At 36.3% G+C, this 144,179-nt stretch overlaps 1 protein-coding gene across 7 annotated transcripts; it reads left to right on the top strand.

Annotated features, from left to right (window-relative positions):
* The first annotated feature begins 13,040 nt into the window (after positions 1–13,040).
* On the top strand, positions 13,041–88,625 carry LOC131061996 (uncharacterized). Of its 7 annotated transcripts, none has more exons than XM_057995833.2 (11): positions 13,041–13,569; positions 13,650–15,722; positions 17,190–17,322; positions 17,438–17,526; positions 24,861–25,093; positions 39,402–39,488; positions 39,620–39,719; positions 39,847–40,051; positions 40,143–40,443; positions 86,813–86,864; positions 86,997–88,625. In XM_057995833.2, exons 1-11 carry the CDS (start codon positions 13,522–13,524, stop codon positions 87,528–87,530), a joined length of 3,855 nt encoding a protein of 1,284 aa, XP_057851816.1. In that variant the 5' UTR covers positions 13,041–13,521; the 3' UTR covers positions 87,531–88,625. The 7 variants fall into 7 exon arrangements, with proteins under 7 accessions (XP_057851816.1, XP_057851814.1, XP_057851815.1 ...); XM_057995831.2 differs by having other exon boundaries at positions 13,044–13,569; positions 24,849–25,093; XM_057995832.2 differs by having other exon boundaries at positions 13,044–13,569; positions 24,849–25,093; positions 86,816–86,864.
* Positions 88,626–144,179: the final 55,554 nt, after the last annotated feature.

The raw sequence follows: 144,179 nt of genomic DNA on the forward strand, positions 1-144,179 counted from the left end.
ATTCATGATGGCATTGTAAATATGAAATAAGATTAGGAACTCTTGTAATTGCAATATCATGTAACATGGTGTATCCTTGTATCACTCTTATGATGCGTAGTTTGTATTAGGTATAATCTTGTAATGGAAAGAAGACGTGAACATTGTTTGTATGAGATTTAATGATGAAACAATGATAGGATTGTGTTATGTATTATTGATGTAATTGAGTTCATGTGATGGATAGGTTATGTATATTTGTAATTGGAATCCTATTATTAAAGATTAATACATGTTGTTGTAATTTCTTGTTAGGCATGTGATGAGGTATCTAGATGAGATGTATCATGGTACTTATAGGAAATGGAATATGGAAAGTGTATGTGCTATTGGAAATATGTAATAATGGTAATTAGGAATATTTGGTTGGTGTTATAAAATGAACTTAGAGATTATGAATGATTGTAAAATATGATAGTGTGAATATGTTATTCGTTAAGTAGTGATGTTGAGATACCCCAGGGAATGATTGTATCAAGGAAATATGTAATGAGATATTAATTGCTATGTTATCTTTATTTCCGCTTGTGTTATATGATACCTTATGCATTCTTGTAGTTAGTAAATGATGCATTCAATGTGTATATGTTAGTTAAATATAGTTGCATATGTTGTTATATAGATGTTTTAAAAAAAAAATCTCTATTTGTAGTTAGTTTATGTTTATTTCTCTAGGGTATTTTGGCAGGCATTATAGATAATCCTCATTAATTGGCCAATGATCTCAGGTTCTTGTTGAAAGAAGAAGGCCAATTCCTATGGAAATACAAGAAATCACTTTCAAGCACCAACACCATGAAAAAAACCATGAGCCTCCTCTGTGATATATCTGTAACTGATACTAAGAGTCTCTGGAACTCTGAGATATAGTTCTCCAATGGTCCCCATTGTTTAAACTATTCCAACTCTTTGAAATATAGTTCTGGATCCCTCCTATTGAATCTCTCTATCAATCATTTTGTAAACTTAACATAGGAAGTGATTTGATCATGTCCCATAGTCACCATGCCATGGTGCCACCACTCATGTGTAAATCCATCAAGGTGTATAGCAACATATTTAATGGCTTCTTCTTTAGGCATATGATTAAGCTAAAGGTAAGTATTCACCTTTTGAACCCAAGCTTGTGTTGTAGTCTTCGTAGAAGCATCAAAATATGATAGAGACAACTTCCGTACTTTCTTCCGTAACTCAAAATTTTGGTTCCTGTCTCCCGCACAAGGCATGTGTCTCATCCTCACATCAATGTAATCTCATAGAGATATAGCTGCCTGAAAATCACATCCTTCACTCTCCCAATATCTTCTGAATTTATCTTCTAAGTTGGTGATCTAAGGCTCATTCACAAGCTATGTTGGTGCCCTAGGTGGGAAGGGTGGTAGAAGCGGTGTAGAGCTCTCACTGTTCTAGTGGGTTGAGCTACATGACCGAAGTTGTTGTCCACATTTCCTCTTTTGTTACCCCATTTCCATTTTCTCCACCATTATTACCTCCATTGTTTCCACCATTTTGTCCATTATTACCTCCACTCTTATTATTGTCATCATTATTCCCACCATTGTTTCCACCACCCAAATTATTCACATTTATACCCATATGGCGAGCTATCATCTGTGTTAGTAAGTCCAAACACTGATTCTGCTATAGTGCTCTTTGCTCTGTTAGTTGTTGTCCCTGAACTAGTGTGTCCAATAACTATATAAATCTATCCTCACTTGGATCCCTTCTTTCACCCATATTGTCAATATTTGTTCTCATGTAACTCCTTGTTCTTTTGTATTAATTGTTGCTCTATTTCTTCGTGTTTTGTAATGGTGCGTGAAGGGTTGTTGATCATAACAAGACATGTCATTGTTTGCTCATATTATACCCTTCAGGATGGCATGATACATTGCTCTGATACCATTGTAAGACCACCCCTATTCTAGACCAATTTTTTGTGCCTTTCCACTCATTGTAATTTTATCAAACAATTTGCTTGCAAGTTGTTTATTGGTTTTCTGATTTGTTCTCAGTTTGCGATTGATTGAATGGGGTTTAGAAAAAAAGGACATACATGAATATAACACAAAATACTCGTATTGTAGATTGCTATATTAGCATCAACAAGATTGGGTCAAATACATCATTAATTCCAATCTCCATAGTTCCAAAAACATTAAAAACAAACTACAACTTAGTTTCCCACAAGCAATGACAACATTATAATATTTTTGTATACCAAAAATGTTGCTCCAGGTCTGCTAATAATTTATGAGTATATTAACAACATTACAAACCCTGCATCTTCACATTCCATCTTCATACAACACACTTCTAGCCATGTACAATTCCTTACAGGTGTAAGAAGACTTGTACGACACACTTACTACTAATCTCAGTCATGTACAACACTATGTAGATCTATACAACATTGTTCTAGGTGGCTATAGACTTAGACAACTTGTTGTAGGTGTTTTCTGAAAAGAACTACACTATCTAGGCTTGCACGACACCTCCCAGGTAACTCCCAAAACAATACGACACTCTTCCTCTATCAAAGACAACTAAATACTCTACTTTACTGCTCTACCGGATACCAAATCTTCAAACACGCATAGGAATTAGCATCGGAGGGTGGATTGTCGTGATAATCTACTTCATATACCCAACCAACTAATCACTGGTCATCAAAACCAAAACCTACTTCATTGAAAATGAGAGAGATCACAAAATTGTATATTGAACTACACTTACAATCCTTAATCCATAAATACTTTATCCAAGGCATTCGGTTAGCCAAAACTTCATATCGGATCAGATCAGTAGGCTGAGTTGCCATCAATGACAATTCCTAAGAATCTACAAGCATTAGGAACCATAATCTTCACCGGAGCATCGCCATAACATCAAATGCCAACATAAAGAAGAAGAATGGGAGATAGACGAATGGTTAGATGATGACATGAATGGGTTTGATTGGATAGAAGAAATGGTTAGAATGATTTGTAGATTGATCAAATTGATTGGATTGATAGGATTGATTGGCTTGATAAGATTGATTGGATTGATCAGGTTGATGGATAAAGATAAAGTCTAGTTTCGAGAGGACACACCCTATATAAGACAAAGATGATCAAAATGTTTGGTTTCAAAAAGGATATATCCTGTATAAGACGAAGATAGATGATCGCGTCTGGTTTCAGGAAGGACACATCCTGTATAAGACAATTGATTGGTGAAAGTTGGATGAGAGATGAAATATGATGAAAGTGAAGAATGATTAGTAAGAAGTGAAGAATATTAGGGAATAAAATTGATTTATGGATACAATAGTTGATGCGAGGAAATAATTTGAGATGGAATTAGAAAGATGTGAGTAGAAATTGAAATGAAATGATTGATAGTAGAATATGTTAGATGAGAAAATGATCTTTGAGATAGCATCAACATGATGAGATGAGAAAATGAATATGATTGATTATTAAAAATCTTTTGTATCTTTATTCATAGTGCAACATGTATTCATCACTGAGCCTTATTATGTAACAATGAAGTTGCGTACATCAGGGTATAAAGAACCAAGATGTAAAAATATCTCATTATAAAGAACAAACACATAGAAGACAAGGAGTGAACCCTCCATTCTGGGAATAGTGCCCAAGGATCGAGGTATGTGTGGTGGTCACAAGCATAGATATCCTTGACTTCAATTTTTGTATAGGATACTTGTCAAATGAACATACCAATCACAGACACCCACTAGAACTATTTCCCTAGAACTTCATTGGTTCACACCACAAACAAGAAACAAATAAAAAGATCACACCCATCACGACTCCTCTAGTCACTTGTGGACATCCTTGAGTAGCATAGTAACATGATTGATTGCCAATTGATAAAATGATAAAGACTGACTAGGACAAAATCTAGCAGCCTTGTTGATCTGTGCGTTCATTTAATTGCTTGATGTGATGGTTGATAATGTCTAGTTTCATAAAGTTTGGTCCCCGTTTAAGGCTGACTTGTCTGGTTTCGAGTATATCCTCTTATGTTTAAGATAAGATAATGATCACTTGATATGGATAGTTAGTGATTGATAAGACAACTTGATCAGTTTGGCTGCAAAATTTGATTACATAATTTTATCCTTTGCAAACTTAGTGTGAAGTGTTTGCTAGATATCTACTAGGGTGTTTGATTCTTGTGAGACATGTTATTGCAAGTTTTTTATTGTTTTCAATTTTTAGTTCTTTTTGAAGAACTTTTCGATGATTAGGGTTTTTTCAAGATCGTATTTGAATGTTTTTTTTTTGTTGTTGTTGGATTTTTCGATGTTTTGGGTATTTTGTTGGATTTTTTATGTTTTTGGTATTTTGTTGGATTTTTTATGTTTTTGGTATTTTGTTGGATTTTATTTGATTTTTAGGATTTTGTTGGATTTTTTTATGTTTTTAGTATTTTTTTGCTTTTCGATGTTTTTGTGTTTTTTTCAGGATTGTTTTTCGAATGTTTTTTATTTTTGCTTTTTCTGATGCTTTTGGTATTTGTTCAAGATTGTTATTTGAATGTTTTTTATTTTTGCTTTTGTTGGATTTTTTATGTTTAAGTTTTTCAGGACTTTTTTCAAATGTTTTTGGTATTTGTTCAGGATTGTATTCTACTTTTTAGGATATTTTTCTTTTTATGATTTTTAGGAGTTTTTCAGGACTTTATCTGATTTTTTAGGTTTTTTTTCAGATATGCTCCTAGTATGCAGACCTATGATGACATGATTATCTAGGTGATGCATGTGGAGACAATGAATTTAGACATGACCTATGGTAATGCAGTATGCAAGATAAAGATGCAGTTCCTATTCAAACAAGGATTCTTGAGCGTGTCTTTCATTATGAAATGCACTAATTGAATTAAATATTTCAGAGATAAGACTCCAATCCATTCTCAGAAAACCTTAAACCATCCAACCTAACACACTATGTAACGAAGATTTATGAGTGGAGGCACGAAAAACTTCTCCATCAATTCTTGAAACTTTGATATCCTTTTGCCAGGTGTGTGCAATTGAATTTATTTCAACTCTTGTAACCATTAAAGACCTTTGGAATCCTATGTGACTAGCTACGTGAATTGAAGTTATACATTGTAATCTCTCAAATATTTCTCCATTGGCAACAAGCATCCATAGCCCTGATGGAGTTACTCGCATGTTCCCTTAGTCAAGCTTTTATTGCACTTGTATGCATGATATTTCAGCTATATATCTTTGCTCTTTTTGCCATGATATTTTGATATTGATTTTGGCATAACATTTTTTCTTTTATTTTGTTGCCTTGACTTGTAGGTAATGAAACCTACTTGGGTATGATCATTACAACGATGCTGAAGTAGAATTTTGGATTTTTCACTAGCCACATGACCAACTAGGTATCTGTAATGGCTTATAGCCATTGATTAATGTGTGAGATATAGCAATTGATATATTCTGGGTAACAAGACTCAATAGTGAAAATTCTACCCAACCATGGATAAAACTCAATCACAAGGTGATGTTGAAGATGAATGACCTAAGACTTCCTAAAAACTTGATTTACCAGTATCTAGGAAATGAGACCACGTTCTCTCCTTTCGGTGCACACAAGTAAATGACTCGGACAATCACCTTGTTTTATTGATGCAACTATATGCAAAAGAAATAATGATATGTAGCTATATGTCGTGAAAAGGTGATATGCAAGCAACTATGATGCACTCTGAAATGGAGATATGCAATGCAATGAAATTTAAACTAACCTAGCCCTTAGATGTAATTTCTTGTAAGGTGGATGTTGTTATTGAGTCGGTATGAATTTTATGTAGATAGTTCATTGGTCTTTGTTTGAAGAGTCAGATAAACCTATCTTTTCCAATAGGATATAAGGACTCAGTTGGGTGTACTTGTTCGTCATCTCCAATGTTGATTTCCTCAGATTTTGGATTTTGTGGACAATCAGAGGGAGATCCAGTTCTAACACCCATGAATTCAGCTATAGCCTCATCATTTTAAAACCAATCCAACTGTGGTAGATCCTCTTGCCCCCAGTATATCAAGTGTGGGTGTATGAGGCAAATAGATTCTGGTTCCGAAGTTGTGACATGAGCGAGTGCTATGCCTGTTTCTATTGATGCACTTGAACATGATGATGAAGCCAACCAGGTGTTGATCTCATTAGCTGGTGTTATGCTTGTGCTTGAAGAAGATGATGGAACAATTTGGGTGTTGATTTCATTAGTTGGTGCTATGCTTGTTTCTATCACCACATTGGCATGTGAAAATGGTGCACATACAATTATTAATAAATTATTCTATGTAGTATGATCTAGATTGGTGATTTCATTGATAAGGGGTTCATGAATAACTTGTGTAGAGGGATTGGGATAATGAGGGGGACTAGGATAAATAGTAAATTCATTTGAAAGGGAATCTTGTGATGAAAATAGAGGATTATGACATGGAGATGAAGGGATCTTGATCAAGATTTGGAGAAATAATGGGATCTTGCTTAGGACATGAAGGTGAAGGAATACTTTGATCTTGACTTGGAAAGGGATTATTAGGAAGGATAAAAGGGATGTCCTGATCTTACTTAGGAGGTGGATGTTGGATGGGACTTGAAAGAACATCTTGCTCTTGAGATAAAAGGGTGTTATTATGAATGGAATAGAAAAGAATGAGGGGATCATCACAAGATTCTTGGTCAATGGGATCTTGATCAAAAATTGGGTAGGATGGAAGGGTTTGTTCTTGATCTTGATTTGTTTCATGACTGATTTCTTTTGATTTTCGATTATCCTCTTGACATGGTGAAGGAGTTTGAATATGCATGGGAGTTTTTTGGAAGGTTTCAACAATTTGGCTCGATGAGAAAGGATTTTGAATGAGACTCTCTGAAGTGGGTTTTCTTGGAAATAGAATATATGGTAGCATTGGATCTTGAATTTATGAAGAATGGAAAGTAATAGCATCATGACTTGGATTACATTGGATTTGCATGATGGATAGCCCTTGGGAGATTGTATTATTGGATAGAGATAGTGTGGATTGCTCTTGTGTGACTTTAGGGGATGATGAAATGGTGGATATATATGATTGATTTGGACTTTGGTTGAATGGGATTTGATTTTGGTTGAAAGGGGTTTGAATGTGGGGTTGATGTGATTGGTAAGATTGATACGTTGGGTTGAAAGAAAAAGAAGGTTGCCATGACTCTAATGTTGGTTGAACTAAAGTAGGAGCAATTTTATTGAAGAATGAAGGTTGGCATGTTTGAATGGTCTGACAAGAAAAAGAAGGTTGGCCTGATAATGATTCTATTTTGATTAGAGGTATCATGGTTGTCACTTCCCTCATCATTTTTTCTAACCAATCCCTATGGTTGTTAGGACTAGTCATGTCTATCATTTGTTGTTGCAAAGTCCTAATTTATTGAGCCAAAATTTATATGGACGATGATGGAATATAATGGAAGTGATGAATTCTTCACCTTCCCTATGAAATTCATAATGTTGTTCCATAATGTTTGCTTGATTGGTTGTTGTGGACGATGGATCTTGTAATGTTTTTCCTTGAAGTTTCAAACTGTGTTGGTGGTTGAAAGATTTATGACAAAACTATTTTTTACTTTGTTTTTGCTCTTCTTTGGGTGTTTGATAATTGAAAAATATCTCATAAGACACAACAACAAGTAAGAAAACATTTTGAAATAATCTAAAAAGAGTTGTTTAAAGGATCTTTTCAAATCTTAATGGTTGTTAGGGTCTTTTCAAACCTAATTTGTTTTCGATAAATTTTGGCCATGCGATCACAAAACATTCAGACTCTTCTAGGGTCAAAAGGTTAGGAATAATACCACAACCCACATCTTGATACCCCGTCAGCTCAAACAACCCTGTCACACCCCTAGGATGCGCTTGTTTTTTACCCTTTTGCCAAAAGTTGAACCAAAGAGAATTGCTCCTCAATTGGATCATTTTCCTGGGAGATATACGGTGAGTGTCTTGGGGGTAGATTCTTCCCCACCCTTGCATTGTGATATTACAAGTGTCTAGTTACTGGCTTAGCTTGGCCACTAATTCCTAAAGTTTTTAATGAGGGTTCCATTTGAGTGGTCACAATCAACAGTGTTTTCCACTCCATTAAAGGAGGTCTCCTAGTTTGCAGAGGTTATGCTCTACAAATGTTTACGTACCATATGGGCACTAAGGGAGGCATAACGTCACCGTGACAACATATAACACTCGTCACTTGTGATTTTCATCACAAACAAATTTATTTATAATGGCTTAGATTGCTTGGCATTAACCATTGCCACTTAGGTTGTTCCCCTCTCACCGGTCTTATGGGCTTCTTGGGAGGGCGGGCCTGCTAAGGGTGTTATCTTAATGCAAAAAAGATAGAAAGCATAAATTGTGAGTTTGGCTTTTTGGTCACCCAATTAAGGGGAGAGCATATGCCTATCACCTTTGAGACACAAAAGACAAATTATTCTTTTTAACCTTTCATTGCAAAGTTATCTAAACTATTTGGAGATGTTGCTCCAACAAGCATGATGTTCATTTTAATCCACAAAGCAATGATGAATAACTAAAGCAAATTTGTTTTTTGTTCTTTTTTAAATGACACCAAAGGAAGTGTAAGATAAACTGAGTCCAGTTGTACCTGAAAAACCCATGAAAGCATTAGTTTGTATTGTAGGCTCACAAGCCTGTTTTTTCTTTGGTTAAAAGTTTTTCCTCGTTGTCTGTTCGGAAAAAGAACATTAAAATGCCAGAAACTCAACAGAGAATTGAGAAAGAATAGAACAACAAGCCTTTGTGAGGACCATACAATTGCAAATCAACATTTGAACAAATGCAAATTGATGTGAGGACAGATGCGAATTATTGTATGCACAGATACAAATTTCTATTTGCACAAATGTGAACTGCTGTTTGAACAAATGCAAATCACTTATATTGAAATAAAAGATAGAAAATAGAGGTCATGTTTCGAAGGTTTCAATCCAAATCAGGTTTCCTAAGACTTCAATCTCATCATATATATCAAATTTCTCGAGGATTTTGTTCATAGTACGTTGGTATTGAGATATGGATTCCTCTTCCTCTAGATCTCAAAGTTTTCTTTCCGCTTTAAGGATGCATTAATAAGCTCTTTTTTCTACCTTCTGTGTTCTGATCTCTTTCTAGCACCTGAAATCTTGAAGGTCACTCTTCCTGCCACAGGGTTACACACATTTTATGTAGAAAAAATAATTTTTCCAAATTTCAAAAAGATTATTGGGTTAGCAACGTAAATGGATTAGAAACAAAAACAACAATTAAAATTGAAAATTTGAATGACCCTTGCAAATGCGAATTATTGTGTCAATAAATGCGAACTACTATGTGAACAAATGTGAACTGTTATGAATTTCCGTGTAGACAAATGCGTAGCACTTTTTTCCACTGTACGTACAAAACCTGCAAATCACGAAAAAGACATTCTAGAAGGTTAGAAAAATTGTTATTTCACGTCGGGTTCACCATTGTTTTCAAGGGGTAATATTAATCATTAGTTAATCAGATATAAAAGAGTGAATCGTAAACTCTAAATACAATTAGAATTAACTCCTAAATGACAATGAAATATAGATGCAAGAATTGAATAATTAAGCTAATCAAACTCCCGATTCTGCATCATGGCTTCCATTGCTCTTCTCCAACTCGCGTGATAGGTGGCTCTTAGGTGTTGCACTAGGATTCCTGCATATGATTGACACAATTATTTTGAAGATACTGATTCTAGATTGGAATTGAGAAATAAGCCTTGCTTTTATAGATTTTTAGGTGAGATGGGGTGAGATTTGGAACTGAAGTGCTGATTGATAGATCACCATTTTTTATTGATCAGTTAAGTGGATTGATTGATCTGTTAACATGATAGATTGATCTATTGACTCAATTGATTAGATAAATGACTTAATTGATTGGCTAGTTGACTAGATTGATTGAGGAGAAGATTGATTTGATTGATTAGTTAGAAAAGGTGATTTGGAGCGAAAAAGGGAGATTGGAGAGTTAACTGAATTAGTTAACTGATTTGATCAATCAGTTACGATTTTCAACATGTGCTATAGGGCTTTGAATTTGAAGTTCAATTTCATGTTATTTGGATTTGAATTTGGATTTTCGAATGATGAATGCACGTGAGATTCACTGAAATTTATTGAAATTCAGATTTGGTGAGATGTGAATTTGAGAAAATGAAATTAGATGGAATGAGTTGAAATTCAAATTTGGGGAATTGGAGGAATAAGTTAATTAATTAAATAGTTTAAATGAAATTATTCAATCATTAGAAATAGGATTAATTAAATAGTAGAGATTATTTAATTAAGGAATAAATTGTAATTAATTAAACAATTAATATTTAATTAATATTTGAGAAAGGTTAAATGATTAATTGATGATAGAATGGAAAATAATTAGTAATGATTGAATTAGTTTAGAATAATAAATTAACTTAATTAAATAATTATTTAACTAATAAGACGATAAATTAGTACATGAATGACGAGACATTTTTAGGTGTCTACATTTTATACTCATTATTTTTATTTCTCTATTTTTATATATTTTAATCAGATTATTTTTATTTTTAGCTACTTAATTCTCTTTGATTGTAATTAGTGAAGTTTACTTTCAAAGGAACCTACTTTTCTTTTTGTTAGAGTCAAATTTCCTACATTATATATGACGATAAGCATGAAAAACATGAAATGAGTGAGAGCTCAAAATTAAATAAACTAGGTGAAATTACCTTTAGTTTGAAGCTAACAAAATATCAATTTTCTTCAATTATCTTTAAAAATCGAGAAGCAAATTCAAATACAAAACAATCTCACTTTCAACCATTTCCTTACAATCCAATTCCCAAGTCGAAGCAATCCAATTCCAAGTATATTTAACAAATTTCCAATTTCAGAGAGAGGGGTTGAGAAAGCCCTTACTTACCAAAATACAAGAATGAAAAACACAACCAAGCCTTTTTCCTTTGTTCTCTTTTTCTCATTTTTAATTCTTGTTTCCTTTTATTTTTCACAAATAGCATTTAAAATAATTAAATATTTTCTCATTTTCAAAGGACAAATAGAATAACTCAAATTGCTTATTCAAATAATTCAAATTAGCTTTTCCAGAATAATGAATGTTTCCCAATCACAATTAAACTAATTGTAACATTTAAATATACTTCTAATGCATTTCACTTTTGCATTTTTATTTATTTTTAACTCTTTGATTTCATAATGCATCTCATACCATTAAAATGCGAGGATTCAACCTTCAAACTATGATTTAATGTAAATAGAAAATAACCAACTACAACTAAAATCATGTTTTTACAAGCTTTTTTTCATAACACAGATTCATAAACCAACATTGGTTCAGATCCAAAATCATCAATGGATTTAATCAGGCTCATCTTGCACTCAAACTTAGTGTGATAGTGACTGCCATATATATTAACCCAAAGTCACCTCTCCAATATAACCATTGGGGAAAACCTAGACCTACATATTTAGGCGAGAAAATAACCATGTATTAGAACTACACTCAATTCACACATGTTAAGAGTACATGTTGCAACCTTACATTGGGACATGCTTGAGCTGGAAGCCTTTTAGTTTGATGTGTAGTAATAAGTTTTTCTTTATGCAAATCAACAAAAGCTAACTTCTTAAAATTTGTCTTTAATATAGTTAAGAGGCTTGAATCAATTCATTCATGATCTTGTGCCATAGTTCTTCTCTATATCTAGTTTAACTTGTAGGTAGCTACAGGGTTTGACCCATAAATAAAGTGTGTAACTACTTACAACCATAACATTTTAGTTTCCTTTGTACCACCATATCATTCGTTGTAAGTTGTTATTTTATCTCATATATCACTTTGTTTTGTAAATACTTATGTTTATTTTGTTTTCCTACCTCTCCCTTCTTCCTCTTGCTTGTTTTAGTTTTATCTCAAAGGCTTGTTTAGATTTTCACTATGATTTAAAGAAACCCATGTCCCCAACTAAAGTGCATGTTGGTAATCATTCTTGTTGCTGTAAAATCACATCATCTTTTGGTTGGTGAGGGAAGTGTTGTTAGACACCGTTTTGTTATTGCAATTTCAACCTTTAGTGATATATCTTTCAAAATGTATTCTGCATATGATAATGGATCTCTACAAATTTGTTTAATTATTCAGCTTGGAGATGACCAATTTTGCTCCTTAATTCCCTTGTTTCTTTTGGCACAAGTGATTTGATATATTTTAGGAAGTTCATGTTCTTAAAAGTAGGATAATTCAAAATAGTTAGATCCTAGTTAAAATCAATAATTGACACATGCCAATACATTGTTAGTCTAACACCTCAATAACATTATACTAATTTTATATTTTTTTATAATTTTACATATTCATTTAACAAAACTTAAAAAAAAGCTTTTGTTTAATGATTTTAAGCCTTCTATATCTCCATCTATACCTTAGTAACCTTATTATATAAATAAAAGACTAGCCCAAATGTCAAAGAGATGTACTTTATTTGAAAAGAACAATAACATCAACTATTCTTTCTTTGATAGCCTTATTTGTTGCTTCTTATCTCGCTCCTTGCACTTGTCTACTTTTATTGTTCTTTTCTACTCTAATATGGCCTCGTTTGAGATTCAATTCCACCCACAATGGCTTGCGTTAGGGAAGACAAAAAAGACAATCCATCAAATCTTTTGTCCAAAAACTCTAGAGGTTGGTCTGTTGTATATTTCAAAAGTGGGCACGTGTGGGATGGATGGATTTACTCTAGACGTGTGTTTACTGCCCAGCCTATCATGTTCTCCTTTACTTAATTCATTTGTTCTTAGTGGTTTGCAATGCAACAAAGTGAAACAAGTTTACGAAAATATAGGGTATGGTTGTTTTAAAATGCTGAAAAGCATTACCTAGGTAGCCGGAAAATTTGAAGAGCGCGGGATATATAAATACGGGCCATAAAATAAAAGAATGTGTAGTTTTGCGGGTGGCGGTGAAATGAGAAAGCAGGGGGTAATAATATTTATAAGCCCAAGTAGAGAAAGACGTTGATTGCAAGGCTGGTGTTGCTCTACTGATTTCAGGTTCTCCACAGCGTGGCCCCACCTTTATAGGATTAGCATTAGGAATTAGGAAAAATAGTTAAGAGTTCGCAGAGGAAGAGCTCCTAAACTTCGCCGCATAGCCGTCAATTTGAGCTAAATTTATTGAAAAGTGAAGTTTAACAGGAGAGCTAAATTTGGCTCTGCTTTAGTGCGAGGGCCAATGCCATGCACAATTGTGGGCTCGATACTTTGGAGCATGTGCCCAAACAAGGTAGCCTGAAAAATTCCCAGAGCCTAGGGTTTGTTCAATTATAAACAGGGGCTGCTGCAGCTGTTATTCAATTTGTGTGGCGAATGAGGAATGGAGCTTTCTAAGGGTCAGAAACTCCTCGTAGGAGAGAATGTGGAGGTAAGTGAATTCGTCTTGTTTCAATTCAATTGATATTGGAAATGGAATTGAATTGTTTGAAGCCCTATATGCCAATGCAGGTCCGTCCGCTGGAGGAGGGGCTGCGAGGATCGTGGCATGCTGGAGTTGTGATTAAAGTAGAGCATCTGTGCCGTAGTGTGGAGTACAGGGATTTTGTGACGGTCGAAGAGCGGCAGGACAAGTTTGTAGAACGTGTTCAAGTCACGGAAGGCGTCGAAGGTTTGGCCAGCAGAAGAGGAAGGAAGAGTTCGAGTTACAGGAATCGGATTAGGCCCCCGCCGCCACCCGCGGAGGAGCAGAAATGGACGTATGGCCTTTGCGTCGACGCGTTCTATCGCGATGGGTGGTGGGAGGGCGTACTTTTGGATGATTTACAATTCTCTCAACACAGGTCGGTGCTATTTCCTGACGAAGGCGATGCCCTCACATTTCATACCAGTGAATTGAGAGTTACGCAGGACTGGGATGAAAAAGAGGGGACTTGGAGCGTTCGAGGGCCTTGGATTTTGGCTACTATGCAACAGGACTTGGAGCGCCCAGCATTGCCTCTTGGCTTGCTTTGGTACCATTTAAGACAGAGGTCTACTTTCATTCTTACTTTGGGGCAATGGACTGCAGCTGCGGGGAACCAGTGTAAGTGGTTCCCACATTTGAACCAGGTCGTTCGGCTTCTTTTCGCCCACCCTGAGAAGCAGACGCTGCCTTTTGTGAATACCTCTTCCTCTATACCTATGGAATTAGCTTATATTTATTCACATCCGCACACTTCCCCAGCATCGTGCACGGAGGTGGAAGCGGAGAGCTCAGACAAGGCATTAGCTGTCAGGGCAGATCCAGATGATCACTTTGCTGCTGCTATCTCAAAAGATCAAATGGATGCTACTATTGGCACTGAGATATCCCAATATTGCCAACCTACAGCTCTCAATTGTAATCTTACTCTGAACAGAAATTCAAATAAACAGGCCCGCAATGAAGTAAAAATGCACCTTCTTGCTCTAGGATGGAGGCTTAGTTTCAAACCTCGCCCCGGAAAGGAAAAATGCGATTTGTGCTATGTTTCACCCTCAGGTCGCGCTTACTATTCTCTCTTCCAAGCTTTTGTAGGATGGAAAAAAGAGCAGAAGGCCCACGGACTAGTAGTTAGAAATAATGATGTAAAGGCTGAAGAGTCCGTGAACTATGCATTACGAGGTGCATCTGTATCTCGTAGCACACAGAAAACAGGGTTAAGGGTGAGAAGAAACATGCTATCTTCGACCGCTGAATCAAAGCGGTTACATAGAATTTGTAGCTCTTCAGAAGTAGTAATATACGATTCCAACAATCACAAGACTGCCGAGGATGCATCCAAAATTAATAAAGGACCAAAAAAATCGGTTAGCAGGGGTAAGAGACTTTATCATCATGTCAAGAAGAAGACAAGTGGTACCAGGGACATGTTTACTGTCCCAGAATCGATTCACAGGACAAAGGCATGCGATCTTCAATCCGAGCATTTTGATCAACCCATAGCAAGAAGCCCAAGTACAAAAGGAGCACGCTTAAGAAAAGCTGTTCAAGGTTCCTTAGTGTCCAGCAGAAAAAAACAGAAACTCGGTTCTGAAGATTCATTGGGAGTGAAAAGAAAGCGCAAATCAACCAGCGGTTTCCGAATGCAGGTACTTCTTTCTGCCCCTGGAGAATCAAAAGATTCTTCTTCAGGAGGCAAGGATAAGCGTAATGCCAGTTCCGTTCTATCCTGGATGATAGAAAATCACCTGGTGGCTGAAAAGCAGAAAGTACATTACTTCAATTCACAGAAAGAGGGCTGGGTAACTTATGAGGGGATTCTGTGTGCATGTTGTTCAAATGTATACTCTCTAACAGATTTCGAAGCCCATGCAGGAAGCAAACGCCACCGACCTTCTGCCAATATTATTTTAGAAGATGGCAGGTCTTTACTGCAATGCCAGATGCAGGTCTTAGACAATGATAACAGGACAAATGGTTGCAGGACAAAGGGTTTCAGAGCCCAATTAAGGGGAAGAAAAAAAAATCACGACGAATGCATGATCTGTCATGTTGGTGGACATTTGGTTCTGTGTGATCATTGCCCAAATTCATTCCATATAAAATGCATTAATTTGGAGGTACATTTTCTGTGATTTCTGTTAATCTCCTCTTGTTGGATTTATGAATGTTAATATTTATCACTTAAACCACCATTGGATTACAAACTGCTTCTTGTTAGCAGTTGTGTTGATACATTAGTAGCTGGTTTGGGCTGTTTTTCATTGCTTGGCGTGTCTAGGTTTTGAATCAACTTTGTCAAGCATGCCTAGAATAAAAAATATCAGCTTAACTATTTATTGGGAAATCAGAGGTTGCAATATCAACTCCAAGTCATGCATTTGAATCTGTTGCTTACAAGTTACAAATTCAGTTCAGAGTTATCAATCACTTAAATACGAAAGTCGCTTCTATCTACTAATATGAAACAAGTGGCCCTCATTAACATATTAAATAAGATGACTTCTAGATTTGTGACTGCCTACATCTTTCTTTCCCAAGTGCATTTCAATTTTCAAGTTGAAAATCAAGAGGAATCCAAATGATTGAAATAACAGTTTTAATTCTTACAGCCTGGGTCCACCCAATGCTTCAGCTCTTGGCAATAATCTGTCTGAAATCATCTGTACTTTTGAATATTTAAATGATATGACTATTTTATTTCTTATGATTACTTGCACCCCTCTGGTAGGCTCTGGCAGGTAAACACAATATTTAATTACACTAACGATTCCGCTGATTGAGCAAGGTAGAAAATAGAGCTTTTTAGTTTAAAAGAAGTAGTAAGTAGTATCAAAACCAACAAATGAACAATGCTCGTGCTAATTTTTCTTTACTCTAGATGCAATCTAAATGGTATTGTGTCATTGTGTTGCATCTTAGTTTATGCCTCAGGCAATGCATGCTCAAGCTCTATTAAGATAAAATATCAGCAGATTGTGGTCTTGACTTCTGCCAGTTCTCAGATCAAGACATGAAACTTCCGTTAGGAAAGTCTGTGGGTGAATATGGTTTAGATAATTGAAAACTGTATAAAAAGATGGTAGAAAGCCACAGCTATTAGAAGCTCATATAAATTGTAAGGTTCATATCCAAACCAATTGAAAATGTGAGCATTAGCAAAATATTTGAGAGGTGAGCACTGGTGGTGAAATCATAAAAGTAATCAGCATTCCTCCATGAAGCTCTAGACACCATAGTTTACTAGAGCTGCTTTGTTGGGGAACTTGTAAGGGCAGAATGTTCCTTGTGCTATTTTGGTTATGTTGAGTGTCATTGTCTACTGAAAGTTCTATTTTTTCATTGTGTCTAATCAGTCTTGTCATTTTAGCTTATTCCTGGTTTGAAGAGACAATCTAAATTCCTGTCATATATCTGTTTTGTGCCCATTGTAGTGGAAAGATGAATCTCAATAGTCTGACCATGTTCACAAAGATATTTCACTTGATATTGAAGAAATAGAATTTGGCTGAAAAAATCTCTCAATTTTTTTTTGTTGTGTAATGGTGAATTTTGAAATATTTATCGAAAATTGTTCTTGGCTGCAGAGTGTTCCAAAACAAGAAAAATGGTACTGTCCAACTTGTCGCTGTGCAATATGTGGCAGCAGTGAATTCAATGGCAATCCGGAGCTATTTACAGAGTTGACAGTTCTCTTTTGTGATCAGTGCGAGTGTCAGTGTAAGATGATGCATATGATCTTAATATCCTGTGATCTCATCCTAATTTTATTTTTTGTTTTCCTTATGCATCTCATTGAATCATTCTGAATGAAAACTATGAAATTTCTTTGCAGATCATGTGGGATGCTTATATGAGAGAGGAATGCCAAAATTAGACTCTTGTCCTGAAGGCAATTGGTTTTGTAGTAATAAATGTTCAGAGGTAGGCACAGCCTTTCATCTTTTGTTACTTCATAAAACAACAAAATTTTAAGTGAAAAAACATAAGATATCAGCTTCCTTACTAATTTAAATAATTGAAACCTTCTCTATTAACATCCAATCTAGCCATAATATGAGCAGCTAAGGTTTATTTGAAAACTCAATCTCTTCCATCTGTATATCTGAAGTAGTTCCATGAAAAGTTGATTGTATCACATCTCCATGAAAAGAGATGCTCTTCTACCTATGTTTGCAATACCCTTTTGAATATTTGATTTATCTCTGTATATGCATGGAAAGAGATGAACGCCAGTCTACTAGTGTTACCAATAATTTCACATTTACCAACCAACCAAATGTTACATTTTAGGGGACCAGGAAAAGACTGCTATTTTCTGGTACTTTTTTAATTTTACGTAAATAAAAAATAGAATTATTAGTGGTGGGCCTGACCCACCTTTTTATGAAAATGAGTATACCACTTTGAGGGTTACCGGACCAGATCACTATTTTGGGGAACTGCAAATGTTGTTCCACTTTTTGGTCAATATGATTATATTCAGTGTATTTAGGAGAATCTTTTGTAGAATAGTAAAAAGCAATCATCACACCCACATAAAGTGAGCAATTCATGATGGGGAAACTAATTTTAAATAGGCCCTTAAGGCTTCAAATGGTAGGTTACTGAACTGGCCAAAAATCTAGGTGAACTTGAATATTGTTCATTTTGGAATTGGGATCAGGTTTGAATTGTACATGGATTTGTCTAGGGCACGATTTTTAAGCATGCATTTGTTTGCAATTCTTCATAAGTTTAGCAAGGTGATTTCAGCTACATTGAGGCCATTCTGGCATTGGGTGACAGTTTCAATGCATTTTGTTTGATTTTTGATCATCAAAATTGTGCCCTAAACTCTAAATTGATGGTCATTTTCACTCGTGTTTTATTTGATGAGTAAGCAGTGCCAGAAATAAGCAGCGATTTTCCCCTGGTTCTGCAGTCTTTTTCACTTTTTGAGTAGTCTGATAGTCAGAATGCTTTTACCGTGAGTAGTGGCGAGGCTGCTTGTGGTTCTTCTCATCTGCTTACATCATCTAAGTCAATGATGAAGACAATGTTGGTCTTGATGAAGATCTATATGGTGCTGATTGCTAATTTTATTATTTTAATATTGAACAATGAATATCTAGCATGATAGTTGAGTTGGATAAATTGATATTGAATGAGTATGCTGTATTTCAAATTTGTAATACTTACAATAACTTTATTTAGCAGATGCATATGGTATTCTGAAAATAATTTCTTCTTTTAGGCTGCAAATATCTACATGTTTATAATTTTTATAAATCCATCCATGTCCCTATACCTAAGTTGGTAACTAGTTAAAATGTTATCATGTTTTTGGGAAAACAGTTCTTGTATACAAGTGTTAAGACTATGTTTGCCTAAGTCAATCCATTCTATCCTGGATTTGGCTTGAGTAGGCATTCAAATACAATATCATATCTTATTTTCTAGCAATAGTGAAGCTTTTTATTTTTAATGATTAATCTTTCCAGTTTTCCAGTTTCATAAAGAAAAATGAAAACTATAGATATTGAATTTCTCTTTTCTTCCCAGCGTTTTCCAGATTTTTAACTCTATATAACAACTTCAATCTTTCCAGGTCTGCTGTGGCTTGCACTGTATCTTAGTGTTTCCTTCATTTCCCACAATCTGGGTTTGTAATGCTACCTGTGGAATTTGAACGAGGAACCTCACTATAATGGGGGCACTTTGTTGTCACAACTCAAACTTGATCTCAAATTATCAGCCTCTTAGTTTTCAGATTTTTACAGTAATTTACAGAAAATTATCTTCCCAAATCTAGTGTTTACTGCAAAAATCCAGAAATTTTTACAACATCAGTATTTCTTTTCAATAGATACCAGCTTATCTTTTGTTGGCATGGATTGTACATATGTTTTACTCCTAGAGGATTGCATGCATGCTAAAATGTTATTTACTGTTAGTGTGGTAAGCAAGTCAGCACCTTTCCATGCAAATATTGATGCGTGCATTCTAAATAATGCTAATAGTAGAACTAAGCATAGAAGAAATTAACAAATGTCATTTTACCTTTACAAAGGTATTTCCAACTACTAGATACCATTATTCCACCCCTATATCTCTTTGACAATTGTCTTCTATCCCTGAAGTCTTTTCCAGAGGTGTATTTTTGTCTTCCACTAATTGCCCTTTTGAATCTTTTCAAATTCATCTTCTACTTGTGGTTCCCATTCTTGTCTGTCTCCTTGCCGAACTTGTTAGTCATAATTACAGACCACATCTGGTGTCAAATGAAGTCAACTCTTGCAGAAATTTTATCTCTTTCTGATACTTGAGTTGATCATAAGATTTTGCCCTTGTTTGTTCCATGTTGGTCTCTAATCATTGAGTAAAAGCATTGTGGAGCCTGTGTTCAAAGTTTCAGAGGTGTTGGGGGTTTTGCAGAGAAAATTCATGTTTTTTTGGAGCACTTTTGGGTTTCTTTTTGACTTGATGTGCTTTATGTCCGCTAGTTGTGAGTTTTCTACATGGACTTGCTAGAATGTCAGCAAGTACTTGCCAAAAAATTGGTGAATTACCAAAAAGTTGGCAAGCATTTCTGGTGAATTTTTAGTGCTATTATCGACATTGGAAAAAATTGGTGAGTACTCACTGAGTCTGCCATTTATGGTTGGAAGTCTACAACATTCTACTAGGGAGGCCTAAGATGTACAACAGGGATGTTGTCTATCAGATGAAATATTAGTAGTGGATAATTCACCTTGGTTACTACTACTTCAACCTTCACCGGTCTTCATTGAAGGCCATAGTAGCCTTTGTATTTTCCAAACAATTAGGCAAGATCATTTCATACATGCAAATGCTTGTGTTTCTCATGGTCTACCTAGAGAAACTTGCAAAGTAAGTGCACATAAATGTCTTTTAGGAGTGCAAATAGCTTCCCACACACTACATGGTACAACACAGGATCTATTTAGTTCCTAGATCTCCTCTTTCGAATAGCCCTCTATGTTGCAGATTTGCTTAGGAGAATGATTAATTTTGGTGACAAATTCAAGAGTTAATTGATCAATGCAAGATCAAGCTTGGTTCTCATCCTTGCGTTGGCCTGATAGTCCTTGTGCCAAAGAAGGATGGGACATGGCAAGTCTGCATTGACTATCATGTGCTCAACAAGATCACAGTGAAAAACAAGTATTTCCAATCATTAACATACATCACTATGCATTATTATGTCATGAATCAGATTATCAAAATTCAAGAACAATTAGGATTCATGATACATTTGACAGTTACTATTCTTAAGCCCCAATTCCTTACTTCTCTCCTAATCATCAACCCTAAGGAGGATGGGGAATTACTTGTCGTAGGGCGCTTGGAAACCAATCTGCAAGCAGGCTCCCTCAAGGCTTCAGGAACACAGGTCCATACCCCATCTTGGGACTTCTCCCTCAAGGTTTCTGGAACACCTGTCCATACCCCATCTTGGGATTCACCTACCTTGTGAGGAATTACTCCGTCTCTCCCTAACAAAACCAACCTATCCTCTTAAGGGGCAATAGCGAGTGATTAGGGATTGGGCTAGGAGTGTACCAACTTCAATGTATTATGAATGTATATGAAATTAAGTATGACTGTCATGCATATTGTAGTCTACGTTAATATTGATATTAAATTCTGCATAAGAACATTATCAGGCTTCATATATTAAGCATACATATTAAGCATATCCCATGAATACCACCAAGAACAAGGATATTACTGCCTGTAACTTAATAACAGTTCTGATCTGATCTGATCGATGGTGATGTTACTGTAGGCTTTTGATTCCTTTCCTTTATATCTCTCAATGTGAGGGAGAGGTCACACCTTTTCATCATGTATGGCCTTTGGCAAGAGACACACCCTTTCACCATTAGCACCCTTTGAAAGAGTGCAACTCTTCATTATTTCTGCCTTTGAAAGGGACACAACCTTTCACAATCAGATCTGCACTACTAATTCTCCAATTATCCCCCTTCAAATGAGGTTCTCTTTTCCCTTTTATATCTCATGTTTGAGGCAGTCACAACTTTTCATGCCATGTCTTTTGACCATTCAATAACTTAATTAAATTTTAATTATATTCTTCTATCTTTTAATTTTCATTTTATTTTTATTCTTTTGAATTTTAATTTTATTATTAAATATTATTATTATTATTTATTATTAAATTATATTTTAAAGTAGGACTTTACAGGTCTACAATACTTCACCAAAATTGTTCTCAAATAAGAATGGATATCAAATACTGGTTCATCTGAAAGGCATTTGGAAAGTAATTATTCAAAACCAAGGAGGAGGGGGATTGTAAAATCAAGTATTTATGATTGAAATTGGAGGTGTAATAGTTGATAAATTATGAATACAAAGAAAGTTGGGTAAGTGATCCGATTGCAAATATTCTTAGTACTGCCATGTATGCTATTGACTATGACCTTTAAAATGCTATTTATCTGATCTAGTACATGCTTGGTTTCCATCCTGGAGATGACATCTAATTATTATTCTTACGGCACTGCCTCTTGTATTGCCCATAAACTGTGTGTTTGTGTATCATTTTAGGTTAGCAGTTTGAAATGAAGCTGACTTAAAGTTTGAAATGTTGGACATAATTTTGTTGTCTGGAAATGGATCTAACAACTAAAGGGCCTTCTTCAAGTTCTAGACATTGAAATCTCGGACTTAACATTTAAACATATCAATATTAGCTGTATCCTAAATTCAGCTTATTATGGCACAAACATAAAAAAATGCATCTTTTAATATAACTTTACTAAAAACAATTTTGGGACCATGTCATGTCCCCTCCTTGATCGTTATATATAGCATAAATGAAACAATTATTATTATTAATTAATATAATTACCAACAAATAATTATTTGAAATTTATTTATTTATTAAATATTATTATTTAATAATATTTATTACTAATAATATTCTTGAAATATTCAAATGAAAGTAACTTAATATTATATTACAAACATAATTTACATATTTTTAATTGTAATACAATTTATATATATTTAAAATAACAAATATATATAATTTATGTAACTGATGTTATACCCTTAATTTGTGAAGAGATAGGAAGCAGCGACTTCTTTAATTGGAGACTTCCTTAATGGGCAGTCCACTTCATGAATAAGTTATTGGACTTTCACGTTACTCAATGAACCATTTATTTAGAACATAAATCATTATTAAGGGCAAGAATTGTGTGTGTGGAGGGACGCGATCTTGGTAAAGCTTGTATTAATCAATAAGCGATATTATTACCAACAAATTGTATTACACGATTCTTCAAGGAGAAGAGGCACGATTAGGTGAGGGGTTCCCACGTCTCTCCAAAGGGGCACACAGATGTATAAAATACGTCTCAATTCCATTTGCATAAGGGGAGAAGAGGACGGAAAGATAGAAGATATTAATAGTCAACAAGATTGTCCAGAGGAGGATATCATCTGCAATCACCGAATAGATGGGAAATGATTATATTCTGTGCTCATAAAAGGAGGACAATCAATAACACCTTTGTTCTTGGGGTGATTTTTCTGAGTTTGGAGCAGACTTTGGGGAATAAGACAAGGGAGGACAGCAAGGATACGGTGCTGACAGAATCAGAAACTGTCAGAAAGTTACAGGCAGTAACATCCCTGCTCACCGTAATATGTGTGGGCTAAGTCACCAGGTTCGAATTCAAATTCGAAGTTTGACAACTTTGAAATTCGAATGAAGTTCGACGAGGGAAAAATTCGAAATGTATAAAATTCGAATTAAGTTCGCCATATGTATAAATATGCCACATATATTTTATAAAACAACCAATCTTTCATATGGGCGATGGTTCCATATGAATTGCTAATAAGGTTTATTGTATGTAACATCTTTATCTCATCTTATGAGAATAACAGAATCACCAAATACTGGAATACCTCACTGATTGGGTAATCAATTATCATCTTCAGCATTTTTTTTCTCATCCTAATTGAGGGTTCTAACAAACATAAATATCCTGAAGAAAGAACGGGTTAATGGGTTTCAATCAAAGAAAAGAAGATGTGTTTAAAAAATATTAATAGAAGAAGAAGGCCAAAAATTTATTAAAAAACAAAAAAAAAAAAATTTTTTTTTTTTTAAAAAGTTCGGCGAATTTCAACAAATTTTTTTGTTTTTTTTGAAGTTTGGCGAATTTCGAACTTCAAGGATGAAATTCGGCCGAACCTGGTGACTTAGTGTGTGGGTATCACTTCAGCAATGCGTGGGATGCACTTAATTGGTATGTTTAATATAAGAAGCCTAATGAAATAAAATATTAATAAATTATAATAAACAAATAAATAAATACTGATAATAATATAATAATTATAATAAATACTGATAATAGTATAATAGTTATTATTATTATGATATTGACTAAGAAATGTTCTGCAGAGGAATATAATAATAATAATATATAAATATATAAAATAATGTTTGGTCAGACAAATAAATATTAGAATATAAATCAGAAGAATTCTTAAGTTAATATTAGGAAGAAGAATATGTTTTTCTGTTACAACTGCCTGTGTTTAAGAAGTTGGGAAAGGGGATGTTCCTAATAGGGGACATTACATTTGGTTTGATACTTACATTAAGAACTATGGATGTTCGAGAGATGAACAATTTTTTTATTAATATTTAATTGATTGAACTGCAGACTATCACTGATTTGATGCATGTTAAGGTGGAATTGTTTCCTAATATATTCAGTTGAGTCATAAGTCTATTGAAATTGATTAATTATGGTTAAAGCATGCCTGGACCCATGAGGGGACATTACAAACCACTTCAGGCTCCTCAAACTGAGGAAAAATTTCATAGAAAAAACCAGTGAGCTCAAAATCTGGAATTTACTTGAGTATTAGAACTGCAAACAAAAATGGAGTTGCATGGTTAACTATTGCTATATGCATCTTAATGGGGTGCTATTTCTTTTTTGCTCTTTTTTCCTAGGCAGGAGATGGATTGAATTGCCTAGCTAACTTTTGCTTCAGCATGCCTAGCCGTATCAGTTGTTTGGGCATAATGATTGTTTCAAAAAAGCACTGAATTACATTATTTACTGCATGCTTTGATTGTTATACATTATATCTTGTTTTGGTCAACTGTAATGTAAGGACTAGAAAGTGAAGGGTTCATGTTTTGCATGTTATAGTTTGACCATATGTTGAAATCTGTTTTATTTCTGTAGTTATTTTCGCAGCTTCGGAATCTTGTTGGAGTGGTGAATCCGATGGGAGTTGGAGGTCTCTCTTGGACATTGCTAAGGTCAACGGAGGGTGATGTTAAAATCTCTGATCAAAATTCTGATGAAGTCATGGCAGAGTATCGTAGCAAGCTTTCTGTTGCAGTATCTGTAATGCATGAGTGCTTTGCACCAATGATTGAAACTACAACAAAGAAGGATATTATTAATGAATTGATTTTCAATAAGGGGTGAGTAAACTTTTTTTTTTTTGGCTTATGAAAAATTTAGATTATGTTGTTTTGCGATGTTCCTCTTGCACGATCTGTTTGTTTATAATGAATCATTTTATATTCTGCATGCATAGGGCAAAATTCAGTTCACAAAGTAAACATAGATGTCCTGGTTTCTCTCCTCATTCGGTTATGAATTTTATTTGAAAGCTAAATTGTAAATATATAAACTTGATGGAGCTTTTCATATTGGATAGTTGCCTATTTTGGTTGAGATTAAATAATTCTTTTTCTTGTCTTTCATAGATATAAAACAAACATTTATTGTTGAAGTCTATGTTGTTTGTAACTAGGGATATAGGGGTTCGGATTGCCTTAAGGCAACATCCGAACTCCTTTTAGGACCGGGTCCTACCCTAAATAACGTGACCCCATCCTTATTCATCACGCCACGCTAAATTCACCCCAAAATAACATTGGCGCCAAAATTAATAAGGAGGCCGACTTACAAGGAGGCCGACCTACAAAAGAATAAAGATGCATATAAATAAATGACAACTTGCAAGTCATTTCAACCAAGCGAAAATCATATCAAAAGGTGATTTAGCTCTGCTGTGCGAACTTAAGGAAGAGGGCGAACTTATTCTGCTTGGTGCGAAATTGTCCAAAGGGACATAGAAGATTTTATGCAAGTCATTGAAGCATACAAGGACAGATCTGATATGTGAAGATCAGATTTGAGATAAGTATTGTACTTATATTTTAGAGGAGAATATATAATCTGACCTGTGGGTCTTTCATGCTGGGTTTTTCCTCCTTGGAGGTTTTCCCAGGGTATGCTCGTTTGTCTTCTGCTCTATTTCTGATTTATGTTGGCTTACTAAATATTGCAAATCTGATTACAATCTAGAGCACAATTTAATCTATGTTGGTTCACTAAAATACTACAAATTTGAATACAACCTAGGGCTTAATCAATTAGATAAATCTGGTTAACATACCTAGGGTTTAAAATAACATGGTATCAAAGCTCTAGGTGTCACTAACTTCTGATTTAGGAGATCGATTGTTGCATATAGCTGTTGTTTGTGTTCAGATTAAAGATGTCAGGTTTGAAGGCTGAAGATAGGCTTGAGGGAGCCATTGATTTTGCTGCTTGGAAAGTTCGTATTTTGTTGATCCTTGAAGAAAATGACCTACTGAAATTTGTAGAAGAAGAAAGGCTGTCTCCAGAAGATGCTGAAGAACTGAAACTGTTCAAGAAAGATTCCCTCAAGGCTAGAAGGATCATAATTGAGTCAGTCAAGAACCATCTTGTCACTGTCATATCAAAGTTTACATCTGCCAGAGAAATGATCAAACACTTGGAAGGGATCTATGAAGTCAACAATTAGCAGGGCTCTTGCCCTAAGACAGCAACTTCTTCACATGAAAATGAAAGAAGACTCAATCATAGCCTACTTCATGAAGATCAATGAACTAAAGGACAAGCTAAGCACTCTTGATTGCCAAATCTCAGATAAAGACCTTGTTATGATTGCATTAAATGGTCTACCAGATGAATGGGAACCATTCATTTGTAGCATTGGTGGAAGAGCCGATCGTCCCAACTTTGAGCATCTTCAATCTGATTGCATCGAAGAGGAATCTCGAATTGAGGTAAGAGGAAAATTCAAGAACTCTCTCAAAGATAATCATGTTCTCTTATCTAAATCTAGGAAAGATGGTCATTGGAAGAAAGAAAAGAGAAGCAAAGATTTTAGATCCTCCTCCTATGATCCAAGGAAAAAGTCAAGAGATTCCTCTCACATTCGTTGCTTCAGATGTGACAAGTATGGTCACTATGCCAGAGATTGTCAGAATGACCCAAAGGAAAGGGAAGCTAACTTAAATGAAGTTGTCGAACAAAGTGAAGACTACCTTCTTATCTCTGCTCTTTCTAGCAATGTTCCTACGAACAGCAATACGTGGATACTTGACAGTGGTGCCTCCAGGCACATCTCAAGATTTCGTGAGCATCTCTCAGATCTGATTGAAAAAGACACCAATCTTCATGTAGTAATCGGTGATGATGCTCGATACTCGGTAAAAGGTTCTGGCTCTACCTCTTTAAAACTAGATTCTGGTATTTCCTTACAACTCTGTGATATTCTGTTTGTACCTAGTATTAAAAGAAATCTTATTTCCATTTCGGCTTTAGAAGATAAGGGTTTGCAAATAGCATTTTCTGAAGGGAAAGTACTAGCTTGGTCTAAGAAATCTAACTTCAAATCTGCTCGTATTATTGGAAATAGATGTGATAGTTTATATAAGCTTGCAGCTAATCCAATTCAAGCTCTCATTCATGAGACTCCTGAATCATGCGAGCTATGGCATAGAAGATTGGGTCATCTTCACTTTCAAGCTCTTCCCACTCTCGGTAAAATGGTTAAAGGTATGCCTCAACTCAATTTATCTCATGATGATGCTTGTAAAGGTTGTGCAATGGGTAAGAATGTAAAGAATCCCTTTCATAAAAGCGATAGTAGGGCTAAAGAAAGGTTAGAGCTTATTCATTCAGATTTATGTGGTCCTATGTTAGTAGCATCTCCTAGCGGTTTCCTATATTATGTTATCTTCATAGATGATTTCTCTAGGAAAACATGGATCTATTTTCTTAAAACTAAAGAGTCTGAAGAAGTCCTAAACAGATTTAAAGAATTCAAAGCCTTAGTTGAAAATACTACAGGAAATCGAATTAAATGTTTAAGGTCTGACAATGGAGGTGAATACACCTCAGGTAGCTTCTATGACTTCTGTGTTAAAGTAGGAATTAAGAGGGAGTTCTGTGTTCCCTACAACCCTCAGCAAAATGGAGTTGGTGAAAGAAAGAACAGGACCATTGTTGAAGCTGCAAGAGCCATGATACATGATCAGGACTTGCAACCTTTTCTATGGGTAGAAGCATCCAAAACCGCAGTTTATATTCAGAATAGATGTCCTCATCGAGTCCTAAAGGAGGTGACACCTGAAGAAGCCTTTTCAGGAATCAAACTAGACATCAGTCACCTAAGGATATTCGGAAGCCCTGTGTATGTTCATGTGCCTAAAGAAAAACGAACCAAGCTGGATCCATCTAGAAAGAAAGGCATCCTAGTAGGATACATCGAATCTTCCAAAGCCTTCAGGATCTACATTTCAGGACAAAGGTATGTTGAGGTAAGTAGAGATGTAACTTTTGAAGAAGATATTGCTTTCAAAAGATCTAAAGGTTCATTAATCAACAATGATGATATGGTGATGGAAAAACAAGATTCAATTGTTGATGCTAACCCTGAGTTACAGGAGGAGTCTATTGATCTCCGAGATCAGGAAGTTTAGAATGACTCATCAGAACCCAAGCAATCTACCGATATACCTCAGGATATTGTGGTCTGCAAGAAGAGACCACTCTGGGTTAGAAATACGATTCAAGATGCTGAAGGGTTTGCTGCTCCCAGAGGAACCTTCAGAAATAGCAAGAGTTTCCAAAATCACGCCAACTACATTTTTGTGATGTGCAATATAATTGAGTCTGAACCCCACAATATCGGAGAAGCTATGTCCCATCATGCTTGGAAATTGGCCATGGATGAAGAGTATGGGTCTATCATCAAGAATGATGTCTGGGACATTGTACCCAGACCCAAAGGTAAGTCTATCGTTTCCTCTAAATGGTTGTTTAAAATTAAACATAATGCTGATGGTAGTATTGAAAAATATAAAGCTAGGTTTGTAGCACGTGGTTTTTCTTAAAAGGAAGGAATAGATTATGAAGAAACCTTTGCCCTTGTTGCTAGATATACCTCTATTAGGTCTATAATAGCTATTGCTGCAGCCAAAGGTTGGGAGTTGCATCAAATGGACGTTAAGACAGCCTTCCTTAATGGTGTCATTGAGGAGGAAGTCTATATCGAGCAACCAGAAGGCTATGTAATCCATAAAAGAGATTCTCATGTTTGCAGGTTGAAGAAAGCCTTATATGGGCTCAAACAGGCTCCTCGCGCTTGGTATGAAAGAATTGATAAGTACTTACTAAGTTTAGGGTTTTCCAAGAATGATGCTGATGCTAACATTTACTTGAAAGTTTATAATGATGAGATGCTTATTTTAGTTTTGTATGTAGATGATTTATTTCTCATGGGTGAAAATAAATTAATCATAAGATGTAAAAAGGAATTAGCTTCAGAATTTGAAATGAAGGATTTAGGTCTAATGCACTACTTCCTAGGGTTAGAAGTATGGCAAAGAGCTAATGAAATCTTTCTAAGTCAGGGAAAATACACTATTGATATTTTGAAAAGATTTAGAATGATAGATTGTAAACCTATGCGTACTCCTATGGAATCTAACTTAAAGAAGTTAAGTGTTTCTACAGCTAACTCGGATTTTGCAGATCCCTCTGAGTACAGGCAGTTGATTGGCTCCCTGATGTACCTAGTCAATACTAGGCCAGATATCTGTTATGTTGTGAATGCTCTCAGTCAGTTCATGAGCTCTCCTAAACATGTTCACGTGGTTGCTGCCAAGCACATTCTAAGATACCTATGCGGCACGATTGGTTATGGGCTGAAGTATTCACTTAATACCCCAATCCTCTTGAAAGGCTACTCAGATTCAGATTGGGAAGGAAGTGTCAAGGACAGGAAAAGCACTTCAGGCATATGCTTCAACTTGGGCTCCGCAGTGATCTCTTGGGCATGTAGAAAGCAATCTTCAGTAGCATTAAGCACTGCAGAAGCTGAGTACATTGCCGCATCTGTTGCATCCAGAGAAGTAGTGTGGCTTCGTAAGCTCCTTGTTGGATTATTTGGTCAAGTCAATGATCCTACCACCATTCATTGTGATAATCAAAGCTGTATAAAGATGTTAGTAAATCCTGTATTTCATGATCGGTTCAAACATGTGGAAACACACTATCATTACATTCGGGATATGGTGCACAGAGGTGCCATTCATCTAAAGTACATTTGCACAGATGAACAGATTGCTGACATCCTCACCAAACCCTTATCCAGAGTGAAGTTTGAGTACTTCAGAGATAGACTTGGTGTCATGGAAAACGGAACCCTGATTGAGAGGGAGCTTCAATCTCAGTGACTATTGGTAGCACTTTGAATCATTCTTTGCTTGTGTGCAAGAATGAATTACATCCAATCTATGCTTGTGTGCTAGATGGATAATTGTAATAATGTAAAGACCCACTGGTGTATTACACTTTCTATGCTTGTGTGCTAGAACCATCCTATGCTTGTGTGCTAGGTGGAAGATGTAATTCTATGCTTGTGTGCTAGATCCATTCTATGCTTGTGTGCTAGATGGAACTTAAAAGGTTTAGATTATGTATTCTCCTCCTCCCTAGTTAAGAGGGAGTGTTGTTTGTAACTAGGGATATAGGGGTTTGGATTGCCTTAAGGCAACATCCAAACCCCTTTTAGGACCGGGTCCTACCCTAAATAACGTGACCCCATCCTTATTCATCACGCCACGCTAAATTCACCCCAAAATAACATTGGTGCCGAAATTAATAAGGAGGCCGACTTACAAGGAGGCCGACCTACAAAAGAATAAAGATGCATATAAATAAATGACAACTTGCAAGTCATTTCAACCAAGCGAAAATCATATCAAAAGGTGATTTAGCTCTGTTGTGCGAACTTAAGGAAGAGGGCGAACTTATTCTGCTTGGTGCGAAATTGTCCAAAGGGACATAGTAGATTTTATGCAAGTCATTGAAGTGTACAAGGACAGATCTGATATGTGAAGATCAGATTCGAGATAAGTATGGTACTTATATTTTAGAGGAGAATATATAATCTGACCTGTGGGTCTTTCATGCTGGGTTTTTCCTCCTTGGAGGTTTTCCCAGGGTATGCTCGTTTGTCTTCTGCTCTATTTCTGATTTATGTTGGCTTACTAAATACTGCAAATCTGATTACAATCTAGAGCACAATTTAATCTATGTTGGTTCACTAAAATACTGCAAATCTGAATACAACCTAGGGCTTAATCAATTAGATAGATCTGGTTAACATACCTAGGGTTTAAAATAACAGTCTACATGAACATTGAAATGGTCAGCTTGTAGGACATGCATATTGAGTGATCATATATGATTGCATGAGAAATATGAACATGTAAAAACTCAAGAATATATTAACATTCTTAAGGAGTCTCTTTTATATTACAAGGACCTTGCTATGTATCTTGTAATGTCCAAAAATTACTTGGGACAACTTATGTAAACAAGGCCAATAGACTACTCTTTAAGAGTTGTAAAACAATAGTATATAAATGCATGCACATGCATCAATATCATGATCATTCCTGACAATACTATTCACAAGTAGAGTGGTGTCATCACCTCATTCCACTAAAGGTAGTGCACATACCCATGCAACACACTTCAAATATACCCAAGTTCTAGTAGAAGACTTAATTCAAGTGACAACCTGCCATAATGCTACAAGAAAGAATGGCAACATGTGTCCAGTTAAACCCAAAGACAAAAAATGAGAGATATGATTTCATCCTAAATTAAGTTACTAGGTACTTGCACCTATCACCTCACACAATACAGCATTAAAGCAATAAGGAAAAGATTCTTCATTTACCAGTTACTTTTAACATAAATGAAGAAGTACACGAATTAAGTGTCATTTAAGTCACTTAAGTTCCACAACCATAGCTTTAAATGAAAGAGAATAATATCTTATATTTCTTCACCAATTTCAATACATGAATATCAAATAGAACTAGGCAACTCTAGCATGCTATAACACATAGTTTCTTACAAAAGAGTAAAAACGTGATAAAAGAACATTGGCACTATATTTTAAGCATTCTACAATATAAAATCAAATACAATGGATCCTAGGGAACATGTTTCATTTTCTAAGTTTTTGCAAACATTCAACATAAACTCTCTCTATTAGTGTTTGCTCCAATATGAAGTGTTTGCTTTGACAAATTCCTATTGGTGGAACTAGCAAATAGATTGTCACAAAAACTGCAAGTCTGCAAAATCTAAAAATTTACAAAATTTCATATGGCAAGAAGGGAAAATGTTTGCCGACATGAAAGCTAGGAAAGGAAATCAATTCTACTAAAAAATATGAAAACAATTCACACCTACGTGTTCAAGCCCACACATAACTATTTTCATTTCAACACCAACAATGAAAGAGGCTAAATATGCAATCTTTTTATATCTTTTGATAATAAAAATTTGGAAATGGATACATAAAACCATTGAAATCACTATGTTCCCAACTACTCAAATAAAATGTAACATAGATCCATAGAGCACATTTATCAATATGTTTTAAGTTCATTCCTAAGTTCACAAGGGACAGTCACTCCCAAAGTATATGTTTGCGCAAATTGACACCAAGCTCTTGAATGAATCTGCATGGCTCTATTCCATGAACCAATTGTGGCAAGTTTACAATTCAGCTTGTGTCAATCAATAGGTTCACCCCACCTTGTTAGGAGATAAGCACATGGATAGCAAAAGCATTCATCAACCTCAAGTTTGGCCACATACAAATACATATTTATGCATGGTTTTCTCAACTCATTTGGAATCACACACTATGCAAATAAACAACAAAGATGGGAGTAGATTAAGACTATGGAGTTTCTTCCACCTTGGCTCATTGGTATGTCTTCCTAATCAATAATATTATTTCAAGTTGGACCTGGTAATTTTTAATTTTGGGGGTAACTTAATAATATTATTATAATTAAAATACTAGGTGTTTTAAAGACTAGTACTAAGATACAAAGTCTTTTTAAATACTTCAAAAAAGTAAAGTCTTTTTAAATACTTCAAAAAAGTATTTTAAAATACTTGGAGGGGAATTTAAATTCAAGGGCCCAATTTGGAAAGGTGTATCAAGGGGATGCATAGCTTCATTTCGTGTAATGTCCCCATTTTAGCCGGTCATGTTATGATATGTTGTTAGCCCTTTTTGCTTGGGTCTTGAGGGCTAACCATGACACAGAAGGGATCTAGGTGGATTTTGGCCTAGGCAATTTCATTTTGAGGCCAAACCGAGTTCATTTGATGGGGTTTCTGTAGGACTTGCTATTTATAGTAAGTCAGCTATGGGCGGTGATTTCATATTTTCAGTTTTGGACTTGGAGCGATTCACCGAGATCTTTCCAATGAGCTATTGCACAGAGTTTTCCGAGCTCGATTGATATTTTATTTTAATGCTTGAAGTTGATGCTATATTTATAAAGTGACTATTAAATCAAAAGTACATGTTTATTATAAAGTTACTTTATTATTTTAAGTTGTTTTGAAAAGTGGACTTACCTAGGCTGGATGCTTCATGAGAATACATGGGCCTCAAATCACTTGAGGAAAAAATAATAAAATATTGTTAATGTTTAATCCCACATTGCTTATGCTGAGAAACCGACCTCCAAGAGAGGATATTTAATAGCCTTCAGCTGGGACGTATAGGCATACTTGGTTGATATGATATTTTATGAAATTGTTTGGAGAATTCATCTTCAAGGGCTTGGAGGATGAAATCCCTCTTGGCTAGCAATTCCCATGCTGTTAGAAGACACAGTCTGGGAATTTGAGTGGGCTTCAAGGTAAAATCTGACTATTTATTAGCTGTTTGTTACTATTTGAAGGAGTTGCAGACTTTCAAAGGGTTGATTTGAGAAGTTAGGGAATACAATTGGATTGGTGTTGTTGTGACTAACTCCTCCTAAGACAGCTGCACTGATTTACCTTCTGCTGAGAGTTTGTGGGAGCCATACGAGATTATTCATTTTAAAAAAACTTTAAAAAATGCATTTTTTTTGGCCCTGCCGCCGGCCGAGTCCCAGGCATCGCCCCTTGCGGGGTCAAGGGGCATCGCCCCTTATTGTCAAGCACTCAACCCTGTGATTGGTTGTCTCAAATCTGCTACAAAATCCCTCTAATGCTGCAAGAACACCTCTCCAAACTCTGGCCGAAATGAAGAGAATCTAATGCCCTAGCATGCAATTAAAATTTGCAGTATGATGCTCCGAGTATGAATGCCAGTGCCTAGCTTAGCTGCAAAACAACCTTAACTGCAATGTTACTTTGAAAATGAAATCGCCAATGCAAATCTGATATGGAAAAGCTCCAACGCCTAGCTGTGACTGTGAATTTCCACCTTATGAAATTGCAAACTTTTCAGAAGTTTAAAGAGAAAATAGCCACACAGAAAAAGATGTGTTTTTGGTCTTTTAAAGAATGCATATTCATATGAATAGCAAATCGACCCAAGAATAGAGTATTCTTCTGTGCCCAGATTAAAGGTGGCATCAATGGGAGGCATTTCTTGCCAGGTACATGCCCAAAAATGGCTGTTATAGCAGCCGTTGATTGCTATTTTTATATCTATGCGTTTGGCCACTTGGCTGGAAGTTACATTCTTATTATGATTTGAATTTGAATTCATTGACCTCATATATTTGAGAGGTTTGATAGCATATTAATATCTTGGTTGTTTTCTATGATACATAATGTTTGGTTACAATTATAATATTTTCTTTGAATGCTTATGAGCATACGTTATAAGTGAGCTTTACTTATCAAATAAATCGGCCTCCAAAGTTAATTGGAGGTATAGTAAAATAAGATAATGAGACTACTTGTAATGGTACGTGTATGTGTGCCTACACTGCTATACATATGTGAACAGTATAAGTTTTTATATACAACTAGAGAAAGAAGGATCATTATACACTTATCCGATCATTCATTTTTGAGCACATAACATTTTCTTGAAATTAAAGATGACAAACTTTATTTTCATAGCTTATCAACATGTACTTGTTATCAAAGCAAACATACATGAGTAAATACAAGGTACGTAGTTTTATCTTCATTTCTAATATAAAACCTCATTGATAATGTACATCAATAGTAATCCAAAACATCACTTAATATAGCTGAAGCACATCATAAACTCTCAACGTGATATAATATAGTTGAAAATGATATCAGTATTGCTTCAACTAAAAATCATCCTAAATTTGCATGATCTAGAATCACAAGTGCAGAAAATGATACTGATAAAAAACATAATGCTGAAATAGATAATCATAGTCAAATCACATATAACAGGTGTAGTGAAAACAGTGATGTTGAAACATTGAAATAGTTCAATATATATAAATTCACATATGTGATTCCAAGCATATGATATCATGACATATGGATTCCATGATACATAGACAACAGATGCCAATATAAAACCTCATTGATAACGTACATCAATGGTAATCCAAAACATCACTTAAAGTGATACAACACATAAAGTCATAGCATAAGTACCCAAGGAACACAATGAGAACACCTTGATGGCAAAGCAAGGCTTCATCACAAAAATCGATAAAAAGGATCCAAGCATATGCTAGTGGGCCTTACAGAAAATACTTATCGTCAGTGCATCTAGGTCACTTGGACCTCCCCTTTGATATCTCTCAATCTGAAACTCACTCTTTATGCTCAGCCTTTCTTGTTGGTTGTTTATGGGGTCATTGTTCAACCCAGCTATCTCTAGCATCATTGGTCTCATAGTTTGAGGATTCCCCTTGGCTAGTTGCAGGCGTGTTTCCATTAACTTCATGTTGAGAAGGACCACCATACTTTGTACAGTGAAAGACTATGCTGCCCTTGTACTCTTCACTAGTTGGAATCTAAGGATCATTTTATTTTTTGGTGCCTAGCCTACAATGAAATCTATGGGAGGAACTATTGTTTATACTATATAAAGAGATTCTATTGGATTCTTTTCACTTTCTTCTGCTACCTTGATTAGAGGTGCTTGGCCCTTTTTCTTTGTAAGATATCTTGGTTGAGGCATATGTCTCTTTGTGGCGATCCCAAACTTTCCACCTTATTTACTTATATCTTTTAGCTTGCCAAAGTTGTTGGAGGGTTAAGCACTTTTTGGAGACTTCTAATGCACACGCATATGAGAAAATATTGGTGAGGCATCACTATTCCTTGCATTTTGGTATGCTTGGAGCTCTCTGACATCCTGATCCTCACTGTGGTGGTTGTGGCTCTATATCGATTGGGCAGTAGGGGTTTTCTTGCACCTTAATTACACAATGCATATCTTAGTAGAAGGTTCTCATTATGAGTTTTTTTCCCACTACATGTAGTTCTTCGACCTTGAATGTTTTAGGGGGGTGTGGGTTCAATGCGACATTATTACCTTCTAGGATTGTCCAACATAGCCTCTTAGCTCTAGTCTCTCTCTGAAGAGCATTCTCTGCCTTTGCATTGTAATTGTTGGCTCCTCTAATGTTTCTTCAGACATTGACACTCGAGGATATTGGTTGCTTACTTGGATGGTTACTTTGCACTGTAATTGTTACTTGGATGGATACTCAAGGATATCGTTTGCTTACTTGGATGGTTTTCTTTTGTCTATTACATTGTGGGGTATTATCCCTTCATTTATATTGTACTTGTTGGGAGGTTTGTCCCTTCTTGTGGTTAGCTCTCATTTTTGTTGTTGTTTAGAGCTGCTTTTTTTTCATCCTACACTTTTCCTATTATACCTACTATTTTTGATCATTTGTGAATATTAATATATTTTCTTTTGGTTTAGACGCAGATGCAGACAGTAGTTAGCAAGCCAAAATTTTCTGGCCTGATGAAAACTCGGCAAAACAAGATAATTTAAAAACTAATTAAAGTTTTGGAAAAAACATAATTCTATGATTTCTTTTTTAATGCAAAATACAGCTACAAAATGTGTCAAATGAAGTTGGCGGGGGGTTGAGGCAGTGTCCATCATGAGGATCTGGGGGCAGTGCCCTTAATGGGGTTTTGGAGCAGTGCCCCCATAAGAATTGTTTTTGTTTATTGGCTTCAAAACCACACAAGTTTTCATGGTGCAGATTATTTTCATCATTTTTCAAGGCAGAAAATAATGCTTCTAAAGTCAAAAATGATGTTTTGGAGTGTTCAACATTGCTGAATAGGGATTTTAATGGAAAATAAAAGTGTGTTTACCAAGGTTCTTCTGTGTTTTTGGTGCAGCGAGCTAAATTGTCAGACTTGCCAAGTTTTAAAAAAAAATTGGCACTTCGATTTAGTGTGTTAAACTTGCAAAAACTCACTGGTAGAAAAATTGTGTGAGTGCTCAGTGAATTGGTGAACTATGTTAGAATTGCCTCCCATTTTCTTGCTCAACTCCACTTGTGTCTTGTACACTCATTTCACCAACCATGGTATAAATAGCTGAAGCACAAATATCAATGCATCACTTTCATATTCAAGCACAATCTAGACAGGATACTCCACTCAATTCAGTATTTTCAGTCATAATCAAGTGTAACATCAACAAATATCAAGATCTCAGATAAACAATAGTATAAACTATAGCGGAACTACTCGCCAAAAACAAAAACTCGCAAAGGCCTGAAAAAAAAAACTGGGCAAAAACTCGGCAACTTAAACTTTTGCTTAAATTTAATTAGAAATGCATTTTTTTTGCAAAATTCAGTGAGGAGATGCATCCAATGAGTCAATAAATGAGTACACAAGAGAAACAAGCTGAGTCTAGATATATTTGATTGATTTAAATGCAAATTGGGTACAAAATGGCATCCTCTTGTGGAATGCTGATGCCTGATAGACTGAAACAAAATGAAATAGCAAATTGTTTTTGTAAAACTAAAAGTAAATACTACATCAAAACATTTCACATCTTCCTCTTCCCAGCTCTAGTGAAAACTAGGTGAGAGATAGAACTAGAGGGTCTAGTCCTAGTAGTCCGATGTGGCTCCTCCACCTCTCGCCTAAATGAGGTTGAGGGTCGCACCCCTCGCGGGAGTTTGAGGGTGAGAGAGAGAGGGGTAGAGAGATAGGTCTAGATCTTGGGGGAGAGAGGAGAGAGTCTTAGAGTGAGGGGATAGAGTAAGAGTGATAGGGAGATAGATGGGTCTAGAATTTGGGGTAGATGAAGTGAGTGGGATAGAGAGAGCTAGAGAATGCTGATAGTAGCCTACTGATTACTGAAATTTGACGAAGTCTGAAAATATAGAAGATCTTCTAAAACCTAGAATTTGCATTATAACTCCTAGAGATCTGAAACCACTCTCAAACATCCTGCCAATATATACATGAAAAATAACTTAAGGTATAAGTCACATATTCTGATGAAGAGAGTGAAAATGACTTGAAAAAATTAAATTTAGATGATTTTTTGATGTGTTTGGGCCTCTATTTTTTATGCTCACCTAGTTTTTGTGAAAAACTCGCCAAAAACTCGGCGAGTTTTTGTTGCGACTCAATGGCGAAATTACTTGCCTGAGCCAAAAACTCGTCGAGTTTTCGACGAGTAGTGCATCTATGGTATAAACCATCCCATTACAATTACCAGATTGATATGAAGGTATAGTTCTCCCCACTGTAAATTAGTGTACAATAAGCATGTGAGTCTGAGATAATAGAAAATAGATACAGATAACTCCACAAGGGATGCAAATAATTGGGCCCTGCAAATAGACTCCTAACAATAGCAAATCTAAGATCTACTTAAAAATTTGATAATGACAATGAATATATTTATGTTCTTTGAGGATTATTGAATCTCCCATGAGATCACTGATCATTTTGTGTGATGTTGCAATAATCATGATGGTCAATTTGGTCGGCATAATATGATGTTAGATTCACATTAACTAGTATTGTGTGGCATTGTGTGTTTAGCAAATAATTTGAACCAGGAATGGGACTGGCTTTCAAAACATTTAATAATTATCTAGTGTATAATTACATTATGCTCAATGGAAAAGAAGTTGCATAGCTCAAAGACAACTGTACTTTCTGATATTGTCTTCACCTTTCAAATAGTCTTGCAAAAATTGTTTCCTCTGGATTCAATTAATGTCGTGACATCTAACCTTCTTTATATTTGTCCATGGCATAAATTTTGTCCTTTAGGATGGATACTGCACTCATACAGTTGTGCAGCAGTGTGGTTTTCACTACACTAGTTTATCCTTGTCACTCTAGTAGTGAATGTGATTTGTACTTTAATTTTTAGAGAGTAACATTGTTCAATTTTGGATTATATATACCGACAGTGTGTGTTGCTCATTTTATATGTAGGTGTCACGTCCCTTGCAAGTTTAAGTTTTATTTCTAAAGGGTTTGACTGCATATGTTGCCTGGATTGCTAGTGTGGCCTTACGGCTAAAAATTTCTTGCTTTGAGATCTATTATATCTAGTGTGGCATCAGAATTTATTTTAAAGGTAAAAAGTAAATTCTATATGTTTGCTGTGCTCAGATGTGATGGAAATTGGTTGAATTTTCGTGGTTTCTATACAATGATCTTGCAAATGGAAGATGATTTTGTTTCTGTTGCCACTGTGAGGTAAGAGATGGAAGTTGCCTGTGGGTTATTTTATGTTTCCCAGTTTGTCTTTGAAAGTGACTGGTTATTTTTATTTTTTGATTCCTTACATTGACATGCATTTAGGCTGAAAGGGTTTGGTAAATTGGTAGGATATATGGACAAAGAGTTGCAGAAATGCCACTTATTGGTACTCGTATCAAATACCGGTATCAAGGAATGTGTCGTCTTCTTGTTAAAGAACTTGAGAAGGTATGGAACTTTGAGCTTAAGTGTTTAATTTTCTGTTGTCTGATTGTTTGCATACAAAAAATTCAAAAAATTATGTTATTTATCTATTTTTTGTGGACATGATCTAATGTCTTGTTCATGAAATCAGCTCCTTCTTTCATTAGGAGTGGAAAGACTGATTTTACCAGCTGTTCCTGAGCTAAAGCAGACATGGCTCAAAAGCTTTGGGTTTCAGGAGATGACTTCTGCAGAGAGATTTGAGCTTTTGAAACACAATTTCATGAACTTTCCAGACACCACGGTTCTCCAAAAGATAGTGGCAAGAGTGACTCTGGAGCAGGAAATTGTTACGGGTGAGGCTATATTTTAACTGTTAATTTAGTTGGAAGATAATATTAAATTATTTTATTCTCTAACACAACTTCACATGCTCTGGGCTTTCAGAAACAGATGCATGTCAAAATGGTGTAGAACCAAGTCATCCGAGTCCAGGAAGCAGACTTAGAAGAGTGGGGATTGAGAAAGAAATTGTTCCTGCAACTGTTGTTTTTAGTGCATTGAACCACAAATCTTACATTGACGTTGCAGAGACTGTAAGTCCTATCTGCAGTTTGCCTTTTGACACTCCAGTGTCACACTGTAATCCTGAAGGAGAGGGCTGCTTTGATGAAGAAATGAAGGCATCTTTGTCGAAAAGATATCCGCATATTGGTTCAACTTATGCTCTGACAAAGAATCAGTCTGAGTATGATTTAGCTTGACCTAAATTTATTTTTATATCAATTTTCAATCTAATTTCAGATATTAATGTACTTGAATAGATGTTGATGTTGGTGAATCTGAAATCTTAAAGACTTAGAGTCCATTCTCATTGTTTAATGCTAGAACTTAAAAGCATAACATTTATTTTATATTAAGAAAGTTGCTAATTTGTATGAGTGTTGTACTTTTTTATTATAGATACTTGAGAGTTATTTGGTAAACTGCAAAACTATAGCAGCAGAAAACATTGTTCATGGGAATAAATTAGCCGACTGACAGATAAAAACTATTTCAAAAAATTGTGGTTTAATTGGAAAAAAATAGTTTAGGGTTAGGGTTTTTGGGAAAAATAATATCGTGCAGCTGACAAGAATTGCAAAAAAAAACTATAGCTACGTTAGAACTTCTGAAAACATACAAAAAAGGTCAAAATTGTGATTCATCTGTTTTTGACAGTTCTGAGTTTTTTGGCAATTGAAATATGATAAAATCAACTCACGGTTTCTTGCTGGAAAACTTGGCAGGCACACTTTTTTGTTTATATTATGATTTTTTTGACAAAAAACTTGGGCTAGGAGGCAAGTTGCCATTATTTGCACTTTATTGAGAGTTTGTTTGCAATTATTGCTTTTATCGGAAAACCGTAAAATCATCTAGTTATATATATAGAATGCAGATTGCTTATCATGTGTGTAAATAATCAGAAGGTCGTTACAATTTAGGATATGATACAAGTAAAGTTAAATGAAACAAGCATTAGTCCAGAGCAGAAATGAGTTTGAAAATGTGAGCTCTGAAACCCAGAGAAATGGGTCCATGTTTCGGGAAAAATCTAATCAAAAAAACTTTAAAAAACAGAAATTTAAACAAATAGACATAAATAGGTTGTTAGATGATAAATGCACAGAAAACATTTCTTGATTATGTTCCACATGGAATTTTATCGCTTATTGTCAAAGGTTAGCCTTTATAGATGAGGTTATGCATGCCATGCCAAAATGAAGTACACAAGATAAAACAGTAAATCTGCTAAAATGTCTCTAAAATCATCCTCAATAGCATTGGAACAAGAAGATTCAACTCTAATAGATCCATCTTTGGGTGCATGAGGAGATGTTCATTATCCTTGACATCAAGTGCAACCAGAAAACTGTTCAATTTAGGATTTTCAGAATCCATGTCCCAGTCATTTGTTTGCAAGGTAAAAGAAAGAAGATAAGAATGCAGAAAAGTTAGATCCTCTGCCTTCTGTGGCCCCAACTTATTTTACTTCGCAAAATGAATAAATATGTGATCCAATTCCTCTCTGCTGCTGAAGAGATTGCCACTTATTACAACATAATTTTTATTGCCTGGTGTTTTATCTTGGACAACTTTTGATAAGATAATTTAAATAATTTATTTCATTAAAGGGTCATTAGGGTCATGTGGGACCTCTATGACCACCTCCTACTAAAACCAGGTTGCAGAGTTTGAAGCGCAATTACAAGACTTGCCAGAATCGGTTAGTCCCAATATGAGCTGGGCTAAATGAGTCCTGGAGATTTGGACCTGGTTCCTGGCAAGTCTGGTTGGACTCACCAAATCTTGAGGTTGGACTCTTGGCCATTAGAATAGAGGCAGAAAGTTTGAAAATAAAGCAAAAAAAAACAAGAAACAAAAACAAACCTGAAACCTTAAAGAAGGACCCACAGTACTTCTATTTTCTATTTGTTTCTTTTGCAAGTACAAACAAAGAGAAAAAAAGGCTTGGGTAACTTGGCTTCTTCTATTTTATGATACAAAACAACCATATTAATGGAGCTAAGCTAATTTCACTTGTTCAGTGGCTTCGTCTAGTCCATGATATTAAAATAACCATATTAATGGAGCTAAGCTAATTTCACTTGTTCAGTGGCTTCGTCTAGTCCATGATATTAAAATAACCATATTAATGGAGCTAAGATAATTTCACTTGTTCAAATGATCAAAATGTTGAAGAGAACCATATCAGATTCTTGTAGATTGGCATAGATAATTGGATAAGGCTCCATGGGCAGATAGGATTAAACCTAAGGAAGATCATGTCAAATCTAAACAAAATAGCTTGGGGTGAACCTTACCTGTGTTCTTCGTCCTAAATCTCAACTAATATAAGTAGGCATTTGAAGCTAAACTACAATCAATTGAAGCAAAAACCAGCAAACAAAGTTAGGGCCTAATTACCCTATGGCTTCAACTCTCACATTTTTTGGACGTTTTGTAGTTTAGACTCTTGGAGCTTGATTAAAAGCAATAAAATTTTTAAAAATGGCATGTGTCCTGAAGGGTTGTTTTGTTTCAAAGGCCTTAAATTTGGATTTGGTGGTGGGGGATTTGCCTTTCAACGTCACCTTGTATTGCAATAGGGAGCCTGCAAGGGGTGTTGTCCCCAGATTCTTGCGAGTGGTACTTCCTCTTGACCCTATTGCAGGCGGCTGCCCCTAGACCCCAGCTCTAGTTTTGAAAAGCAAAACTTTAAAATCCTTTTGGGCCTTACTGGATGCAAAAAGCAATTTTATTTTTTCTCTGAGTTTTTCCCAATCAAATCCTTAGTAATTAATTTACAATTGTACTTTCGGTTTGCTAAGTCAATCCCAATCTCGAGTAATACTACTACTATAGTTGTAGTGGTATTGTGGAAGTCTCAGATATGAGCATAGGGCTCCGTATATAGTTAATGATGCTGGAGGCGAGTGATATATGCTCCTCTCTACCATAGTTTATGATCTATGTTGTGATTTTCGTTTCTGATGCCATGGTATCCTAATTTGTCAGTTTTGTACACATAAAACACTTGAGAATGTTTATATATTTAAAAATGTTGTGTCCTTTAACCTGAATTTACTTTTTACTCATTTGATTGATGTATACTTGTGTATGTGACCAAAGTAGCTTCTAATTGATAAGTTTATTATGTATTTTAAGTTGATTTATTGAAAGGGTGCATGGTAAAATCCTTTATTCCTCAAAAAAGTCTCTATAGTTCATGGATTTTCAATTTGCCAAGTGTTTGTCAGGTCTAGTGTAGAGTATGAGTCTGAGTATTGTATCTATGGTTACAAATATCTTTGACTATTATAAGATGCCATCATTATTTTATTATTTCAGAATACGAAGTTGGTTGTCTAGTATATCATTTCATTATAATTCATTTTCCAATCATTGGAAGATAAACTATTGCATTTATGGAACAAACTGACATGGTCTGCATCTTGAATATGACTAAGGATAACATGGTCATGATGTAGGTAAAAGTCAACAGTACAGGTTCGTTGCTGTCATGTAGATGCTTTTGCCTTTATTTTGCTCTATCTTACACTTAGATGGTTTGAGAAGACATGATAACCAACAGGTTTCGAGGATACTTTGAATGTCCCTATCTGCTCTCCACCATTGGGACCATCTGCTGGTTTTGGCCATACATAGTATTTAGCTACTACAATATTTGTGACTAGTGGTTCTTTTATACCTTCTGGGTGGCATTTTATTGATTTGAGCATTTTCTGACTAAGTTTCTAGGTGCCTAGCTCTTGGGACTTTAAAATTTGCCTTTTTTTGGGTAAAAGTTTTATTTAATTTGCTATATATCAACGCTGCCTTGTTCTTTGAAAGAGACAACAGTTCTTAGACATCTTCTTGCTATTGGTATGCTAACATGTACCTTATAGTACCAATGACTAACTTTGGTCATTTTTGGAACTTGATAATCTATAAAGTCTATTTCTATTCTTGTTTTTAACTGCTCACTTTTATGTAGTGTAAGCAAGTTTCATGAATAAAGAATGATTCAATCTCAAGATCATAAAATGAGACATGCGCATGTTGGCAGAGCCCATTTGAGAATTTGCATTTGATTGTTATGACTTTGTAAAGTATATTTCTCTCAATGTATATTTTCAAGTGTGTATGTGTATGTTTGCTCTTTCAATTGATACGAGAGCCAGACTACGAGCATGACTGTTTGTTATGTATGTACAGAGTAGAAGTCAGTCTAAAAAAGGATAAAATTAAAAGGAAATCTTCTGTCATCAATAGTTTAAGGAGTTCAAGTCTCAAAACTAAGAGAAACTTTTTGAGAGAATATAAATATTTTGGAAACAAATAGACAGTTGATCCATGTTCCAGATTGCATAATGTAGCTAACATCAAGTAAGAAAGAATCAACAGCAATCCTATCCACAAAGGAGAAAATGGAAAGAATGAGGAAGGATTAGAACTATAATACCAAAACCAAGAGTCAGATTGCAGTGAGGTAGACTTAGGACTATAAATATGATAGAATAGCTAGACAAATCAAGAAGGATGTTTTTCAGAAATCATACATTAGTTGTATTGCTGGGGATATCAATGCTGTATCGATATCTGGTAGTTTACAAATAGGCCCCTCATTTTTGGTGGCCTCAAGATTTTCTTTTTTAACAAGAGAACTCAAAAAACGATTTCCCTTTGATCGTGAAGATAGCACAAACAATACTTGGGGGGGGGGGGGGGTGAATCAGTACTGTAAATTTCACGATCAACAAAGAACTTTTGAAACAAGCTGAAACAAAGATGTAGATATGCAAGCTAAGCACAGAGACAACATAACAAAATTTTCTTTTGGAAAACCCTTTCGGGTGAAAAACCACGACATAAAGATTTCTTTTTATTTCTGAAAGGATGGGCACCAACCCAGATTACAAGAGAACACAAATAGAGAGAGCACCAACTCTCTTTTCAGCACCAACTGAGAACAATAGAGGCACCAACCCCACTGCATAACTGAGCACCAACTCAAACCAACAAGGTTCTGAAGCTAATTGACAGCATCAACAATCTCAAAAATAAAATATCCAGTAACAACCAACACTTCAGATATATTCCTTTAGGCACCTTGCTCTTTTTACTGGACGCAACCACAAAACAACAACTCCCGATATCTGCAACTCCACAAGACTCTCACTATTACGCAGACAATATGTATCATAGGCGCAATGTCTGAATATCTCTTAATGCCTCCGAATTTCAAAGCTTCTGCGAATTTTATCAAGCATGTACACACCACACAAAATCAGGCGAATGGTATTATGACCAATTCGTTTCCCATTCAGAAAGAAAATATCAACCCCCAGTAAGAAGAAATTCCTTTTATTTTTTAAACCCGTGCCATAGAATACTCCACACACAGCCACCGAAAATTTGATATAAATCTTAGGATCATGGCGACTAGCATTCACACTGTTTTTTTTAACTGCCAAATCTTATCTCCACCTATACGTATATATATACAAGACCTGTGTATCATCGCATAAATAATACAATTCTTCTTAATTGCCTGCCACACGATGCTAATCCCACAAAATAAAAAACGTCTTCATTTAATTCTCCATGCTACACTTAGACCATGATAGCTGCCAGAAACGCCTTTCCCATGATAGCTGCCAGAAACGCCTTTTCAGACCCCAAACGTATCATAAATGACTACTAAAAAAACGTATCTGCTTCTTTTAACGATTTTAATATTTTTGGATGCCAAGAATAAGAAATACGAAATGTAACAGCCCTGAAAATTCTTATGTGAAGGCGTCAGCAAAATACAATAAAGACGGAAATGATTTTTGCAGCCAGCCACGTCTACCAGAACACGCACAAAAAGTCTTAAGCAGCTCCCGAAAAAGTATATCTTCATAATATGACATCCAAATACTCTGTTCTTATTCAAGCTCCAAAAACGGCAACCAAGGAAAATTTTAAATTGAAGATATCAAAAAAAAAATATTACCAAAAGAAAACTCCAGCCACCTCATAACTTTTATGCATTGCCAGGTAGAAATTAATGTTCCAAATATAGGCACCACTTGCTTGTCCTTTATTGAAACGTGGCTATATAAAACAAACACACCCATATGATATTCGATAGCCAAAACTCTACCACGTTGACATTCCATGGCCCGAAAAAAATAAAAGACCAACCAATGAAACTTAAAAGCTTGATATAAGAATCTGACTTGGCAAGAAGACTGACATGGAAGCTGACAAAATGACAAGCAGGCTCACACACTGCTGAAGCAGACACATAGGCAGCTCAAGGAGACATACACACAGCTGAACCACACACCCAAGCACCTCAAGCTAGTAGACAACTAGCTCAACCAGGCAGGCAACCAGCAGAAGCAGCTCAAGCAGCACAAGTAGCAGAAGCAGCTCAAGCAGCTCGAGAAGATCTAATGAATAAACAACAGCTCGAAAAACCCTTCAAACTCAACCGAATATTACTATGAGTAATCCTCTAGCTTGAATAACATAGGCTTGACAAAGACCAATTGACATCAATGACAAAATGTCTAACAATCTCCCCCTTTGTCATTGATGGCAACTCCATCTGCAACTACCACCTTCTAAAGGAAACAAAACAAAATTGCTCCCCCTGAGATACTGCTTCCCCAAACTTACTTCTCCCCTTGACATCAATGACAAAAACCAACCTGCATAACTGAAACCAAACTGTATATCTGAAGTGGGGTTGAAAGAATGTGACAATAAAATAACTCCCCCTGAGTCCAAGCAGGTAGCTCAATGATGGAGTGGAAACACTCCAAACTCCTCCTTTTTGATATCATCAAGGGTGTATAAATTGTTAGCAGCCCTACTTGCATTTGCAATAAGTTTACCATCCTTCATAACTTCACAACAATCTGAATTAAAACTCAAACTATGTCCTTGATCAGACAACTGGTTCACACTTAATAAATTTTTCTTCAGACCATCTACATATAGAGCATTGTCAATTTTTGTCACACCATCATTCAAAACAAGTGTACCTGTACCTTTGATTTTTGCTGAAAAATCACCACCAAATCTTACCTTGCCTCCACTTGTTCTTCTAAGAGTAAGAAACTTACTCTTGTTTCCAGTCATGTGTCTAGAACAACCATTGTCAATATACCATTTGTCTTTTTCATTTTGTGCATAAGGAGCTGTTTGCACAATCAGAGATTCCACTAACACTTTCTTCTCCTTCTCCCAAACCTTAGCAACTTTGTTTGCCTTTTCCACTGTCTCATCCTTCTTGCTCTGCTCAGAGAAATCTGCCTTTTCAATTTTACAAACTTTTTCAATGTGACCAGGATTATTACATTTATAGCATACCACATGGTAGTTCCTTGGAGGAATAAAAGAATTTCTACTTCTAAAACTAAATCATTTCTTGAAAACCTTCTACAATTGATGGCTTTGTGTCTAAAATAGTTGCAAGAAAAACAATAACCATGGAAAAAAGGATTATTGAACCTATTCATATGTCCTTGCCTTGAGATAGGAGGTCTCTTGAAAGCATTATTTTTTACTTTTGATGATGAATTCCTTGAGCTCTCACTATTTGAGAGTCCGCTGTTCTACCTTTGAGTTTTGACCTTCTTCAAGGCCAACTCCACCCTTGTTTAAGGACTGTTTTTGAGAAGCTAACAAGTTGTCCAGCGAAAGTGAACCTTTCTGATTTATCTCTTCTTGGTTCAACAGCATAGATGATTTCTCTATCCTCCTAAGAGAAGCAATCTCTGCTTCAAGTTTCTCACAGCTTTCACCCTTTACCTTAAATTTGATTTCTCAATTCCTCTTCAAGTTTCTTAGCCTCAACAATCTGAATTTTCAAATTGTTTATTTGATTCTCTGCATCTTCAAGAGCTTGTGATATCTTCATTTTTTCTTCAGTTTCTTCCTTGAGCAGCACCTTCAAACTCATATTTTTCTTCTTAAGACATTTGATCTCATCGAGAGCACTTATCAATTCTTGCTCCAAATCCACTTCACCATCTTCTTCTCCAAGATCACTTTCATCTTCTAGATTTTCTGTGTGAATTTCTTCCATAGCCATGAACAAGATCTCATCACTCAAAGATTCATCATCACCTTTGTTAGATGAATCACTCTCCTCTTTTGAATAAAAACTCTTCTTAGATTTCCATGTCTTCTTGTCTTTACTTCTATACTTCTTTTTGTTAAATTTTGGCTACAAAATGTCCAGCTTTTCCACAGTTAAAACATTTGAAAGGCATCTTCTTCTTGTTCTTCCTTGATTTTCTCATGGCAGATGTTTCTTCTGAATCAACATCATCCTCTGAAATATCACTTGAGGCTTGCTCCACTTGTTTCCCTTTCTTTGAAGCTTTGAAGGCATCTCTCTTTTTGAAGGTTTAAGATTTGTCCTCATTTCATATGCAGCCAGTATACCATGAAGCTTGTCTATGGTCATTTGATCAAGATCAACCATCTCCTCAACTGCAAAAATCTTTGCATCAAACCTTAATGGTAGAGATCTTAAAATTTTCTGTATGACAACTTTATCATCAACTGATTCTCCTAAACCTTTCAGAGAGTTGACCACCTCATCAACCCTTAAAAAATATGTTGCAACATTCTCATCTTCTTTCATTTTTAGACTTTCGAACTGCATTTTGTGAGTCTGGAGCTTGGCCTTTTTCACTTTTTCATCTCCTTCATAGGCATTTTTCAGTTTATCCCACATAGCTTGAGCACTGTCACAATGCATGACTTTCACGAACTCAGATTCTGACAGTCCACACAAGATAGCATTCATAGCTTTTACATTGCTTTCAAAAACTTTCTTTTCATAAGCAGTAGATGGAGGATTTTGAGGGGTTGTATAGCCAGTTGAAATAGAATTCGAGACATCAAAACCAAGTGACATTAAGTAAGCTCGCATTCTAACACCAAAAAACATAGTTAGATCCATCAAAAAGAGGAGCTCTATTCGTTGCTAATCCTTCTAAAGCATTCATATTCCAAAGTCCAACAGAATCAACCCTCAAGCTTTTAAGCCTTCATAGAGAGTACCGGCTCTGATACCAATTGAAGATAGCACAAACAATACTGAGAGGGGGGGCGGTGAATCAGTATTGTAAATTTCATGATCAACAAAGAACTTTTGAAACAAGCTGGAACAAAGATGTAGATATGCAAGCTAAGCTCAAAGACAACAACACAAAATTTTCTCGTGGAAAACCCTTTCGGGTGAAAAACCACGACATAAAGATTTCTTTTTATTTCTGAAAGGATGGGCACCAACCCAGATTACAAGAGAACACAAATAGAGAGAGCACCGACTCTCTTCTCAGCACCAACTGAGAACAATAGAGGCACCAACTCAAACCAACAAGGTTATGAAGCTAATTGACAGCATCAACAATCTCAAAAATAAAATATCCAGTAACAACCAACACTTCAGATATATTCCTTTAGGCACCTTGCTCTTTTTATTGGGCACAACCACAAAACAACAACTCCCGATATCAGCAACTCCACAAGACTCACTATTACGCACACAATATGTATCATAGGCGCAATGTCTGAATATCTCTTAATGCCTCCGAATTTCAAAGCTTCTGCGAATTTTATCAAAAATTTACACACCACACAAAATCAGGCGAATAGTATTATGACCAATTCGTTTCCCATTCAGAAAGAAAATATCAATCCCCAGTAAGAAGAAATTCCTTTTATTTTTTAAACCCGTGCCATAGAATACTCCACACACAGCCACCGAAAATTTGATATAAATCTTAGGATCATGGCGACTAGCATTCACACTGTTTTTTTTAACTGCCAAATCTTATCTCCACCTATACGTATATATATACAAGACCTGTGTATCATCGCATAAATAATACAATTCTTCTTAATTGCCTGCCACACGATGCTAATCCCACAAAATAAAAAACGTCTTCATTTAATTCTCCGCACTACACATAGACCATGGTAGCTACCAGAAATGCCTTTTCAGATCCCAAACGTATCATAAATGACTACTAAAAAAAACGTATCTGCTTCTTTTAACGATTTTAATATTTTTGGATGCCAAGAATAAGAAATACGAAATGTAACAGCCCTGAAAATTCTTATGTGAGAGCCCAGTCAGCAAAATACAATAATGACAGAAATGATTTCTGCAGCCAGTCACGTCTACCAGCTAGAACACGCACAAAAAGTCTTAAGCAGCTCCCGAAAAAGTATATCTTCATAATATGACATCCAAATACTCCGTTCTTATTCAAGCTCCAAAAACGGCAACCAAGGAAATTTTTTAAATTGAACATATCAAAAAAAAATATTACCAAAAGAAAACTCCAGCCACCTCATAACTTTTATGCATTGCCAGGTAGAAATTAATGTTCCAAATATAGGCACCACTTGCTTGTCCTTTATTGAAACGTGGCTATATAAAACAAACACACCCGTATGATATTCGATAGCCAAAACTCTACCACGTTGACATTTCATGGCCCGAAAAAAATAAAAGACCAACCAATGAAACTAAAAAGCTTGATATAAGAATCTGACTTGGCAAGAAGACTGACATGGAAACTGACAAAATGACAAGCAGGCTCACACACTGCTGAGGCAGACACTTAGGCAGCTCAAGGAGACATACACACAGCTCAACCATAGTTGAAAAACTCGGACTCGCCACGGACTCGGCAAACCAAAAATTTGGACTCGGACTTGGACTCGTGAAAGACTCGGCAAGGACTCGGCAAAAAAAAAACCGTAGTTTTACAAAAAAACATAAAGAAATTAATGCATTTAGAGAACATAAGAGCCATAATTGAAACATTACACATGTCACATACTCATAGTTTCAAACTTTCAACTCTAAAATGTATAATACCAAGATTTCTTCAATGCAAATTATGCTTTTATATGGAGCCTAATCATACTCAGAGGTTAAATTTTCCCTACTTCCATCGGCGCAATTTCCCCCTATATTTTTCGACGGGGGTTTGGGGGTAGCGCCCCCAAGTTGGGGTCAAGGGGCATCGCCGAAGGATCCTGAAATTTGACTAAGTCTGGAAAATTGAAGAATCCTCCAAAAACTAGATTTTGCATTATAAGTCCTGGAGGTCCGAAACCACTCTCAAACATCCTAACAGTATAAATGGAATATAACTTAAAGTATATTCTTATACTTAAATGTTATATTCCATACATGAATCCTGACGGAGAGACCAAATTTTTTCACATGTTAAACTCAATTTTAAAGCTTGCATGACTTTTTTTCTGGGTCGCGTGAGTCCATCTGAAAGACTCGCGAGTCCATGCAAAAGACTCGCGTGAGTCCTTGCAAAAGATTCGCGAGTCTTTCAGATGGACTCGCTAGGACTCGCCTTGCGAGTCCTTAACGAGTCGACTCGTGGCTCCCATGGAAGTTGCAAATTAAATTCCCTCAAACAAAGAAATTTCAAAAGGGAAAGGGTTTAGAGAATCTATACTAATCCTAAGGACAATGATAATAATGGAAGATTATTGGATAGAAGTAGTTCCATACTATACTAATCCTAAGGACAATGATAATAATGGAAGATTATTGGATAGACGAATTCCTTATGGAACTACTTTCCAATTGACCAGAGATAGCTCACAATGCCATAGAAAGAGTGCAATCTTCTAAGGTAGTGAAATTTTTTTACATTGTAAACATCCATCCAAATACCCAATGTTGGCGCAACTTGAACAGATATCCACAATCAAACTTAGCCACAATAACAAGGTTCAAGCTAATCATGCATTGCAATTTACAATCAACAAATTCAAATGGTATGAACGAAAGGAATCTTCAAATATCTTTACATGCATCCACCATGATCAATGAACTTCAATTAACTTTGAGAAGTAACAAGAAACCAGGCATAATGTAGAATCACAACACACAAATCCACCATATCTTCAATGAAAATCATGTATTTATTTTAATGTAGTCTTGGCAACAATCTCTGTCTTCCCTTCTCTACTCCTACTTAGCTAACTATTCTTATAAGACTGAACTATTAACTTTTAATTCCCCTTTACAAATGAGAAGAGCAAGCCTTATATAGCTTCTCAATTACTATTCAAAGGCCAAGATTGATTACAAATCAATGGTCAAGATTACATGATGAAACCCTAATTAGGGTTAGTTACAACTAACTCCGTTTTGACCAATGTGAAAATTATAATGTATTGGACACATGTCGCTCTTTAAATGTGGACCAATGAGAAATGAGATTAGGTATATGGAACTTAGTGCCTTCCACATGGGTAGTTATCCTCCTCGAAGGATTAGTTGAAATGATAATTTGATGTTGTATTAACAAAGGAGATGAAGGCTCCTTAAATAAGCAATTACAAACAAAGTTTCTAAAATAGAAACGAAAGACCGAAAATAAACATTCTAAATAAGAACAAACTATGAAAAGGAAATATCCTAAACTAACTAACGAAATAACCATTATAGAAACATTACATAATTACTTTAATACCCTCCCTTAATGGTCATTCTACTAACTACTCTACAAAAGACTTGACATAATCTGTAGGTCATTTGGTCACTAATGCATAAAAGGCTGACCCCTTGTCCTCATAATGCTCTGCAGCATGAGCCTACTGCTGAGACCCTCCTTGGTTCTGCAAAACTTCTGAATATGACCAAGTTTATCACAATCCTTGCAACATGATGTTGGATAACAAAGCCATACCTCTCTTTATCTAGAGACACCGAGATCAGCTTCTCAAAGCTCACACAAAAAACCCATCATGATTTTTTTATGGAACACAATCAGAAAACCCAGAAAACAACATCCTTCATGATTTGTTGTGGAAAAAATCAGAAAACCCTCCAATAGAGAAAGAACCCATGATTTGTGTGAAAAAATGGGGAAAAAACGAACATAGAAACCACAATTTTTTGTGGAGAAAATTCAGAAAACCCATCCACAATTTTTGAGGAGAAAATCATACAAAACCCCCTAGTTTGTTAAAAAACTTTACTCACGGCCATCACAAGTAGTAAACATAAATAAAACTCCCTATTTATTGTGGAAAAAATCAAGCAAAACCCTTCCATGATTATCCTTGATTTTTTGTGGAAAAAAAATAGAAAACCCACGATTTTTTTTTACTAATTATTTTTGGCAAAAAAGAACCTAAGCTTTGATGCCATGAAATGATTATTCGATGTTGTATTAATAAAAGAGAAAGGCTCCTTAAATAAGCACTTACATGAAAAATTCCTAAAACAAAAACGAAAGACCAAGAAGAAACATTCTAAATAAGAACAAACTACGAAAAGGAAATATACTAAAGTAACTAACCAAATGACCATTATAGAAACATTACATAATTACTTTTCATTGAACTAGGATGCCTTGTCTTTGAATAACTTGATTGGTTGAATGATGACTAAGCACCACCTCATCATGCTTATCATGTAGATCATCGTGAATGTAGATCATCGTGAAAAAGTCTTTGCTTTTGGGCAATATCTCTTGATACTCAACATTTCTAATTTCTTGATGTGATGATGGATCATATTCCCAAATTGCATCATTTTGATGATCAAGTTTCTAACTTTGATTAACTCTACTGAAATAATGTTTCCTTGATCACTTTGCTCTTGCATCTTCATGCTTGGGAATTCGCCTCCTTGTGATGCATTTCCATCCTCAATTTTGGAATTTTTTACCTTGAATGTTCTTGACCTTGACCTTGGGATCTGAAATTCAAGATTGTTGTAAAATCTCCTTCATCATTGCAATGTTGAATCTTGCTCTTGTTGTAATGTCCTGATCATTCTCTTCAAGTGATGAAGTCACTTTTCATGTCATCTTTTGTTCATCTTCTTGCATGTCGATGTTGTCGAAAATCCAAAATTGTTGTAAAATTTCCTTCATCATTGCAATGTCGAATCTTGCTCTTGTTGCAATGCCCTATTCATTCTCTTCAAGTGATGATGTCACTCGTCATGTCATCTTTTGTTCATGTTCTTACATGGGGATGTTGTTTATCATTGGTGATGAATTCCTCCTCATTTGCCATCATTGCTTGTAAACCTTAACCTCTTTCTTGCCTTGTGAATCCTTTGCAAGCCTTAGCATGTACATTTTTAGCCACAATTCCTTGACAAGGGCAAAATTGCAAGGACCTAGTGGATTAGCACCTTCCTTGGGTGGGATCCAAGTAGAATGTGCAATTACGCCCCATTCTCTTGACTTATCAATTTTATCCTTCCAAACTTGGGCGGACTTGACTTCAAGTATTTATCTTGGGTGCGCTTCCTATGGGGAGAGGAAATCATGTTTTGAGTTTGAGCGCAATTGCAAGGTAGTGGTGCAATAACACCCTTATTTGTCATCATTGTGAAGTCCTTTTTATGATTTCGTTGTGTGATTCCATGCAAGGCTCTAGGGCGATATTGCAAGACCTTCATGCAATAATGCTTATGCTAGGTGTTCCTTCCTTGGACTTTAGGTAAGTCTACTTTGTCTTGAGTGATTGCAAGAGAGACAAGGAATTCCGCTACTTTCCTTAAGGCAATTTGTGATTGCATTGTTGAGAAGGAAATTGCATGACTTGGGGAGCAGAATTGCAAGGGATAGGAGGAATTCCACTAATGCTTGGGCGGGATTTGAAGACTCCTATGCAACAGCACCCTTCTTTTACTTGGTGGATTTCATCCTTAAGTGCAATACTTTGAAATGTTGAACTCCTAATACCCTTGCAAACTGCATCCTCCTTCTCTTGACTTTTGATTTTCATTTGTTCCTTATTGAGACCTGCAAAACAAATCAATATTGCATCAAACATATATGAATTGAATGAAAATACCATCAATCTTTTACAAACCATATCATTCAAAACTCTTGCAGAATGCTGATAAAATTCGCCTTTAATGTCTGCAAATAAAAGTGTCTCAAGATTTGCAATTATGAAAAGAAATGTTGTAAGAGTTTGCCTTCAATATCTTCATATTTGCAATTCGATCTCCTCTCCTTAATTTGTTCTGCTCCTTGAAATGACTGATTGTATTTGACTTGAGTGCAAATGAGGAATTCAATGTATCCTTTATAGGATTCAATGCCTTGAAAGTCGCCACTTTTAACCTAGCCAACTTACTTGTGCAAATGTTTTGAATTTCAATTTTTTAACTTTTCCTCCAAGATGGCCGACATGCTTACCCTTCTTTGCTGGGTGAGAATTCACTATAGTCATGCATAAACAAAGGTGGAATTACGCCAAGTATGCTCATTGATTCAAGGTCGGACTTAAGCATATTGCATGCATTACATGGTTGGATTTTAGGATATTGCATGCATTTTCCTAAGGTCGGATTTCCACTACATAGGCATGATTTTCATTATTTGTTTTGGGTATCTGATGCCAACCTACCACGATCTAGGGTTTTTCAAAACTATGTCTACAGTTTTTACAATTTTTTTGCTCTAAAGTTTTTGTTTTCTATATTTTTTCAAAAAAAATCACAATTTATTTTTCTGCAGTTACTCACCTTGGGATTTGTGCTAAAATTCTTCAAATCTGCACATGAAGTTATGTGCCGGCTGATCAACAACCTCTGTCTCAATTTTTGTGCCTTCATAGGGTTGACCAAGGTTTCAGTGATGGCATCTTTGACCAACATAATGTTGGAGCACAATCAAAAGTTCAACGGCCGCAACTACAACACCTGAAAACAACGCATGATGACCATTTTTGAGTATTGTTGCCTTGATCAGGTTGTTTTGGGCAAGACTACTCGTCCTGAAGTCAAGTGGGTGTCATGCTCATCAAATTATCTGTCACAGATGATCAACTCCCTTAGGTGGCATCTAGCAAAACAACTAAAGAGATCTGGGATCTCTTGAAGGATCTTCATGAAACATCCGACAAGAGTCGAGCTTTCTTTTTGAAGAATATACTGTTTTCTATCATGATGTATGAGAAGACATCTCTCTAGGCACATCTTATGAAGATCAAGGACATCCGTGACCAACTAGAGGCTATTGGTCGCAACATGGAGGAATAGGATATGGTAGTGATCACGCTGAAAAGCTTGCCTCGATCCTACGAGCATTTCATTGAGACACTTGAAATCACCTCTACTAGTGTTGATCTGAAGTTTCTTGATCTCTGCAACAAACTTCTATAGCAGGATAGATGGAAGCAACAACTTGGTAGTAGTGCTAGTTCGTCCTCCACTAAATAGGCCTTCATAGCCAAAGCCTTAGATAAAAATAAAGGTGAACTTCAGTCCTCCCAGCCAAAAATGCAAGGTCAATCTTAGAATTCTTCCAAGAAGAAAAGTGTCTAGTGCAACTACTATCACAAGTTTGGCCACATGAAGAAAGATTGCAAGAAACAGTTGGCGTCTGAGCAATCTTGACAGGGAGGGTCTCAAAAAAAGGCCGAAGCTGCTACGCATTCTGATCGTAAGGAGTCTGCTTTCTATGTGTTCTTGTTCACACGCCCATCCAATCAAGAGAAATCATCTACTTGGTACATTGATTCTTGCGCCTCTCGGCATTTCACACATCGTTGAGATTGGCTCACAGAATTCACACCTTTCAAAGATTCAGTGTTCTTTGGAGGAGGCGAAGAGTATACTGTTGTCAGCAAGGGCAACGCTAAGATTTAAATTGGAGGGAGAGATTTGATATTTCTCAATGTATACTTTGTCCTAGGTATGGAGCTCAATCTACTGTCAGTCAACTAGATTATGCATCATTCTCCACAGTTGGATGTCATCTTCAGTTCATGCAAGTGCAACATTGTTGACAAGGAGACTCACACTACCGTTGCTATTGGCCTTGAGGATCATGGTCTTTGTAGACTTGTTGATTCTGGTGATTCTCAGGAGCACGCGATGGTAGCCAAGAGTACTTCCATTAGCAATCTCTAGCATCAGTGTTATGGTCACTTGAATATTCACTACCTCTCTCATTTATTTTGGGAGGGTCTGGTTATTGGGCTACTTGAAATTAAGACTCAAAATCATGGAGTTTGCGGAGCTTGTTAGGCTAGAAAGCAGCATCAGACTCCATTTTCAAAGGGTGACGCTTGGAGAGCATCCAAGGTCTTGCAGTTGGTTCATGCAAATATCTATGGTCCGATAAATATTCCATTAGTCATTGGGTGCAGGTATTTTCTGCTATTTGTTGATGATTTTAGTAGAAAAATGTGGGTTTATTTTCTTAAACACAAATCAGAGGTGTTTAGCATGTTTTAAAAGTTTTAAGGCCTTAGTGGAAAAAGAGTCAGATAGTCACTCTTGTTGGCAAGAGACACTGTTCTGGTGAAGATTGATGCATGAGAGATGTTTAGGAGTTATCATTGATGGCAACTCAGTTCAGAAATCATATCTGGTATGCATAGATTTGGTTTATTGGAAGTTGTACAATCATTAGGCATAAGTCTGAAAGGTGGAATACAGTATTCGATAGAGTATGAGTACAGTGTGTAGATCTTGATTTTGGTTGCATAACTTTGGTTGGGGTAATAGAGGTAGATAATTCAAGGTTCGAGGCAACTTATTTTCTAATCCTAATATCCGGTGTTGATTCATGAGCGAGATTGAAGGTCGGGTATCCGGTAATTCAGGAAGAACAGAGCTATTTTGATGTAACGTGTGATCCAGAATCTTTGGGATGATTTTGGATGGTTGTTGTTGAGTTCGAGGAGATTGAGCCGACATGTGTGAAGCTTGTTATCAATTTGTTTGGGTCCGCATATGGATTTGTGGTCGAATTGAGCCAACTTATGGCTACACGTTTCATGTTGCGTGTTGTGCGGTTTTTGGAAGCTGACATTAGAATTGATTTATTTTGTTGATGCGGATATATAAGACAGATTCATTTTGGATAATGGCATGAGTGTGAGAAGATTGTATGAGTGAATGTGCAAAGTTTTGTGAATGTAATTGAAGGTTTTAGTGCTCCGGTATATGACAGAGGAGCAAAATAGAGTAGAGAGACAAGAACAGTGGTAGAAGAACTCTTGAGCCTAACCGAAACTGCTATTTGGCATTAGTAGATGCTTTTCTTCAGTTCAGACACTATTGTAATCATTTGTAGGACAATGAGTCCTCCGGGTTGTAGCCCTCTTTTGTATTTGAGTAATGAGCTCTAGGCAGTGTGCATGAATGCAAGTGCATTCCTCTTTTTGTAATATTATCATACTCCTAATCCCACCGTGGTTTTTCCCTTTCTGGGTTTCCACCTAAAAATTCTAGTGTTATGGTTTTGTGGTTGATTGGTTTATGTTTCTGCACTTTACTTTCATTCTTATACATCCGGTGGTTTAAGAATCAGTTTAATAAATTTGTGAATTGTAGAACACTAATTCACCCCCCCCCTCTTAGTGTTCATCGATTCCAACAATTGGTATTAGAGCTCAGTTCCTCGGAAGGAGCCTAACAACTTGAGGAAGATCCGGAAGATTGAATCAATGGACTCCGGTTTGCAGAAACAACTTACTATGGCACTTGAAGATCTTGATGCAGCAATGAAAGAAAAAAGTAGCCCGAGGAGAAGTCTGTATGCAGCTGAAAATTTCATTGAATCTCTGAAAGAACAAGTGAACACATCTAGAGAGAAGAGAAAGGAACTAATGGATAAACTCAAGGAGAGAGAAGAACAAAGCATTAACAATCAAGCCCTACAAGACAATACTGATGAATGTGAGAAGCTTGCTAGAGAAAATGCAATCCTGAAGAATGAGATGCAATCCATTGTGATGAAGCTGAGAAAGGAAATTGAAGACAGGAAGAAGAATGAGGAAAATTTGACTTAGTCATTGAAGGATAGATCTGAAGAATGTTGCAGATAGAACTATGAGAATGATCAGTTGAGACTTGAATTGGTGCAATCTAAGAATGATGGGCAAGAATTTGAAAGACAGATCATAATTATGAGAGATGAACTTTCCACTGCTAATGATTACAAAGAAAAATTCAATGCTAGCTCAGCCAGGCTAGATGAGATGCTAGAAAGTCAGAGAAGTGGATACGACATGTGAGGACTTGGATATGAGAAAGGAGAATCCTCCGGTTCTGGATAAAGCAATCATCAAAAGAACAAGAGACCTCCGGTAAGACAACCTAATGCTTATAAATTCAATGGTAAATGTTTTGTTTGCAATAAATTCGCTCATTTAGCAAGTCAATGCAGAAATAGGATGATAAATAATGGCCTTACCTTTACCGGTCAATGTTTCAAATGCAACAATTTTGGTCATAAGTCAAACATGTGTAGAGCAGTTATTTCCAGTTGTTCACTTATGATTCTACATACTCCTGTAGCATTCTGTGTGAGAACCTGCCTTCAATCTTGTGCTCTGGCCTTCAACTTGTTGTTGGTGGTGGTGGTGAGGGTCCTTGCTTGTCCAATCCTGTCACTTTGCTAGTTGTGGAATTCTTTCTCTGGCTTTGTCCAGGGAATCCTTCGTCTCAATCGGTGTTTTGGATGGTAGTGTTGTAGGGCATACTTCATATGGCCTCCTTCGTTGCATCCTCCATCCTGCACGAATACATAGGTCAGGGATTAATCATCTCATACTTCACTCATTCCCGAAGGATTTGAACACTACTAAGTCTAAGAAGGTCTTAGGGTTTTGAGGAAGTGATGAGTTGCATTGGTTTGGGATGAACACCTTATAGGGCGAAGACCTCTCCTAATTTTGAGTTTCAAATAAGCACTAGAAAGGCCTTTGATGCCCTCAACTTCGCCCTTGTGATTGCAAATCCTCCTTAAGACACCCTAGGAAGCAACTTCAGGAGTAAGGTTTTTGGTATAAGAAGAGGGAATCACAACATCATTGAATGTTAGTATGGGATGAGGAAGCTCACACCCCATCTTGGCATTGGAAGGGCCAATTGGTATGGACCTTGGCCTAGGAGTGATCATAAGGATCACAAGAAACCATGTTTACTTTCACCCCCTAAATGAACACCTAAACTTCGACATTAACAATGGGACTAACAAGCCACAACATCAAAATAATATTTCTTGGGAAAAACTTAGGCATTATCTTCGGTATTATCAAGAAGATCAGCAAGTTTAAAGTTCTGAAAATGCTGAGTTTGGTTCAGATTCAACCAACTTTGGGATATTGTCAGTAAAAACAAGAGTGCTATCAGGTTTTCACCGAACTTTGCTTGAATTTGGTCATTTTCGGTGTTTTTCTTGGGATTTTCAGGGGTACTAGAAAGTCAGAGATACTGAAAAATGCCAAATTTTTGTAAACAAAAGCACCGAACTTTACTCAAATTGGATGAATTTTGGTATAAAGTTTGGGTTTAGTAGGGGTGCTAACAAGTTGTTTTGGTCTGAAAAGTGCCAAACTTAATGGGAAAGAACTCCAAATTCCTCTTAGGTTTTAACATGGTCTTAGGTTCTCTTTTAGGCACTGGAAGATCTTCTAAAACGTGGCTCATTCACTCTTCAAAAGCCAAACTTTGAGGATACTCATGGTGCATTTTGGTGCTCATATCCCTCCCAATGCCTTGATTGGATGCAACAATTCTTTTATGCTAGTGATGATGCCCTTATCTGAAACTAGGTAGCAAGGAATGGCTGGGATCTATCTTCTCATCAATGCAGTCCTATGAACTTTGAGGAAATCATGCCTCCTGGCCTAAACTTCGGACTTTTCCCACCTAAAGAACTGCAATCTCCAAACTTCCACCATGAAAAGTGAACTTCGGTAAAAAGTTCTGCAAAAGTAAGGGGGTTGGCAAGTCTTTCATCCTAATAACACCAAAGTTCTTGGGTGGAAAAAACCTCGAACTTTGTTTAAAGATGGTTAAGTTCGGTATTTTTATAGGGGTTGGCAAGCAGTTTGAAATGCCAAAAGTCCAAAGTTATCTAAGAACAACCTAAACCTTTGGTGCATTACTTCCATTAGAGAGGCTTTCTTCACAATGTTAGTTCTTACAAGATGGCAAACGACACCTTCACTATGTACCTGACAAGACTTATGCATAACCAATTGCACACAAGGGTGTCGCCACAAGCTAGGGCCCTAGTTTAGAAGTATGGAGCCACGTTCTTACAGTTTCCTAAATTCACCTATGTCAGGACGCAAGGATTCTCATTCCAGTCGTACAATTTGCCAAGGTATCCATCCGACAAATTGGTATTGCTTGAACTCATGAGGCAGTTAACAGCCTATAATCAATTGCAGAAGAAGAAGCAGTCTATTGAATTCCCAATTGTCCTAGGTGATTTTGTGGAAGTGTGCCCAGGTTTGGAAGCAGTTGAGAAAGCAGCAAAGGAGTTAGCATTCTATTGCCTGCCATTTTATACATCTAGAGCTCAGTATGATCCTTATCGCCAAATCAGAAAGGTTGCTGGTGTGAAATTCATACACAAATTTCACTTAGATGATTATTGGGCAAGTGCCAAGGATGACCTTGAAGTCCGAAGGAAAATGTATTCCAAACTGCCCCTTGACATCATCAGGATAAGTGAAATTTTCCAAGTGCCAGATCAAGTGAAAGAGGATTCAGACTTGACAAAACCTGAATTTGAGAAAGTGAAGGATCAACCCATTCAAATGCCAGACTGGTCGGAGCTCGAAATTGGTGATTTGAATATCCTGGCTAGACTCGTGCTGAAATTCACTAAACACTAGGTTGATTGGTAGATAAGGAAGTTGACGGAAGGAAATGTTCACTTGACCTACCAGTTGATGGAAAGTCTAGATTCCCATAGTGAAACAACTGAAGGATCTTTGCAGGCCCAGGAAGAAGGAGAAGTCCGACTTGATAAAGGAAAAAGTGCTCCGAAGAGGCCAAGGACAGCAAGGAAGAAGGATATCCAGCAGGAAGTTCATCATGAAGCTCACTAGTGTTGGTGTCTGTTTTATCATCTACCAAACATTAGAATAAAATACCCAAAGATACTTTATCCTCTCTTGAAAAATCACCTCGTATGCTAAGATTGCTAGAAGATCATATAGCGATTCCAAGGGTTTTTTGTCAGGTCTTGATGTGTGGATAAGCTCAATGGGCGTTGTGATTTGCTGGTAATACACAAAGGGACTTACGCTTGGATTGTTCAATTCACAATGAAGGTTTAGACAATGAAGCTCTACCATTTGGGACTTGGATCATGAAAAACTAAAAAGGAGACAAGGGTTTAGAAGTTCTAATCTATTCCCAAGAATTCCAGAGACGGTATCGGTTTGATGACCTCAATAAACCACACTTTGCTTCGCCTCATTCACGACAACTACACAAAGTGGGTGCAATCTTCAAAGAACGTGCTTATGATTTGGAAGTTAAACATGCACAAACGAAAGCTCAGACTAACTTTGCACAGTGAATGGAAATCATCCTTTCACCAAAAGTATGAGCGAAGATACACCATAAACCAATACTTGTCAGATCTTTCATTCCTTTAACATACATGAAATAAAATCTAAACTATTTGGTGGAAGAAATTGAAAACCTTGCTTAATCACTCCAACAATAGGGATTACGAAGCCATAAGAGAAAGCACACATGTAATATATTATCTGAAAAATGACCTTCATGCAACAATTTTTCAAAAACCTCACTCTCCAAATGAGAGGAGGCAACCTTATATAGTAGTCATGAAATTATGAAGGGCTCAAATTAAAAGTTCAAAACCGTAATTAGGGTTTCCCCAAACTCTAACAGTTAAAATGAACAAGAAGGAAACAAGTGGCGCAACTGCTATTCTCAGTGAGGTGAGTATCCAGTTTCCTTCTTTGTAGATTCAATGCACTTGGACACAAGAAGTCGTACCTCCTCTGTGGTGACACTTGGCAAGTTGCTAATTTGGAAGTCGACCATATCCACATCATCAATACAGGTGGCAAAAGTGTCTTCCCTGAATTCTCCAATTTGTGTGAAGAAATTGTCTGAGTATGGAAATTTGATTCTTCTTGTCACCATCTGATTTTGATTGGGAGCTTGTCCTTAATTCTTCAGGAGATGAAATCCTTCAAGAAGTTGGAAATTTATTTAATTTTTTTCATATCTTCACCAAGTTTGAGGACCCTTCTTTCTTGATATCTTGAAATTCTTTCAAGTGCCTTGAATTTGGAGAAGAATTCCTCTATGCCTTGGCTATAATGGAGGAATTTGGAATTTCTTTCTGTGAAATAGTTTTTCCATACTTAGCCAAATTTTGGCCATCTTTATGCTCGAACGAACCTTGCTCGTGGACTTGTCTTCAATTCTGAATTTGGCTTGAAACTCCATTTGTGTTTTCTGCAATGGTCCCGCCTTAGCTCTCATCCAAAACCTGCAAAACCAAAAGAAATTAAGCTAGAATCATCATTTTTTGAGTGTGAATTTTGAAGGTTTGATGGCAAAGTGTGCTCTGATTCTCCACTTCCTCAACACTTTTAGCTTTCAACAAGCTGCGAACACTTAGAAATTTTAGAAACCCTTGAAAACTCAATCTGATTTGAAGTTTTGGGAGTGAAATTTGTCTTTGATTAATAAAAAAAATGAATAACTTAGTCCCAAAATCTGTGAAATAAATGTTGAAATCAGATTCAAATTCTGGAAAATATGTGAAAGTCAGACCAAGTCCCTGAAAATCTCTTTTAAAGCTTTGAAAAGTAGATTGAAAACTCAATAAATCTGCTTTGAATACCCGTCACCTTCAGAATCTCAGAAAATTTTGAATCTGTGCTTGGAATGTCTTTGAAATGCTCTTGAAAACCTTTGAAATCCTCTTGAAATCTGTACAAAAACTCTTAAAATCTTCTCCTCCTCTTGTATCTTGCTCTTCCAAGTTCGAACTTTCACAATGAATGAAATGAATGAATGATTTGCTATAGGTATAAACTCCAAAGAGTTCAATTTCTGCATTTAGAAACACCATTCATCCTTCCCAAATCGAACTTATCTTGTTTCTATTCTCGTGATCTTATTTCTTTGTCAATTTTAGTTCATTGAGAAAGTTTCTATTTTTTATTTCAGTTGAGTTTAGTCACTTGGGAAAGTTCTGATTTCGAATCAAGTCTGAGTTCAGTTCAATAAGAAAGTTTCTATTTTGAGATTGAGTTGAAGAAACTTTCTTCTTTCCTTTAGCAGATTTTAAACTTTCTTTCTTGAATTCTTTGTTCGAACTTAAATACTTGATAGCTGGGCAGACTTTGTTAAGTTTGTTTTTATTTGCACTTGAGGTAGGGCGGACTTCACTGATTTCATGACTTCTTATCACCTCCATGGCGGACTTCACTGATTTCATGACTTCTTATCACCTCCATGGCAGACTTTGCCACATTCATGACCCTTCTCTTTGGGCGGGGTTGAGGAGACTTGTGCACCATTCTTGTTATTGCTTCACACCCCAAGGCGGCCTTTGTGATAGTCAAGAACCAAGGTGAGGGTGGACTTCACTGATCTCATGCACCTTACATTCAACCAAGGGTGGACTTCATCCATCTTAGGCACCAAGGAGGGCGGACTTGGTGAAGTTCATGCTCATATCTTAGGCAGATTTCATCATTTCCTTGCACCATTCACAAGTTACTTCTTACATTCTTGGGTGGACTTTATCAAAGTTGTGCACCTTTCACTTATCAAGGGTGGACTTCTCCACACTTAGGAACTGCTGGTTGCAAGGCAGGGCGGACTTGCTAGCTGTTAGAAACCTTGACACATGATTCAGGGCGGACTTTATCGATCTTAGGCACCATCTTCATGGGCAGGGTTCAACTCATTCAAGGCAAGGCGGACTTGGTGGGATCTCAGGAACCATAGACTTGCAGGTTGGGCGGACTTTACTAACTTTGTGCACCATTTACCACCTCCAAGGCAGACCTGACTGATTGCCTAACTTTATACCCTCTCTTTAGGGCGGACTCCCTTGATTTCTTAACTCTTTTCCATAGGGAGGACTTGTTGAGAATTGTGCTCTATCTCCATAGGCGGGGTTCATCCAATTCATGCATCTCACTTCAACCAAGGGCGGACTTTGCTGTTCTTAGGCACCAAGTGTATGCTGATATAGGGTGGACTTTGTGAATTTCAGGAACCATGGGATCAAGACTCAAAATCTTCATAACTTGTGCAATTCTTGTCGGATCATCCATCAAATTCCTCAGGATCCCTAAAATTTAGGACTTAGCTTTTTGGGTCAAAAATTGGATTTTAGGAGGAATTTGTCGATCATTTCAGTGCATCCCAGTGTGAATAGTGCAAACCCTAGATCCACTTTCTAAAAATAGAAAAAGCAAGGTTCCCTAAAAAATAGGAAAAACTTTCTAAAAATAGCCGTTTAGGGGATCGTGCTCAAAATGCCAAAGACAAAACTTCCTAAAAAATAGGAAAAACTTTCAAAAAATAGCCATTTAGGGAATCGTGCTCAAAATGCCAAAGACAAAACTTCCTAAAAAATAGGAAAAACTTTCAAAAAATAGCCATTTAGGGGATCGTGCTCAAAATGCCAAAGACAAAACTTCCTAAAAAATAGGAAAAAGCAAAAAGCAAATCTTTCCAAAAATAGAAATTTGTCCAAATTAGCTCAAATCAATTGCGATCTTCGTCCTTTGGGCTTCCTAGACACAATGACGATGTCTAGACTCTTTTCTAACCATGGCTTGCACACACTGATTCATGATGTTCAAAACTCAGGTCGCTCAAAACCGACAAACTTGACAATACTGATGCAAGGTGGTCACAAGGCTCTAACAAAAACCCTAGAAAGTAGGAAAAAGGGAGGGTCCCCATTCTCAATGGGGCGATGTGTGAAAAGGTCACAACAAGCAGGAAATCCATCAAGAAGTTCATCAGGAAGTTCAACAAGAAATGCAACAGGAAGAACCTCTGCAAAAGAGAGCAAGGGTAGAAAGGGTGCAACCACCGACAAGTTCTCCCAGTGTACAAGAGGTAGAGATGTTCGCATAGGAAAATCCAGCGGATCCACCTCCAGGCAATACTCCAACACCGGATATACTCAGCATAAGTTCTTCACACAGACCCAATCAGCCAAGAGGTCAAAGACAAGAAAGTCCTCCACACCAGGAAGAAACTCGTCAGGATAGTTTCGTAAAAGCCATCCTTGGCGAAATGGAGGAAGAATTACAAGAGCAAGAGCGTATGGATATCCATAGTCACTCCATTCCCACTCCTGTTTGGTTGATGGATAGACCGAGGAGGGAGCCAGAAAAAGAAATTGATCCAGCCCAGGAATTAGAAGAGCTGCTGAAAAGGATGGATCAACCGGCAAAAAAGAAGGCTCCTTGAAAATTTTCCAAGGTCGTGAGGGATGAATTTGGATCCCGGACCTTGCACATAGTTGAGCCTGCAGTAGATTGGGGCAGGAATGAAATTAGGCTGGAAGATTATGTTATCAGACAGGTTGATCTTGGTCATGCTTCCACAGGACAAGTAATTGAAGACTTCGAAGGATCTTCCTTAGCCATGAAAGAAAAGCTGCTGAAAACGAAGGCAAAATGTAAGAGGCTGAGGGAAGAAAATAGAGCCTTATGTGAGTACATTAGAAGTCTTAAATGGCCGCTTAGGGAAGCAAGTCCCTCATTCATTCCTCCTCCTTCCCTCCCTAAGGAAGTTGTTGATGACACAGAGGTAATCAGAGCAATGGCACAAAATTCTAGGGACTTCGCTCAACTTCATTCTAGGTTCATGGCCCTTCTGAACAGATTGGAGGTAGCGGAAGGATTGTGGGAAGATGTTCACATATATCAGGACTTAACCATTTCGCGGCTCAGGGCTCTAATGAAGATTCCGAAGCAAACAGTAATTGATGGGAAAGTAATTCAGGAGAACGAGGTTTATGACTTTCCCCAGTGGTTCTGTGTTGTTTGCTCAGGAAAGAACACCTTTGACAAATTCAGCATGGAGTCTTTAACTTTGAAAGTCTCAATCAAAAGGGTGCAGGAAGAAGTCATCAATGCAATTGAAGCACTGTTTGCAAAGAAACTCGATGAGAATGGAGTAACAGTGAACTCCCTGAAATCCCAGTTGCACGAGTTCTTCGTAGGTTCATTCACTAAGGAAAATGTTTCTTCATTTTCCAGTAAAATGAAGAGGACATAGGAAATCATGATGGAGTGGCAAAGCTTCTTTTCCAAGAGCGAGGAGGAAATTACTTTGATGGAGTTTGATATTGAAAATGTGCCAATTGTCTCCATCGGAGAGCTGGAAGCTGTCATCAGTAAATTCATTGCATATGCAATTAATGAACGGGATAATGGTCGTCCATTCTTGGACAAGAATCTTTTGACTGAGTAGTGGTGGCGCATTTATTGCTAGAATATTTTTGACTTAGTGGCAGCCAGGTCAATGCATGTTGAATGCATGAAGAATCTTTTTGCACGCAGCCGTCTTATTAATGGTTTTATGACATATTCTCTACGCATGTAGCCGTCGCATGGGGAATGATGGGCATTTATTTCTTGCATGGGAATATTTGTTGTATTTTGGACAAGTTTGATGTAATGGGGTGCATTTAATGCACAAATGGACGCCATTTTTGGGCTTATTGAATTAATTGTATATGGGCATGATGGGTATTAATTGCTGATTCCCACCTTGTTGCATCTTGAGTGGAGAATCTTTTAGGGTAAAACCCTAATTAAGGTTTGCATGTAGTCAAGGCCAGAAGACTATATAAAGGGGTGACCCCCCTCATTTTTGAAGGAGGAGAGATTATTACCAAAGATTGTTGCTAAGAGTTTTCGAAGCAAACACTTAATACATTGTTCAATTGTTGGTGTGTTCTTGTGTTGTTTTGAAGCTTGCATGGTCTCACTCTCTTCATATAGATTAGATTTGCTTTCATGTTGTTAGATGAACTGGAATTGATAGGATTGCTTGTTGCAAAGTCTGTGCTCATACTTTTGGTGTGCAACTGATTGTTGCATACTATGCAAAGTTAGCCTGAGCCTCCATTATATGTGTATGCTTAACTTTGATTATCAGTGGAGATTGTTTGATTTGATGGTTTCCATTGGTGATTTGAAAACCTTTAACACACCCTTTGAAGATTGCACTGCCTTATGTAGTTGTGCTCTGCTGGCAAAGCGAAGAATGGTTGGATTTTGGATAAGTAATCCCATCTCTTTGTTCGTAGGGTTAGATTAGTCTTAGGCTAGCTTTCTAAACCCTATCCTATTTACTTTTCTGCATATTCCAAATCCAAAAATCCAAAAAAAAAAAAAAGAGCTTTCATTGCAAATCATTCGCACAAAAATCCTTGTTATCCTCTTCAAGTGAATGCGTAAGGCCCCTTGGGTTAACAACAAACTTATCAACTGATTGAGTCATTTTCAGGATTAAAGGAACCTTGGAGTTAGCCGTTTGAACTTTCTTGTAATCTTAGCATACGGTATAACTTTGATCAAGAGAGAATAGAGTGACCGTTGGTAAACTTTATTCTGTGTTCGGCGTAGTCCTAAAAAACACGTCAACACTACCCAATTTTGTTCTTTGAAACAATGAGAAAAGGAGTCTGATTCAAAATTATGGCACATTATGATAGCCTCTTCTAGAAGACATCTGAGTATCCTGAATTTTAGTAAACCTTTTATAACATTCATCGAGTCGCCTTCCACCAAAACGTTATTGCAACCCTCTGACTGAGTCATTGAAGGGCCTGCAATTGCGGACTCCCCTTCTGCCTAATTGTTTGTCTTGTGATCCAATATAAGGGACCCACCATTCACAAAGTCTCTGGACAAATTACATATGACAAAGTCAGCCCCAGCCAGGCCAGAGTTCCCATGAGATGCACTATCAAAATTCAATCTCCATTTGTCTCTTCAGGGACATCCGAGAAAAAAAACTCAATCTCCATTTATCTAATCTTCCAATAGCCTTTTTAGCTAAAAGCCCATTAATGGGAAAAGAGATAATAACCTGTTGATGTATATGTCCCGTTGGTATTTTCTGGACAATACGTGTGTAAGTTCTTATAACAAAATTTCTGATTTAACTCTCTCAAGTATGATGACATTAACTGAACTGATTAGAACAGAATTTCTGATTTAATTAGCTTGAAATTTTGGAATTGAAAATTAAGTCTATAAAATGCTTATGATTGTAAATGATAGTTTACCATGATATCCAATGTGCTTGACTTTTGTTTTTACTTTTGTTGTGACATCTATAGTAATTTATAAACAAATTGTAGTGGTCAACTCTAGCTATCATGTTCCTTCTTGTGTGACTAGTTTGGTTGTTTAGTGATCTTCATTGGGGTCTACATTCATCCTCTGTGTATTAGTCAGGTCATTAAACAACCTCCATTTGGGTATCCATCCATCCTCTGTGTATTAGCTGGGTCCTCTAGCAACCTCTATTTGGGTCTCCATCCATGATAGTCAGGCCTGATTATGTTGAAGACAATATATGCTACAAATCTAAAAAATTGAGATTTTCCTATTTGTCCAATTTGTGCAATGGTCTTTTGTATGCATAATTGTTAATATCTCGTATATATTAGACTACTTTTATATGTGCAATTTTTTGTAATTTTTTTATTTAAGTATATAATTATTATCAGAACTAAGAAGTCATTTTTCCTGTGCTGTTGTTATTTAGTTTGTCACTCCTATGAAGGTATAAGTGGTGATTTCCAAGAGACTTGTTAACTATGAACTTTCAAGGAAGAAGGCTGCAAAGAATCTATCAAGGTCTATATGAGTTGGAGGTGATGAGGTTGTTTATTGATGGGAGAGTTCTGATGGAAAGCGACAAATACTATTCTATTGGTAGAGGAGAATGTTATAGGATGATAGTTGAGCATATAGGAGCTTTGCACCTTTTAACAAAATAAGAAATGGCTGGTGTTGACAGTATGACTTAAATACAATATATTCTCTCAATTTGTATTTAAAATGCCATTATGTCTGGCACATGAAAAGAATATTACTTTATTTAAGGGCAAGTGATAAGACAAAAGATAAGTTTAGCTTGAGAATTATATAAACAGATGCAAATGATACAAGCAAGTGATAAGAGCATGAGGAAGTTTAGCCTAGAAGTGACATAGAAGAACGTACTGTGATTTGTTACCACATGATGCCCAAAAGGATATTTTTCCTAATGGAACTGGTCTGAAATTTCAATTTCTACCAAGAAATATCAAGGAGGACATTTACAACTTTTAGACTATGGTTTCGATCTCATTGCCATAAAAACCAATAAAAAAGGGAGACAAGTAGAAAGGTCAAATTGTCAACTTAAAAGTCATTAAGGGAATAGGCGAACAAAAAGACACAAGTATAGAGAAAGTCAATCACTAGGGGACTTAAATTGTTTTTATAATAAATAATTATTCAGAATTTTAATGAATACGAACAAAGAAGTCAACAATGTGAAGACATATGAATACTTTCCAATGTGTGTGATTAACTATATTGTGTTAGTTTCCACTTCCATGAAAGCTAATGATGGATCGATTAAAAATTGATATTGGTGAAGGCAAAAATAATGATGTAGATTGGCTGGGTCTTCAATCTCGAGAGACCTCTCATGCTCTTGGGGTGTGGTTGATGTCAACCCTCCTTGTAAGTGCTACCCTTAACTTGGATATTGTGTGTCATTCTTGTGATTGTGTCGCTGGTTTTGTGTGTTTCGAGTTGCATGTCTTTATTTTACAGTTTTTGAATTGTTGATTGAATACCCTTCGTACCTTGTCCGCCTAGGTGAATGATCACTCACACAAATGTGCCTACCATTTGTGCGAGCTGTATGGATAGTGGGCTTGTGGATATAAAGAGGAAACAAACCCTAAGAACTTAAAACATATTGATAATGATGAAAGGCTAAAGCAAAGAAAACTTCAAAGAAGACCTGCAACCAGCAAATATAGAAGAACCGTTGGAAATAACAGCATTCGATGTGGGAGTTAGAGGATACGGTCCAGGGCACATTGCAGTTCAAGGAGGAGACGACAATGTCCAAACTGAAGGAGGTAAGGACCCTCTCATTCCTAGGGTTTTAAGAGTTAATCTTAATGAGGAGATGATTGTAGCCCTTAAGAAAGAAGAGAGTAGGCTCAAGAATGTGGCTATCTTTTTTGCTTGCCTTGATAGTAATGCCCTCCTCGCTAGAAGATTTTTTGATAATTGTCTTAACATTGGATGGGGAAAGAACTTGGTATATATGTCTCATTTTGCCGTATGTTACAAAAAGGTCTCTTTGTGATATGCTTAAAGAACCACAATATGCAAGAAAGAATCCATGAGAAAAAATATTGGAATGTGGGTAAGTCTTTGTCTAAAGCCATTGCTTGGTCTCCAAATGTTTCTTACAATGAGATTTTGTTTTGCTCCATCCTGAGGTGGATAAATGTTATAAATGTGCTGGTGCAAGTCTGGAAATTTCTGCTTCACTTGCTTAAACCTAAGTTATCGGGTTCAGCTATATAGGTCCCCGTATTGCTCAAATACGGTTCTGGTTCGTGGTTCATATATGGTTCCAAGTTCAGTTCGATGACTTTGTTCGGTGAAATTTATATTATGTTTTGCACTCTGTTTTGGCCTCTTTCTGTTGACATGCCGTAGCCCTAAGTCACCAGGTTCGAATTCGAATTCGAAGTTCGACAGCTTTGAAATTCGAATGAAGTTCGATGCGGAAAAAATTCGAAATGTATAAAATTCGAATTAAATTCGCCATATGTAATTTTTAAATTTTTTTTTAATAAATATATGTAATATATCTATAAATTTGCGTAAATAGTTTAACATTGATAAATAGACTTGAAATCATTACAAAAAGATGACACATTTATAAAATATAAACTGTAGGAAACATATGCTTTCACTATTGCAAAGATGTTCTTTTGTCAAAAAGGTACAATAACAGTCAAAAACTTTAGAACTTTAAAATAACTCTAAGTCATCAAGAGCACTTGGCTGGGATGCCAAATCATCATCATCTGTATCACTACTCAGTTCATCATCTGCAAAGTCAGGCTCATCTGCATCTGGCATTGCTATGCCTTCAAGAGGTTGTTGTAAAGAAGTGTTCTTTGCTGATTTGTTCATCAGCAATTTCAAATTGCTGCGAACATAGACAAGATCTCCCAACTTTCCAGTCAGCAATTTGTTCCTCTTTTTGGAATGGATGTGGTCAAAGCAACTCCAGTTCCTCTCACAAGCTGATGAACTTGCTCCCTGACTCAAAATTCGAATAGCAAACTCTTGCAGTTCAGGAGCTGATGATCCATAAGAGATCCACCATCTATATCCAGACATACGTGGCGAGTCATATTTGGCTTCTGCCCCTCCAAACATCCCTTCTCCTCTCTTGTATTGCCAACTTTGATCTCTGATTAGTGCTGCAATTTCTGGATTTGGTACATACCTGCAAATGGCTTGGTAAAGCCCTGCCATGATTTCATTATCACCCCTTCTATCAATAGAAAACAACTTAGGCTCCAAAAAGCAAGCTGCTGCATGTAAAGGTGTGTGCATCATTTTCCATCTGCAATCAACTATCTCCCATATCTGCATATATTCTGCTTCTTCATTGTTTAGTGCTTTTTGAATAGATTCCTTACACCGGTCCATGCTTTCATAAAGCATGCCAAGGCAAGGGGTGTCACCATCAACCATACGAAGCACGTCAACAATTGGTTCACATACAAGCAAGACTTTTGCTGCACTTTCCCAGAAATTGCTGTTTAGGATGATTTGCTCTATGTTCTTCCCCTTGGGGCCTTTAGAAAGCACTGAACTTTCCCACTGATTGGAACATATAACAGACCTCAAAGCTGCTTTTTTCTTCAACCACTCTTTTCAAAGTGATATAATATGAAGCAAATCTTGTTTCACAAGGCCTCAACAATTCCTTTGATGCATGCTGCCTATAAATACTCAATGTGAGACGATGATTCCGTATGAAATTTGCAATTGCTCTCCCTCTATGAATAGCTTCATTTACCCATGGGAATTTAGCCAAGTCATGAAGCAACAAATCGAGACAATGGGCTGCACATGGGCTCCAATATATCTGTGGGTACTTCTCTACAATCAGCCTCCCAGCTCCCACACAATTTGCTGCACTATCAGTTACCACTTGAACCACATTTTCCATCCCTACTTCAAGAATGGCTTCCTCTAATATTTGAAAAATATACTCTGAAGTTTTTTTGTGGTTCATGGTGTCAATGACTTTCAAAAACACAACACCTTCAGGACAAGACACCAAAACATTAATCAATGGCCTTTGACACATATCTGACCATCCATCACTCAATATAGTGCAACCTGTTTCCTTCCAAGTGGCTTTGACATTTTCTAATTTTTCAGTCACTCTATCTTTTGACCTCTGCAAAAGAGTTGTCCTGATAGCCTCTGAACCTGGGGGTGTGTACCCTTTGCCAAACTCTGCAATTTTCTGAACTGCATTGCGGAAATGAGGATTTCTCGCAACATTGAATGGAATAGCACTTGTGTAAAACAAATCAGCAACTGCATCATCCACCTGTTGTTTCTCTATTGGTTTCCAAAAGTTGTTCAGTGTTCCACTCTGTTTTGGTACACTCGCCGCTTCGGATTGCACAGAAGAGGAAGACATGGCAGATGTGAATCTAGATATATCTCCTTCAATTCTCTGTTTCTTTTGTGCCTTCTTCATTTTGCCTACCGTTGAAGCAGCCAACTCTTTCTCTAGAATAGCTTTAAGTTCTGGAGTCGCACCTATGCATGCTTGAACACCTCCACCTGGACCCCCTGTATTAGCAAGGAAGTGGTCCCTAAGCCTTGTTAAACTTCCAATAATATTTGCCTGACATATGTTACATTTGATGTGAGTTCCATTTCGGGTCACATGCTTCCATGCCTCAGAAGTTGATTTGGGAGGAGCCATTAAATGAAAATCTGCATGTTTGGAAAGAAAAATTAAAAAACACACTACTTTTATTTCAACCGTTTAAAAATATATAATATTAAACAATATAATAAAAAACCATTAATATAAAATTATAAATTATATAATAATAATATTAAACAACATTATAAATTTATAAATAAACATTATAAAGTATAAACTATTAATTAACCTAAAAAAATATTAAATAAACAACATTATTAAATAATAATAAACCTAAAAAAATATTAAATAAACAACATTATAAATTTATAAACATTTAATAAACAATATTATAAACATTATAAATTTATAAACATTTAATAAACAATATTATAAACATAAAAAAATTGACACCATATTAATATTAAACATAAAAAATATTAAACCTAAAAAAAATTAAAAAAATATAAAAATATATAATATAATATTACAAAATATTAATATAAAATCATAAATTTTTAAAAATTAACATTATAAACAAAAAACAAAAATAATAAAATTAAAAAAAATGGCAGCCTACCTGTGCAGGTCGCGGACTGGTCGCGGACGTGTCGAGGCTGGCCGGTGGCGTCGCGGACTGCAGGTGGCGTCGCGGGCTGGTGGCGACGCGAGCTGGTGGCGTCGCAGACTGCAGGTGGCGTCGTGGACTGGAGGCGACGCGAGCTGGTGGCGTCGCAGACTGGTGGCGACGCGAGTTGGTGGCGTCGCGGACTGGTGGCGGCCGAGCAACTCCTTTGGCAACTCGCGTGGCGGTCGGGCAGAGTGGGCTCCGTTAGCAACTCGCGGGGGTGTGATTGCAACTCCTACGGCCGCCCTTTTATAAAATCCGCGAGAAAACCTAAAACGCAAACCCCAAAAAATAAAAAACACTTTAACAAACCCTAATTTTTTTTCCGAATTTAATCGATTTTTTGAATGGTTTTTCAAGTTCGCCGAATTTCGAACTTCAAGGTTCAAATTCGGTCGAACCTGGTGACTTAGCCGTAGCCAATAGTCACCGGGTTTGCCGAATTTCGGCTATGATGTTCGAAATTCAGCAAACATAAAAAGAAGGCCTAAAAAATTCGCTGTAATTTGCCCAAAAATTTGTACGGATTAGCTCTTACGGCTTTTTATTAAAATATATTTAAAAATAACAGTCTCTAAGTCCAATGTGGTGCGTGAGGTTGCAAGTTCAGACATTTCGGGAGAGCTCGGGGTCGCATGAAATTTTGAGATCCTGTTTTGGCTTTTTAATGAAATTCGATGAGATTATTTTCCCGACTTTCTACGCCTGGGGCATTCCTCAATCTGGAGCGTGTGCCTTCTGCTCGATGCTTAAGCCTTAAGCATGGGAAATCGTCCACTATTGTTCCAACATAGCTATACTAAAACTTAATATATTTAAGGAGGGATAGACACCGTTATTTTTTTTTTTCTTTTGGGAATCATGATTATTTATTGTATAAAACTTACTATACTATATTGTACTGTACTGTACTGTACTATACTATGGATATATTATTATGTAGTATATTTTACACACACACACAGATATATATATATATATATATATAAAGTTTTAATTGTTTTTGTAGTAATGAACCCAAACCCCTTTTCAAAATTTTGCCGTACCAACGTACCGGTTCTTCGAACCCGAACTGGTGCCCGAACCCGAACTGGGAACTTTGGCTTAAACCCATCGGAAAACCTCTCCAAGTGGAGGACAGCCGAGCAACCCTCCTACACTTGGATGCAAGAATTCTGATTTCCTTTAAATCCCAAAGATCTTGGAATTCTCTCTAGGGGACCAAATCTATAGGTGTGACATTAAAGCCCTGGGGGGGCCTTAACTTATGTTTTTTGTGTAAGATTGATGGTCACCACAAAAGAGACTATCCCTTGATTGTAAATAATAATAAGAATCTAAATTCTAACCCTCTTAATGCAGCCTTTAATAAAATGGACACTCAGACACTCTCTGAAGATGATACCCATGGAGAAACTAGTGCCTTGGTAGATAAGGGAGAGAATACCACAAACATTGTGAAGGCTTCTTCATTGAAGGCTCCAAATGAGGAAAACCTAGCCACCATGGGATCATCTTCTAAGGGTGATGGGGGTAAGAATAAAGTTGAGATAAAGGAAACCAATGATGTTTCAATGAATGATAAGAAGAATGAAAATAAAGAGAAGGGCTCTAACCAGTCTATTAATCATAAGAAAAATGCTCAAGAACTTGTGCTTGCTAAACTGAAAGAGTTGAATAAATTCAGACAAAATAAAAAATTCTTTCTCAGACCCTCCTAACACTACTAACACATTAGATGTTGAAGGGGTAGCACTAAAAGGTAGCAATGAAGAACCTCCTCAAGTGGAGAATGAGAAAGACACAACCCTTGCCATTATTTGCAAGAAGGGTCATAATGATAATATCTTACCATTATACCTATTTGACACTACCTTCTCAATGGATTTAGAGGGGGCTATATCTGAAAGTGAATGCAACAACATGATGATAGATATGGAATGCATCAATCCCCTTGCCCAAGACAATGAGAAGGTGGTGGCAGAAGGTGGATAAAAAAGCATCTCTAGAAAAATTAAAAAGAAGAGGAAGACTGTCAATAGAAACAATTGTTGGACATTTTGTCATTGATGTCAAAGGATAATTTTCAAGGCTTCAGAAAAGAGAATTGGAGTGAAATACTAGTTGAGCTTCTTGAGGTGCTTGAGCTACTTGGCTGGTTGTGTGCTTGAGCTGGTTACTTGCTTGCTTCAGCTGCTTGACCTGCCTGCTTGGTTGGTTGGTTCAGCTGCTTGCTTGGTTACTTCAGCTGTGTGGGTGTCTACTTCAGCTGCCTATGTTTCTGATTCACCTAGCTGCCTATGTTTCTGCTTCACCTAGCTGCCTGTCTACCTCAGCTGGTTGGTTGTCTTCTTTTTGTGCCAAGTGTCAAATCTTGCCATGTCATCATGTGAATATATCTAAGGCGTCGAATATATTTAAGGTGAAGACAGTTTCCTCTAGCTGCCGTGGAAGGTAGAGATAATAATAAGCAACAAATTTATTTATTTCCTTTACTCTCGACGGGTTCAGATTTTGGTGAGTGGCAGATTTATTAGAAACAACTCTTTGTAACGTTTTTTTTGACAGATTTATTTTCTTTACACCTGACGGGTTCAGATTTTGGTGGGTGGCGGATTTATTTGAAAAACCTCCTTGTAACGTCTTCTGGCACGATTCTCTTAAAAAGACAAACTTTATTATGTCAAATTGTCGGGGGGCTATTAAAAGTATGTGTAGCATCACTATGGGATGGATACTATTTTGCTATCATTTATTAACTCTTTGCTGTTGTTCTTTTTGGAAGTTTTGTTTTTGTGTAAGCTGTTTTCGGGAGTGCGTTTCTATAGAAAACATGATGAATGGTTGTTGTATATTCTCCATAGTTTTGGAGTGAATGGTATTCATGGCTTGGTGTTTGGTATTGCCATAAGATGTGAAGTTGAAGCATCGGTGTTGCCAGAGTTGTCCACTACAGACTGTGAAACCGTTCTTTTCACTTATGCCATTGTAGAGATTCCAGTTTTATGCTATCACTGAAGAGTAATATTTTCAGGGCACGATTCTTTGAAGGAATGAATAACAAATATTTCCTGTACTGAATCGCAACTGTTTGTAAAAAACAGCCAACCGAAGTATTTGCTTTTATTGAGCAATCGTATAACTTAGTGCTGAGATAAATAGTGTGTGTGGCTGGTGGAGTATTTGGTTTACACCAGGGAGTCACATGGTATACATAAAAATATGATGTATAAAAAGAGGATTGTGTAAACAGTAAAAACAGGAGTGTATGAAGAGTTAAGAATTTCTTTTTCTGATCTGTTTTTCATGTTGTTATTTTAAGAAGGCAGAATAGTTCTTATATAAAAGTGGGTGATTTATAAAGAAAAACTGTATGTGAGCTGATTTGATGAAAAGTTCTTTTCAAGTTTTCTGTGAAAACTGAGGTTGGTGCTTGAGCTGATAGGAGTTGGTGCTCCAGCAGAACAGAGGGTTGGTGCTCTTCGAGAGTTGGTGCTCTCTCTTGTAATTGGGTTGGTGCCCATTTATGTTATTGAAAGCTATTTGAGGCCGTGGTTTTTTATCCGAAAGGGTTTTCCACGAGAAATCTGGTGTATGTGTTCTGATGATTTGTAATGTCCCCTTTTTATAGGCAGTCAATTCCCAAAGGTAAACATACATTACTACCTAGTATATTACATTAATTCAGAGTAGATAATTAAAGTTGTCCATAATTCAACTTAATATTGTCATTACTCCAGTCCTAATTCCTAATCCCTTCTCATTCTTAATCCCAGAAGAGGGCATTGGCTTGTCTAGGGCGCTATGACACCACCTCCCTAATTCAGCCCAGACATCAGGAACATTAGTCCTTTCATCCTTGGGGCCTTTTTATCTTGAAGTGTATTTACTCTCCCTCTGCCTGAGCACTCCTCTCCCTTAGACTGAATATAGTTGTCTTTCAATTATTATGAATATATATGAAATTAAGTATGACTGTCATACATATTCCAGTCCATATTAGTAGTATTAATATTAATACTAAATTCTGCATAAGAATATTATCAGGCTTCATATATTAAGCACATCCCCATGCATACCACCAAGAACATAGATGTTACTGCCTGTAACTTAATAACAGGTCTAATCTGATCTGATCGATGGTGATGTCACTGGATGCTTTGATTCCTTTCCTTTATGTCTCTCAATGTGAGGGAGAGGTCACACCTCTTCATCATGTATGCCCTTTGGCAAGAGAAACACCCTTTCACCATTAGCACCCTTTGAAAGAGTGTAACTCTTCCTTATTTATGCCCTTTTAAAGGGACACAAACTTTCACAATCAGATCTGCACTTCTTATTTAAATCTGATCTGTACTTCTGATTCCCAATTATTCCTCCCTCAAATGAGGTTCTTTCTTCCCTTTTATATCTCATGTTTGAGGGAGTCACAACTTTTCATTTTTTGTCATTTGACCATTCATTAACTAACTAAATTTTAATTATATTCTTTTATATTTTTTTTAATTTAAATTTTAATATTTAAATTTTATTATTACTTTTTATTATTAAATTCTATTTCAAAGTGGGGACATTACATGATTGTTTTGTCATGTTTTATGTGGTTTCAAGTTTTAAAAGTTTAAATATCTGCAATACTGATTCACCCCCCACTCTTAGTATTGCCTGTGTGCTCTTCACCAATAGCACTATTAAGACAGGTAAGAAAGGAAAAGGGATCAGTCTCCTTGAATGTTTTGACAAGCTTTGCAAAATGGCAAAGCCGATTCTCCCTCCTAAGTGATTATGATCAATTGCATTAGTTGGAATATTAGGGAATTCGAGTCCCTAGATAGAAAGTATGCTATTAGAACCTTTTGCAACTAGAATAAAAATATGGACTTCTTGTTATTACAAGAGGTTAAGGCAACGAGGTTTTACACTTTTACTTGATCAATAATCTGAAATTTGTATGGAAAGATGCCGTAATGGTTCACTCATCCCATGAGAAAGTGAAGGGGGGAGTTGCAATTCTTGTAAGCAAGACATGGAGTATGTTTATTAAAAAGTCTGGTTGTTTTCCATGTAACAGATGCCTTTGGATTGAGATTGAAAGAAATAATTTCAAATTTGGGATTTGCTCTGTGTATGTGCCTAATTTACACAAGGATAGAATAGCCTTGTGGCAGTGGATGGCAACCTCTCTCCTAAATATTCCATGGGTGGTTGGTGGGGACTTTAACATGATTGAAAGCAATTTTTTGGGAAAGAAATTGTTGAAATTGTTTGATTGCTAGAAGGCAATAAGAAAGAAATAAAAACTGTGTGGTTTACATGGTGCAATAAGCAGGGAAAAGAGTATATTGTAGACTGGATCGGTTCTATGCTCAAAGAGATACTTTCTGTTCTGACGATAGTAATGGCTCCAATAGTGTGCAAGTAGAGCTTAGATGTCTGTCTGATCATCATCCTATTAAGACCAAAATCATATTCAAGGACACCAACTTGGTTAGGGATAGAACTAAAGGAGGGTTATACAAGCTTAATACAGATGTCCTAAGGCAACAAGATTGTTTGGATGGGATACACACCCTTTGGAGTATAACAAAAGCTGTGAATAATGAAGGACAGGCCAGAAAATACTGGAACTCAGTAATTACCAATATGCAAAAACTCCTAAGTACCATAGGCAAAAGGAATGCCATTGGTAATAGGAAGGTGGAATATAGACTACACGAGGAGTTGACTAAGATTGAGAACAAACTGCAAACAGTTCCAGGGAACAGTGAATTGATCAATCATCTCAAAATTGTGCAGCACAACTTGAGGAAGTTTCAAACCAAAAATGCACAAGGTGTTAAAATAAGGACCAAGCTGAATTGGATCAAGGTGACAAAGGAAACAAATACTTCTTTAACATGCTAAGGTCAAAACAGAGAGTGGAAACTATTGGACCAATCTTGGTGGATGATCATTGGTGCCATGATAATTCTGAGATTAAGAAAGTGTTATTGAATTTTTATTAAGGATTGTTTACTGCAGAAGATGAGAACTCAAGGTGCAAGCAAGCTTAGGAGATGTGCAAAAGAATTATCCCTGAGAAGTTGAGCCCCGAGCTTGCCAAAGATGTAGGCAAAGAAATCACTAGAGAAGAGATTGCCAGTAGCATATTGTCCTTCCATAATGGTAAATTCCCCAGATCAGATGGGTTACTACGCGAATTCTATAAGGCCAATCTTGATTGGATTGTAGAAGATCTATATGACATGTATTGTTAAGCTATTAGAGAAGGAACACTGGGGGAAGAGATCATTAAAGGAATTATTAAGATGTTACCCAAGGATTGGGAAAAAACTCAAAAGTAACATCAGGAGTTGGAGACTAATCTCCCTTCTGAATGTCTCTTATAAATTTTTTGCTAAGGTTCTTGCAAGGAGGCTGACAGATTTCCTACCACTTATTGTTAACTAGATTCAAACAGGATTCATGAAAAGAAGGTATATATTGGAAAACCTATTAACCAGCTGGGAGGGCCTTGATTGGGCTAAGAGAAGTGCTCAGGTGGTAGGTATTCTGCTGCTTGACTTTGAAAAAGCATATGACCATGTAGAGTGGTCCTTCATCTTAATGGTTCTAGGTGCAATCAACTGGTTTCCCAGAATTTTACTGTAAGATGGTCAAAGTTCTTTTTAAAGATGCAAATGGACAAATAGATATTAATGGAGAATTATCTGATGCATTCCCCCTTGGCAGGTCTATCAAACAAGGGTGTCCTTTGGCCCCAACCTTGTTTGTTATTGCATCAGAAGCTTTATATTATGCACTCCGATCTGATTTACTTGGCCTTAAAGTGCAGGGCATCATTTTACTAGATAAATCTCTCCTGCTCAATATACAATTTGCAGATGATACTGCCTTGTTGCCTGCATTGGAAAAGGATAACATGATGAACTTGGTTAACAAATTAGAGTTCTTTTGTAGTGCCTCTATGTCCAAGATATCTCAGCCTAAGTTGACCTTACTAGGATGGTCCAATGACCCTCCTGAGTGGGTGAGTCATTTTGGTTGGGAATGGGGAGGGCTTGGTAAAACAGTAAGATATCTAGGCATACCATTTTCTGTATCCCCCTCACTGCCTAATATGTGGGAATGGATGTATGCAAACATTGAGTGAAAGCTCAATAGTTGGAATAAAAACTATTCATCAGGTTTGTCAAATGATCTTATCCTCATACTCTATTTACTATTCATCGATGTGGTTCTTTGCTGGTTACCAGGTAGATAAAGTGCAGAAAATTATTAGACAGTTCTTGTGGACGGATGGGAGAGGTAAGAAAATAATGCATACTGTAAAATGGGAATGGTGTTGCCTGAGTAAGGAGTTAGGTGGGTTGGGGTTCAAGGACCTTAGAAAGCAAGGAATTGCTTTGGCATCCAAATAGGTTGTCAAGGTATTAGATGGGAGTGAACCATGGAAGATATTGATAAGGAGGAATTTACTGTAAGATGGTCAAAGTTCTCTTTAAAGATGCAAATGGACAAATAGATATTGACCATCTTACGGTTGGGGTTCAAGGACCTTAGAAAGCAAGGAATTGCCTTGGCATCCAAATGGGTTGTCAAGGTATTAGATGGGAGTGAACCATGGAAGATATTGATAAGGAGGAACATTCAAGATGCTACCCCTAAGAAGGCCAGAAAGTGGAAAGACTTGCATATTCATGATACCCTTTTCGGTAAGTTCAGTGCTACCTCTTTAGGGTTTAATGTGTTTCGTAGTATTTGGAGAGCCTGGGAAATGTGTAAAGAAAAGGTGCAATTTACTAAGGTAGTGAACTCTGCTGAGAGTAAGGTTTATGGCTTCAGATCCCCTTGGTGGAATGTTGAATGCAAAGGTCAATTTTTGGCTCTCCTACAAGGATGCTCTGCCAAAAGATGGAATCTTGCTGGGATCACTAAGTTGAATAACCTGTTTGTCAATAATAGTATCAAGAATTGAGAAATCACGAAAACAGCATTTAATCTTGAGAAAGTAATTAAAGGACATGCTCTGTTTTAATGAATACATTGGCCAAGTTAAAGCAACTTGTTAAGATACTGAATGATGCTGATTGCTTTCTGCACTTTAAGTGGACTGATGGCACCCCCTTCCTTAATCTTAAAGCTCACTGTTTATATATAAGATCCTCACCCAGGCTTACAATGTCTTTGTGCATGTGAATAAATGTTGGAATCTGAACCTTAACAATAAAGAATGGATGAATTTACTGTCTGCTGGTTCAATGGTATAGAGCCTAAGAAACAATGCTTTAGATGGCAACTTACCATGCAGAGATTGGTAATCAATATAAACCCTGTCTCTGGTATGTGGCTGTATGGAGGATTGTTTTCACATTTCTTTTTCGATGTAAATTTGCTTTTGACATCTGGTCAATCTTTATGGGGAACATTGTAGGTTGGAACATTGCTGATAAGGTTTCTTGGTTTGAAATACTTGCTGGTTATGTCCATGGTCTGAATAAAAAATCTAACTTTTTCTGGCTCTTATTGTCTACTAAAATCCTTTGGTTTTTGTGGAAGGAATGAGCATGTATTCCAAGGTAAGGGGAGGGTTCTTACTAAGTCTAATTTTAGACTCACAGTGCTAATGATTATTGAACAGGTGGCCTTTACACTGAAGCTTCCAGTAGAGAGATTCATGAAGGTCCTCGAAGAAGGTTCCTCTCCAATATACAAAGAAGACATCCATAATGCAGACTATTGGCCCCAAGACCTGAGAAAGATGGACAAGAAGTTCCAAGAAGAATACATAGACTTCCAGAACCGCAATTGCAAAGAACACCAATACCAGTTGAAGAGAGACGAAGCTGCAAGGCACCTTGAGATCACTCATCAAAATTTTGATTGTTCCAGTTGGGAGAGAATTTCTCCCCCCATTGGAACATTTGATTCCTTCCAAATCAGCTGGGTCCAACCAAAGAAGAATGACAAGGAAAAAGGCAAAGAGAAAGTTAATGAAGATGACTAAGATGAGGAGAAATAAGAGGAACAACAGAATGATAGTGATAATGATGTTCCAATCTGGTTATTAGAATATGCTGCTTGTAGATGGTATAATGTTGATGTAGTATGATAATATATCGAAGTTTTAATATGATACTCTCAGCTGTATCAACTGGTTATGCATTTTTTGCTATTATTATGGTTCAGCCTGGTTGGGGCTTTGATGGAGTGACCATCTTGGTTACTATTGTTGTAATCAGGCTAACTTTTATTTTGGTAATTGATCTACAATTCAAAAAAAAAAATGATGTATAGTCAACATTTTTGCAGGAAGGGAAATTTGTAGAGAGATTTGGCTCCAGGATTTGAGTACTACACTGTATGTAGACTTTGCTAATTAATTGAGTTTGTGATCAGAACTTTAAAAAACATTGAATTAGTTTATAAGAATTTTAAAGAACTAGCCAATTATATATTTTAGAGAAACAAGGGAAACTTATTAGCATGCTTTCTCCAACAGTGTTGCACAAATCTTAGAAGTGAATTTCAAAATGAAATTTCCTTTAGTATACGAGCCAAGAATCCCCCAGAAATGTGAAACAATGGAATGGAAGAGTCGCTTAAGTATGTGCTTTTACAAGCAGCAAACAAATAGGACATAAGAGTTTATTACCAAACTGTAGGCTTCAGCTGGCCTATAATACATTAACACAATATTATTGCTCCGTGAAAATACAGAATTTCCAAGTTTTTGTAGGAGGCAGATGCCAAGGCATCTTGGGTAGTCTGTCCAACTAACAAGTCATTTAAGATACGTGAGATCAAACACATGCACAACCTAGGCTGACCCTTAGCTGTTGAGGTGGATTCCCTCCATTAAGGTTGACCCTCCTTGCTTGAGCTTCCAGTCAGTTGTTTCTTAACCTCAGGTGCACTGCCCTTGTTTGATCAAGACAATTCACCAGTTACACGAGCTGCTACTCTTTTGCTGAGTTGATCCCCATTGATCAGGGGGTTGGTTGTTGGCCATTCAGACTGACTGCAAGTTTATTGAGCTACTACATAGCTGTTTGAATCTATCATCAACTATCAAAAGCTAATCTGCGGTTCTCTAAGATGATCCCAACCACCTAGACCTTTCATTGCTTAGGTTAAATCCCAACCATTGGAGGCCAAATCCAGCATCATAAGGCCCTATCTGGGCTGCACAATAAATCGTTGTGGCAAACACAAGCATTTGCTGACAGTAGCAGACTAAAAATGGATTAAACTAATGTTGCATATGAAGGAATCAACAAATTTCAGCTAAGCCATGCAATTTTAATGGTGATAGAAAATTATGCACTTTTTAGCCGTTGGGGAGAAGTGTGACATCACATAGATGTGATAGGCTGCCTGGCAACTAAGGTAGAACATGATATCGCTAAGTTTTTTTGGTGCTGATTAAATTTTTTGTCATTGAAACTTGAATATATTTTGGGATTGGCAATGAAAAAAGTAGAGAAATTTAAAAACATCTGAAATTTCAGCTATTCATATGATAGGCATTCACCATATTTGTTATATAACCATATTACATTAGAGCTGAATTGAGAATTCATGTGACTCGACATACAAATTAACAAAAAGTCATTGTTATCATTGAGTTTTAGTTGTAATATATTCCATAATTCAAGGTGCATTTCTTGATTGGGCATTTTATTAAGTTGGTAACCATGCCTTTCTCTCTCTCTCTCTGAACCATCTTTAAATGTTTTTTAAAGTAAGTTTCCTAGTGCTTAGACGACTGACAGCCATGGTATTACTGTACTTAAGTAATGCAATTGACATTAAAATCCCTGCAATACTCTTTTACCGATGAGGTTGAAGAATCTGGTATACAATTCAAACATTATAAGTGGGTTTATGGACTTTTTTATGCTACATTGCATGTTTTATTGGTTTCTACTTATTCATGGCCATTATTGTAAATGAAACTTTAAAGTTATCTATTCCCATGTGAAAAGGACAATAAAATAAAAGTAATTAGTAAGAACACTTTTAGGCTTACAATAGATCATGTCTTGGAATGGTTGTTTGTGGAATGTTGGTGGAAGACTAACCAAGTGCATTGCCTATTTTGCTAGTTGGATGGTAAACTGTGGTGGCTAAATGCCTATGCCTTCTCATGGTATTTTTTTAATCAATTATGTACTATATAGAATTGTGTTTGGGTTGAAAAAATGCTTGTTTTGGTTTCCTTTCATAATTTGGAGTTTCTTTCCTTTGTTGCTCAAATATTCTAGATCCTCGTTTAGAAATTTCAAAACATTTCTTCTTTACAGTTAAGATTTCAGATGTCCAGTCCAAATTTAGGTTTTTTCTTGGATTGTGCTGGCTGCCCCAGAAAATCAGCAGTTTTTAGTTTGGTTCATAAAAATTGCTTTCTTGTCTTTGGCAAGAATTTCAATTTTATTCCCATTTATTCAGGTTTTTCTAGGTCCAAACTGCATGACAGTGGGCAAGTCTTGTAGTGGAATTCAGAAGCATAGTTTTTGAGCTCACCCTTCTGCTGCTGTCATTTGCCTTAGTTTTCTAATCCTAGTTGTTTCTATGGTTGGACTTTACATGCGGACCTAGTGGCCCTACACTTGGCTCTTTAGAGGTGATTGCATTCAGACAATAGTTTTAGTGACGTTAGTTTACACTGGGCTAAAGTTTTTATAGCACAGAATTATCATATGAGATGTAATGTTCTATATAACTAATGAGATGTAATGTTCTATATGAGATGTAATGTTTTTTTAATAGTCGTATATAACTATTAGTGTAATTGTTTTTAACAAATTCTAAGTGATGGGGGCCAGAGGGTAGGAGTGGAATCTGGACTCATTATTTGTGCTCCACACTTGGGACAGTTTTGCCAACTATCTAATGCTTTTCTTTCTATATCACACAGCTTGTTTATTGTATGGACCTCTTAATTAAATGTACTTGTTTTACTAGGGTAAAGACATCCTTTCATATATTCATGCAATACTGCAAAAGCAAAATTGTGTTATGGACAAAATGATGGTATCGGACATTTCTAGTTTTTTGTATTAACTAATAGCAGTTGCTTTTTTGGAATACTTGTTGGGACTTCAGTCTGATTATTCACGCTTTTCAATGACCTAGAAGTACTATGGAGGATGAAACAATTGGGGGAACTAGAAGTACAAATCCTCTGGTAAGTGATTATTTCTTTTCCAGATTTAAGCGAGGAAAAACATTCATTTGAAGGATATGCTAGTTTTAGAGGATATGATATTTTGCTTTCCAAAGTTCTGAGGATGCTCTTATATGCAAAGTTTATGTGTAGGTGAGAAAGCTGAAATGGAAAGAACAATTGAACAATGACAAAGAAGGTAATGGAAGAAGAAAACGGAGGACAGAGGAAACTACTACTGATAATGAGTGTCCCCCTATCTGTCTTACTTACCCAGGGGAATCTTTAGAGCATAAGAATATCCACTTTGGTGCATGTGAAACAAGGGAATCTGATGAAGATATATCAATAATATGGAGCAGGACAATTGCAATAAGAGCTGAAAGCTACTGTTTGTCAAACTCTAAGGAAAGTTCACCTGCATTTGATGAAACTACATCCTTTGAGGATGGATCAAATCATGTAGCTGAAAACAGAGAAGTTGAATGCAGCAATTCTCATGCTACTACTAGTAAGCACCACAGGGAAAAGCAAAATGGATATGCAAGTTGTCTAAAGTCTTTCAAGTATTGTTATAGCCGCCGTAGAAAACAAGTATGTGTTGGCAATGGCTTGTCTGGAGAGATCCCTTCTGTGGTATCATTTCCAGTAAAATCTTCCGTTTTGCATTCCAGTACAGTTTGTTGAATTGTAGGGGAATAGTTACTCAGAACCATGACACGCTTGTTTTATGCACATATTTATGGTTGTGAAAATTGGTGCATAGCGTTCTGTTGTTGGAGGGAAGTGTCACAAATTCATCTGAGGAAGCTTAAACCCAAAGTGCTTGGGTATAATATCAGAATTATAAATTTTTCCCAGAAGCTTGAAAGAGAATTGACTTGAGGTTCAATGTCATGGATACAAATAATAAGGAGATTTTGCTGAATGTTTGTTCATGTCGCTTGAAGAGCATTCTCCATGTAGATGAGAGGAGCAAACTTACTATTTTGGTACTAGGGAGCCTCTCTTTAAATCAGGATTCACCATTAGCCTCAGCACAGTGCTTAAGCATGCCTGCAATCAAGAATTTTAAGGAACTTGATGTATAGATTTTGTCTTTTATTTTGGAGCAAATGCAAATAATGGGCCTCATCTTAAATCAGGATTCACCATTCACATATTTATGGTTGTGAAAATTGGTGCATAGCGTTCTGTTGTTGGAGGGAAGTGTCACAAATTCATCTGAGGAAGCTTAAACCCAAAGTGCTTGGGTATAATATCAGAATTATAAATTTTTCCCAGAAGCTTGTAAGATAATTGACTGAGGTTCAATGTCATGGATACAAATAATAAGGAGATTTTGCTGAATGTTTGTTCATGTCGCTTGAAGAGCATTCTCCATGTAGATGAGAGGAGCAAACTTACTATTTTGGTACTAGGGAGCCTCTCTTTAAATCAGGATTCACCATTAGCCTCAGCACAGTGCTTAAGAATGCTTGCAATCAAGAATTTTTAAGGAACTTGATGTATAGATTTTGTCTTTTATTTTGGAGCAAATGCAAATAATGGGCCTCATCTTAAATCAGGATTCACCATTAGCCTCAGCACAGTGCTTAAGCATGCGTGCAATCAAGAATTTTTAAGGAACTTGATGTATAGATTGTCTTTTATTTTGGGAGCAAATGCAAATAATGGGGCAAGGTCATGTAAAATCCTCATCCAACTAAAATGCATCCCATGGTGCTTTATATTTTTTGAACATAGAACTTGTGAAAAACTTACTAGGAAACTATTTGTTCATTCAGGTGGTTCATGGTAAGGTTTGCCATTAATTATTTTAATTTTTTTAAAGTTTTCCAATTCTTTCCTTGATTTCTGTTATTTGTATGCTGCCACTTCAAGGGTTCAACGCTTTATCTGCTAACAGTCTTAATAATATAAAGACCATTATCCTTAACGGAGTTGCAATTTAAGGACAATATCAAAGGTAATAAAAAACAGTTATGAAACTAAAGACTACAACAGGAGTAAGGGATCGATGAAGAAATGCAAATAACCATAACCGACTGATCAAACTTAGATCTGTCTAATTGATTCAGAAGCCAAGACCCTGTTATATATAATATCTGGGAAAGCTGTCAGAGTCTGAGATAAATGATTATCCTGATGTTTGGACAAGTAAAGCATGATCGATCAGATTTTTATGTTCTGAATTATAACCCTGCAACAACTTATACAGAAAAAGATGAAGCTGAAGATAAATAAATCTGAAAGCTGAGCGGAATCATCCGAGACTAGAAATACTGAGTAAGAAGATTCACATTTAAAGAAAAACCTGAAATTGAAATCTCAAATGCTACAAATGCTGAAAGTATGATCTGCTACCCTAGTTCTGAAAATTTGTTTCCGATATTAATTGAACCACTGCAGTGAAAATTTTACTAGAATTGAATCATCTATAGTACAGGCAGTGAGGCTTCCCTAAATTTCTGTGAACCTTCTCTACTTTTGATTATTATAACAGACCCTTGGGTGGTGGGACAAAGGTTGGACTGCTGCTCCTTTTCAAGCACGTTGTTACCAATCCAAATCCTTTCATCTTCTGCAGCTAGTAGTTCTCTCCACATTGACCAGGACTTTGTTGGAAAAATCTTACGACTTTCCAGACCCTCTGAAAAAAGGTTTGATCCAAAAATTCCATAAATGTCTGCAGGTATTACAGGCCTGAACTTTGATTGTTTCCACTAATTGGGTTGCTAAAGACACTACTCATCTTCAGGGTTGTATAGATCTACAATTTCTCGGGTGTTTGAACTACTGTTCCATACAAACATGACCTTAAGGGTCAAACGCACATCCTGGAAGTTCCTTAAGGGTCAAACGCACATCCTGGAAGTTTGTGATGTTTTAGAGATAGGGGACGGGGGCATTGGTTTTCTTGAATATTTTTTAAATGTAAGTACCTAGAATGTGCATGGATCAAAATTTGGAGTCGAATCCCTGATGGCAAGAACAATGGCAACCAGTTTTGACATCCAAGATGATTCCTCTAACCTCTGACATGTCGTTTGACATGCACGTCCTGGAAGTTTGTGATGTTTTGAGAATTGGGGACATGGACATGGGTTTTTTTGATTCTTTTTGAAGTTAAGTACCCATAATGTGTACAGGTGAAAATTTGGAGTCCAGTAATGGCCGATACCTTCAAAATCCTCTAATGGCAAGGAAAGTGGCAACCAATTTTTAGATCCAAGATAATCCCTGCAGCCTCCATCTGGCATGCAAGTTCTGGAAGTTATGATGTTTTAGGAATAGGGGACAGGGGCATGTGTTTTTTGAATACTTTGAAATTTAAGTACCCAGAATGTGTACGGATCACAATTTGGAATCTACTGATGGCCAACGCCTTCAAAATCCCCTTATGGCAAGGAAAGTGGCAACCAATTTTGACGTCCAAGACAATCCCTTTTACCTCCATTTGACATGTCCTTTGACCTTCCTTAGTGTATCTTCCACCTTTACCCACTCTTTCTGATAGTTGACGTATGCATTTCCCCATTTGAGAGGAAACTGTTCGTTATGGGTCAGCGACAGGTATGCAATTGCTGCAGTGATCTTGTAATTGCCACAACCCTTGGTGAATTTATTGCAGTGATTTGGCCTTTGCACCTTTTTTGCTTTGTGACTTTTTTGTTATTAGTTATTTTTGTCATTGCATATTAAATCTTTTAACATTTGATGTATTGTACTGTTATTATTGATCCTATTTTTTAATTTTAATTTTAATTTGTTTGTTAAACCCTTTTGGTTAATAACCCTTATGATTAATGTACTGATATTTGTTTAATCAGTATTAAACTATGATTTCATCACAGTGAGTGATTGGGATGATGCTGATCCTATTCTTGGTTGTGCTTGTGCTTTATCTAAAATAGTTATGAATTTAAATAATTATGAAATGTCGATGCATGCTAGTATTCATGTAGAAATTATAGCATGTTTCTATATTGTTTTGATTTCTGCGTAGGGTAAATTGTGTGTTGGAATAAACATTGATTGTTACCACGTGTCCTCTTATGACCCTATTACTCATCACCCTTTTCTAGTTTGGGTGCTTCTTGATATTTGATGTTATCTTGCCTGCCTAAAAATAATATGATGCGACTCTTTTAAGTGTTAATTTAATTGATTTGATGGTAAACGAAAAAAACCATTAAAACGCGAGATAGTAATTATATTAGATAATGTAGTGCCTTCCATGATTCATCCTTTATGATGGGTTATGTTAGATATTGGTGGACTCTTTATATGCCCTTGATACTCTTTGCTTCTTGTTTGACTTTTTATATTGATATACTCTTTGATATTAGTGGATTCATTATGATTATAATGATGATGATGATGATGATTGTATACTCTGGATTAATTATGATGTTACAGTTTATGTTTGGTTAACGAGTGTTTATTCATTATCTAGTAAATTGGGTTTATATTTATTAATTATGATGATTTTTCAAGTACTAACCCTTATTTCGTGATTAAATTAGATGTGGATGATATTGATGTTATTTAATCTTTGCTATACTGTCTTACTATTGTGGATGTGAAAGGGACAATGTCACATCACTCATATATGAGTGGGGTGTGATGTTGTGATTCTCTTTCACATGCTTGTGTATCTTATGTTTATATATATGTTGCGTATAGACATTTAGTGTTATGCAAGATGCAGGTACTAGGCATCGACTCCACCTGGTTTCACAGGTTTGAGCGTGCCTTTAATCTCAATGGCAGTTAATCGAAGATGACACTAAGACTTTACCACATCTTAATCTTAGCCAGTGTTCTATGTGACTTTTAGTGTTTTTGGTCTAGAGTTGTCTTGTTAGGATTGAGTGGTTTTATATATGTTGTATTTATTTAATCTCTTTTATGGTTTTGGTGTTATACGTAGTTTTTTTTTTTTTAATGGGTAGTGCTATCTTTTATGGGGATAGCTCCCTATATTACTCCATAAAATTTACATATAGTTTTCAGTCACATTACAATACTAGCAGAATTTCAAACCGGCTACAGATTCAACCCAAGACCCGACTCCAAAAATTACCCTATCCCTACCTAGACTCGACACAGTATTCAGTTGACACATACCACCACCATTAGCAAAAATCACCCATTACCCATTCCTCAGGAAGTGTAGCAGTTGCGATATCAACTCTCCCAAGTTGAAGAGAGTATCTGAAGATGCCTTTGTCAGCCACCAATCCTCTGCACACTTAAGCTGTTTGAATTCTGTCAAATAATCATTCAATACCCCGTCCGTCTCTGAAAATCGACCATGCTTCCTTAACAAATTTCCTCTTTCTCCTCTTCACAACTCTCTGCGCCCTTTCCTCCCTCTCTTCATCAATGTCATTCAGAATCTCCACACATCTCTCCTTCGATTCCAGTATATCCACAATCGACACTAACACAACTTTGTAGATGAAGCCATCCCATCAATGCCTCTCCAGATTCAGAGAAGTGTCCATTTCCAAAATCGCCTCATAAATATCCTCATCTGCATTAAACAGAGTGATACGCTGATGCTCAAGTGTCTCTTCACAGTTCATGCACAAAATCCCTGCAAACAGAGTCATCTTGTATTGACAAGTTTGCTTTCTTTCTCCTAGAGTTGTCAAAATCTATTCAACAGATCTCCACATATAGTTTCCCGTCGCTTCTAGAACTTACTAAGGCGGTCTCCACAATCTAAAAGCGTATAAGATCCCGAGTCAAGGAAATCTTGTTCAAATCTTGTTTAGATCTCATATCCCTGCTATTTTTGTGCTTGCCATCGTCTCTGAGTTGTCTTGTCCTTCTGGAAATTGTCACCTTAATCTTCAAATGCCTATCTTCCTCTCCCCGTGACTAGGCAAATCGTGTTATATTGTTTTATCTAATGGTAATCAAAAACTTTGAACCCTTGTCTGCAATACATGTCTGGATTTTTGATCTTCCAGTATACTTTTAGTTCCTTATGAAAAGAAGTGTTGGTCACCTCATGTGTCACATACAATGTCTTCCCTTAACCTATACCTTGTCGAGGACTTCAAGGAACGTCTTTTCTGATGGCTTCCATTAATTCTTGTGAAACATCATCTAGCCTGATCGAGCATAACTGATTCTCCCCTTCAACTCCCATATTCGCCAGGAGATCTGCCACTCTATTACCCTCTATATAGGTGTGGATAGTTTCAAAAACACCAATGCGAGCCAACAAGCTATTGATGCAAGGCAACCATTTGTTTAATTGTGAAATGAGGATTGTATCACGTTGTTAATGATGACTTGGGAATCTCCTTCTAAGATGACCTCGGAGATATTCTCCTTTACACACATGCTCAAACTTGCCTCCAATGCTCTGATTTTCGCTTCATTATTTGAAATTTCTCCTGACTTACCATACACTCCACAAATCAAACTCCCATTCTCATCTCTAAGTATTGGCTTGAAGCCAACCCTCCCAGGATTTCCTTTACTGGCACCATCAAAATTAAGTTTCACCCAATCTTTTGGTGGCGTAGTCCATTTAATCTGACTCCTGTCCACTTGTCTCTTGGACGAGAAACCGGGCCCTATATCTTTCAAAGACCACTTTGTCTCCATGTACCTATCCCAATTATTATATCTATAAGTCTTCCTCTTAGACTTTATACCAAATATGACTTCCTCTATGGCTACCTTAATTTTTGAAATAAGTTGCTCGATAGAGAGACTGACTTCTTTGAAGATTCTCCTATTTCTCTCCTTCCAAATATGCCATGGCACCATAGTCGGTCCTATCAGCCAAATGTCTCCCCATTTAGATTTGACCATCTGAGGCCAAGACAATAGAAAAACTTTCAATCCTTCATTCCTGACAGTATACAAGTTCACCATGTCAAACAACCAATCCCAACACATGTTGGCATAGGGACAACTGTACAACAAGTGATTCGTTGTCTCTTCCTCTCCTTTGCACATTACATATTGACTGGGTCCAACAATGCCAATGATCTTCAACCTACTCCCAGTAAGTACCCTGTCATGAAGGGCAATCCAAAGAAAGGCTCCAACTTTAGGAAGAGCTCTATTATTCCAACACAACTTGTGCGGCCAAATAGTGTCCCTCAGTCTATGTCTTTGAATTTCATAGCCAAGCTTTACACTGTACTCCCTTGATTTGGCAGCACACCAGAAAAGAGTGTCTTCCTCCTCTGACACCAGGATCGTCCTACACCTTAAAATTCCTTCCAGTTTGGAACAAAGCTCCTTTCTCCCTATCCCTATATTCTTCCACCTGACCCTGTCTCCCCTTAGTCCCCCTCCTTCAAAATATCGATCCACTCTGTCCACCATAACATTTACCACATCATTCACCTAGTTCTGGTCTTCGAACATCTCCCTGAGAGGTTTCTCACCTTCCCATGAGTCATCCCAAGATTTTGCCTTCCGCCCATTCTGTTGGCTCCCAAATCAACAGATTGGATAGGTTCTAAAGAAATGCCAACTCCTATGATCAAACCCTCCAATTGACTTGGCCAACTTATAGAGTGAACCTATTTGGTTGCTAACTCTCTCACTTTAGGCTCTGCAGGACCTAGGCGGGTATACCTATTCACCAGTTGTTTTTTAATGACCAGTGCTTTTTATAGCAGATTAAGTATCTTGATCTGGTTTCCTCCTATCTCAGAATGGCATAAGTTCCTAGGATGGAGATATAGCAGATGAGTTCAAGATTGTTGTTGTAGAAGCTATTCGATCTATGTTTCCTACTTAGTTACTCCTATTGCTTTGAAATGACATATGATGAATATGGTGATAAGTGTAATTTGTAAATAGCCAGTGCCTTCTTCGCTGTATGGGCTACAGAGTCATTATATCTTCTTTAGGACTTACTGTGCGAACTTGTGAGACAGTTTTTAAACCCACCTCTTTATGGATCTGTCGGTTATTATTTCTTATGAGATCAATTGAATGCCTATATCATAAGTTGCTTGAATGAATTTAACCCTACCTTTAAGGGACCATTCAAGTAAGCACTGCAAAGAACAATTACAATTTGCAAGCAGAACTTTTATTTCAACCTTATAACATACAACATAAGTTTCATTCAAAGAATATGAATAACCTTATCTCCTTTAGATAATATCACAAGCGACTGCCAATAACAAAATGAAATAATCCACAACACATACGCAAAGAAAAACGACTGATCATAGTATGTATTCCATCAAAATTTGTATAACAGAAAACTTACAGGCTGTCATACATTGCTGTTTTGTTTCAACGATATCTCTTCTCAATATTACAAAAACCTCTCTCATATATATATGAGAGCAAAAGTTATTTATGAAAAGACATGTCTTTTCAAAACACTAATTGTTAATTTTGAACATTCCTAACAAACTTAAGTAAAAAGAGATTAAGAATTCCTAAATGATGAATATAATCATCCTCTTTAAAAGTCTTGATCTTAATACTCCGTTTCTTCAATTCTTCTCCTCGTGAAAGGTATTTGAATATCATCTGGTTGACAGTAGGGGCCATGTCTTTGCTTCGATCCAACCTTGATAGAGCCCGATCCTTGATGCTCACAAGTTCATTCCGCAAATCTTCCATAGACATTACTCCTCCTTTATAAATCGAGGGCATTCCAATAGGGCTCCCATCATCCAATTCTTTAAGATCTCCTTTTAGCATATCTTCGAATTTAACATGATCTTCTATATATGAAGTCCCTTTAGCTTTCTCCTCTTGCGTCGTCACATCAATACTGTTTATCACTTCATGCAATCGTGTTTTTAACCTTTCATGCTCTCTTAATGCCTTAATGGTTCCAGTGTACACCCTCCAATAATGTTCGACATGTATAAGCATGGTGTTGAATCGGTGTTCAATGATATCATTAACCAATTTATCCATCTTTTGCTGGATATCATTTACTTGTTTGGTAGCCTTATCCGCTTGATACTTCCAATACAGAACATCAGAAACATCATCCAAGCTCTGCCCTGTGGGATATGAGGTATATTCGCTTAAAGGAGTTCCTGTCTCAAGTTGTAATATCTTCGTTTGTAACTTTTGATTCTCCTCTTTAGATCTTTCATATAAGCCCTTATAGGTAATGTTTTCCCTGACCAAAAACTCTGTCTGATCCAAATTTAATTTGGCTACATCCAAGTTCAATTTTGCAGTGACCCTAGGGTCAGTCTTTCCAACCTGATGAATCATAAGGTGCCCAAAGGTTTCTTCAACATCCACAATAATTGGTCTTTTTCCTTTCGGATACAGTGCCCATTGTAGGAGAGCTTTTTGATCAGGATCATATTCAGAACCTAGGAACAATTTATCTATTTCTTGAGGCAACACTTGTTGATTCAAGTCCCGCTTCTTCAAGAATCCATCAAACAGAAGTGTTGAATTTATGTCCCAACCAGAAAAGATGATAACACCAGCCTCTTTTAATATTTTCCTCCCTTTCTCAGGGGTCATATCTTTCATGAGGGTATTGATTTCATCCTGTAGCCTTTTCATCTGTTCTTCTTCTGGTCTCCCAGCCATACTTCGTTTCACATGAGCCCCTTTATACTGGTACAAGAATGAAAGGAATTCCTTTGAAGAAGCGAATCCGTCATCAGCAACAAAGTCCTCATGCTCTGTCATCCTTAGATCAACTACATCTTTAATATTGAATTCACCAGTGTCCACATCTACCTCTGCTTCAAAACCAGGGGGATAATTTTCTCTTGGGGAGTCAGCATGGATGCTACTAGCAGCAGATTTTGGTGACATGTGAGCCAATGGTTGACTATCCTTTTCAGTGTTGATAAAATGGAGGAACTGTGGGGGGACTCTATGCATAATCTCTACCTCATGTTGAAGTAGTTTTTTGGCTATTTCCAAAGGATCTTGGAGGTTTCCAAGTAGGTCTCCATCCACCATCCCCCTTGCTCTTTTCCATTTGAAGGCTTCCCAAGTCATTTCGCTTCTTTCTCTCAAAACCTTGGCCTCTTCCCTTTCAAGGTTCTTGATTAAATCATCTGGCATTTTAGCCACATGTATTCCGGCTTTTAGTTTCTGTGATGCCCTTGCAGCTTTTATATATCCCTCAGGATCAAAGTTCTCTCTAGGATCACCCAGAGTCATGCCATAATAATCTAATTTGTTTTGAAGTAAATGATAGCTTTTGGAACTTTTAATAATAAAATCAAAAAACACCAATAACCCTGGCACAATGGATTGTTTACCAAAATCCGTAAGATGTTTGGCACTAACAACAGATAATTGTCTCACAATCTCTACGCTAGCCACCCTGTTTGGTACTGTAATTGGAAGCATGTATGGCTTTCCTTCATACCCAAATACCCTAATTTCTGTGTGATTACGGTGGCAATACCAGTCACCCCAGTTGTGATCAATCTGAGACTCTGGAGAGAAGTCTTTTGGCCTGAGGAATTTCTTAATTTTAGGAGACAGAGTATAATCTCTATGTTGTCCAAAGGCCGCACTAAGAGGTTTCACAAAATATTCCTGAAAGTGCCAGTATTGGTTGTTTATGAATCTTTGATCCCATGCAGAAACCCACAACTAAACTGGTTTCTTCAAACCATTCTTATCATAAGCTCTGATGCTGAAATCGTCTGACCAGAAATTGATTTCTTGTCCACAATAAAGAATGATGTGCATCAATAAAGAATACAACGAGAAATGGACATTTACAAGGTCTCCTTTCAACTTTTCCAACCCATGATTTAGGGCTTCTGCAACATAAGTGGCATAGTCAAATGACCTAGGGTCTTTCGATTGTAAATCAGCACACAGAACCATAACCCCAATATCCATGAGAGGATGAGCCTCTAAGTCTAATACTTGGGCTGCAGCATAGTATGTATACTTAAAATACGGATGGAATTGGTTGACATCAAATGGCACCTTGTCATTTTTACTGAATGGAACAAAGGACCCTCCTACTTTTGGCCGGTGAATGGGTAATCTCCATGTCCTGTAGATGTCCTCCAAATTAAAGAATTCTCGCGAAAGTTTCTGTATATCAATTCTCTCTTCTACTTCCCAGTCTAGATCAAATACCATATCAATAGTCTGTTTGTTAATCACCACCAAGGGATTCTCTCGGTAGTCGCATATGGTTTTGGTTTTCGGATCATAGCAATCTACCAGAGCTTTCATTAATTCAACATCCACAAATACATTCGGGACTACCAATTTCCCTAAGTTTTTCTTCCACAGGTTACTTATGGGCTCAGGAGCATCCCTTCTCTTGTAACTAAATAGGAACAACTCATGTCCTCTGATTTCAGTCCATATGTCTCCTAGATGTTCAAATCTATCTTCCAACCCTTCTTCTTCACTCTTGATCTTTTTGGACCTCACACTGGATGTCGGGCACTGGTCTAGCAAATCCTGAGTCAAAGCTCTACCGTCCTTTTTCTGTCGTTTGGGCTTCTCCTCAGGGTTTAATTCTTTCCCTTTCCTACTCTTTTTAGAAGAAGAAGAAGGTTCCATAATTTTAATTAGTACGAGAAATCACACTTACTTGGAGAACTGTCGAGCTCTTCTGATTGTCGCTTACGAACTTCAGCAAACTCCTTGTAATTTTCCATCTCTTGGCATCAATCTGGTTCTTATGAAAATTCGATCAATTCAGCTGTAATTGTATGGGCAACTTGTGCACAGTTAATATCTCTGCGTTTATAACGGCTATTCAAATGTTTAAACTTAATTGCAGATGTGACATTCTCCACTTGGGCTTTTAACTCCTTCGTGGGAAGTGCTGTTCAACTGAAATGATCGTGAATCGAGTTTTCGATGAAACCCTTGTCTTCGGCTGAATACTTTGATCTTTCATCGAAAGTTCACTTTCATCGATATCACCTTATTGGCGAATGGCCTATGTCGAAAAACCATTTTCTAGTCTCCTCGAAATCATCTTTTATTCGACGAACTTTCCTTCGATGAGTCATTCGTGAGTTTCATCGAAATCATATTTCGATGAGTTATGTTCTTCGGTGAAAGTTTATGCAAGCCCTCCGAAAGCCCTTTTTCTTCGATGTCCTTTTTATCGATAAAACCCCTCTGTTTTTGTTCGATATAATGTTATTGATGAGATTTGATTTTCGATGAATGTTTTTTAAGTTTCTTCGATAGTTGTATTTCCTCGACTTCACCTTTTGCTTTTTGCTTTTCACTTTTCGATGAAACCGGAGTATCGATGAGCGGCTTCTTTTATTTATCGAAAGAGATATTCTGCCGAAGACATCTTACATAGTGTTTTACACGTCATGTTCCATTTCGATGAAAGTATTCTTTCGGTGAAACTCCTTTCGAGATGCTCGACATGATATTTTGGCCGATGATCTTTTAGTTTTTTTCACGCCTATGGGAAGATTTTTTTATTTCAAATATAGTGTTCAACACATTCCTTACTTGCCAAGATAGATGTTCAGTGATGATGTTTCTACTTTCCCACAAAAAATTTCAAACAACTGATCCCTTATTTGCATTTGCCACAGTAAATATTCTCTCTGGCTCCTTTGAATCTAAATATTTGCTCCTAAACAATCTGCACCAGAGTCTCTCTGGAAATTTATACATTTTCCAGGCTAATTTTGCTCCTAATGCAAGGTTTTGAAGATCCATTTTCCTCAACCCTGCCCCTCCTTCCTTAATCAGGCAAGCGGTCTCCCAATTGATCAGTGGGATTCTTCTTACCTCCTTCGCCCCTTCCCAAATGAATTTTTTGAGCATCCCATCTAGCTTCTTACTAGTCGCATAAGACATCCTAAAGCATGACATACTGTAAATGGGGATGGCCGATAATACCGATCTAATCATTGTTAAGCTCCCTGCTTGAGATAGCCATCTATTTTTCCACTGCTCTAATTTGACCTTGCGTTTGTTAAGCACGTCCTCTCAGATCTGGTTTTGTCTGCTACCCGAGTTGATATTGACTCCCAAATACTTGAAAGGGAGTGCTCCAATTTGATATTCCAACAGGCGAGCAATCTTAACCTGGACCTGTCTGTTAGTGTTCGAGAAATAAACTTGTGATTTCTTTTTATTCATTATCTGCCCACAGGCCTTTGAGTACTCCTCCAGTATGAACTTAATCGTTGAAGCCTCCTGCATAGTGGCTTCCTCAAATAGCAACGTGTCATCAGCAAATTGGGAATGAGTGATGGGCTCAAACTGGGAATGTACAGAAATCCCTTTCCACCTACCCGATCTTCATATCCTTCTGATCCTACTACCTAACACTTCCACCATCAAAACAAATAGAGATGGGGACAAGGGATCTCCTTGCCTTGATCCATTAGTAGCATCAAAGAAACCACAAACCGATCCATTAACTAGAAGGGAAAAACTGACAGAAGAAATACAAAATTTGATATACTCTATCCACTTACTATCGAAACCCATACAAACAAGAACTTGTAATAGAAAATTCCAAATAACTCTTATCACATGCTTTCGACACATCAAGCTTGATCGCCATACCTTTCGTCTTCTCTTTGTGCATGGAATGAATCACCTCCGATACCAATATGATACTTTCCCCAATCTTTCTGCCTGGAGTAAAACCATTATGATTATCAACAACTAGTTTAGGCAAAATCTGTTTGAGCCTGTTTGCCATTGCTTTGGAATAATCTTGTATATCGTGTTGCAGAGGGATATAGGTCGATAATCCATCATCGATTCACACTCTTGTTTCTTTGGTATAAGCACAATCATGGTATGATTCATCACCCTCACAAACCTCTTTTTATTTCCAAATTCTTCAACTATTGCCCAGATATCATTACCCATGAAATCCCAACAGGATTGAAATACTACGATCATAAAACCATCAGGATCGGGAGCTTTGTGTGGATGGAAGGTGAAGGTTGCCTCTTTCACCTCCCTTTTCGAAAAAGGGGCCACAAGCATCATATTATCTTCTGGGGAGACCAATGTATCAATAGTCTCAGTGATGAGCGGAATGTGATCTTCACTTAGAGGATCTCCTTTCCCCAAAACCTGCAAAAAATGATCTAGGGCTGCCTGCTCAATCTCTTTCCCCGAAGAGCACCAATTGCCTTTCTCATAGTTGATGAAATTTATTTTATTGAAAGTCCTTCTAGACTTGGTGGAGGCATGGAAAAATTTGGTATTGGAATCCCCTTCCGCAATCCATAGCTCTCTGGAATTGTCTTTCCAATAAAGTTCTTCTCTCTTCAGGATTTCCATATATTCTTCTTTCAGTTTGCTTTCTAATGTAAATTCCTCATTTGTCATACTGGCTATCATCACTTTCTCATTGATACTTTCCAATTCTTCTTCTATTCTCAATTTTTTTGCAAATATATTTTTGAAAGACACTTTATTCCAAATTTTAATTGTTTGTTTCATATACTTCATCTTTTTTGCAAAATAAAAACTGGGAGAGCCTGCAAACTTGGTCCCTTCTTCCCACCACCTTTTAAGATTACTTTTAAAGTTAGGATCTCTCCACCACATGTTGAGAAATTTGAAATAACTCCTCTGAATTGTCTTGTCTTGGTCTAAACTTAACAGAACAGGAAGATGATCCAAGCTAGCTTGCAGGATAATGACTGTAGATATAGAGAATTATCCGTTAATCCAATAATCACCCACAAAAAACCCATCCAATCTTTCAGATATCTTTGAAAATTTAATCCTCCTATTTGTCCAAGTATACAATCCATTCCTTGGGATCACATCTGCCACTTTGATAGATTTGATGAAGTTTCTGAAGTCCTCCATGACTTTGGAACTTTTTCTGAGACCACCCAACTTTTCATCTATGTCAAGGATAGCATTAAAATCTCCAGCCACTATAATTCTATCTAGGTTAAGCTGGCCAACATGTTCAATGATCTCACCCCATACTTTCGCCTTCTCCTCCGTTTTATTAGGGCCATATACATTGATTAGGGGAAAATCCGCTATACCACCAATGCTGGAAACCCGACAGATCATCCAATTAGTATTGGAGGCAATTGGAGATATTGAAGTAGATACCGAGTTTCAAAGAACCCCTAGACCCCCCGTTGTGCCTCTAGTCGCTTGAAACATACCATTCCACTTAAAACAAAATTTCAAGAAATCACGGGCCTTATCATCAGATAGCTTGGTCTCTTGAAGCAAAACGATATCAATAGCCATTTTGTCAATCGCTCTATTGACCAAGCGTGTTTTGTTAGGGGCTATAAGGCCCTTGACGTTCCAAGTTAGAATCTTCATCTACCCCCAAGAGAGGAGTTACCTACCTTGGACATCTTTAGGAAATCCAATACACTAACAATACCTTTTTTCCAGATACTCTATCCTCCCTGACTTGCCTCTTTCTCCTACGACCCCTACAACCCTTGGTTCTACCCAATAGGGCATTTGCTGACTGGCTGATGCATCTTGGGTCCACGTTGTCCAGTTCATTTCCTCTGATTTCACTCATTCTTTGACTCTTGAAATAAAGCCTCCGCCCCCCTAGGCTTGTTCTCAATGGTCTTGTCCACTTCTTGTGAGAGCAACACAAAAGAATTGGCTACATAGTCCATTGTAATATGTTGATTCTGTTTTGGAACAAGTACCTGTGGGCGATCATCTCTCCCCAAGCATTGATTTTTGTATACGACAAACAAAGAAGGTTCTAGGAGGTTGTATTATCCTTAACCACTCAATTTTGCTTAGGCCTCCCGACCTGATTACTCTTTGCCCTTCTAACAAACATTTTGCACTTTGCGGCAACATGAAACTTGCTTCTACATCTTTGACAAGGAATAATATCCTTCTCGATCCCAATTTGTTGTCTCCATTTGCCTTCCAAAGTGATAAGAGTGACATGAGATGGAACAGTTTTAACCGCCACAATCCTCAATCTAGCATACGTGTATAAATACTCCTATATTATCTTTTCATCTATTTCTAGCAAGGTGCCCAATGTTCGCCCAAGCTTTTCGAGACTGCTATCCCCCAATATTCGATTGGCAAGTTGCATAGCTCGATCCACAAAGGGCTATCATATACAACTAGAGGAAGGGGATCAAAATTAGATTGCCAGGGTTGAATGTATAAAGGATTATCTTCCACAAACCAATTCTCTTGGTGCAGAACTCTGTTTCTTTCAGAGCCTTTTGCAAACACAACCACAAAAAAGCCTCTGGGTAAAAACTTCACCACCAATCCCATACCCCATTGTTTGGCAATCCAATCTTTAATGCAAGCTCTCAACTTCTTTGGTTCCACAATCTTGCAAATGACCGCACGCTCTTCCCATAATGCTCGATCTTCCTCCGTTTCACTGGAAATGTCGATTTCAGGGTCTGCTTCCCTCTCATTGATCCCCACAGACTCCTTGCAGTCATCCCTAAGGATGCCAGTAGAATGTAACTGATTTTGCAGAGGGGGGTTCCTTGCTCTCTCCATTTAAAAAAAAAATGTTATACGTAGTTGTTAAATAATAAATAAATTATAATATGTACCTTAGGTATGAGTGATTAATTATGTGGGGGTTTATTAACTGGGTCTCATATTATATTATTGTATGGATTGTGTCTTAGGGATTATATTATTTAGCATTTATATTTATGTGGTAATTATTAATTTATATGTAGTTGTGAGAGATGTTAATTAGTAATTGATTTTAAATTGCCATTTCATTTATTTGATTTGAGCGATCTCTTGTTCGAATTGCGGTTCCTAATTTGGTCCCCAATGCAAGAGGAAAGTCTTGTTTTGCGTTCGAGTGTGATTTGGGAATTAATGGAGAGTCACTTTGGTAATTTTGGGAGGTTGTTTTGTGTGGGTGGTTTTTTGGGAGGATTGAAGAAGATTTATTTGGATCTGCATGTGTTGGGAGTGAGTTTTGATAAGGATTTGCTAGGAGAATTCGTGAAGGTTTGTAAGGGGGCTTTGAGGATTTGCTTTTGAGGCTTGGTTGCGTTTTGAATTGCATTTCGGAGGCTTTCTAGTTTGTGTTGAGTCATCGTTCGAGTGGAGGAGTTGTTTGTGTGGGGTTTGCTTGTTCTTTGATTTCATTGTCCATTTTGCTTCAATTTCCATGTTGGATTCTTATGCTCATTTGATTTTATGAATTTAAATGAATTCTAGTTTTGAAAATATTGCATTCTTTATGTCTTTGATGTCATGTTTTCATTATGGAAAGATATTGCATTTATTGTTGTTAGATTGATTGTTTATTGGAATAGGTGTTGTCTATATTGCTTAATTTTGGACTGTTTTTAGAGTTTTGCTTCTTGGAGTTTTGTTTTCATCTTGGGTGTGATCAAATTACATTTATGAGTGGGAAACTCACCCCTCTCAAATGGAATTGAGTCAATTTTTGCAATTTTAGTTGTTTGTTGGTCCTGATTTGAGCCCAAGGTTGATTTTGGGTCCCAGTCTTGCTTTTGTCACAAAAGCACATAAACAGTGTAAATGCGCCATTTTATCTTGCATATGTGTCATTTATGGTTCATAAGTGCTGAAAGATGTTGTAAAATGGCAGTTTTATGAAACATATGCGTAGTTTCATAGTTTTTGGTTTCTGGGTTGGGTTTTGGACCCTGTTTGATTCTAGTTTACTTCTAGAGGCTTGTTGGGGATTTGTTCTCGGTTTTTTCAATTTTGGGGGGTTTGTACGGTCTGATTGGTGTTGGTTTCATTATTTCTTATGTTCACTTATGCTTGGTTGTTTAGTTGTTATATTGCATTGTCTTGGATGTGTCTTCATTGGTGTACTCGATTGGAATGACTAGGAAGGCTTTGAGTTTGTATTCGATTCAATTTTGATCCGATTTATGTATGGATATTTGGATTTGGATTAGTGATCATAGGTCCAATCCCATGCTTTGATGACTATGAATTAGTGGTTGTGCATATGTTGTTGATTCAAGACTTAACCCCTTTGTTGATTGAGGTCTTATGGAAGTCCTATTTCAATTTTTGAGATCTTTACTTATGAGATGGGATTGTGATGATTTGTTATGTGTACAATGGTTGTTATGAGGTTGTTGTGATCTTTGTTGTACCCATAGGTTAGTGGTGTTTATGTGCAAGTTGGGGGGAGTGGCTCTCAAGTGGGTGTTGAGCCCTAAAGTGGCTGCTAGGGAATCTTATTGAGAGTTGGATTAATCAAGTGATTACATTAAATTAAATGAATTAAGGGATGGGTAAAACACATATTAATAAGATAGTTGTTTGTGCCCCTCTCACAAACTGGAGTGCTCATTTAGACTTGGGATGAGAATTGGAAGGCATTTATGGTAGATCGAACTTCCTTGATTCCATGGAAGGATTGCTTGTTTCCACATGTGTAATCAAATGGACGTCAGGGTTTGGAGTTTGGAGAGGGTCAGACCACCAGGGAAATTGATGTTGATGCCATGTGATGACATTCTACCCTAGTTGTAGCCTATTACCCTATCTTATGTGGAGTTGTGGAGGCCTCTAGAGATCCCGTGTCATGTGGTGTTTCAATTCGTATGTATGTCCATTCCTTGTGAATACTTGTATTCCCTTGGATGTATAGGTGTTTACCTAGGTCAAGTGAGATGTGTGGGGCCTTATGTCATTCTCTAGAGTATGGAGGGTGGACTTTTTTTGTTCCACATGGTCGAGTGGTTGATGCCTTCTTCCATTGGGAAATCTGGTGTTTTGTTTGTGAGCATGGTGGATAGCTCTTCTCTTCAATTCTAGTCCTATGGTTTAAGATGCATATGTATTCTCTGATGTATTTAAAGATTTAGCTATGTACTTTGTAATTGGATATTATGTATTTGAGTAATGTATCACGTCACTTTTATTGAAAAGATTGATGTAAATCTATAATGAAACAATGCATAAGATGTAAGATGTAATGTAATGATGTTATCATATGTTTAATCAATGTGATGTTGGTATCGGCTATATTTTAGGAACGGATAGACCCATTATGATTGCAAGATTTAATAGCATAGAAGAATTTGGTATTGGTGTTTAAATGAATGTAGGATCTTAGAAGTGATGAATATGTTATATTTCATGGTTATCTTTCTATGTTTTAAATGAGTTCTTTATTATGCCAAGTTTAATGATAAGCCCTTAGTATAAGTAGGGAACGTTTCATGTATCTATATAGTTGTTGCATTATCAATAATGATGTTAGGATACCTTACAGGATGTAAGTTAGATGTTATGAGTCTATTTCCACTTATGCATTAATGTTATGTAATCATGCTAATCTAAATGTATGAATTTCTTTTAAGTTTAATGTGATGTTGTATATTTTAATTTTTTTTATCTCTCAAATGTTTAATTGGTTAGTTATTTATTGTTGTCCTTTGAGGTTTCTTGGCGGGCATTATAGATAACATGATTTTGTCATCTAACTTTGACTACGATGTTAATCATGGTGTTTGAGATTCATAACGCTTAGTGAGTCAAGTGAGTTATGCGACTTTGAATTAAAAACATGAAGAACATAGATAATTTAGTAGGAATATTGAATGTAATGCGATTATTCAAATTAATGTGAACTCCATTTGTTTGTGGTGTTGCGTATGGTCTTGTATTGGCCTTATAATGAGAGTTGAGTGAGTAGTCATGAATGTGAGATCTAGTTCTTGGACAATGGTCTTAAACTGGGGTTGACAATTCATGATGATCTCATTTGGTTGAGACATAGCTACCTCCACTAGCTTGGAGTTCACTATTAGGAGAATAATGTATATTGATATGGGAAATATGTAAATTTATATCTTTAAAGCTCATTGTATATGAGAATTAAAAAGACAACAAGGTAATAATTTTTGTTATTTTTTAAGTTAAAAGGACACAAGATTTCATCCTTTTGTTGGATTTGTAAATAATAAGAATTTTTGAAATGTTAAGTCAACGTCATTAGACTTTTGATTCAATTATAATAAATATACAAGTTGTATTTAGAATGTGATAAAGGAAATATGTCGAGGGATGTAATTAGACCAGATTAAAGAAGAAAATATTCCTTTTTATGTTGGAATGATTAAGGAAGAGACAATGAAATGAAAAGTTTCACTGTTGTCCATTGGTTTGACGAATAGATTGGAATGCTTTAGATGTTTTGCAAAAATGTTAAATAGTTGTTAGAGGAGAATAGGAAGTTTCTTTCCAAAATTTGGGAAAATTTATTAGATTTAAATGATCTAAATGTATGTCTAAAATGTCTTAGTTTTGCAAAAAATTGTTCATTCATATCAATTAATTTTTTTGAACATTTAGGGGTTTTGTTCTTCTTTGTATTAGCTTTTTTTAGAACATTTTGAAATCCTAAATTTCATTAAAAATGAGAATGCTATGGCTGTTCTAGTCTTTGCCTCAAACTACATTAAGATTACGAGTTTCTCATTAATATTAAGGAAGTAAAAATTGATAGGTAAGATTATTTATAATGTTGTCTAAAAAATTGTACTAGCTTGTTTAGGCCCAAAAATATTTTAAGGAATGTTCATATTGTGCCTTTGTCTATTATGTGTTTTGTGTTAAAGGTTGTTAAGAACAATATAAATAGGATCAACAAAGTGGCCTTGGAATTTTTGTTTATGAAATTGATAAATGTTGTCTTGTTTCTGTTTATAATATGTCATGAAGAACTGATTAATCTCTCTCCCCCTCCAACCCTCTCTCTCTTCACCTTGTTGCATTAGAAGGGTAGTGGGTTTAACTGATATGTTTACATTGGAGAATGAATGGAAAGTGCATTATCTCCCTCTATCTCTCTTCGTCTTTATCTTCTTATTGGGATGCATGAGCTCTTAGAAATAAAAGGGATTATACCTAAGTTATTAGAGCTTGAAATATTCACTATGAAGTTTAGTACGCCATGTAAATGTATTCTTATTGTTTATGATCCTTCTCTCCTACTTTATTGCCTTGAAATTATAGATGGTTAGAGTGTAGCTAATGCATTTTCGAATGAATGTAAAATGTTAGTTTTATGTACCCCTCTCTCTCTCTCTCTCTCTCTCTCTCTCTCTCTCATCCTATCTTCTATATAAAATGTGTAGTTGTGAAGTTGTTGAGGTATGGACACGTGTTAAGCAATGTTTTCTTCTTATAAAATCTACTAGTAAATGAAAGAAGTAAGAAGTGTTTGTAGAAAAGGAATTCATTAGTGTGGCTTATTTGTCCTTTCTTGAGAAATGCTTGCATTTGAAATGGTCAATTAACATAGATAATCCCTTCTCTTAGCCTATCTTCTATCTAAAATGTGTAATTGTGAAGTCATTAAGGCATTGACATGTTCTAGGAATTTTTTTTTCTTATCAAATCTACTAGCATATGAAAGGAATAAGGAATGTTTGGAGAAAAATAATTCATTAGTGTGACTTGTCCTTTTTTGATCAATGCTAGGATTTGAAATGGTCAGCATAGATAAATGATATTATGTTATGGAATGGGTTGGCTAGGATAGTAAAAAGGCAGTTTAAATGATTTATACTTATTCAAATTCCCTTATCCAATTATTTCATTGCAAGGTTAAAATGGGTCAATGATCTTACGCCATTTGCTTAATTAGAATAAAAGAGAAATTAAGTTGATGTGTTATGTTGGGAATTTTTTCTTGTCTTTGTTGAATCCTTGTTGAAACAAGAAGGAAACAAATCTCATAGCTAGGGAATGAAACTAATTATTATTGTGATTTCTTGTTTCCCCACATGCAGTTCCGCATCAAAGGTTAAGCTAGAAAACTTATCTTCATACTTGGGTTTGGTAACATGGATTCATGAAGGGTGCATTTGGAATTCTTAAATTACTCATTCTTTTAGTTAGTGTTTGAGGGCATTTCCCTCTTTACATCTAGAACTTTACAAAGTTAGATAACATGCAATATATCACTACTTTTGGCAACACACATGTTGGTGCCATCTCCTCACTCATATTTAATCCTTCCATATTATTAAAAATCACATGGAAATGTGTATTACACATCATTTACTCCTTTGTTGTATCTACGTCCCTTATTGAGTACTTATTGATATGTCTCTTCCACACATATATGGTACTAGGTGGAGTTGCACATGGTGATGGAGCTTATTGCATCATGTTACACTATAATTGTGTGATGCTTTTGGTTTCAAAATAAAATTTGTTGGTTGCATTTTCGTTGAGTTTGTCCATGGTCAATTATGAGAATTACAGTAGTTGCTATTTTCATATGAATTCTTCATGAAGGAAATTCAAGTGCCAAATGATTTTGTTCACGATTAAATATGGGTATTATTAGCTACTAATGTATTTGACCATATATAAATTCAACAAAAAGTGCACTAGTTACTTGGTTGAGTTTATCCATGGTCAAATATGGGTAGTACACTAGCTGCTAGATGGTCAAATATGGGTAGTATACTAGTGCTAGTTGATAGTTTTGTGTAGATTCTTTGTGAAGGAAATATAATTGCCAAATGGAATTTATTTTTGTATTATTCTCTTCATAAGCTTTGTTTCACTTATCCTAAAAACCTTTTCTTTCATAATACCCATGTGGCCTATATGTTTTCTCTTGAATGACCTATTTATGGTTGATAAATTAGGGAAACACAATCATTTCACTATAAGATCTCTTATTACTGCAACTAATTTTTATTTCCATCATTCCCATATATCTTCTAATCAAATTTGAACACATTCAGATAGATCTTTTATTCTTGGAATCTTACCTAGATGGTTATCAACATGAATTAGATAAATAAATGTCTTTGTTGAGGATAAATTACATTAAACTTCACTCTTGGCTTGAAGCATATTACTAAAATGTCAAGATTTTCTTTAAGTTTTTATTTTGATCGGTTAGTCTCTATTTGTTAATTGTTAGAGTATATTTAAATTACAAGTTAGTTAATGAATAGATATATTAACCTTGATATAAGGTCCTAAATGAGGTTTTTCAATTTTATATAATCAAGAGTTATATGTCCTTTCATCTTATGGTATTGATAAAATTTTGTATCTTTCCACCTTGATGGTTTGATATAAAGTTCATAGTGAACAATTTCAAGTAATGGGCTGATGTTTGAATGGATCAATTTTCTTATGCAAGATTCAATTGGTTCTCCAAGATTAGTGTATTTTCATGTTGATGTTTGTGTTCGCTTGAAGATAATTGTAATGTATTCATCACTTATTGTCATTGATGAAACACTCTCACACACGTATATGATTACATTGACTACCGATATAACTTCAATTGGTTTTTACTACCAAATGGTATGTTCAAGGTCTATCTCTAACCGATACTTTGTGTCAACCGGTATGTGCCTAAGAGATAACCTGTGGTAACACTAAGTTGACATCAAAGTGAAGATAAAGGTGAAAATCAAGTGGAAGATTCGTGGACAACGATTCACTAGTTTTATTCCAACCGGTATTGACTGCTCTAACCGGTATCTGATTTTGTGATGTGTTACCAGCATCGATTGTTTGACGGTCAATTTTGTGATGAGTTATGTTTAAATGTCTAGATACACTACACCTAGGAAATTGTGTTCGTATGGCCGACATAAGGTCTGAATGCCTATTTAAAGACATCTTAGTGAAGCATTTCATGCGAGATGAAAAAGAGAGAACATATATAGTAGAGGTGATCTATGCGAATACTTTTGCTGAAGAACGATAAGTGTTTAGATGGAGAGAAGTGTTGAATGTAATTAGAATGATCTGATCAAGCAAGTTTGTGCTACTCAGAATAGATCAAATCTTTCTTGTTGTTTTCGAATCATTACAACAAAACTAAATCCCCTAACCGGGTAAGCTCTAACAAGCTTCATTATACAAATCCTCTAACAAGGTGATCCATTAGTTTGGATTCTAAAATCCTTCAACAAGGTTACTCTTAACAGGGTATAAGCTTCTAATCAAGCTTGGGATCTGTAACAAGATTCACTCCTAGTAGAGCTCTTTGTAAGACCTTAACCGGTCAGTTTTCTATTACTGCAGATAGTTAACTTATGAGTTCCATCTTACTGTGGTTTTTACCTATTTGGGTTTTCCATGTATAAACACTTGTGTTATGGTGGATGTTCTACTTTATGTGGATGTTGTTATTTCATTTTGGATAGCATGTATTTTGTTTAACTGCCTAGTTAAATTCATCTACCGGTTAGTGTTTAAAGTAGTGTTTGATTTGGTGTCACTGATTCACCCCCCCTCAGTGCTTTTCAAGTCCATCAGTTTGGAGAATGTTTGCTATGGGATTTTCATCCATTTTTGTTTCTCTTGCTTTGGGACCTAGCGACGAGAGGCATAAAGAGACTCATAGGCCTTAGAGATGAGATGCAAGCTATATGAAATCTAAAGGCTTTGTTTTTGGACTTTTGAAATGTTATAGTTTTTTTTAGATTTTGGGGTTGTTTCAAATATTTTTGGGATTACTGAGATTAAGAACATGCAAAAGAAAAGGCAACCTAGGATTGTCAAAGGAATGTATAGAACCTAGATAATGAAACTTGATAATGGTTTATTAGTCAAACTCACACTAGATAGATGAGTGTAAGTTCAACAGATAGGAGGATAGACTATACTAACCCAAGATGAAGGCAAAATCAGTGATGAGAAAGATTCAAGGTTGTGACAACAAATGATTAACTCAAGGTTTTGATTAAGACAAATTGATCTAGATGCAAGGAAATTGTGATTAATTCTAAAGATGCGATGCAAATGCAAGGAAATGAACTTAGGTGTGATCCTACTAGTCTGAACTAAGTCTGAATTTGAGTTCAATTTTAGTCAATGTTTTGAAATATTTTAGAACTTTTTTTTCTAAAGCAAGAAGACATTTAACATGCATTAGAAGAAAAAGAGGTTGTTTGACTTGGACTAAAACAACTCCATGATCTAGAGTTCACAAGAGGGGCCTAAAGGAGACCACAAATTCAACTAACTCTACTAGTATAGCATATTAAATTTAATAGACACTCATAAGAAAGCACTTTCTTACTCAAGGTGATAAAGGATACTACTTGATAGAGCGCACTCCACTAAAATACCTATCCATAGGATACACATAGAGGTTTGGTGGCACATTCCCAGTAGCATATGCTTAACAAACATTGTCACACCTTTCCTCTTACCTCGAAGATCCAAATATCTTATGAACCAAAGGATTTCCATTTTACTATAGGTGGTACATGGAGAATATCTATAGGGTACGATCCACACTTTTTGAACTATGAAGTGTGGGATTTGGGCTTCTAATTACAAAAAGGTTTGTAGTAATTATCCAAGGAAAATCTCCACATACAAAAATTCATGAAGCAAGCTACCCAAAGCTTTGACAACCCTTGTAGGTCTAGGGCAGTTGGATACTCAATTTAGATTGCACTCTAGCTATATGCTTCAAATTGGACAAGCTTTCATTTGCTACCCTTTTATATAGCAGATCGAATAGAAATACTGCTCAAGGTCAAACCAAGAGGTGATGAAATCCCCAAGGAAGCCTCTCCTAAAAAAGAAAAGTAGAGTGTTGTTATGTGTTTCTTGTGCACCCCAGATCTGTCAAGTTAAGGGGAGAGGATATGCGCAAAACAGTCCACCCCCAATAAAAGCACAAATGTGAAAAATAAAAAAGATAAGGTTCATTTTAGAGCACCAAATTGAGACGTTTTTCAAATCTATGAAGAAAGAAAATATCATGGAAAAAAAAAAAACTGTGTAATACAACATATTAAAGTAGTAAGTAAAACCTCCTTCCACGCTTTGGCCCTATAACAAGATCGTTAGTAGTATATTTTTCCAAAACCGTAGTCTTGCCTAACTCTAAGAATATGTCATGTTCTATGATTAAGCTTGACAAACGAGCTTGGCCAGCAAACAAGATTAGAAGGGGTTGATTCCTCTTGCACTTCTGGTCCTGCTATACCAAGACAGGTATACCTTGTTTGATGGTTTGACAGATTATATCTTCTCAAAGAATTTTACTTAAATATTCCCTTATTTCAGAGGGAATAAGTTTGAAATAGGCTACTATATATACACTAACTCTTACTCTTATCTCTACTACTATAATGAAATCTACTTCTCCAAAATAACATAACTTGATGAATATGTTGAAAGAGATCAGATCGGTGCCTTCCTCTTGTTGGGCAATGGAGTCTATAATGTTGTCTATACCTTATTCTGATCAATTTCTAAGTTTTTTGGCCCTTGAAATATTTATGGCTTGCATATATGAACAAAATAGTTTTTTATTATTAGATTCTACTTTAATAATCCAAAAGAAATTTTAAAACCACAATGATCTATCTAGATGAGTTTAATTCTGTCTTGCAGAAACTAATTAGAAGAATCACATAGAAACAATGATATGCTTTGATAAACCAACTATATACTTGATATACTAAAACCTCAAGTTGGTGACAATCTCACAATAAATTATCATTGCTATTAACAAAATAATTGGAACGAAAAATAAGATTGAGAATCAACATGTATTCCTCATTATCAAACTAAGAGTTTATGTCATCCGCTTTTATTAGAAAAACTTGTATCTATCTATTATCTATCAGCTTCCTATTAGCCATTTTCGATCTTTGGCTTAGGTTGCCACATAGAGGTCATTTCTCTCACCAAATAATTTTAATGTTTCCATTTAAAAAAAAAAAAAAACCACGCATCTTTTTGGGAGGGAAAGTTTTGTTTTGGAAAAACTCAAGCTTTTTCACCTTGTGAAGGCTCTTTATCCATGCAGCAGAAGAGAAGGGTTTCTGGTTCAAGGAAGGTCTCCTCGTGGCACAAAATCAATAGATGACAGATTATTTTAGAGCCTCAAAGTAAGGGGATAGAACCACGTGGTCAAGGAAAAACAAGTGTCTGTGGCACATTGCAGATTTGGTTGAAATGCATGGTGTGATTCATGGATGCCAGAAAGTTTAATGGAACACCTTGTCTCCACGTTGCATAATCCCTTGCCCTCATATTTTGCCAGGTATGCTAATAGTCTTTCTCAGCGCCATTATATGAGTGTTTTTGTTTGGAGGTTTTTATTATTGCCCCACATGTTGTTTTCAAGGAATGTTGACTGTCAAATTTAAGCGGAAGATGATTATAGACTATCAAAAATATATGGAGATCTTAGTGAAAGTGGCCCAATGCAGGGTTTGTGACAAAATGACTGTGTCATTTCTTTAAGCACGCAGCCTCATGAATATATCAAAGTACAAAGAAAAGGGCAGCTTAGAAGTATATAAAAGGGCTATCATAGGTCTCCATTCAGGATTCATGAGATCAGACTTAAGACAACAATCAAAAAATATAAAACGCCTTCATCAATAATATGGGAGCTTCAAACATAGCCCCTTTCACAGAACACACAAAGCATTTCAAGGGGATTTTCTTTTGCCCATTAGATCGCAGTCCAAGTCAGGGAGATTATAGGTCAAAACAAACAATGAATGTTGAATTCATTCTCAGCATTGGAGACATTATTCAAAAGTTGCATGTAGCTCTTTCAGACAGTTAAGAAAACCGTGAGTGTGGTTGAGGTTTCAGTGATCACAAGCGTTGTTTTCTGAGTAAATGTTTTGTAACATTCACGATAGATGGCTGCAAGTTTGTAGGCTATACAAAGATCAAGTCAAAAAAGCATTTAACTCTTCCAAGGGAATCAGGCAATTGACAATTTTTTTGGAGATTAGAAGCAATGTCAAGAGTGCTGTCAAATTGTCAAGGTATCTAAGACAGGGGCAATGGGGCAATGATGGTAAGCATAAGACACTTCTTTTTAAGTAATGAACATAGAAAGATGTGAGGAAAGAACATCAAAGGATAAATAAGATACTAGGTTACCGGGTTCGCCTCTGGGCCCCCTGGTACGGGTCCGGGTTCGACCGGGTCCGTGGTACGGGTCCGGTTCGACCGGGTCCGTGGTACGGGTCCGGTTCGACTTGGGTTCGAAAAACCCAGAGTGGGTTCGACCCTGGTCGAACCCAGTCGAACCCGGGGTCGAACCCAGTCGAACCTGGGCGGACCCAGTCGAACCTGGGCGGCCCGTAAAGTCAAAAAACAATGCAAATTTAATTTTTGTTTCAATTCCGCCTTGTAAAAAGTGAAAGTTATAACCTTAAAAAGCAGAAAATTAGACGTCTTAAAAAAATAGAAAATTGATGCACGCCATGGAGTTTTGTGTGGGTTTGAAGGTTGTGATTTGGTGTTGGCGGCGGGGGCGTTGCCCCTCGACCCCGCCCTGTACCGGGACAGGGAGCGCGCCCTGGGCGTTGCCCCTCGACCCCGCAAGGGGCTCTGCCCCTTGACCCCGCTGGGGGCGCTGCCCCCAGACCCCCGCAAGGGGCGTTGCCCCTTGACCTCGTTGGGGGCGCTGCCGGCAAAATCCAGGTCCTCAGTTTGAAAAATTAAACTTGGATGTTCTTAGTTTGAATCCATTTAATGATCAAACTTTAAATTGTTGAAAGTTGAAACAATGATACTTGAATATTTTATCATTTTGATATTAGACTTGATGTATATGATGCTGTTATGGTATGATCATGATGCTACGATTACAAGTTTATGTTGGTTTTGTTGTTTTATATGATGCTATGTGACATGCTAATCTTAATTCATGCTTATAGGTTGCATATATATATAATTTACATGTTTTTGTACTAACGAACCCAAACGAACCCAAACCCCTTTTCAAAATTTTGCCGTACCGGCGTACCGGGTTCTTCGAACCCGAACCCGAACCAACAGTCTTAAACAATCATCAATGCCGTGGCCATGAAGAGATTAAATAGTTAAATCTTGAAAATTAATCTTGACATTTAAGGTACAATCAAAGTTCAAATTATAGTGAGCTTAGCCACTATCACAAGAGAAGATCAACAAATAACAATTAGAGAGCAGTTTTAAGACCTCAATCAGTCTTTCCACATGTGCAAATGAACCTAATAAATAAGGCCACAGTTGAGTGGGATTTAAAGCTACTTGAGGACTATTTGAAGTATTTATGAAGGTCTTTATGATCCATTTTTAGCTACATCTACTCCCATGACGTTGAAGGGAAAGGTGAAATTTGTTTCAACAAAGAGAGATGAGTTTTAAAGTAATTGGATGAGTTGTGAAGAACAAAAGTGAACACTGAGAGGGGGGTTGAATCAATGTATTTAAATTTTTTTTAACTACGTGTGTAAGTACTGAAACTGTAAACTAATTAAGAACACACACACACACAAGTCAAACCACAACACATGATGTACAAGGAAAACCCAATGTGGGAAAAACCTCGGTGAGAATAGTTGTTGGAGTCTATTGCTCCAATCCAACCTCACAATAAGCAAATTGTTTACAATATGTTCTGGGCACCAACCCAAGGAGCACCAACTGTTGATAATTCTGAGCACCAACTCAAGGAGCACCAACCCCTAATCCTTTTTTAGCACCTACTCAAGGAGCACCTAGCCAAGGCTCTAAGTACCCACTCAAAAAAATACAATGATTTAAGATTCAATACAATAGAAATCCTTGTTGCAAATGTGTTTTGCAACTCTTATGAATCACACATACTTTGTTGCTATGAGACATTATTCCTTTGATGACTCTATTCTGCCTAATTAACACTGCTCATCAGCACACTCTATTTTTCTGCATACACGCCATCTCAGGAATTTAGTATCTCTCTGTTCTTCTCACACTAACTCCCCTCTAATTCCATAACTCTTCTATTCGTACAAGTACACTACATGTAAAGTCATCTTGCTTTTCCTTATTCTACTCCACCAACTTGTCAGGAGCTGTATTGAATATGCAACATGTGGTACATGAAGATTTGATTCTCTGAAAATCCCTTTTTGCTAGAGATCCATCCATCTTAAATGCATCTTCATAGAATTCTTCTGTGATCAGATTATCCTCTGTTCTAGACTTGCTATTTTTGGTAATCTCAGGTTTGAGAACTTGTTTGATGATCTTCTCGACTCCTGCAAGTGAGTTTCAACTTGCTTTGTAGCTACAGGCATTAAATGTTTCTCCCTCAGAGTGTCAGCCTCAACAACCAGATTGGATCGATCTATGTATGTCGTGTTATTAGGCTCTGACAACTACCCACATGGACCATTCATCCATCTGCATCCACTGTCTGAAAAGATTTGATCTCTTCACTATGGAACATCTCAAGGCGCAATAAGAGATTGCACTCAGGTCGCCATTAATGCATTCTCCATCCTCCTACTCCGATTGGATCGATGACAACCTCATTCAAACTCTTCATCACTGACATCTGTGAATCAGATTTCCTTTTCGACCATCAGGGAACCACATGTCTTCACAATCGGTGTCCAAATCACTTAATCAATTTTAGTCAACTTCCACGTAGATCTCTGTGTCAATAGGGCTACAGATGTGGCATCAAAAACATCTCCGTCAGTCAGCTCTAGAGATACACATCGACCTGAAAATTTGCAATCATGCCTATTTGCTTGAAGATCCTACGCCTTGGAGGGTTTTCTCATCGGGGAAACTCTCTCCGATTTCCTTTGTCTTTGGATTTTGCTCTCCTCTTATTCATTGCTGAGAGTCACACCGATGTCCTTTCATTGCCGTTATCGAGTTGATTTATGTGGTCGGTTGGCCCCAAAAGTTTCTCTCCGATTTGAACATGTCTCACAGATGAAGACCATCTTCCCTTATCTACCATTTTGGGGGTGACAAAATGCTTTCTTGTCAATGAACTTTACATCCTCTATTTGTTGGAGTGACAAACATGGTCAATCTATCCTTCACGATTTCATCCTGATGATCAAAATCCTCTCCGATCTATTTGGCCTCCATGTTTTACGTATCGAGGTGACTCATTCCGCTATACAATCTATATCCCTCTTGTTAGCATGACTTTAACTGTTGATCGAACATCTTTCATCTCACTCCGCTTTCATATCTTACCCCGATGACCGTCCATCGGCCAAAAACTTCCTGATCTTCTCCCTCATCGGTCGGACCACAAAGGTCGGTCTAATAAATTACCGATCATCCCAAAGGTTAATGTTACCCCGATGACCTTCTATGCTAATTTCGTCGGCATGAGTTATGCCGATAGTCTATTCCAAAGTGCCACACGACATCAGCTTGACTCATCCCGATAGATCACCACCTGTGAATATGTGTCAGCATGACACATGAAATCGGAACAACTGTCCTCTGCTCACACCGACGAAGGTCCTCACGCCGATGCAATGATGACCGATAGCACATGGGATGACTCCGATCGATGACGGATCAAAGAATGCTATCAGGATGACATTGGGTCGCGGAATGTGTCATAACAATTTGGAGATGTCAAGCCGATGGGGTGCTATCGGTGTTAGTCAGGCCGATGTCATCATTTAAGAGGCAAACAAGTTACATACCTAGCGACTCTAAGCTCTATTAGAGAAGATTTAGTGCATTGCAACTTATGAGAAGAATACAAACAAGAAGTAGTTCAACATCCTTTGAGTATTTACAACTGTCCCCACCTAGGAGGAAAGAGAGAACTTCTTATAGGCAAAAGGAAACTTTGTTTTATTCCTGAAGATCCAAGTCTACCTCTCCTTCTGCAAGATTCCATACTATTGACACGTCTTTTGTTCCACCAAGAGTTCAAACTACAATGATTCTTGGAGTAAGAAATCAACCTTTTGTTCCATTCAACCAAGGCAACCCATTAAATTTGACTCAACATGATGACATCTTGGTAGCTGCCTTGAAGAGAATTCCATTCTTTATTGGTGAAGACCAAACTGTTGGAATCAAGGAACATTGAGAGGGGGGAGGGATGAATCAATGTTCTGCAATTTTTAACATTCTTAAACTGATTCTTTAACCAGTTAGCATAATTGAATAAAGGTAAAGTGCAAAAACACAAAACAAATAACAACATAATAACACCAAGATTTTTACATGGAAACCCAGTTAAGGGAAAAACCATGGTGGGATTGAGACCCACAATATTAATATACCTTGTTAGAAGTATAATAATATTGCATGAGGGGAATGCACATGCATTCAGGCACACTGCCTAGAGCTCACTACTCAAATTACAATAAGGGCTACAACCCTGAAAGACTCACTACCTTACAAATGCTTATAGATAATAATTGGAATGTCCGAACTGATAAGAGGCATCTACAAATGCCCAAAACAGTTCCGGTTAAGCACAAATCACATAGTTTTATCTGCTTTGCTACACTGCTCTGTTATAATATTCTACTATATTCCGAAGCTCAAATCCTTCACTTGTGCATGTGAAATTGCACACAATCGCTCATACACACCTCACACATAACTACCGATACCAAAAATGATCAAATCAATCATTCTTATATATCCGCATCAACAATTTAGGTCTTCTTCCTGTCGGCCCAAAAACACATAACACACAAATGAAACGTGTTACCCAAGTCAGCTGAATCCGATCCAAAAAAATCATGCAGACCAAAACAATTTATCCAAACGCTTCCCACATGTTGGCTTATCATCCTCTAACACATAAATAATCACCAAAATTACTCCACACGATCCGAACACCGAATCTCCACACATTACTACTGATGAACATTGTTCTACCTGAAAAATCTGTCTATCGGACCTTCCAACTCACTCAACACTCAACATCAGAAGCCATAAACCTGGAATAAGGCATATTACATGTCCACAATGCTTCTTCAAGATCCGTAACAACAAATACTCAACAAAAATGATCCGCCAACCAAAACACTATACACTCTGCCAAATGACTTGTTCTATCTCATTGGACATCACCAGACCTCAATCAATCTTCCGGTATGAATGAATTATGAACCATAGATGGCATATCTGACATTAGTTGCTATCAATGAGAACATCTGAACATCAAATCAATGCAATTTCTCTTGCCAACAATATCCCCCTTTGGCATTGATGACAACACTTAGTGAAAATGACTAAGTGTCGGACCAAAATCAAAATAATGTACACCACAACAAGAATCTATCAACTGGACTCCAAGAATTATAAACTCCCCCTAAGATCAACATTTTTCAGTCCTCTACACTTCCCCTTTGACATCAATGACAAAGGCAGGGTTCCAAAAAAAAAAAAATTCAAGCAAAAAATGCTATTTACATTTGTACACACAGTCCTTACATACTCACAAAAACTTGAAGATGTCTGCATAAGAATTCTTCAATGTGTCCAAGTGGCTATCCCAACCCGTCTTTAGACTCTCCAACATTGTTATAAGGCTGCTGAAAAGGTAAGCTTGGGCTTTTGCTGTCTTTAGGTCTGTCATACCACTTTTTGCCAGAGCATCTTGAGAATCCTTCAAGGCACTAAGCATAACATCCAACTTAGGAGTAATGCAACTCCAAAGTTCTCCAACTCTTCCGATTATTCTATCTCGATCATGATTCAGCCTTATGATTTTCTCAAGTAATGATATTACTCGATTTCATGATTGCTCAATGATACTGTTAGAGGATCAACCGATTGAGATATGCATGCTAGCTCATCCTCATGCTCCTTAGTTTTCTTCTCAATGTCTTCAGTGAACCTTTTCAGAGATAGGCATGATTTGTACAAGTTGCCACCTTCCGATAGTGCATCCTTCATGCTTTGCACACATGCATCTAAAGTGACTCTGTCCTTGGCAATCATCTTCTGCAATGTCTGGAGCCTCTTAGCGTTGAGTTCATTTCAGACCTTCTCCTTAGCAGATTTTTCAAAAGATTCAAAATGTGTATCTACAGAGTTAATCAAACTTTTTAACAGGTCGGATGGGGTGTCAGATGAACCCTTCTGAAATGAAGGCATTAACTTCTCCAAAATACTGGTTGCCAGGGTTAGCAACATACCGTCCTCAAGTATGAGATTTCAGAAGATCCTCATTGACCTTTTCTTGTGCAAATGATGCTAACTGAAGCTTTTGGACGGGGGACAAAGAGGTGAGGTTAATTGGTCCTTGCACAAATTCTGGATCATCCACTATTTGCTTTCCCTTCACCACCTTTACAATGTCTCTTGCTTCCAGAATTGTTTCCTGCTTTACTTCAACCTGTACTTTATTTTCAACTTCCTTTGATTTTGCTTCCTTCACCGATACTTCAGTGACCAGAGAATTATCAACCTTGTCCTTATCCAAATCTTCTTTGTCTGTTTCATCTACATCTTCTTTATCCTTATCTCCTACAACATCCTTAACCTTAACTTCTTCTGGCTCAACTGTCTGCACTTCTGGAACATTTATCCTTATCTCCCACAATATCCTCAACCTTAACTTCTTCCGGCTCAACTATTTGCACTTCTGGAACATTGATTTCTATTGGATCATTTTTCGAAACAAAAGGAATATCATCTTTTGTCTTCTCATCTTCTGGATCATCCCATGATGGCCTATTTTGTTAATCCGGATGAGACTCACCTTGATGTTTTATCGGATTAACTTCATATTGGTTCTCAAGCAAAACTTTTGTGAAATTTTTCTCAGTTTCCTTCACAACCTCATCAGTTTTTCCAAAAATTATCTTATTTACACTAGTCTTACTTCAGAACTTATCCTTAGCCAACTTGAGGATTCTTGCAATCTCTTCCTTGGATATTACAGAACATAAATTAACTAATACATACTCTCTCAATCTCTTTTCTTCCGCTTTAGCTATCTCTCTTCTCATATCCAAAACGTTATATAGACTTAGGAATTAGAGACATTAGTTCAATCAAATCTTTGCTATATACTTTAATATACTCTACAGTTGCTTCCTCTAATGTTATTTTCCCATTCTCATCAAATTTTCATACTATTCTGATAATGGCTTCAAGTTGCCATTCTTTACTACTTCATTCACAATCTAATCTAAAGACATAGAGGTATAACTTCAAAATTTCCTTTCTTTAGTACCTCATCAATTTTAGATGGTTTAGATTTCTCACCAGATGGTTTCTCTTTTGAGACCTTGGTGGCCTTAGAAGCTCTAGCCTTTACCTCCTTGACAACTTCATCTGATTCAGTTTCTTTATCGTCTACTCACAAATCTAACTGTCTTCATCTTCTTCTCATCACCACTAGATGGCTTGACTGATTGTTTTGGTTTTCTAGTAGGCTTTGCAAGACCAAAGGAGGGAGTTGTGCTTTTGGTTTATCTAGGCTTAGGCTTAGATGCTTCCGATTTAGCTTTCTTCTCCACCTTAACCGTTTGCTCCTCAGAAAGGATATTCTCCTCTCTTTGTTTTCGGGCTGCTCCCTTTGTTATCCCCATGCTCTTTGCAAGAGCCTCTCCCTCCTTCCTCACCTTCTTTTGGATCATAGGCTTCTTGAACTACTGATGCAGTTTTAAGCTCTTCTCTTTGTATGTTTTGAACCTCTCCTCATTAGGGTCCACTAGTTTACTAAATAGGTGTTGTGCATACAGTTCCAAAATATGTTCTTCAACCTCATAACCCATAGGCATAATCCATACTGTCCAGGGCTCTACTACTTCCATCAAACACTGATTGGTATCCACCATAAAATAGATGGTGTCTTGATATTTCACCACAATGGTCTTAGGGATTCTTTCCCTCTCATGCATTTCCTTCTGGAAGTTTTTGAAATATCCCCATAAATTCTTATTGCAGGCCTTAGAGTCACCAGAATTGTATAAGTATTCCCTGATTTGAACTCCTACTAGTCTATCAAATTCCCATTACACTTGCCCAACTCTGAGAACCTCACTCATGAAGTAGAAGAATATGCATAGAATCAGGGTTCCGTATTTGAACAAATGCTTCTTATTTTCCTTTATCTTCTTCATATTCTTAATAAGCTCACTCTAAAGCAACTCACAAAGATCTGATTTCTTGTTTTCTCTCATCATTTCATAGGCAACATATATAACAGTACCAGAGACAAAATTATCATGGATGGAATAGTAAATCTTGTAACCAATGACCATTGATGCAAACTTGATGTCATGCTCTAGGATGTTGTTGATTGTCATTTCTCACTTGTCAAATTTTGATCTGGTTGCATTTGTCACACTATCATTCTTTACAACCTTCAAAGATGGTATCTCTTTGGATGCACATAGACCTGTCACAACTTGAATAACTGTCTTGGTGATCTTGTGGGGCTTGTCCATCCATATGAATTTGTCGTGCACTCTGCTCAATATGTATCGAATCTTTTCTTGTTCATAGAACATCAAAAACCTAACAAACTGTGTGAAACCCTTGTCTTCCAATCGTTGAAATTCTAGTTTCAATATTGAACTCTTATCAGATAGCCGATTATTGTAAAGATTCAACATGTTAGAGCTTCCCAATTCCTCAATGGGATAGTGCATGTAAACCCTAATGTCTTCAATGTGCAATACTTTGTAGGGCATCAATGAAAACACTCTTAGGATCATCTTCCATCGAAATGAATGGATGATTCTTGAAGTTTGGTCGTGCACACTCAATGATTTCAACAACCAAAGGAGTCGTAGTGCCAGATGCAACCATCTTACCAATTTTAAATTTTAAATTTTAACCGAAAGGGGTTTCACTGTTAAATACCTTTACCGCCGGATTTTCTTTTTTCTTCAGAAATCAGTTTAGCACTTGATTGCGCTTGTCAATCTTCTCGCAGAGCTCTCCAAACTTCTTCTCTTCAAACACAGTGAGAAATGAAGTGGTAAAATCACTTTTTATCCTCCACGAACCTAACTTTTCATTGAAATAAATGCTTTTTGTCCTAATACTTCCAGATACTCTGTATCTCTTAGGAATTATTCTCTGGATCTTCAAATGTGCTCGAACTAATCAGAAAATCCATCATAAACATCTGTGATCATCACATACACCTCTAAAACCTGCTGGAATCAGACACAAATCTCAAGAAGGGTGTTTATAATATTTTCATGAAAACTCCCCCAAGGTTGGATGCCTTAGCTTAGTTACTGGATGAGGTTCCAGCAATGGAATCAGGTGCAGACTGATTCACTGCTTCAAAATCACTCTTCTTAACCCAAGTCTTCTTCCGATCTTTGATCTCATCAACTTTTTCTTTTCCTTTCTCATCTGGCTTCATATTCTTGTTCTTGTCTTTGGGACCTCTCCTATTCACATTTCTTCTTTTGCAATACTTTGCAATATGACCGTATTTGTTGCAAGCATAGCAAACAATATTTATTTGCATATGCCTAATGTTCATTTGATTTATTCTTGATCTATAATGATTAGCAACATGTCCAAACATACCACATGCATAATATCTGACATTTCTTCTATTCAAAAATCTATTCATCACACTTCTGCATACATTTGCCTTATGTCCATACTTATTGCATTTGAAACATTGTCTGGTAAAAGATAGACCATTATTGATTATCCTATTTCTACATTGACTAGCCATATGACCAATTTTATTGCAAAGAAAACAATTACCATTGAATTTATGAGCATTAGGTTGCCTTATCAGAGACCTCTTTGAATTGTTCTTTTGATATGCTGACTTGGAGCTTTCACCTTTCTCAAATCCAAGACCTTGTATATCATTAGGATTATTCTAACTTGCAAGCATCTCATCTAGTTTGGTTGAACTGATCCAAAACTTCTCCTTGTACTCATTTATATCTTCAAGATCAAATTTAAGAAGTAGATCTTCTTTCCAAGATCTTCCTTGGTTTCATGCAATTCTTGCCTCAGTTGATCATTCTCATTCTCAAGTTTGCAACATTCTTCAGATTTGTCTTTCAGGGACTGAGCAAGATTCTCCTCATTCTTCTTCCTCTCTTCAATCTCCTTTGTCAATCTCATCACAATGGTTTCCATCTCATTTTTCTGGACAACATTAGCTCTAACAAGTCTATCACATTCTTTTGTCTTTTCCTTCAGGGCTTCTTTATCAATGCTTTGACTCTCTTTCTCCTTCAGCTTATCAACAAGTTTCTTTCTCTTTTTCGTTGACTTGTTCAATTGATATTTCAATGAATCAATGAAGTTCTTAGCATCCCTAAGGCTTGCTTTCACTTGCGGGACCTCATCTTTTGATTGATCAAGATCTTCAAGTGGAACAAGAAGTTGTTGTCTAAGATTACTGGAATCCATTAAAACACCTTCCTCGATCTTCCTCAAGCTGTTGGGCTCCTTCCGAGGAACTAGGATTTGATACCAATTGTTGGAATCAAGGAACACTTAAAGGGGGGAGGGGGGTGAATCAATGTTCTGTAATTTTTAATATTCTTAATTTGATTCTTTAACCACTTAGCATAACTAAATAAAAGTAAAGTGCAGAAACACAAAAAAAATAATAGCAACACATTAATACAAAGATTTGTATGTGGAAACCCGGTTAAGGGAAAAACCACGGTGGGATTGAGACCCATAATATTAATATACCTTGTTAGAAGTATATTAATATTACATGAGGGGAATGCACATGCATTCAGAGACACTGCCTAAAGATCATTGCTCAAATTACAATAAGGGGTACAACCCTAGAAGGCTCACTACCTTACAAATGATTACAGATAATAATTGGAATGTCTGAACTGATAAGAAGCATCTACAAATGCAAAAATAGTTCCTCTTAAGCACAAATCACATAGTCTTATGCTCTTGTACACTGCTCTGTTATGATATTCTGCTATATTCCAGAGCTCAAATCCTTCACTTGCGCACGTGAAACTGTGCTCAATCACTCATACACACTTCACACATAACTATTGATACAAAAAATAATTAAATCAATCTGTCTTATATATCCGCATCAACAATTTAGGTCTTCTTCCCATTGACCCAAAAACGTATAACACACAAATGAAATGTGTTACCCAAGTCAGTTCAATCTGATCCAAAACAATCATGCCGACCAAAACAAATTATCCACATGCTTCCCACATGTTCGTTTATCATCCTCGAACACATAAACAATCACCAAAATTACTCCGCATGATCCACACAATGAATCTCCACACATTACTATTGACGAACACTATTCTACCTAAAAACCTTTGTACTAGACCTTCCAACTCACTCAACACTCAACACCAGAGGCCATAAACCTGGAATAAGGCATATTACACATCCACAATGGTTTTTTGAGATTCGCAATAACAAATACTCAACACAAATGATCCGCCAACCAAAACATTGTACACTCTGCCGAATGACTTGTTCTATCTCATCGAACCTCACCAGACCTCAATCAATCTTCCGGTATGAATGAATTATGAGTTGCAAATGGCATATTTGACATTAGTTGGCATCAATGACAACATCTGAAGATCAATGCAGTGTCTCTTGCCAACACAAACCACTCCTATTGAGCACGTCAAAGATGTGGCCAACTTTTGTGCTATTCACCATGACATAGAGGAAAATGTTGCAATTAGATTGTTAGCAGCTTCCTTTAAAGGAAAGACTTTGCAGTGGTTTTAGAAGTTTGTTAGTGAATTTCATAAATTCATGGGATCGTTTAGCTGAGGAACTTTGCAAATTTTTTGAAGATAAGTCTGATCACTTATCTTTGGTGGAGCAGCTGAACACTATCAAGAGAGCTCCTCATGAGCTCATGGAAGACTTCAACTTCTGTTTTCAAAAGACATGGGATAGGATTCCACAAAAATGGTAAGACCTACTACTGATGATGCATTTCTTTATTATTTAAGGGCTCTACATAGTGATATTTCAGTAATGGTCTAATCTATGGGAGGAAACACACTTCCAACTGCTTATGCTATAGCTATAAGAGCTGAGAACAACCTCATACAGGTTGGTAAAATTTCCCCAAGACCTTCTTTGGCAATATTCCTTGTAGTTCAACCACCAACACCTCTACAAGTACCTCCTATAACTGTCATCTCAGTTGCACCAACATTACTAGCACCTAATGCTCAACCCATTAGCCAATAAAATACTCCTCCAACTCAATCTTTTGAGTTGCGAGAGATTAAGGGGCTCTTACAATCTTTTGGTAATGAGATTGTGAACCTTAAGAGGCAACAAAATAATAATTTCAGACCTATTCAGCCTTCATACCAGTCCTCATACCAAAAAAATCAGTCAAGTAGACCCCCTTACCAACCTAATAATCAAGGCCAAAGACTATCTCTTAACTCAAAGCCTTATCAAGCTTATAATCCCAATACTACCAGCTCTTCAAAAGGGCTTGTTCCCATTCAAAAGAATCTAGCTCAGGATTTCGAATGGTGTTCCCATGCAATTAGCCTCATAACCAGAGTACTTGTACAAATGGGGTAATTAATCAAGCATTGATGGTTCAAAATAGTCCCAATGTACAGTCCAATGTACCTCCTGAAGCCCTTATACAACAACAAGAAGAGAAAACACATGAGACAACTCTTCTTAATTGACAAGGTGAGGATTTTTGTGGTGTGAACCAAGCTGGTCCATCTATTGTAGACAATACAAGAAGTAAAAAGAGAGCCATGGATGGAAGACAATAATTTGTGAATACTTCTAAAATAGAAAATCAAATGTCGAATGGATATCAAGGTACTCTCAGTCCTTCTACTAGTGCCGGTTCTTCAAATGGTGATGCTAACCATTCAAATGTTTCTAATTTTCACATATTGCAAAGAAATCAGGCTGTGGTAAGCAAGGAACAACCCAAAAATCTAGTGTAATCAGCTCCTATGCATGTTGAAACTATTGTTCCAAACAGTCAATCAAAGGTTAGTGTGCCTCGTTTTAATATTCTTGAGAATATGAAGAAAGCAAATGTATCTATGTCTATGTGGGACTCCTTGGGTATTCCCAGCCAAAAGGGCCTTCTCCAATCAGCCTTGTCAAATTTGAGCATATATATTGAGCCCAATAGAGAGAAATCCAAGGTTGTATTGACAAATTTTAATGAAAATGATAGGGAACAACAAGTTTCAAAAGTTAAACCCCCACCATTTTATGTCTCCTTGATCATAGGTGACCATCTCGTTCACAATTGTATGATAGACTTTGGGGCTAGTAGTTCACTCATGCCCAAACAAATTGTTGATAGGCTGGGAATAGAATATGAACCACAAGAAAAGGGGGTAGTACAACTGGATGGTAGAGTTGTTAACATAGTTGGAGCCATTAAAAATTTGAGCCTTACATTGCATAACTTCTCCATTCCCCAAGATATCTATGTAATAGAGTTTCCTTAATACTTTGCCAAATGCTTATCTAGGGATTTCACTGCTAAAATTGGTGGATACTTATCTTCTGATTGGTCGCACATGCTCTTTAGAAAAAGATATGGTACCAAAGTTACCATAAAGTCAAAACCAATTGCAAAAGATCATCTTGAGCCATATGTCCTTGCTGCTATAAATGTAAATTGCACCATTTTAGATCTAGAAGACTATCCTGTAGCCAAGGAATTGGGTACTCATATTGAGCACATACCTGATATACTTCTAGATGAGTGGGCATTTGATAATTCTCAATGTATCACAAATGAACAACAAGAAGAGGTAAGCTTGGGAGTTTATTTCATGCATGAACCTAATTCTTTTGTACCTATCCTTGAAAAGAGTGATGAACAACAATGCAAACAACAAGAGAATGAAGTATGGCAGATGTTCTTTGATGGTTTAAGGAGCAAAAATGGTGTTGGTGGAGGATGTATGCTTATATCTCCTAAGGGTGACCAATATTACTCTTCATTCAGGTTCACTTTCAGCTGCACAAACAATACATTAGAGTATAAGGCTCTAATCCATGGTCTCCAATGGGCAAGAAGGAAAGTTATTAACTATTTACAATTTTTTTGGAGATAGTGAACTCATTGTCAATCAAGTAAGAGGTCTTCATACCACAAAGAATAACATTTTAAAGTAATATAAACATAGAGTATGGGACCTCATTGAGGATTTTGAAGTTTTTAATCTGCTATCCATATCTAGAAGTGAAAATAAACATGCTGATAGACTAGCTGCAATAGGTGCTCAATATGATATACCTGATGAAATTAGCAAGAATAGAAATCAACAGTATGTTAAGGTTGTTGTTAGGCTTGCAGTCCATGATAATAACATTCATTAGCAAGTGTTTGATAGTGATCACCAAATAGTAAATTTTTTAAGGGAAGAGGTTGAGTTTTCACATGCAAACCAAGAGAAATTTCAACATCAGTATGGTGAGCAAGTTATTCACCTGAAAAATAACAAAGTGCCAAAATGTCTGGTTGTTTTAGAGTCTATTTTAAACTTTGATGACCAAGCCAAAAGGCCAAAATCCATCATACAAATTTAACAAGATCATTATGAAGAGTTGGAGGTTTTCAAGGGTAAATTGCTCAAATTGGGTAACGTATGTTCAAATGAAGAAAAGAGTGCTTTTATTTAGCTTTGTCAAGATTTTATTGATATCTTTGCATGGGAGTATAGTGATCTAAAAGGGTTTGATCCCCAACTTGCCCATCATACTATTGAATTGGGGCCTAATGCCAAGCCTATAAGACAAAAACAAAGGCCCCTCAATCCTAAAATTGGGCCCCTTATGGTCAAAGAATTGAATAAACTTATTGAAAGCAACATTATATTTCCTATTAAACATACTTCTTGGGTGTCCAACTTACTGCCGGTAAGGAAAAAGAGTGGAGAAATCTGACTTTGTGTGGACTTTAGAGACCATAACCGAGCCTCCCTAAAAGGCCATTCCCTGTTGTCCTCTATGGAACAAATCCTCCAAGTGGTTTCAGGTTCAAAGAGGTTTTCCTTGCTTGATGGATATTCTGGTTATAATCAGATTTTGGTAAAAGAGGACCAATTTAAAACTGCCTTTACAACAAAATGGGGTACATGTTAGATCCCGGAGACAACTGAGAGGGGGGGGGGGAGAATCAGTTGTCCAATAAATTCAACCAAAATTAACTTAACCAAAACTTAATGCTTAATGCCAGTAAACCAAACTTTATGCTGGTAGACATTTTTATCAGTTAATTGCAGTACCGGTAAAGATTAATGCATGAAACAGAAAGACAATAACATCCACAACACATAACACAAATATTTGTACGTGGAAACTCTGTAAGGGGAAAAACCACGGTGGGAAGCCTTACCCACAATCAAATGATACTACTGCAGATAGTATGTGTGTAAAATATGGAGTCTGCACATGCAGAAAGGCCAGCTGCCTAGAGCTCACTGCTCAATCACAAAATGGGAGTCACACTGACTACAATTGGATGGTTAAATCCAATGATAATGTACTGCATAAAACAACATCTTCATATGTTGGATTCAGTACCGGTTTAGCTCTGATATGCCTTCTTCAAATACCTTCCTTCAATCTTCAAATGATGTCTGCGTGTATAGCTCTGCTTATTTTCGCATATACCTTATTACAATCCTTTTTCCAATCGCATATCAATCTCACAAATGGGATCTTACACTTATACCATAACCTAAGACCAATTGAATAGGTCGGCTCACTAAAAGATATTACAGTAAAATCAATTACAAATGAATCAATAAGCGATGCATCATGTCGGCTCAATGCATTTACAATAATAACAAATCATCTCCATAACGTGTTGTGCTGATCTGGAATAGATATGCTTGCCGATGCATAACCTGGACCTATTTGCCGGTAACAACAAATATGCAAACCTGAATAGACCAATAACCAAATCGCCAAAACCAAGTGATCAAATAATGTCTTCGACATAACCAAGTAGTCTCCAAGTCATTCTAGGTGCCGACGAACAATATAACCTGCTGGTGAACCAAATACCGGTGATTGTGCACAAGTCACTGACTTGTCGGTGAACATAACCAAATATCTCCAAGTGCTGATAAGTTTGACAAGTGTTGACAAGTGTTGACATCACTGACAAAACCATATCAACATATCCAAAATACCAACAATCTCCCCTTTGACATTGATGGCAACACAAGATGGAAAAACCATCAAAGTGCCAAAACAGAAATGCCAAAAACCAAAAACCAAAAACCAACAATCTCCCAAAGAGATCATTAACCAGAAATCAAAATACATAATTTCTCTCCCCTAGGAATGATTTCTCCCAAAAGATATCTCTCCCCAAAATGTTTTTCCATAATATCTCTCCCCCTTTGACATCAAATGCCAAAGCAATACAAAAAACCAGATTCAAATACAAAATACCAACTCATTACAACATACCAACTACTCCCCCTGAGAAGTAGCTCTCCTCATCAAAGCCAAAATAAAATTTCTCTATGAATTTCTGTCGGTTGATGACAAACATCAACTGTCTAAGTCTCTACCGGTGGGGTAGAACTCCAAGCTGCTCTCTGAGATATTCAAAAGTCTCCTTAGGCAAAGGCTTAGTGAAAATATCTGCAATCTGCTCTTTAGTATTTACATAAACCAATTTTACTTCTTTTGCTTCAACATTCTCTTTTAGAAAATTGAATTTGATAGAAACATGTTTAGTCTTTGAATGAAATACCGGGTTCTTTTATATATCAATTGCTGCCATATTATCACAGTAAATAGTTACAGGTTCCTTGCATGTTACCTTTATGTCCTTCAACATTTGTTTGATCCATAATACCTGTATACAATTTGTTGCTGCTGCAACATATTCTGATTCTGATGTTGATAATGATGTTCAACTTTGTTTCTTGCTCAACCATGAAATTAGTCTACTACCAAGAAAAAATGCTCTGCCGGTGGTTCTTTTTCTGTCATCTACATCTCCTGCCCAATTAGCATCTGTGTATGCACATAAATCAAAATTTTCATCTCTAGGATACCATAAACCAAGATTTGTAGTGCCTTGTAGGTACCGAAAAATCCTTTTCACCGTCAATTCATGATTTTCTTTAGGATTACTCTGAAATCTTGAAACAATACATACTACATTCATAATATCAGGTCTTGTTTGTGTCAAATACAATAAACCTCCTATCATAGACTTGTATCTAGTCAGTTTAACATGTGTTGATTCATCTTTCAAAGATAGTTTATTAGTTGTAGTCATCGGTGTGCTTACCGATTTAGAGTTTTCCATGCCAAATTTCTTTAGTAATTCCTTCAACTACTTAGATTGACATAGGAATATACCTTTATCAATTTGTGAAATCTGCAATCCTAAAAATAATTTTATCTCCCCAATCATAGACATTTCAAATTCTTGCTGCATTTTGTTAAAAAAGTCTTTACACAATCCATCTTCTCCTCCAAAGATTATATCATCAACAAAAACTTCAATAACCAAGATGTCATCATTAGTCACTTTGTAGTATAGATTGCTATCAGCATTACCTTTAGTGTATCCAAGCTTCAAAAGATATTTGTCCAATCTAGCATACCAAGCTCTAGGAGCTTGTTTTAGTCCATTTAAAGCTTTCCTTAACCTGGAAACCATGTCTTTGTTATCTGTAAAAGAAAATCCACCAGGTTATTTAATATAAACTTCTTCTTCAAGATCTCCATTCATAAATGCACATTTAACATCAATTTGATATACTTTATAGTTCTTGTGTGCTGCAAAAGCCAATAAAAGTTTGAATGCCTCAATTCTAGCTATCGGTGCAAAGGTTTCATTGTAATCAATTCCTTCTTTCTGTGAATATCCCTTACACACTAATCTTGGTTTGTTTCTGATTACCTTGCCATCTTCATTAAGTTTATTTCTGAAAACCCATTTAGTTCCAATTAAATTTTTGTCTTTAGGCCTGGGAACTAATAACCAAGTGTTATTTCTTTCAATTTGTTCCAATTCATCTTCCATAGCTTTAATCCAATAATTATCTTCACATGCCTCATTAATTGATGTAGGTTCAATTTGAGAAATAAGACATACCTCTTCATTTGCCAATCTTCCTCTAGTCATAACTCCTTGAAATTTGTTTCCAATTATATGATCTTTAGAGTGATTCAATCTTACATACCGGGGTGTTTTTACTTGCTGGTGTTCTTCAGTAACTGTTGAATCCTCAGACGATGCCGGTGTAACTGGATCAACATTTTGTACTGGTTTACTCACAGTGGGTTTATTTGTGATTATCTCTATTATCGGTTCAGAGTCCATGTACCTTGAATTTCCTCTAAACTGTTCATCAATCTTCACATTTGCACTCTCAACAATTTTCTGTAATAACCCACTTAATCCAAAAACTCAACTGATTTTTTTTTTTTTTTTTAATATATAAAAATATTGATTTCTTATTCTTATTCTTATTTATTTTTTATTCAAACACATACTCAGGTACATCTATCCAAACGAGATAGGCATCCATCCAACCGGGATGGGCATCTAACCATATGGGTTAGACATCTATCCATACAGGACTAGGCATCTAACCATACAGGTTAGGCATCTAACCATACGAGTTAGGCATCTGTCCATACGGGATAGGAGGTTTCATCTATCCAATCCGGGATAGGCATCTACTCAAACGGGGTAGGCATCTATTCATACGAATAGGATATGCTCTGGCCAAAGACTTTAGACTCATCGGGACCATCCGGGTCTTGAGCCACTCTCTAAAGACTACACTCCCCTACTAGGAGTGCACCGAGGTCGCCGTCCCTAGGAGTATAAAAATAATTACATAAACAAGCTTGAGTTCCGCCTCGGAATTCAGCCTAAAGCCTCGGGAAGTCAAGCGAATCCATACGGGATTCCTTTTGAGTATGCATTGAATTAATTTTAACATTTCAATTATTATTTGCACCATTTGATTAAAAGACCAAGGAGCTTCAAGAACCAACTACTCACCCATAACCAAATCCTAACCCCCATCCCTGAATGCTTGAGTACAAGGGACAACTCCGTCCCTAGATTGCCTACATACCCGTTTCGGCACGGGATCAAGGCGTAAAGTATTTAGTTCTGGTTTCTAACTATGGTTTAATGTAAACTGCTTGGTGGGTACGCAACCCTTTCTAGGGTCAATGTCCCAGACAGTTTCTCTGCTGTTGCTACCCACGATGGTAGCTCTATAGCAAAAAGGCTTAAGGTGGCCTTCTGCTTGTGTCCTAAAACAACTGAGTCCCATTTTCTATTAAATACGTCACCCTTAATCCGTTATCATCCGTTGAAATCATCAAGATAGAATAAATTTTCAAGATCTTCACACACAATCAAACCCTAATGGGATTTTCTAAGGTTTTGACTAAGTGGATTTTATTTCATTTAAAATTTATCTTTTTATATTATCAATCCAAGGGGGATTACCCACCCCTTGGATTTATCTTCCAAATGACCCTTATTTCTCCCCGACGATTTATAGGGACGATGCCACAAATGTCGTTGTTGTAGCTTTATTAGGTGTTAAGTGCAGTAGTTCAACATGACGACATTACCCGTAAATGTGACCCAGAGGCACCATAGATACCGAACGCCGCTAAATTTTGGTTTCAACTCCTCTTGTTTAGTTATCTAAGTAGGAATTTAAATTTGAATTCATGAATCTTAAATGAAGCAATATACCAATACAATTATGAAAAAGAAACTATTATATACAAGGAATTATCGCTTGATTTTGAAAACTAAAGTATAATTTTTTACATAATTGAAAGGAACATAAACAAATCGACTACTTGGGAATAGTATTTTCTGCAAAGGAAAATTATGATAATAATTAAAAATTCAAAAACTTGAACCAAATACATGAATTTACTAATTGCTTGGAAACCATGATACCTCCAAAGATAACTTATGAAAATGATTTGAATTACTTGCAAGATATAATTGTTTTGGACAAACCATTACACAACAAGTATGAATCCTAGTACTGATTTGCTTGAAAGAAAATTAAATGATTGAATAGCAAGAATTGGGAAATGAATTTTAACACCTACTTGTTTGAAGTGAAAAGTACTTAATAATAATCCCAACTAATTCTTCCATATGAAGTAATACAAATTTCATCTACAAATGATAACACTACTTTAAATGTGAATCCTAATACTTGAAAGATACTAAATTGCTTGAAATAGAATTTAAATTATTAAATAATTATACTTTGGAAACAAATTTAATACTCACTTGTTGAAGGGAAAAGGAAACAACTATTCAACAATAAGCTTCAAATTAACCACATTATTCTTAGTTACTAATTGTTTGAAAAAGAGATTAGACAAGAGTGTAACACTTGCTAGTTAACCAAGTAAATAATTCTAATCAATAAACTTCTAGTTGCTTTTGAACTAATACATTTGCAAGATTATAAAGTGATAACTAATTACTCCTTCCACTTGAAGTAATGTTAACTTTATCGTTGGATACATTCTACAAATAATAACTTTATCAATTTCAAACACTTCGAAGGGAGCTAATAGTTGCTCCTTAAATTACCCTTAATTAGAATTGTTATTTAATTTTCTAATTGATCATGGAATAGGTTTCTTGAAACTCATTTGCTAAAACAATTTCGGTTTTGAATAAACTCTCTTTGCATCCTAATTAATACTATTACCATATGAATATTTAACTATGCAATTTACCTCTAAATTTAATGTTAATTACATTTATCCTTACTAATTACTTGTATTATTAAGTGTAACTTTTCCTTTTTACTAGTCTTATGTTTCTTTTAGCTAGAAGGTAAATGATTTTAACTATTAAAAGAAGTGACTATTCGCAATGCCTTATATACTCATATCTTGGAATCTAATAAAGAAACAAATCAAATAATCAACCTTTCAAATTGAGGCAAAACTTTGTCTAACATTAACTCATATTGTTGGAATACCTAAAAGGGTTACTATGAATCTAAACACATTTACTTGTTAGGTAAATTCCTTTAACATTTGATACCTGTGCTAATTGAAATATACAAAAGTTAGTTTTGAAATCCAATAATTAAAGAACTTAAATATTTGAAATGTATTGAATGTCTTGAGGGAACCCACTTACTATTAGGATTTATTTATTTGATGAAAAGATCCAAAACTATGGAATACGTGTATCATTGGCGCAATAACATTTTCTTTTGCTTTGTTTTTCCCAAGTCAAACTAATTTGTTTAATAAGGAGATTTAACTATTATATCTACATCCTAAGAAGGATTAATTCAAGATAATAGATCTCTTAATGCTCGATTATCTATTGAAATTCTCAAGTGTTAATTGACCCTTTTGCCTTATGCAATATTTATCTTTTCAAAACCCAATGGACTCTTTTCCCATCATAGGGGAGATACTAACTCTTTAGAATTTAAAACGAGTTCAAATTTGCAACTTAATTTTCCATAATAAAACTCCAATAAGGTATCCATTAATATGGGTTAGACTCTTTTCGCTTAAATTTTCCTTTAATATTTTAATAATCTAATTCCTAAAACTAGAGATGACATTTTAAACATATTTCCATTAATTTTAATAAGATTAGATTATAAATAGGTCTCATTAATCATTTTTAAATAGATATCAATAAATAAAACCATTTTTCATTAAATAGACCTCAATAAATAAATCCATCACTAAATTTGATTAATTTTTAATTATTAAAATTTATAATTATAAACTAATCCTAAATGATTTTTTAATCACCAAGTGCATAATTAAATTTCAAAGAACTATAAGCTTATTAATTTTAATCATTCAAAATAACTTTCAATATTCTAAAACATTTTTAATTTTAAATTAAACACATAAAATTTAATTACAAACTCTAAAGTATAATTCAATTTTAATAAAACAATTCCTAACTCAAAATATATATATGTTTTTTTATTTTAAATAATTGGCAATTGACTCAAAATCTTTTAATAATATAATAATTATATTTATTTAATCTTAAATAAATAAATTAAAATTTTAAAAAATAAACTTAAATCTAAAAACAAATTTAGAACATAAATTTAATATGATTTTAAATAAATTTGATATATATGTTTATATAATATATATTTGAAGGGAAATTTACTAATTTATTAATCAAGGCAAGATTTACTTTTAAAAAAAAAAAAATTCATACATGCACAGGGAATAATAATTCCTAAAAATCTAAAGAGATGGATATGTTTCTAAATTAGGAATCTAAAGAGATGGATATGTTTCTAAAAAGTATAGAGATGAATTTTATTTTATTTTATTTTTTGTAATGCACAAAGATGAATGTTTTCCTAAAATTCACACATGAATATTTTCTTAAAATCCACGGAGATGGGTATTTATCTAACATACATAGAGATGAATATAATTCTATTTTTTGTTTTCTTTATTCTGATTTTATATTACTTTGGCAATAAATTTATTTTTGTTCAAGTTATTCTAATATATATATTCCATTCTAAAAAAATCTGATTTTTTGTAAAATAAAGAAAGTTGATTGAGGAAAAGATTTCAGATTAAACAATATTCAAATTTGTATATGCATATTTTGAAAGAGATCTATTAACCAATTTATTTCCTACATGCAGAATAAAAAAGAAGATTTCTTTTTTTCTTTTTTTTGGATATAAAAGCAATTTATTACATGTATTTGATTAAATCAATTAACAAAAACTGAAAAAGATTTCCTTAAGTCCAGGGGGTTGAGCTTAGTTGGTTAAAGCATTGAGTTCTCAATGTGGAGACCCAAGTTCAACTCCCATGAGGGACACCTTTGTGGAATTCTAAGTTGTGACTCTTGGTAAAGTGGATTTCTAAGTTGTGACCCTTGGTCTTCCAATTGTTGTTTCTAGTTTGGTGCTCGAAAGGTAGATGCTCCAATGAGCAAAAAATGAGCTTTATTGTAATGTTGTTCTATGATACTTAATACAAAAAAAAAAGATTTCCTTGCAAAAATCTGAAATGGATAAAAGAGATTTCTTTTAAAAAAAATAAAAAAAAATAAAAACTTTCTTATGTGCAAAATTCTGAAAGAGACGAGGAGAAGATTTTCTTTGAAAAGAAAAAGCAAGCAATGAATGTGCAAGAGGGGAACCTGGATCTGAATGAAGAACCTTGCTGACCTCCTTCAATTCTTCCTTAAAGCTTGGTAATGATCTTCTCCAAAATCTTGCAACACATCTACAAAATTTCTCCTACAACTAACATGGTATTGAAAATAAATTCATAAGAATTTCAAGACTACTTTATCATCCAAAAACATTGAACTCCCCTTTGAAAATTTAGAACTAAATATATAGAAAAGAGAGTCATTTTCCCACTACAAAAGAAATTAATTGATTTCCATATTCTTTTCCAAAAATAATTTCATGTAAAATGATTAATTGTCATAGTGGGGGTTACATGCAAAAATTGAATTTGAAATTCTCTTCTAAACCTTCTCATTTCCTTCTACAACATGTGCTAAATAGCATATTGAGAAAATAAACAATTTCTAAATTAATTTCATGCAAAAATGATTGTTGTCATAGTGGGGGTTACATTTGACCATGCATTCAAAATTCAAATTTGAATTCTCCCCCAAAAATGCATTTTGTAACTCCTTTGTCATAAAAATGCCATGAATAGAATTATTCTTGTCATAGAATAATTTTGTAACTCCCATGTCATATATTTGCTAAATATAATATTTATTCCTTAATATTTTGAATTTAATTTTTTTTTTCTAGAATCTTCTTATTTCTCCTACACCATGTGCTCAATTAGGATATTGAGAAAATAAGCAATTTTCAAATAAATTATGACCTCATGTGTGTGTCACCACTTAAATTCTTTTTTATTAAAAAACTTCAACCTCATTTCAATTTATATTTTCTTTCTAACTTTACTCATAAAATTAATATTATAATAGTAGTAGTAGCAAAAGTAATAATAATAATAATAATAATAATAATAATAATAATAATAATAATAATAATAATAATAATAAGTCATATCAAAGTCCAAAAAAGAGGGTCATGACATTTTTTGCAATCTCTTGTTAAAACATCTATATGTCTTGCTCTTAGATGAATAACCAAGAAATATTCCTTCATCACTTCTAGGATCAAATTTGCCAATATACTCATCTCTTCTAATATAACATTTACTTTCAAATATTTTGAAATATTTAAGAGTAGGAGTATTTCCAAACCATAGTTCATGAGGGGTCTTACCGGTTTCATCTTTGATGTGAACTCTGTTGAATGTATAAACTGTTGAATTCACCGCTTCTCTCTAGTACATATGAGGTAGATTTGCTTTTGATATCATACTTCTGGTTGCATCCAAGATAGTTCTGTTTTTCCTTTCAACAACTCCATTCTGCTGGGGTGTCCGAGGTGCTGATAACTGTCTTCTGATCCCATTCACTTCATAGAATGTATTAAATTCCTTAGATGTGAATTCACCTCCTTGATCTGATCTCAAATATTTGATTTTCTTGTCGGTTTCATTCTCTACCATCACTTTGAATAGTTTGAATTTCCCAAATGCTTCAGATTTCTCACTGAGAAAAGTAACCCAACACATTCTAGAATAGTCATCAATGATTAGCATAAAATACCTATCTCCTTGTATACTTCTAGTTCTTGCCGGACCACATAAATCAGTATGAATTAAATCATGAACATTGTTAGATTTCTTTGGAATACTCTTGAAAGTTGCTCTAACTTGCTTTCCAAATTGACATTCCTTACATACCGAATTGTGAGGTTTAACAATCTTAGGTAAATCTCTTACTGCCTTAGTTGTACTGATTTTCACAATGCAATCAAAATTTACATGACAAAGTCTCTTATGGCATAACTAACTTTCATCAATATGTGCAATCAAACATGCTTTCTCATTGTTATTCAAATGAAAGATATTACCTCTAGTCTGATTACCGGTTGCATTTTCCAAACCAGTTCTATTTAAAATTTTGCATTTACCATTCTTGAATTGTAAACTGAAATCCTTTTTCAACTAATTGACCAACACTCAAAAGATTATGCTTCAAACCTTCTACATAGTAAACATTATCGAGTATTGTGCTTACCATCAAAAGATATAGTTCCTTTTCCTTTGATCATACAAGCTTTATCATCTCCAAATCTCACTAGACCTCCATTGTAATCCTGAAAGGTTAAGAATTTACTTTTATCACCAGTCATGTGATGTGAACATCCTGAATCAATGATCCATTCATCCTTATCTTCAACTTTAGCTGCTAGGGCCCGCTCTACCATTTGAATAGTAGGTGCCGGTTGATCTTCTGTTATAGAAACAAAAGCCCATCCATTGTCTGCCCGATCCTCATCAGAATCATCAGTAACTCCTTCATCAACATAATAACAAGATTTGTCTCTATTCTTCTTAAACTTGTAGCTCTGATAATCAGGGGTAGGCTTATATGTTCTTTTAGCTTCTTCTCTTAGTCTTGCATGTCTATCAGGACATCTAGAAGCCATATGACCAATCTTATTACAGTTAAAACATTTAAAGGGTGCTTTACCTTCATACTTACTTCCAACTGGATCTTTAGGCATTTTCCTTGCAAATAGTGCTTCAAGCTCTTCCAGTTCTTCATTCTCCTTCTTGATTTCTTCAAGTTCTCTTGCATAAAAGGCTTTCCAATCGGATTTCTCAGATGATGATGATGATGATGATGATGCTTTGAAAGCTAGATCTGTCTTAATAGTAGCAACACGACCAAATTCCTCAAGTTCAAAAGATGAAAGTTTTCCAACCAAGGTGTCTTTAGATACTGATGCATTAGGCATTGTTCCTAATTCATTTATAGCAGTAACTTTCATTTTATATGCCGGTGGCAAAGCTCTTAAAACTTTAGAAACAATCTCATCTTCACTTAAGGTTCCTCCACAACACTGTATACCCAAAACAATTTCATTTACTCTTTCCATAAAAGCAGAAATTCTTTCATCTTCTTCCATTTTTAGATTTTCATACTTGACCCGGAAGCATTCAAGTTTTGCAATTTTGACTGTGGAATCTCCTTCATTCAATGTTTCCAATTTGTCCCAAATAGCTTTAGCAGTAGATCTATCTGATAATCCCATGACTTGCTGATCTGACAATGCGCTCAAAAGTGTTTCTCTTGCTTTGCAATCATTTTCCTCATCTTTAGCCAAGTTTGGTGGATTGGGTTGACCTTGAGTAGGAGCAGTATAACCATTCTTTGTAACATCCCATATGTCCTTTCCAATGCAATTCAAATGGGTCTCCATCCTGATTTTCCATATGCCATAGTTGGTTCCATCAAGTTTCAAACTGTCGTTCCTGAAATAGTTAGAAGACATTGGATCTCCTCAAGCTGTTTAACTTCTGCAAAAAAAAGACTAAGCTCTGATACCAATTGTTAGGTCCCAGAGACAACTGAGAGGGGGGGGGGGGGGTGAATCAGTTGTCCAATAAATTCAACCAAAATTAACTTAACCAAAACTTAATGCTTATTACCGGTAAACCAAACTTTATGCCGATAGACAATTTTATCAGTTAATTGCAGTACCGGTAAAGATTAATGCATGAAATAGAAAGACAATAACATCCACAACACATAACACAAATATTTGTATGTGGAAACCCTACAAGGGGAAAAACCACGGTGGGAAGCCTTACCCACAATCAAATGATACTATTGCAGATAGTATGTGTGTACAATATGGAGTCTGCACATGCAGAAAGGCCAGCTACCTAGAGCTCACTGCTCAATCACAAAATGAGAGTCACACTGACTACAATTGGGTGGTTAAACCCAATGACAATGTACTGCATAAAATAACATCTTCATATGCTGGATTCAGTATCGGTTTAGCTCTGATATGCCTTCTTCAAATACCTTCCTTCAATCTTCAAATGATGTCTGCGTGTATAGCTCTGCTTATTTTCGCGTATACCTTATTACAATCCTTTTTCCAATCGCATATCAATCTCACAAATGAGATCTTACATTTATACCATAACCTAAGACCAATTAGGTCGGCTCACTAAAAGATATTACAGTAAAATCAATTACAAATGAATCAATAAGCGATGCATCATGTCGGCTCAATGCATTTACAATAATAACAAATCATCACCATAACGTGCTGTGCTGATTTGGAATAGATATGCTTGCTGATGCATAACTTGGACCTATTTGCCGGTAACAACAAATATGCAAACCAAAAACCAAATCGCCAAAACCAAGTGATCAAATAATGTCTTCGACATAACCAAGTAGTCTCCAAGTCATTGTAAGTGCCGACGAACAATATAACCTACCGGTGAACCAAATACCGGTGATTGTGCACGTCACTGACTTGCCGGTGAACATAACCAAAGATCTCCAAGTGCTGGTGTTGACAAGTGTTGACATCAATGACAAAACCATATCAACATATCCAAAATACCAACAGTACCATGGTCTACAAGAAGATGCCTTTTGGTTTATCCAATGCTAGGGCTACTTTTCAAAGAGCCATGGATATGTCATTTCAAGGTTTGATGTATAAAATAGTGTTGGTATATTTAGATGATATCACTGTTTTTCTAAGGATGCTAAAGAACATCTTACTCATTTGAAGCAAATTTTTGAAAGATGTAGAGAGTTTGGGATATCTCTTAACCCCCAAAAATGTATGTTTGTTGTTCATGAGGGTAAATTGCTGGGTTATGCCATGTCAAAGTATGGCATTACTATTGATCTCGAAAGAGTAAGTACTTCCTTTTCCAGCACATAAGAAAGGTTTACAAAGTTTCATTGGTAGAATCAACTTTGTTAGGAGATTTTACTTGATATAGATGATTTATTGAGTCCACTAAAATCCATGTTGAGGAAAAATGTACGTTTCAATTGGGCCAAAGATGGAAAAAGGAGTTTTGAGCTTATTAAGGAGGCTTTAGCAGCAACACCTACACTATTAAACCCAATTTTTTCAAATGACTTCATTCTATATGGTTATGGAAACATTGATTCCATCTCAGCTATGTTGGTACAATCTTATTTGTGGACTCGGCTTGTCTATTACCTTGTGGGTGATAGTTAGAAGAATTATTCAGGTAAATACCATTTTTCAAAGCCCAATTAGTTATTCTAGTACCAACAAAAGAAACTGAAACTGTAGATTCTGGGACACCAAACCTTGTAATCAACTGTTCATAAAAGTTCAAAACAGTAGTCTCATCAGCTTCTTTAAGTGCAACTTCCTCTATCCATTTGGTAAAAGTAATGTATGGTTGTGAGCACCCACTTATGCTCGACACTAGAAGGAGGATTTATGACAATAATGAAGTCCAAACCCCACTTAATAACGGGTTGTTCCATTATAAAGTGATAATTAATACCAAAAATAAAGTGTGATGTACAACAAAATGAACCAAAAAGAATACTTGCAAAAAAATTAACTCAAAAAATCACCTAAATCCACTAGGTCGGATACATGGTCAAAATCTAGTGATGTCTCCATCTGGCTCAATTGTAGTGCTTTGGGAATTTGATATGTATCAATGGGAACCAACGGTCTACAAGAGCATTTGTCAACCCACTCTTGTGATTCACAATCTTCCCACAAACAATACATGCTTTTTTCGTATAAATTAGAATGATGAAGGTTTGGATTAGCCTTTGGGTTTTTTCAGTCAAGGACTCAAAGACTATGAGCTGAGGTATACTTTTGTAGAAAAACATGTTCTTGCTGTTATAAAAAGTTTGAAAAAATTTAGGCACATGCTTTCTAATAATAAGATTATGCTGATGGTTGCTTACCCAAGTGTGATAGAGTTTTTACTTAGCAAGGAATTAAGTGATAAGAGAGTTGGTTGGGTGACCAAAGTAATGGAGTATGATGTAGAAATTAAGGTCACTAAGTTGGTTAGAGGCAAACACTTGTGCGAACAACTTGCCAGGAGCACAAATAGCAGTCAAGATGAAGAAGAAGAAGTTGTCCTAGTACTCCAAGATGAAGAGCAAACTACTACACCTCTTTCTTTTACAAGTTGGGTGCAAGATATGTCCCATTTCCTATAAACTAGTGAGTGTCCAGAAGGTTTGGATAGATCCAAAAGAAGATATTATAGGCTGCAATCTATTCCTTATTTACTTCTCAATGACATTCTTTTTATGAAGGATATTAATGATTCATTACTAAGATGTATAGAAGATGACCAGATTGACAAGGTTTTACATGAGTTTCATGAAGGGTTAGCTAGAGGCCACTTTTCACCAAGAGCAATAGATCTTAAGGTCATGAAAGGTGGCTATTATTGGCCAAGTTTGATCAAAGATGCACACTCATGGGTTAGAAAGTGTAAAGAGTATCATATTTCCAAGAAAAGAGAAGTTAGCAACACTTCCTTGCCAACCAATACAAGTGGAACAACCCATTATTAAGTGGGGTTTGGACTTCATAGTGGTCATAAATCCTCCTTCTAGTGCCAGGCATAAGTGGGTGCTCACAACCATAGATTACTTTTACCAAATGGATAGAGGAAGTTGCACTTAAAGAAGCCGATGAGACTACTATTTTGAACTTTTATGAAGAGTTGATTACAAGGTTTTTTGTCCCACAATCTAGAGTTTCAGAATGCTCTTTC

Source organism: Cryptomeria japonica, chromosome 2 (genome assembly GCF_030272615.1).
Source record: "Cryptomeria japonica chromosome 2, Sugi_1.0, whole genome shotgun sequence".
Taxonomy (NCBI): Eukaryota; Viridiplantae; Streptophyta; class Pinopsida; order Cupressales; family Cupressaceae; genus Cryptomeria; species Cryptomeria japonica.

Bases quoted from the DNA above. Each gene is read 5' to 3' on its own strand.
- LOC131061996 (XM_057995831.2), top strand. From the start codon at position 13,522: ATGGAGCTTTCTAAGGGTCAGAAACTCCTCGTAGGAGAGAATGTGGAG. The intron at 25,094-39,401 runs GTGAGTAAACTT...TGCTGTGCTCAG, and splicing joins GAATTGATTTTCAATAAGGG to ATGTGATGGAAATTGGTTGA. The intron at 86,865-86,996 runs GTAAGTGATTAT...GTTTATGTGTAG, and splicing joins CTAGAAGTACAAATCCTCTG to GTGAGAAAGCTGAAATGGAA.